The following is a 144,179-nucleotide window of genomic DNA, read 5'->3' as shown; positions in this document are numbered from 1 at the left end:
ATCGAGCAGAAATGCTGCGATTTTTAATGTAAATTCACAGTGAATTACTGGCTAATAATTGCATGACTTTTACAGTAACATGATAGTAATTTGCTGTGAAATATGTCAAATTTCACAGCTGTGATTGCACAGTTGCCATCAATCCCAGTGTCTCAACCTGCCTTGCAGTTTATACAGCCGTGCTGCTAACGTGTCTTTTGTCCAACCTTGTGACATCTTTCATAATGAAGAACTACTACCAGTCCGTACTGCACACAAGTCAGAGAGAAAACAGCAGCCCTTTCTTTGGCAGAAGCCAATCATAAGCTATTAGAAGAACACACAACAAGCTGATCCAGCCATTGGAAATGGCAGGAGGTCATTACGCAATGTAACAGTTTGGTTTGGTTTAGTTTATTTGAACATGAAGGTTACAATGGAATACATCTCATGATTCATTATTTCACAGTTCCACATGTCCAAAAGGAGTAGGAAGAAGCAAAGCTTATTTAATCCTACCCCCCATCTATTCCACACCTAGTACAGTACATGTAGTTCACTTCCTGCATTCCATGTCATGTTTTCTGTGATAGTCAGGATAACACATAATAGATAACGGTGAGACACCCCTCCCCCACACCCCCCCAAAATAATTATATATATATATATATATATATATATATATATATATATATATATATATATATATATACACATATACATTAATAATAATAATAATAATAACATTACTAAATAAATAAATAAATAAAGAACAAAGCTTTTTTTTATAAACAAAAAAACTAAAAAAATAACAAACCTGACAGAACAATCAAGACTCTTCTTCCTTGTATTTAGCAAACATCAACTGCTTGTATTGTTTATGAATGTGCTCATCTCTGTACTTTGTTTTAGTTCCTTACTCAATCCCTTCCATCTTTTCATTCCACACACGGAAATGCTGTGGCTTTTCAGCCTAGTTCTCACATATAAAAGTTTTAGGTTTAATTTCTCCTCTCTTTTTGAGAAATACTTTATTAGGTTTTTGGGTAACGAGTTGTTATTAACTTTATGCATTATTCTAGCGGTTTGAAAGTTTATTAAATCTGCAAATATTAATATCTGTGATTTTAAAAATAAAGGTGTGTATGTTGTCTATACTTGGTATTATGAATGATACTAATATGTGATATTAAAAATAAAGGTGTGTATGTTGTCTATACTTGGTATTATGAATGATACTAATATGTGATATTAAAAATAAAGGCGTGTATGTTGTCTTTACTTGGTATTATGAATGATACTAATATGTGATATTAAAAATAAAGGTGTGTATGTTGTCTATACTTGGTATTATGAATGATCATCACTAATATGTGATATTAAAAATAAAGGTGTGTATGTTGTCTATACTTGGTATTATGAATGATCCTCACTGATCTTTTTTGCAGTACAGTGAGTGAGTGAAGATTGCTTTTATAATTATTTCCCATATCTCCACACAATACATGAAATATGCTAATACTAAGGAACAGTACAGAGTGTGGAGGGATTTTTGGTCAAGAACATATTTTGCTTTATTCAATATAGAGCTATTTCTCGCCACCTTTTGTTGTATAATTTTAATATGAGATTTCCAACTCATTTTTTCATCTATTATAACCCCAAGGAATTTATATTCTTCCACTTTTTCAATATCCACTCCATTAATTTGTATTTGGTCGTACGTGTCCTTTCTGCTATTTCCAAATAGCATTATTTTAGTTTTACTTAAGTTCAGAGATAATCTGTTCCTGTCAAACCATGACTTTAATATGACCTTTTCATCCTTGACCTTTTTAATGAGTTCTTGTGTGCTTTCACCAGAACAGAAAGCGGTGGTATCATCCGCGAATAAGACCAATTTTAAGTCCTTTGTTACTTTACAAATTCCGTTGATGTACAAATTAAACAGTTTTGGTCCCAGTATGGACCCCTGGGGTTCTCCACACGTGGTGTATAAACTCCCAGATGTGTATTCTCCTAGCTTTACAAATTGTTTCCTCTTTGCTAGGTAGCTTTTAACCCAATTCAAGACTAATCCTCTAATTCCGTACCTTTCTAATTATGAAATTAAGATAGTGTGATTAATTGTATCGAAGGCTTTTGTCAGATCCATGAATACTGCTGCTGCACATCTTCTGTTGTCTATGGCAGTAGTGATTTCCTCCGTGATTTCCATCAGTGCCATAGAAGTTGAAATGTTGGCTCTGTAACCATATTGACTGCTAGCAAATAATTCATTGTTATTAATAAATTTGTCCAACCTATTATTAAATAGCTTCTCCACAATTTTAGAGAATTGTGGTAACAAGGAAACTGGCCGATAATTTGTAAATTGGTGTTTGTCTCCTTTTTTGAAAATTGGAACCACCTTGGCTGTTTTCATTTTGCTTGGAAATATTCCAGTCTGAAATGATAAGTTACTAATCTATGCTAACGGGTCTGCGATCTCATTGATGACCCTTTTAATTGTTTCCATTTCGATTCCATGACAATCAGTTGATGTTTTTGCCTTAAAATGTTTAACAATGTCAGTGATCTCCTTTTTGGTTACAGCAGTGAGAAACATAGAATTAAGATTCCTATCAATGATATCATTCCCTTCATCAATTGTGTCTTGTTTTGGAATTTCTTCTTCCAGTTTTTGTCCAATATTTACAAAATATTCATTAAACATTTCAGCTACCGCATTCATGTCCTTCCTGTTGGTGTTTCCAACTGTGAAATAGTGAAGGTAGTCTGCTTTCTTAAAGTTGTTCTTTATAAGACTATTTAAGATGCCCCAAGTTGCTCTCATCTTATTTTTGTTCTTATTTAGTACATGACTATAATATTCCCTCTTACACACTCTCAAGATAGTTTTCAACTTATTCTTGTAAGTCTTATACTTTTGTTCTGCTTCTGTAGTCTGTTGGATGATGAATGTCCTGTATGATGTCTTCTTCTTCTTACAGGCGTTTTTTAGTCCTTTTGTCATCCATGGCTGCTGGTTTTTCTTTTGCTTCTTGGGCTTTTCTTGCCAGGGACAGTTCTTATCGTAGAGCTCCATGTAAGTACCAAGGAAGCTGTAATATGCTTCATCCACATCTATTGCACTGTAGACCCTCTCCCAACTTTGTTCTTCTAGTCCTATCTTGAAGGCCCGGATGCTGTCCTCAGTACGCAATCTTTGAAAAGTCTTTTTTGCCTCCACCTGTCTTTTCTTATAATGTTCATTGTAAATAGTGAACACTGGAAGATGATCACTGATATCACTAATTAGCAGGCCACTGATGGTGTTGTTATCAAAGTCATTGGTGAATATATTATGGATGAGGGTGGCACAGTGCTCTGGTATTCTGCTTGGTCTGATGATTTTAGGATATAAACTCAAACTATACATTGTATCTGTGAAGTCGTCTATTTCCTTGCACTTGTGTGAGCTCAAGAGGCCAATATTGAAGTCTCCACATATGAAAATAGTTTTTTGACCTATGTCTGCAAACGTTGTCTTAATCCAATCCTCAAACATTCCAATCTTTGACTTTGGAGTTCTGTACACACAACTTGTTAACACATTTTAGCTTTTTTCTTTACAGATTTCCATTGTTATACATTCTAAAATGTTATCAATGACAAATGACATATTCTTTACCATTTTGTAGTTCAGATGTTTGTCCACGTAAACGGCCACACCTCCTCCATTTGCATTGTTCCTGTTTGCACTCATCATTTCATATCCATTCCTTTGTTAGCATTGATCCAAGTTCTGAGATTGCTATTACTTTGAAAGGTTCTTTGAAGTGATTCAAATATTGTTTAATATTAGTAAAGTTTGCGTTCAAGCTTCTGCTGTTTATGTGTATGATGGATAACTTGTCGTCGTTGATGAAGCTGTTGTTGTATTGCTCCTCCGTATAATAACGGCAGTCGTTTGTAATGTGAGAGAAAACATTTGAGTCTGGATCAATATCTTTTTCATATCAATTGTTTGTGATCTGTAAAGTAAAAAGTGTCCAGTTGTAGATCTTCTTGTAGCATATTGAAGCTGTTTTCCTCCATGTTGGGAGACCTCAGTATCCTTCTAGGTCCTTGATGTCTTTGACAGCAAGAACTCTGGTCTCTGGTCCTCCATTTGCTTTGATGAAGATTTTGCAGTTTGCACTCCATGTTCCTTGGATCCTTCCTTGCTTCCTCAGATCACGTGCTTTCTTAGCAATCTCAGCGTTGCGCTTGGTCAGGTGGTCATTCATGTAGACATTTGTTCCTTTCAGCTTCTTTCCCTGTTTCAGCAGAGCAACCTTGTGTTTCCTATTAGTGAATTTGACGATGATGACGGGTGTAGTAGGTTCCTCCCATACAGTGGGATGCAAGTATCAATAGATTGGATGTCTACATCCACGTTCTTTGATTGCAAGAAAGCAACAACTTGTTGCTCTGTTGAGGCGACATCCCTTTCATCTTGTTCTTCAGTATTCACCACTGCTGTGGCGTAGGACCTTGGTTTGATTCAAAGTCCCGTCACGACCACGTCACTCATTGGTGTGTTCTGATCCATGTCATCTATGGTGTTTTTCAGCTGCTCAATGATTTTATCCTTTTCTTCACATTCCTTTCTGAGAGTGGCTCCCAGTGCAGCATAACTTTCCTGTAATTTTTTATTCTCCACTCTCAGACCTTGCATTTCCTTCCTTAATATCCCCATTTCATTTTGCAATGCTTCTCTCTGAACTTGAACTTGCTCTCTCAGACCTTGCATTTCTCTTTGTATGGCGTTGGAAGACTCTAGCAGACTTTGAATTACTCTTTGCATGGAGTTGGAATTCTCCACAAGTTGCTGCATCTGTTTTCCATAATCCTCCGTGGTTTTCGCCGTGGTATCCTCACTCTTTTCCATTAAGCTTCTTTCTTGCTTTTTTGCGCGGTGTTTAACCTTCTGCAAGGCTGTCGCTGTTGCTTTATCTATATTTCCACTCAGTTGTGTCATCTGATTAACTGTCATCCTTGTTGGGTCTCGGCGGCGGGTGTGGTAATAGCTGAGCACCTCCGGTTGTCTCAGGAATCTGTTCTAGATCGACATCTTCCGTATATATGACTGAATCTGGAGTACTTCGACCACAACTGCTAGAGCCACCGCTTGTTGCGCTTCCTCTCCCTCGAGCCTTTGACCTTGTTACTGTTGCTTGGTAACGCCGTCAGTTAGCCGTTGGCTTATGGTGCTATGCCTTCGGTGTTTGACTCATGGTTTCATCTTACAAGCATATCGTACAAACTTTTCACACAGCAACTAACTGTCATGCCATGCGCTCTTATTTTTAGGAAGAGACAGTCGCTTCGCTCCTGGATATCGCGCAGCTGGCGGTTCATTGCTGGTCCTTGTCTCCTCGCCGGTCCTGTCACCTAGACGTTCTCACTACCTGTTGCCTCTGCCGTGGACAGTTATTTATGTTGTTTTTTGTTGCTGTGTCTGAAGTACCGTGAGTACCTGCATCATTAAAAGACTTTTATTTTGGCATGCCACCGCCTCGTTTCTGCATACTGGGGGTCAAGCACTCGACAGCCTCAACACACCGTGACACTAACAATCAAAAGGTAACTTTAAAATATACAAGACAAGTACCAATACAAGTTTAAAATAAGAAATCAAAGCTATTTTAACTTGTACCCACAATCCATTGCGCCAAGCAGTGTCATAGTCTGAGTGTCTGCGGTGCTGCCATCTAATGGTTTCTCATTGCAGCACACCTGCCTGCCTAGGGGAGGAGTTCCTGTCACACCTGTGTTCAATCAGCGTTGGACTATTTAGCTCTTGCTTGTGGTTTAGTCATTTGCCAGATTGTCTCTTCATGCTCGGTACCATGCTTTGATCCTCATGCTCTTGCTACCGTTATCCTGGCCATGCTTAGTTCTCGTAAATACTTTACGCTTTAGACCGTTTTGCTACATTCTTGATTCTGTGTTTAGCAATCATCACATATGTTTTACAAGTTCTGCTGTTCAGCTTTTGCATTTTTTGATTCTCGTACCTTGTTCGATGAATCTCATTTTTGCCTCATCTAGTTTTTGTCATCGTTTTTGCTACACGCTCTTTGCCAAGTGTTCCTAGTTCTGTAGATTTAGTTTTTGGTTCTCGTTAGTTTATCTACCTTGTTTAGTATTTAGTGTTTTTGTGCAGCGACCTCAGTTCTAGCTTTTGCTATTTTGGTTTTTACCCTGCCTTGGAGTTTTGTGCAGCGTCTTGTGTTTTTGTTTCCCGTGGCTGCGCCCTGGTTATGTTTTGGACTGTGTTGTCTACTACACGACTAAGAGTATTAAACTCATTTAACTTGCCACCAGTGTCTCTGTGTTTTGGAATCCAATCACATGGCTGTAAGCCCCTACGTGACACAGAAGTTCATTGGCCAATGGATGCCCGCTGCCGGGCGCCGGGCCACCAGAGGGAGCACAGAGGATTACTTGACTGTGAAATGCAAGGGTACAGTGTAATTACAGTATTTGTTGCCGTTTTACTCGGGCTTTTGATGACAATATTGTACTGTTAAATGCTGTGGAGTCCTGGTAATATTTTACATTGTGGTCAAAGATCATCTGTGTGTGACAGTGCTCAGTGTGGAACACTTGTTTTTCAGGATCTACAGAAACGCTAGTCAAATCGCCACATTTACATAATGTGACCTGCATAGTAACCAAGCTACGGTGACATTATTCAATTTGTTACGCCCAAGAACTACGTTACTGGCGTAGTGACACCTCGCCACACCACACCGGCGAGCTACTAACCGGCTAGTCGCTAGCTTCACCACACACTCGCTCAAAATGCCTCAGGCCACTAGCCAAAGATAACGCTACACATTGGAGCTGCCACCACTGCTGCTGTTTAAGTTTGGAAAAGTTAATGCTAGGTGTAGCATTCCTTTGTATCTTGCTATGTGAAATCAATGCACCCAGGAAGGAAGTTCCAGTAATGCTTAAAATGGGCAAAATACTGCAAGAATGACATGTTGTCATGAATGTGCCTGTGACTACATGCTCACAACTTTACATAAATCATAAAACCTTGTTGGAGGTGTTTTAATAGGTGTGTCCCATCAATTAGGTGCCTCTTTTTAGCTGTTTTTATAGCTTTAGAACGCACAGAAAAGAGAACGTGTGTTCATGTCTCACATCAGGCTTGAGGATGATGGGCAAAATTCCCCCCAAAAAAGCGCAGATGAGAGTGACACGAGCCATCATGGCGTCCATCGTGTTCAGCTGCTCTGAGGTCATCAGGCCACTTTCGCTCTGTTAAGAAGCTCTCAAAGTGGATTAGCACACTGGCCAGGACAAGGGACATGAGGAAGAGCCCCGTGTGGATGATTTTTTTTTTTTTTCTTCAGCATAACAGAAGTCATCAAACAAGCACATCTGATTATCTCGCTGACATCATTTACCTTCTGCAGGAGCAGAGATCCTGAGTACTGGGTGGAAAGATCTCGCAGCTGCGTGGAGAAGACGGACGCCCACTGCTGCACTCTGCAACACCACACAACATTCACAACCTTCTTGGTGAATGAATGAATGAAAATGACTGAAAGGATGAACGACGTCATAAAAACTCAGCACTAACGCCAACCTTCTAACAAGCTAGCGCACTAAAATAAGAGAGTGGAGCCTTGGTTGGTGTTGTTCATTCCTTCCAGAAGGTCCGACTCTAACCCAGGGGTGTCCAAAGTGTGGCCAGGGGGCACGTTCTAAAAATAGAACTGAACAAGAAAACTTAAAAAGAAAACAGCAAAAATGGGAAAATCTGCAATAATTTTACAAGAATAAAGCCAAAACATTAAGAGGGAAAAAAGAATAATGTCGTACTATAGCGAGGAAAAATAACATCATTGTAGTACAATAAAGCCCTAATAAAGAAAAAAGGTTTTTTTTAAGTCGAAAATTTGGTTGCGGGATGAGAATAAAGTCAAAATATGTGAAAAAAGGCGTGCTTACGGAAAGAAAATCTACAAGAAAAAAAGTTGAAATAGTTAGAAAAAAACAGTCATTTTACGAGAATAACGTCAAAATATTAAGAAAAAAAACATTCTTACAAGAAAAAAGGCACAATTTTACATGAAAAACCTGGTATTTTCCCAAAGGTCTTGGGGATCATCAAGATGTTTTCTGGCAAAACTGAGACGAGCCTTAATGTTTTTGTTCAGCAGTGGTTTTGGTCTTGGAACTCTGCCATGCAGGCCGTTTTTGCCCAGTGTCTTTCTTATGGTGGAGTCATGAACACTGACCTTAACTGAGGCAAGGGAGGCCTGCGGTTCTTTGGACGTGGCAAACACTTTTTCACACCACAGTATATAACTTCTGAGCATATCTACATGTGTTGCTTTACAAAATATCAAAGTGGCAAAGTTGCATCCTTTCATTTTTCACGATGCGACACCCCCGGTCAAGTTTTCCAATCAGAAATAATGTAAGTCCAATCAATCCATTCCAGAAAGCCAAAAAATGTTAACACAAAACACGTTTTTATAGTTTCACTGATAGTTTTACATGCAGAAAGCAATTCTAAATGCATATAAATGATGAATGAAAGGCATGAATGAACATTTAAGGCTACATTTTACCTTCACTGAAGACGTGACTGTTGCCAAAGACACCATGTGGCAGCGAGATCAACACGGACACCACCTTCCTGACACGGACCATATTGTATGCTCACTGGAAAATGTACGCAAAACGAGGCATAATTTTGGCATACATTTGCGACATTACCAGAAATAGATGCTAACCAATTGTCATGTGCTTCCAGTGAAATCTGTTTGTGCACATCTTCTTCGTCTTTGGACTTTTAGAGCATTTATGGTAACACCAAAAAGCCTCCGGATATTTTTTAACCTGCTCCAAAATGTTAGCTAGACTTTGTGAGGAGTTAGCGTGTTAGCATATCAGTGTGCTAGGTGACGTGGCGTTTTCAGCTGGGGACAGCGGTGCCGAGCGTCATCGGTGAAAGTGGGTCACACGGTGGAAGGTGAGCAGGCTGACGAGGCCTGGCTCGTCTCCAGCGGGGACATGTTGGCCCACAGATGGCGAGAGAGGGGGAGGGTGTGGAATCATGCTAACACGTCCATGCGAATGAGGTTGTTAGCATGCTAGCATGAGAGGGGACGTTGACACAACGCTACTTTGTCCCACTATAGTCCCACCTCAGGACATTTTAGAAGCATTGTGGTACCACGCTCCGGGAGCTGGTTCTGGTGGAGCGCTAACGCAGATTAACTAGATTAGCGGCCTCAGTGGACAAGATGCCAGGCTGACATGAGGCCAGCTAAATATGTGGAACAGTCGAGCTGATCCAAATCCTGGCCAGTGACCCACCAGCAGGGGGTGGCTTGAGCCAACCAATGAGACACGGCAGTACAAGGAAGTGAACGCCGCACTTCAAAAATGTAGTTTGCTGTGTCACTTTTGACTTAAGTTAGTCATTAGTTAGTTATGACTTGCTTATTATTATTATTATTATTATTATTACCTATGCCAAGAGCAGTGCAAAGTGCAAGTGCAGCGCGGAGGTTATGTTTTTGCCTGCGTTTGTTTGTTTGTTTGTGTTCAAAATAACTTAAAGTTCTGAATGGATTTGGGTGACATTTTCAGGAATTGTCGGAAATTGTCGGTCGCATACAGAAGAACTGATGAAACCTTGGGGTGATGCAGCTCGCCGTCTGGATCCAGGAATATTTTTATGGTTTTTCTTTAACATTGCGAGATAGGACCGTTTTTGACATTTGTGCATATAACTGCAGAAAGAAAATGGTCAGAGCATGTGTTTGGAACATTTAGCCTTCCCGGTACATTGTGCTATCATGCTAGGTGTTAGCATGCTAACGTTAACATCTTAGCATTGCCTACAAGTTCACGTTCGCATACTAGCATTTTTTACATTAACATGTAAGCATTGTAAGCATTCTTTAAGTCATTCAAACCCTTCCATGGTATGTTTTCATGGTCAAGGAATCTAAATATGTAGATAAAATAAATGTAGGACTAATATTTATGGTGTAAATCCCAATATGGGGGGGGAACTACCGCGCTTGGCGGAGCTCTGCGCTCTCCAAGAGTGCTTTTCTAGTTATTCTTATCAGCTGCTCCTACTTTTTGCGCATTGTGTTTAGCCTCAAAGCGGTCAAAGCTTGATTCATTCATTTGAAAGAGTGAGTGCATATCAAAGACCAGCAAGAACAGGGATGTCCATAGGCTGGCCCCAATTCCATTTGTAGTTGAAATATAAAGAAGAAAGAAAGAAAGTCATAACATGAGGAACAAAGAAAAAGAATGAATAAAATTGTAATATTTGGAAAATTAGGTTGCAGTAAAAGTTTTACGAGAATAAAGTCAAAATATGATGGGAATAAAGTCTAATTCCAAGAAGAAAATTTACAAGAAGAAAGTCGAAATAGTTGGACAGCAGATAAGGAAAGAAAAGCTGCAATTTTATGAGAATAAGGTCAAAATATGAATAGAAAAATGTTATCAACTAATGAGAAAAAGTTGCCATTTTACATGAATAACGTGTGTGTGTGTAAAAAAATAAAATAAAATAAAATAAAATAAACCGGTAAAAGCCAACGCTACACATGAGCACGTTCTAAACATGTAATTTAACAAGAAAACCACAAAAAAACAGCAGCAAAAATGGACTTTTACAACAATTGTGAAAATATTACGAGAAAAAAAGTTCAAATCTAACAAGAAAAAGTTGTAATTTTACAAGCATAAGGTCACAATATTATGCAAAACAAAAAAAATCTAATAAAGTTGTAATATTTGGAAAATTAGAGTGCAGAAAAAGTTATAATGCTACGAGAACAAAGAGAAAAAGTTGTCATTTACTTGAATAATGTGAATATTATCTGTGCACTCACGAGTCACTCACTAAAATCGGTAAAAGCTAATGCTGTGTATGCACACACAAGGCCTGGGGGCCATTTGCAGCCCGCAGCACATTCTAAAAATGTAACTACAAAACAAAACAGCAGCAAAAGTGAAAAAATTGGCAGAAATTTTACAGAAATAGTGAAAATATTATGGGGAAAAAAGTTGAAATCTATCAAGAAGAAGTTGTAATTGTACTGAGGAGAGAGAACCTCCTTTTTGTAACATGAAGTTGAACTAGTAAAGAAAACAAAAAAAACAACAAATAAAGTTGTGATGTTTGGAAAATTAGGAAAATTAAGCTATAACGTTATGAGACTTAAAGTCCAAATATTATGGGAATAAAGTCATAATTCCAAGAAGAAAATCTACGAGAAGAGAGTTGAAATAGTATATAAGAGAGGATATAGTATATAATAGTAATAACAAAAAACCAAACAGCAGAAAGGGGAAAAAACAGCTGTCATTTTAAGACACTGATACTAACAATAGGCTTGCAGTTTTTTGTCTGGAAACTAACTTAACATAACTTCTAAACATACGCTGCTTTACAAAATATCAATGTGGCAAAGTTGCATCCTTTCATTTTTCAGGAATTGCGGCCCTCGCTGGAAAAAGGTTTGGACACCCCTGGTCTACAAGTTTCTGTTGACAAGACGACAGAATTGATGGAAGGCACGGGTCAGGAAGTTAGGAAGAGCGCTCACGTCTCAGGTGGGATCTTCATCTGTGCTTGAACCGTCGCCCACAGCAAGAAGAATCCCACAATTCCCTGAAGTTTGATCCTCTGGTCCATCCTGCTTCCAGTCAGGAGACGCTCGCTCTGGGAAGGTGGTCAGGTTAGGGAGGAGGACATGGCTTCCTCATGTCCTCATCACAGAGAGCTTCTCAAGCCTTCAAGTCCAATGGAGACATTCCTGACCCTTCGTCCATCTTCTTACTCGTGACACCAGCAGCCAGTTGTCCACCTCAGCGTCCACGCTAGCAAGAGGACAACGCTGCTGGCAGCCTGATGGAGATTTTGTAGCCGCTCGCCCAATTTGCAATCGTAATCCACTTGGATTAAAAGCCCCTCTTCTCCTGGGAGAGACGAGCAGGGACAGGATGGGGACGGCTCATTGGACCACAGCTCTGTTTTATCTAAGAGGATTACACACACACACACACACACACACACACTTCACCAACCAATCACAACCATTGGAAGGACAGAAAAAACCTCAACACACACCTGAGCACACAACAACCAACTATAGCCTGACACATTTTTATTTGAAACATGTCCCCTATTCTCAAATAGCGGCTTGGTAACCATGGTAACCGGCATGCACTCACTTCCAAACTTGTAAATGATTTCCTAATCTTCTAAGTCTATATAATTGAACATTTATTGAGTAGTTATTAAAAATGGATTAGTCAAACTCTTTTTATTTCATCGGTGATGGGGCTGAAAATCAGTGAATACACTATAAACGAATGCTAAATCAAATAATACATCATTTTGAGAACAAATAACAAAAGTATTCATAATAAATACCGCGTGTACTTACTCGTTACCATTGCACAGGCCACAGCGACCTCTGGTGGACACATAATTACAGCAGCACAAGCCTTCTCTGTGTTGGTCACACACACACTCAAAGTCAAGTCCAAGTCACTTCAAGTAGTCAAGCGCTTGAGAGTAATTAAATTTAATCTGGAACGCAGGAGATGTTTTTAATGTCTAAACCGGCCAATTAGTAGTCGTATCCACGTATTAGTGCTAATATTATGCGTCCCACAATGCTGCTGCTGTGTTGCCACCTAGCGAACCAACAGTAAAGTGCAGCATATTCAGTACAGTGCGTTGATATTCCTTGTACCGTTAAAAGTTGCCTTTTGGTCACACGACTCAGCGGCGGATTTTAGCGAGTTCATACAAAAGTGACCATGTTGGTTGTCTGAGACGTGTCGTTTGTCGTTTGCTGTTAGCTTAAACGGCTACTTCCAGAAGTCCATAGTTATCAACGGACTACGCCGGCTTTTGAGGGTCAAACAAAGTTGCCCTATTGCAAAGAGTTGTTGTTTTGTGAGTACACTGAAAGTCCACATTGATCGACACACGTTTGTGTGTGTGTGTGTGTGTGTGTGTGTGTGTGATGCTGATGATGCTGATGGGGGGACTTTCAGGTCTTACGGTCACCAAGGATCAGGTAACAGTTTCAGCTCTAGGGGTCACAGGTCACTGTGAATCACAAAGTATGAGCACACTGCTGAAGTGTCTCTCACACGTGCTCAGTATTGTGTACTACGTGCATGCAGTAGAAAATCAAAGAATAAATGTCTGAAATTAGTTGAGTTGCACGTCGGCGCCTTGTGTGACCCCCAAGTGTCACCCTCTGATGCCAGCGTGAAGGCAGAGGTGGCGTGGGGTCCATATCCACGTGGCACAACTGTGGCGACACGTTTGTCCGTTCTTCTAACTCAAGGGTGTCCATTGTGTGGCGTGGGGGCCATTTGCGGCCCATGGCTGTTTTTTTTTTTTATTGGGCCGTGGCACATTCTAAACATATCACTTAACATGAAAGGAAGAAGAAAAATAACCCAACAGCAAAAACAGAAAGAATCTTCAGTGTATTACCAAAATATATAACGAGGAAAAATAACGCCATTTTAGTGGCATAAAGTTGAAATGTTAAAGAAAAATTATGTTTTTTTAAAGCCGTAATATGAAACAACAAACAAAACAATGAATAAAGTCGTAACTTTTATAAAACCAGGTTACGGAAAAAGTTCAAATCTTACAAGAATTCAAGAAATATATACAATACAAGAAAGTCTAAACAATACAGGAATAATGTCAGAATTATGAGAAGAACATTTTCAACAAGAAAGCTAAAATAGTTGGACAATTTTAAAAAAACAACAGCAGGTGTAATTTTATGAGGACAAAGTCAAAATATTAAGAGGAAAAATGTCATTTTAGGAACATAGTTGAAATATTAAAGTCATAATAAAGTCATCTTATGAGAAACAAACAAAGATGCAACTTTTGGAAAATGTTACCATGTTTACAAGAATAAAGTCAAAATATTAAGAGGAAAAAAGTCGTATTCTAACGAGTTCTTAAAATTGTATGAGAATAAACTATAAAATAAAATGAGGAAAAATAATGTCATTTTAGTGGCAGAGAGATATTAAAGAAAAAAATGCATGTTGTTTTTGAAATGTGGTAACATGAGAAACAAACTAAGCAGAATAAAGTTGTATTTTTTGGGGAAAAATTAGGTTGGGAATAAAGTAATATTTTGAGAATAAAGTCAATATTATGAAATGAAAATGTACTAATATTATTTAAGAAGAAAGTTAACATATTTGGAACATTAAAAATAAAAAATATAGTAAAAAGTGGAAAGAGCAAAGAGCGTTGTGCGTTGTATCCTCCATTTTCCTTGTTGTCATGGCTGTATGGTGTTTAATATGTACCCATTCATCCATTTTCTATACCACTTCTCCTCATTGCTCCTCATGCTCGCGGCGGCATGCCGGGGCCTATCCCAGCTGACTTGGGGCGACAGGCGGGGTACACCCTGGGCACATAAAGACACATAAAGGCACATAAAGACGGAGTACCCGGAGAAAACCCACGCGCACACGGGGAGAACATGCAAACTCCACACAGAAAAGTCCAAGAGAGAATCGAACCGAGGTCTTCCCGAGCTCCAGACTGTGACGGTGTGGCCAACAGGCTAACCACTAGACCACCGTGCGGCACTAACATGTACCCAGACCGTTGATATCTTTGACAACCAGCACTCTTGCGTCTCCTGGTCCTCCGTTTAGCTTGATGTAGATTTTACCGTTGGTGCTCCAAGTGATTTTGTATCTTTCCCTGCTTCCTCAAGTCTTGTGCTTTCTTGGCGTTGTCAGTGTTGCGTTTTGTCAGATGCTCATTCATGTAGACGTTTGTGCCTCTTAGCTTCTTTTTCAGCAGTGCAGTTTTGAATTCTTTGTTGGTGAATTTAACAATGATGACAGGTGTGGTGTTGTTTCTGCCATTTAGTGTGATGCAAGTATCGATGGTGCTGATATCTACATCCACCTCCTTTGACTGTAGGAAGTTAGCAATCTGTTGCTTTGTTGAAGGAACATCCATTCCATCTGGTTCTTCTCTGTCTGGGTCTGCCGTGTCCTTTCATCTGGGTGTAATTCGGAGCCCTGTGAGGATCACATCCTTCATTCGTGCATTGTGCTCCATCTCATCCATTATATTTCTCATTCGCTCAGTGGTATTTTCCTTTGCTTCTTTCTCTTCCTCGAGAGTGGTGCCCAAAGCAGCGTTATCCTTCACGAGTGCCTTGATATCATCCTGTAGAACGTTGATGTCACTGCATAATGCTCTGTTTTCTTCCCTAGCGTTAGTAGCCTCCTTAAGAGCAGCGCGCTAGGCAGCATTGTCTTCCAATAATGCCTTGATATCATCCTGCAGAAACTAACATCTTGCATAATATTTCATTTTTTTCCACAGTGTTCTTAGCTTCCTTAAGAGCAGCTCGCAAGACGGCTGTATAACCTCTGAGTTAAGGATGTGCCGATCAATCGACCACCAATCAGTGTCGGCCAATTTCCCCCATGAAAAATATCTGGCGGGCGTAGCGCGTTGAAAAGCTTTAATTTAATACGTCATTTGAAAAACAAACTCTAGATGGAGTATGGTGAGCTTTCCAGGCTCACGATGTGATCATCTGGTCAAACGGCAGCTAACACAGCCGAAACACGAGACAGCACTGGACCCTCCCACAGTCCCACTGCTCAGCAAATAACCCATAAAATCATTGAATTCATCTAACGAGATGACCAGCCTTTGTTAGAGGTGGAAGACACCGACGCCGAGTGGTTTCTCACGTGGAGCCCACCTATGTGCTACCTGCTGGGGCTCCACCAGGAGACTCTCACGTCCTTAAAGAAGGCGTCTCACTCTCTGTAAGTTTCACCAGTGATATTATGTTCTCTTGAAAAAGTCAAATATGTTCGTCTAAATCAGGAGTGGCCGTCCAAAGTGCGGCCTGGGGCCATTTGTGGCCCGCAGCTGTGATTTTATCAGCCCGCAGCACAGTCTAAAAATGTAATTTAACAAGAAAAAAAACAAAAAAAAAACAATACCAGCAGCAAAAACGCGAAAGAGTTGTAATCTAGTGAGGAAAAAAATGCCATAATTTCACAAGAATGAAGTCATTTTATTAGCATGAAGTTGAAATATGAAAGTATTAAATAATATTTATATTAAAGTATTTAATAATATTTGTTTTAAGTCAAAACAATTAAAGTTGTAATTTTTGGAAACTTAGGTTGGGGGAAAATTTTTGACATGGGAATGAAGTCAAAATATTACAAATTTTAGATATTTGGAAAATGAAAAAAAAATCAACAGCAGAAATGGAAAACAGCAGACATTTTACCAAAGTAAAGTAAAAATATTAAAAGAAAAAATATTTTTATAAGGGCAAAAAAGTTGCAATTTTATGAGAATAAACTTGTAAAAAGAGAAAAAATATCATTTTTGTAATGTTGAAATAAAGAAAAAATACATTATTAAAAAAAAAAAAAAGAGAGTAGAGCAGAGTAGACACTTAGGGTTTGGGGGGGCTGGTCAGGTGAGGGGCCCTCCGAGCGGCAGCTGTCCCCCGATTTTAATTGCATCATTAGCTATCATCCACATACACTCCATATACATGCACACAGATACACCCCTCAGGGACACAGAGGCCAGCTTTTTGTAGCTGTCCTCTTTTATTTTATTTTATTTATTTATTATTTTTTAAATTGCATTATAGACACAATCACACCTTATCACATACACGGGTGGGGCTGGCTGGATTGGGGTGCCTCGTGCACCTCGGCGCCTGCCCGCTAGGGTCGGCGGTGTGGCCGGGGGCCTGGCCGTCGCGGTGGCTCGCCCGGGGCGGCCTGGCCTGTGGGGTGCCCTTGTCTGGTTCGCCTGCCCTTCCCTGGGGTGGCCCTCTGGGGCCTGTTGATGCCGGGGCTTGCGCCGGGGGGGGGGGGCGGCTTGCGGTGCTTCCCCTGGACTGACACGTGCTGCGGGCGCCTCTGCGCTCTTGGGGCGGGTTTGGCGGTCTCCGGGGGGCGGTGCCGGTGCTGCGGGTGGCCCGTGTGCCGCCGCGGCGGCTGGTGGTTGCTGCGCTGTGGCGGCTGCTGGGGCGCCGGGCCGGCTGGTGGGTTGGGGCTTGGTCATGCTTGCGGGTGGCGTGGGCGTGGGTGGCGCGGTGGGGGTGGGCAGGCGGGTGCCCTGGGGCCGGGCCTGCTGGGGGGGTTTGTGCTCTGCCGGGCGCTTGGGCGTTTGTCGCCGTTGCGCTTTGTGCTCTGCCGGGCCGCTGTCTGTGTCCTCGCCTCCCCCGGTCTGTCTGTGGGCTTGTCGGGGGTGGGGCTCCGGTACGCGGGTGGTGCGCTGTCGGCTCTGGTGGCATGTGGCTGGTCTGGCTTCTGGTGGTTTGTGGGGGCCGTCGGCTGGTCTGCTGCTGGTCTCGCCTTCTCGGCTCTGGTGCTTGGCCTCCCTGCGGCTTGGGGTGTGGTGCTCCCGCTCTCTCTTCGGGGTTTGCTGGCCCGCGGGTGTCGGTTGGCGCTGTGTGGTGGTTTGCCTGGCTGCTCGCCCGTTTTCCCGCCTGCCTGCTCAGTTTCCCGCTTTCCTCCTGGCTGGCTCCCCCGTCTGCCTTGCTGGCGGCGTCCTACCGTTGGGAGGGTGTGGCCTGGTGTCTTCCTGCTCCCCGGCGGTCCGCGCTCTCCGCGCCTGGGTTCTGGATCGTATGTCTGGGACCCCGGGGTCCCCGGCTCCACTGCTCCTAGGGTTACCAACGGGGGATAGGGTGGGGCTTCCGGGTGTCGGGCAGTCGACCACTGTGTGTGCGTGCGTGCGTGCGTGCGTGTGCGTGTGTGCGCGCGCTTGAGTGCGTAGGAGTGTGTATGTGCGTGCGCGTAGGGGTGTGTATGTGCGTAAGAGTGTGTATGTGCGTGCGTGTGTGTACTTTTATTTATTTATTTATTTTAGTTATTTATTTGGGGGGGGGGGGCATACAGGGGTTTTCTCCGTGGGGTCGGGCGCTGGGTGATACAACTCTGCCGCCCGTGCCTCTGCCGGGTGGGTGGAGGGTGTGCCTCCTGCATCCCTTGGCGGGGCGGCCCTGTGTCGAGGGTCGGGCGGGGGTTGGCCCGGGGCGGGCCGGGCTCCGCTCCCTGGGGGTGGGGGTGGCGGTGGGCGGGATCTGGCGCTTCCGGCGCGGGCGGGCTTCTTTCCGGTTGTGGAGGCGTCTCTGGGCCTGCCGGTTTGTGGCCCCCGCTACCCGTCTGCCTTTGTGGGGTGTGATCTCTCGCTGGTCTCAGGGGTTGGCAGTCCTCCGGCCCACCGGCGCCCTGTCCTTGGCTGGGATTACCTCTCTTCGGCCCCTTGCTGGTCTTCTCGGGGTGGGGGGGGCTCTCTGGGCTGGCTCTTGGGGCACTGATCTTTGTGCTGCCTGCCCCTGTGGGCCTGGTGGCCTTCTGGCGGCCGGGGCCCGGCCTGGCTATTTGGGGCGGGGCTCTCTGGGAGGTGGAAGGCGGCCCCTTTCCTTTCATGCATTCTCAGTGACAATTACACGCCCACACATTCTTGCACCTTTTATATATATGAAGTCTTCCTCACATCCAGAGATACCTGTACATATGCACACTCACAGTACATACGTACTTCCCCACATTACTCACTGAGTTAACCAGGGTGTTATTATGTTGTTGGTTTTATTACAGCGACGGTGATATCAGCAATATGACTATAGTTTTTTTTTTGTTTTGTTTTGTTTTTTTACAATGATGTGCATTACAGTAATTATCATTCTGTTCACTATCATAGATCCGGTCCGGTCGCTCCAAATTTGCTTTATAACAAGCATCAAAGTCAAATAAATTTTGTATGACAGGGGAAGTGTATATCACACTTCTCCCTGGCAGAGTAAATCTGTTGAGCACTTGACGGCATTTAGATCTACAATTCTATCTGCTTTAAAGGCTGGACAGGACGGGGGAAAAAAAAAAAAAAAAAGATATAAAGTTATCATTATGAGAAGAAAACTGACAAGAGGGAAGCTGAAATGAAATAGTTGGGAAATTTAAAAAAATCTGCAGAAATTGAATAAAACAGCTGTCATTTTACAGGGATAAAGTCAAAATATTAAGAACAAAAGTCATAATGGAATGAAGAACAAAAGTTGCACTTTTATAAGAATAAACTCATATTATTCTGGAAAAAACGTCATTTTTAGTAGCATTTCACCTATATGACAACGCTGACATGCAGTTTTTTCTTGGGCTACATATAGCTTCTTAGCATATCTCATTGTGTTGGTTGACAAAATATCAAAGTGGCCCTTGCATCCTTTCATTTTTCAGACACCCCTGGTCTAAATGAAGGTGATTTTATGGTTCCTTTTTTCATACAATAGTCAATAGCAGGGGCGCAGCTAGGAATTCACCCCCTTTTTATTCATGAAATACTAATTTTATTTGTAATTACTTGGGTCTCACAAGACGAGAGGACACAAGAGATTGGGTCAATGAGAACGAGAACGAGACGAGACAAGATTTTAACATTACTTTTAAGAAAAGTACAATGAAAACATATTTTTTAAAAATGTCACAATATGTCGCAATCTACTAATTTATTTTGACTACCTTACCTTGCATTGCTCCTCACAAGCCTACACTTTTCTGCACTCTGTGTGTATGCTAGAGGGCACGCCTCCACCCACCAAGACAAAGACAGTGTATGACTAAGGAAAGTGCTCACTCCGTTCATGCCGTCGTTCTATGGAACAAACGTGGCAAGGTGCTTAAAACCAATGCACAGAGTGAATCCTCTTTCCACCTGAGAAAAATAAACACGCATACACGTGGCAATATGTTGAAGCCGGCAAAATGATCAAGTTAATTTTCATTTATTGCGTTATTAATTCATTTGTTTATTAGTTCCCACTTTCTAAATGAGAAATCTTGTCACGTTTTAATCTCACAAGATCTTGTGACACCCCTAGAAATTACCAATTTTTTTGGGCCCCTGGCAGTTAGGGGACCTTGGAATATTGTCCTGACTTTTCCTCCTTACACGGCACCCCTGGCCAATAGTGCTCGTCATAAATACATTGAAAAATGTGTAATTAATCCATGTGATCACTCATGGATTATCGGAGCATCCCTGCGCCGTCGCTGAGAAAAGTTTGGACACCCCAGCTCTAACTTTTCTTACAGTTGCATGCGAACTTTGATTGATTGGATGAGTGTACAGCCTGCAGCCAGCTGCTGGCATCAAGCTGGTGTTAGCATACCAGCACATGCGTGTTCAAGGCTCTGTTGTGAGGGCTTAGGTCAACAATGGTCACATTGATGGGGAGGCTGGTCCGCGTGGCATCAGTGGGCTCCTGGGGTGGTGGTGGTGGGGGTTGATTGGTTATCTTTGGGGGGGGGGGGACCCTGCAGCTGTCGCATGGCACGCTCCGGCTGTGAGGAGAAGCGACAGCCCTCGTCAGCGGCAAACGCCCCACTGCGGCCACTGTCATCAAGGGGCATCTGGAAAGGGGGTGGCGGGTATTAGCGGGCAAAGCCCGGCCTCACCTGCCTCACCCCCGGCTACGAGCTCGCCAGCTGCTTACCCCCTCTGATGTCCCGTTACCATCAACTTGCGACGTGTGCTCTACATCTGACAGCTGCCAATCAAGAGTCAAGACAGCGTGTATCAATCAGGATCCAAGCTGACCACTCAGAACGATATGTTTCCACTGGGAGATATTGTACAAGAGGGCTAAAGTGAGCTGACATGCTAATAAATACAAGTAAAATACTGTCAGCTTGCAACCTGAGCACACACAGCTAAGGTTTTGTATAAAAATAGCATTGCAGTCAAACTGAGCCAAACTTATTTGTCACTTCAGGTGGCATGTAGCAAAATGTGAGACGTAAACGCCTTCCTATCTGGAGCTCATTGGCTTGTGTGTAACCGAAATGTTACATTAATTCACTTGTTTCCATTTCAGCATGTGGGCTATATTTTGTATGAAATGCAAAAACAAATGGGTTCACCAGTATAGTCGTCCCTTGCTCCATCACGGTTCGAGCATCTCTCCCTCACTCTACCGCGGTTCTTCAAAAATTAATTAATAAATGATTGCTGGTTGACTATGGCCTATTATTAGCCCCCAAAAATGCATATTTAAGTACATGTCAAATATTCTTGGCTGAAATGAAGCATTTTCAAGAATAAAAATGAACACAAATACGAATACAGATAACGCAAGACAAGACGTTGAAACACTGTAGTCTACACTGGCCACTAGGTGTCAGTAATAACACACACCAGACTTGATCACCAACAACAGGCTTATATTATTTTATCATTACTTTTTTCTAAATGGTTATAAACAGGTTCACTATGTCTTGTTTTCCCTTATTATGTCTACTATATTTGGTAATGGGAGTGTAAAGGTGACCATAGGGGTGTTATTTCATGTCTAGAGGGCTCTAATAATGTTATGAATTGTATTTAGAAAGTCATAAACAGGTTTACTGTGTCTTATTTTCTCTTATTATATCTACTATATTTGGTACTATGGGTGTAAACGTGACTATAGGGGTGTTATAAAACTAAAAATGTTAAAACCATATTTAGAAGGTTGTGAACAGGTTTTCTATGTATTATATGTCTTATTTTGTCTTATTATCACTATATTGGGTAATAGGAGTGGAAAGGTGACTATATGGGAAAAAACATATTTAGAAGGTCGTAAATTCAAGATTCAAGATTCAAGAGAGTTTTATTGTCATGTGCATGGTAAAACAGCAGTTATACCATGCAATGAAAATCTTATTCTGTTCATTCTCCCAAGGAAAAGAAAGAAAAACACAAGAAAGAATAAGAACATAAGAAACATAAACACATATACATAAATACCAAGAAATTAAGCAACAACAGAAGAGACATTAATGCAAGTAAATAATACAAATAAATAAATAAATAAATAAATAAAGTGCTATGAGTGTGTGTTGCGTGTGGCGTGTCTGAGTGCTTCATTGAGAAGCCTGATGGCCTGTGGGTAAAAGCTGTTTGCCAGCCTTGTGGTCCTGGACTTCAAACTCCTGTAGCGTCTGCCTGACGGTAGGAGTGTGAATAATGAGTGTTGTGGATGTGTGCTGTCCTTGATGAAATAGGTTTTATGTGTCTTATTTTCTGCTATTGTGTCTTCTATATTGGGTAATAGGAGTGTAAAGTTGACCATAGGACAGGGCAGAACCGTCAGTATTTCTTCAGAAGGTTGGCGTCCTTCAGCGTATACAAGAAGCTGCTACAGATACTCTGCCATACTGTGGTAGTTAGTCCCCTCCTGTATGCTGTAGTGTGCTGGGGGAGCAGCCTCAAGAAGAAGGACGCCACACGCCTGGACAAACTGGTGAGGAAGGCAGGCACTGTCATTGGCACTGAGCTGGACAACCTGACATCTGTGGCAGAACAAAGGACACTGAGGAGGTTCCTTTCCGTCATGGACAACCAGCATCATCCAATGCACAGCATCATCTCCCAACAGAAGAGCAGTTTCAGTGGCAGATTACTATCACTGCCCGACTGAAACACCGAGCAGATCATTCCTTCCCCACGCCATGCAACTTTTCAACAATAAAAACGCACACAAGACTGGACTTATTACCTCATGTATTATTTTGCACCTGAATTTGAAGAGACCTTGTTCCGTTATTTATTTATTCCTACCTACTCTTATTTTAATTTCTTATTTTACTTATCTATCTTATGTTGCTCGTTTGTTTTATCTTTGTTCAAGTTTCTTATGACATTTTTGCAGAGCCGCTGGAAATGTGAATTACTCTGGAGATTGTGTATTTATCTATCCACTATATTGGGTAAAGGAGTGTAAAGGTGACTGTAGGGGTGTTATTTCATGTCTAGATGGCTCTGATAATGTTAAAAATCACATTTAGAAAGTCATAAACAGGCTTTCTATGTTTTAACTACAAAAATATTCTGTTCATTAACATTGTATCCTACTTTGCGTAAACTCTTTTATTACAGTCGGGTCTGGAACCAATTAACCGCGATAAACAAGGGATTACTGTATCCCCTATTGTGGCCAACTTCTAAGGAGTACATGGAAAGGAGGGCTCTGAACAGCACCAAGTGGAGATATGTGGATGACACATGGGTCAAAAGTAGAAGCCTAATGCTAACTTGTACAGTAACATGCTGTATCTCGCCATTCTTTTTTAATGTAAATACTCCTATGCACTTTATGTTGACGTGATCAATAATGCTTGATTAAAACATGCATTGTTTCTCTCAGACAAAGCGCAAAAAAATAAAAAAATAAATGTTAGTTCCATTCCCAGTGTCACAGTGCCCTCTACTGGTCAAGCTAAGATATTTTTGTCTCAAGGTATGTTGACGTATTACGACTTGTGCATAACTTACAAATAACTTAACTGTGTGAACGGGTGTCAACGATGGCATAACTTATTGCCCGCGGATGCAGGATGTATGAATCATACGTTGACATACGTCGAAAGGTTTTAAGCAGGCACAAAATTTTTGGACGACTTAGACGTATGCCTGTGTGCTTCCGCGTGCTGTTAACATATACCAAACTTACACATAACTTATTCGACGTACGCTAGCATATTGGCCAAATTTTTCATACGTTGGCGTAAGCTGGCTAAATCGTCAAGGTGTGACAGGGCCTTCAGCACTTATTTACAACAGAGGGAACATATTCCATTCTTAAGAGTTGTATAATTAGTGCTTAATTGGTTCCAGACCCGACTGTGATAAGTGGATTTCACAGAAGTAGGATTCCTTATTTATAAATCAAATATTTTCATAATTATTTTGTTTTTACGGCCTTCTAAATCCAGTTTAACATTATTAGAGCCTCGTAGACATGACATAACACCCCTATACTCACCTTACCACTCCTATTACCCAATGTAGTAGACATAATAAGAGAATATAAGACATAATATAGACTCACACGTTAGCATTAGGAGAGTCATATCACTGAGTGCTTCCTGCAGTGGCAAATGTCTCTTCAATGTAACATTAGTGACACCTAGTGAGCAGTGTAGAATACTGCATATCATCACAGTGTACTTTACTTCATTTCGACATTTTAAGCTTGAACATGCCTAATTTTGGCTACAAAATATTTGTTTACTAATAATAGGCCGTGATCAACCATGGAACAGAGGTGATTTATGCATTAATATATTTTTGAAAACCCGTGATAGAGTGAATCCATGAAATTGGAAGCGCAAACATAAAGAATAAATGTCAGTGTTGAGATTACAGTGACAACACAGACACATCCAATTTAGCGTTAGCGTTAGCCTGTTGAAAGTAATGAAAGTAATAGACGGCTGGTGGATAGGCTGTCCGTTACTTTAACGTCATTTTATGTTTGTTTGTTGCGATTGTAAACATCATTAGAAACAAAAACAGTCAACAAAGATTTTCCATGCTTGGCTTTTCGAGGAATGTCGGAGACTTCTGCCGTGTTTACCAGAGCTGTTGTCGGTCTTAAACATGCCATGTCGCCATGTCGCCTAATGCATCTTGGCCGTAAAGACCCCCGCCGGAGAGGTCTCTGCAGTAAAGATGGAGGTCCTCCATCAAAGCACGCTCCGCGTCCGTGTGTGGCCCCACGTAAAGTTCACGCGTAAAGTCGTGCTTGTGGCGTCATGCCACACCGGCATTTGCCACAGCACGTCAACGTCCCTTGTTAAAGGGCTGGTGTGGCTTTGTGAGAAAACGACAGTTCACAAAATGCACATGCAAGTTTTCCTCTTCTCTGGCCTCCTACACATGCATACATATTACTCACCTGGTGTGGGTTGAAGGTCATGACCTCAATGGCATGAATGAAACATCCTCCGATATCAGACTTTTTTTTTATATGTTTGCACGTGAAGGACTAAAGTTCAATCTGGATCAGATCTGGGTCAAACATTTTCTGGATCTTTTTATATTTAATCTACTGGTGTGACATCATCATGAAAGTGTGTAATCATGATTAGTATGTTTGTACATGTTGTATTTACACACAGGACTGAATTTCAGTCTTAATCAGATCTGGATCAAACTTTTTCATTACCAGTTTTTGAATTTATTCGTCTGATTTGACATCACGTAAGTGTGTGATCATGATTAATTTGGTTGTACATGTCACATTTGTACACAGGACTAAAATTCAATCTGGATCAGATCTGGATCAAACCTTCTCTTGAGCTTTTTAAAATGTAATCAGATGTGACATCATCATTTAAATGTGTGATCATGTTTAATATGTTAGTGCACATTACATTTACGCTGAGGACTAAAGTTCAATCCGGATCAGATCTGGATCAAATCTTTTATTTATCCTTTTAAAATTGTATCTACTTATGTGACATCATCATTTAAGTGTGTGATCATGTTTAATGATAATGTAATCTACTGGTTTGACGTCATCATAAAAGTGTGGAGTTGTGATTAATATGTTTGTACATGTTGCATTTACACACAGGACTAAAGTACAATCTGGATCAAATCATTTCTTGACCTTTTTTAAATGTAATCTACTAATGCGTCTGTGTAGGCTCTCAGTCGTACAGGAGTTCTCCATCGAGGGAAAGGCTTCTTGAGACGTCATCTGTACTTCTGTGAAGAAGGTGTCGGACGTTTCGCTCCTCATCCGAAGAGCTTCGTCAGCGAACTAACAAGTGCTGGTAGCTTGGGCCTTAAACACAGTAAGAGTGGGCGGAATTGGTGTGCCAACCCCCTCCTACTATTGGTTCCTTACACTGAGCCTGGGCGGAGTAGTGGTATAATCCTATCCTGCTATTAGCACCTCCGATAAAAGGGAAGTGTGGCTCCCTGAGTTGGGTATGAACGACTCTGATACTGGCTCGTTAGCATCTATTGTTCTGGCTCGGCCCTGGCTCCACCTCATTTGCAAGACTAAGAGCTGCAAGACAGCTCTTAGTCTTAGTCAGCTCTTAGTCTTAGTAATCTACTAATGTAACATCATAAGATAAGTGTGTGATCCTGTTTCATATGTTTATACATGTTGCATTTACACACAGGACTAAAGTTCAATCTGGATCAGAACTGGATCAAATTTTTTTCATGATCCTTTTATTACTTATTCTATGATTTGACATCATGTAAGTGTGTGATCATGTTTAACATGTTTGTACATGCCACATTTACACAGGACTACAGTTCAGTCTGGATCAGATCTGGATCAAACTTTTTCATGATCATTTTTTACATTTATTCAACTGAGTTGACGTCATTTAAATTTGTGATCATGTTTAATTTATTTGTACTTGCTGCACTAAAGTGCAATCTGGGTCAGATCTGGATCAAATCTTTTCCTGATATTTTTTTAAATTTAATCTACTGACGTGACATCATGGAAGTGTGTGATCATTTTTACTTTGTTTGTACATGTTGCATTTACACATAGGACTAAAGCTCAGACCTGGATCCAACTTTTTCATTATCTTTTTAAATTGTACTGAGTTGACATCACGTAAACATGTTATGTTTAAATTGTTTGTACATGTCGCATTTACACACAGGACTAAGTTCAATCTGGATCAGATCTGGATCAAACCTATTCTTGATTTTTACAATTGAAACTACTGATGTGACACCATCATATTAGTGTGTGATTAATATGTTTGCACATGTTGCATTTACACTGAGGACTTAACTTCAATGTGGATCAGATCTGGATCAAACTTTTTCATCATAATCTTTTGCATTTATTCTACTGATTTGACATCATGGAAGTGTGCGATCATGCTTAACAAATGAGAAGCATCCGTTAGCCTTAAATAACGTGTTGCCAGCTGAATCGTCAATCACCCGTGCACTAATTCCTTCAACCAATGGGAGACTCTCATATCCCATTTGCTTACTTACCTGTTATAAACCATCCAAGGTGATCTATCAGAGAGCAGTACACAGACTGGAAGAGAAAAGCCAAGATAAGTATGCACACTGACGTCAGTGGAGAGCAGAGATTCCTGTGGACTGAATCAGAACCAGAATCAGAAGCAAGTTATTAGTCACGCAGCTGCCATCCACTTTCACTGGCAACGTCTTTCTGTTCTTCGTCATCAACCTCAAAGTGTCGGAGAGACCACTGGAGCCTCAACAATGTTCACAGACACACACGCACACGCATTGACGCGATGCAGTGCTGTGCACATGGGAGGTTGTGCACGTGCTGATAAGACGACATCTTGAAGATCAAAATCAAAATGTCAACCATGAAAGATCAAAGGTCAATCATTTGCATCATTACCACTTGCATGACTGGTATCATTGTACATCATTGGCATCATAGGTGTCCGTGGTATCATATGTATTAGTGGAAGAGGTCCAAGTTGGCACCAGGTCCTCAAATCCTCCTCAGCATGTTGGGTGTCATGTTACGGCACACTGTGATGTGTTTGATTTATTCACGATAGAACCACTTCCTGTCCACATTGACATTCTCTAAGCTCACATGGACTCGCCATGCGTCTTGGAGCGGCTCGACAATGGCTGCTTCTCAAACTCAAAACAAGACACTGTGATGTCATTGTGACCTCATCTTCCTTTCCCTGGTCACGCGCACAAGCAAGCTCTTGTTGCTGGCAGAATTCAAGATGGATTTGAAAAAAAAAGTTAATTGGTCATGTGACAAATTTGTGCAACCAATTATTGCCAATTATTCGCTGGATTTAAAAAATTGTTAATTGAACATGTAATACATTTCTGCGACTACTTGTTGTTAGGCAGAATTTAAGATGGATTAAAAAAATGTTAATTGGTCATTTGTGCAACCACTTGTTGGTAGGCAGAATTAAAAATGGATATAATTGGTCATGTGACAAATTTGTGTAACCACTTGTTGCTGAGCAAAATTCAAGATGGATTAAAAAAAAAATGAATTGGTCATGTGACACATTTCAACCACTTGTTGCTCGGCGGAATTCAAGACGGATTTGAAAAACGCTAATTGGTCATGTGACAAATTTGCGTAACCACTTGTTGCTAGGCGGAATTCAAGATGGATTAAAAAAATTATTGGTCATGTGAGACATTTCAACCACTTGTTGCTGGGCAGAATTCAAGATGGATTTGAAAAACGTTTATTGGTCATGTGACAAATTTGTGTAACCACTTGTTCCTGAGCAGAATTCAAGATGGATTAAAAAAAATATTGGTCATGTGACAAATTTGTGCAACCACTTGATGGTAGACCGAGGGAAAGGCTTCTTGAGACGTCATCTGTACTTCTGTGAAGAAGGTGTCGGACGTTTCGCTCCTCATCCGAAGAGCTTCGTCAGCGAACTAATAAGTGCTGGTAGCTTGGGCCTTAAATACAGTAAGAGTGGGCGGAATTGGTGTGCCAACCCCCTCCTACTATTGGTTCCTTACACTAAGCCTGGGCGGAGTAGTGGTATAATCCTATCCTGCTGTTAACACCTCCGATAAAAGGGAAGTGTCGCTCCCTGAATTGGGTATGAACGACTCTGATACTGGCTCGTTAGCATCTATTGTTCTGGCTCGGCCCTGGCTCCACCTCATTTGCAAGACTAAGAGCTGTGGGTTTTGGTCTCAGTAACCTGCTGAACACAGGGTCCAAATTAAACCTCAAACCACCATTCCGATTCAATGATGGGTTCTGTTGTTTGACAAAAATAGCTTCCTTTACTCCTCTTTAGCCAAAATCTTTACCTCGCTGTCCTCAAAAGAGTGATTGGTAGCTTTAAGGTGTAGATGTACTGCTGATTGAGGACCGCTAGAATTGTCCCTGCGATGTTGATGAAGCCTTTTTTGGAGCATTTGCTTAGTTTCCCCAATGTAGTGCTCTTTGCATTCCTCATCTTTACAGTGGATGGAATAGACCACATTGCTCTGTTTTTGGTTTGGAGCCTTGTCTTTAGGATGCACTCATTTTTGTCTCAGGGTATTTACTGGTTCCAACCTATTTTAAACCAGTAAATACCCTGAGACAAAAATTGCTCTGTTTTTGGATGAGGAGCGAAACGTCCGACACCTTCTTCACAGAAGTACAGATGACGTCTCAAGAAGCCTTTCCCTCGTTGGACAACTCCTGTACGACTGAGAGCCTACACAGACGCACTTTTGTAGGCAGAATTAAAAATGGATATAATTGGTCATGTGACAAATTTGTGTGACCACTTGTTGCTGAGCAAAATTCAAGATGGATAAAAAAAAATTAATTGGTCATGTGACACATTTCAACCGCTTGTTGCTAGGCGGTATTCAAGACGGATTTGAAAATAAAGTTATTTGGTCATGTGACAAGTTTGTGCAACCACTTGTTGCCAGGAATGCGAGATGGATTAAAAAAATGATAAATGCTGATATGACACATTTGTGCAAACTCTTGTTGCTAGGAAGAATTCTATTTTTAAAAATTTCAGTCGTCTTTTCCCGAAAACACTCAAAGGAAACTACCATAAAACCTTTCATCTCTACAGGCTAACTTTGTATTAAATATAAAATACACATTTTCATGACAGTGTCATTAGTTGGATCTAATGGGGCAAGGCCTCACCTGACCCAAAATAATACAAAATCAACACTCATCAGCTTCCAAAATGGCTGTTTAATGAGTAAATGCATTTGCAACACAATGTTATTTTTATTTATGTATTTATTTATATTTTTTTACGATGAATTAGTGTCGACTTTTTACTTTAGAAGAGCACTTTACATTTCACTGGCTTTCATTCACAATATGTCCCCAAATGTAGTCCATGTCTTGCTACTAGTCCTGGACCAGGAGCAAGACATGCTTGAACAGGTCCCGCGAGACACACACATACACACGTGCACACGCACACACGCGCACACACAGACTAATCCCCCTGAAGCAGCGGCTTTAGTGTAATTCCTGCAGCAGCTGTCCACTGCTAGAAGAATTGAGAAATTGTCCTGCTCAAGTTCAGCTGCATGAACAAATGCCTCTTGGAGTGAGCAAATGAAAAAACAAATGGAATCCACACACACGCACACGCACACACACTGCTTACAGCGTGTATGTGTGTGATGTGGTGAGTCCATGGAGGTGATTTGATCTTCTGAAAGTCCAACATTAGAGATCCTGCATTAAACTGTAGTCGTGATCACATTGGATCTGGATCAGGACCAGAACCAGTTGAGGCAGCCAGAAAGAACCGAACTGAGCAACACAAGGAATCGTCACCTAGCAGAGTGAGACATCTTGTGTTTTGTCTTATAGGCAAACTTTTCCCAGCATGCCACGGGACTAACATCAGCCTGCAGTGCTCTTTGTGGCCACAGGGGGGAGATTTCTTTTGGTCACTCATCACTGTGATGTGGACAGGCTATGCAGTTATGTAAGTACAGTATGTAGTAATTACAAAGTAGTAATAATACTAGTAAGCAGTATGTAGTAGTAATTGTGTGGGTTCGGGAATAGTGCTTTATTCCGTTTTTTCTGAAAGTTCACAGATTTTCCAAAAATCCCCAAATTCTACAGAATTTTTCCCATTAAAAATGAATAGGTCATTTTTCAAAGGTCCACCATTCGAACATTTCTCAACCGATTCAAACCATTCCACACATCCATCCATCAAAGTAACATTCCAAAAATTCAAACTTCCCTCCCGACATTCCCACTTTTCCTTTGATCTTAATTACTGTAATTTCCTTTGATCTTAATTACTCCACTACTTCAACATCCATCCATTTTCAATGCCGCTTCTCCTCATTGGGGTATCCCAGCTGACTTCGGGCGACGGGCGGGGTACACCCTGGACTGGTCGCCAGCCAATCGCAGGGCACATATAGACAAACAACCATTCCATGTTTTTGGAATGTGAGAGGAAAACCCACGCACACACGAGGAGAACATGCAAACTCCACACAGAAATGCCCACGGAGAATCGAACCCAGGTCTTCCCGACCGTGACACATGACACAAACGCTCGATGGCTTTACGTTTTGCCATCTCGGTGGAATTGGACACACGCGTGTGTGTGCCAGATTGCAGGGTGACTGAACAAATTAATTTTGTAGAGCTGTGCAAGAAGTTTCCAGTCAGTCTGGCTTTGGGCTTCAGCACCAGTGCCACTGTGTGGTGTAGTTGCCATGGAGATGAGAGCACAGCCAACACGGTTTTACTGACGAATGGGAAACGAAGATAAGGTCCACATCAACGTCAGAACCAGAAGAACTCCAGAGTGACGCGCGCTGCTAAAAGAGGAAAGCTGCAATCAGAAACGAGAACCGCCAGGAGGAAAGATCTGGAATGTTCTGGAACCTCCTAACGAGCTTGTGGATGCATTATAGGTCCTGACAAGAAATACCCCTGGAAAGGTCACATACCGCCGGACCCGAAATAGCGTCATAAAGTCATCCGTCACGCAAGTGGGCGAAGGGTTGGAATGACGGGAAGCATAAGCGAGCCCGCCGGGAACATCCCAGATTACTTACCAAATTCACACGCTAACCGCGTCCTCTTGGGCCACCAGCAGAACCAGAACACTTAGTTCAGGCGTGTCCAAAGGATGCAACTTTGCCACTTCGATGTTTTGTAAGGCAGCGCATGTAGATCTGCCAACAAGTTACATATATTACACGACTTTTGTCATAAAGGTGAAAAAGCCCATTCATTATTAATTAATATCAACTTCACTCACATTTTAACCTTTTTGGCTGCATTCATCTGTTTTTCTGTTGCTTTGTTTGTCTTCAAAATAACTTGAACAGTTCTGAATGTATCTGGGTGAAATTCTCAGGAATTGTCAAAAATGGGACACAGAAGAACTGATTACATTTTGGGGGTTGATCCGGATCACCGCTTGGATCCAGGAATTTTTACAAGGATTCTTTAACATTGCAAGATCGGGCCATTTTCGGCATTTGTGCATATAACTCCACAAGGAGTGGTCAGAGCACTTGGGACAATAAATCCAGGACAAGTTTCCAACAGGTTCTACAAAATATCAAAGACTGATCCAGATCATGGAATAATTCCGGATACTATGATCCACAATATCAAAAAACAGGCGACCTTTGGAATTTTCATCATAGCAAGTGATCAACAAATGAAGCTATAAACATACAACACCGATGTCTACCAGTATCACATTTTTATGCCAGTATCGGGCCGATGATATTGATGGGCCGATAATATCGGACATCCCTAATAATCTTAATGACTGTTCTTTTCCAAAAATATGACTTTTTTCTTTTCCATAAACATTTTTCCCAACCTCATTTCCCAAAAATGGCAACTTGATTTTGTTATGTTTCTCATAATAGAGAAACTTTTTTTTTTTAAGTTTTTAATATTTAAACTTTACTCTCGTAAAAATACAGCTTTTTCCCCAGCTTTTTTATGATTTTATTCCCATAATGTTGTAACTTTTTCCCCCCAACCTAATTTTCCAAAAATGACATTTATTTTGCTTTGTTTGTTTAATATTGCAACTTTAAAAACATACCATTTTTCCTTTAATATTTCAACTATGTGCTCCAAAAACGACATTCTTTTTCTTCATGATATTACGAATGTATTCTCGTAAAACTGCAGCTCGAATATGACGTTTTTCTCTTAGGATTTCCCTTTTTTTCTCGTAAAAGAACCCATTTTCGATACCGCTTGTTCACGCGTATGCTGGAGCGAGAGACGTTCTGGACTGGTCTCGTAAAATTACATCATTTTTTTTCCATTTCTGCTGTCACAACTTTCATCTTTGTCTCAATTTCTGGTAGTTATGGCTTTATTCCGAAAATGTCAACGTCACTCGAAGTTTTGTTTGTTAAAGTCCTTCTCTACTATTTCAACTTTATGCTACTAAAATGACTTTTCCTCGTAACGTTACGGCATTATTCGTGAAAAAATACAACTTTTCCACTTTATTCTTGTCAATTTACTGCTGATTGTCAAATTATTTGCTGCTTTTTTGTTTTGAGTTTTCTCGTTAAAATGCAGCATATTAGAAAAAAGCCCCGGGGCCGCACTTCAGACGCCCCCGACCAGTGTAGTCGCCGTCAACTTTTTCATGACGAAAACGGGGCGGCTAACGTCGCTGTGTGATGACTCAGTCAGGACTTCCTTCCGTGGCTCCTGTCGCTTCAATGCCTGAAAATGCTCAATTTAGGCACAAAAAAATGTCAAACTTGCTTAAATATGCATAATTTTTTTTACTGATAATAGGCCGTATTCAACCACGGAAAAACGAGATAGACTGAAGTCGCACAATTTGAAGCGCAAAAAGGTACGACTTTACCATTTCAAATGAGGATAATGGCTAAAATGCTGACAATGCTAATGGTTAGCAGCGGCTAGCTAGACAACATTCAAACTGTGGGACGTCGTCGCGGAAAATATTTCGGCACTAAGTGGAGAGAAAAGAGCCACTTAGGAAAATGTAGCGGAATCTCAGTTTTCATATGCTCTGGTTTTCGCGGAATTGGGTTTTTGACAAAAAATATTGCCACAAGTATGTCTCAGTTGTCGTAGAACGTCTCAGTTAGCGTTAGCCCCTGACGAGAGCAGGATTGGACCTGTTTAACATTTCTATCAGCAATGCTAACACGTAGCCACCCGGCACGGCAAAGCAAGGGTCAAGTGGGGAGCACGTGACTCAACCAGGAAGTCTCCATGCAATGGATGATGCGAGGAGCAGGACAAATAATTTCTATAAATGTAGGTGTAGTTGCTATGGTTACTTGCTAGCATTAGCATAGGTTAGCGTGGGGAAGTGTGAAGCAGACGCCCACCCTCTGCTGTGAAAGCGATCCGGCCTTTGAGTTGACGGGCAAATGAAAAGAAAACAAAAAGCGGGAGCCTCTTCCCATGATCCCGTGGTCCCCGCCGCCACATGAACGATAACAACGCCATTAGCATAAATATCAAACAATGGGCGGGTCCAGATGGCCGGGATTATGTCGCCTTAAAGTCATTAGCATCACATCCTTCTCTTAAGTCCTCTCTCAGCTGCATGCTCGGATCACTTTCCTCCACCGCCGTGCGCACGGTGCACGCCCCCAGCAGAGAACCGTCTCCCAATGAGGACAGTGAACGTCTCACGCTGGCCCGCAACCCGAGAGCTCAGACGGGCTTAGAACTCCCCAGCCGGAGTTTTGATATCAATTAGATTTGTGATACTCGATCCCGCCACAGCCCGGCGCTCAACATCTGCACGGGATAATGAGGAGGGTGGGTGCCAGAGGGGGGGCACTGAGGAAACACACCAGGACTTTGGACCTTCTGACACGTCCATAAATCCAAAGTCAAAGAAGGTTCTGGTCCGGACACCTATGGAAATAGGTAAAATGCTAACTATTAACATGCTACCACATAGCACAAGTATAAGTACGTTTATACCTGTGAAAATGGATACAGGGCTAACTGTTAGCATGCTAGATTTGATAACACGCTAAATATTAGCATGCTAGCACCTAGCACCATTAGCTTAACACACAACAAATGGTTTAAGGGATCGTGAGACAAGTATCGGTACGTTTATACCTGTGAAAATAGATAAAAGGCTAACTGTTAGCATGCTAGATTTGATAACACGGAACTATAAGCGTGCTAACACCTAGTACAATTAGCATAATACACAATAAATGGGAGGAAGGATCAACACACAAGTATGTGTACGTTTAAACCTATGAAAAACGAATAAAAAGCGAACATGCTACCTTTTAGCATACTTGCACTTGGTATGTATCTAAGTTCACATCATGAAAATAGGTCAAATGCTAACTGTGAGCATGCAGTAAATAACAACACGCTAACTAGCACCCAGCACAATTAGCTGAACACACCTCATATGGCGGAAGGGATCACGACACAAGTATCTGTGCACTTCTATACCTGAAAACGTGTAAAAAGGTAACATGCTAACTGTTAACATGCTAGGAATGATTGTCACTAAGCAATACGTACTGGAAATGCAATCGGTTCAACGCGTGTGCAGAACGCGTCTCCATCCGGTCAACCTATTTTTCGGCAGTCACTTGTGAGGCATGTGTAATCTACGCTATCCGTCGATCAATTTTACGGCAGCAAGCAACACACGACCCCAACCCCACTCCCAAAAACGTTAAAATCGTTAGATTACATCATCAATCTTGTTTTTTTATGTGCATGGCTCAGATCAAGGGCACCCAAGGGTTACATTAAATGTCAAACTGGTGGATAGACCTTGGTAATGTTATCAACACAAACTTCAAACATTGCAAAACACACACCCAACATACCAGAGCTGGAGACATCTTCCATTTCCCATAGCAACCCTCCCAAGTTCACTCTTTCTTAAATGTAAAGTACATAACTCGGTGTCCACTCGGTGTTAGACTTTTGTTCAAATAATCTTATTTTACTCTTTTATACACAAAAGAATCACTTCAGTTGCAGAGTTGAGTAATTATTTCATGAATATCTACCATTGTAATCATCATGGGGTTTGTTTTCCATGGAATTATCTTCTTCAAAATTTTCATCGGCAGGCAGACTCGAAGGTTATGTACGTTTCACTAATGATTACACAACAGTTATTTTGTTTTTACACTGAGAATATTTGAATAAAACACATTAGAAACCAATTTCAGACATCATTCTTTAATTCTAAGTAGAAATCATGACAAAATGATCAGAGAAAATATTGTTAATTTCACAACAAAAGTAGACATGCTTTACATGGAACATTTCAATGTCCAAATATAGACACTTTTTTACAACATAGCCGTGCTAGCGCAAAATACAAACATGAACAGGCTTCATTTATGGTTTGGTAAGCTTCCTCACTCTATAAGCGTCAGAGTGATAGGGATAGTACACATTGTTAGAACAACTACTTCAAATACTACTCAAGTGAAGTAGAAGACAGCAAAGGGTACCCTTCATCTGAGACATGCACTTATATGATATCCATGGAAACGCAGAGCTTTTACAGAGCTCAGTGTTGTTGAATAAAGACAATAGAAGCATCCGCATGCTAACGAGCTATTTGAACAAGAGTCACTAATAAAATAACCTCCCAATATATCACATATCAGAAGTAGGAGTATTGACCATTTAAAGTATGTTCATACATTTCAAAAATAATACAAATTTGCTAAAGGACGAAGTGCTTTTCCGTATGTCTTGCGTGGTGACAATGAAAACACGCTCACTATTAACATGCTAGCAGCTAGCACAATTAGCTTAACACACAACAAATGACAGGGGAATGACTAAGCAGAAAAGGATTATCAACTGTGTGCACAACTTAGCAACGATGTAAGTTATGCCTACAAAAACGACTAAAATGTTAACATGCTAACTGTTCGGATGTACATTCATACCTATAAAAATAGCTAAAATTCCAACAATTAGCATGATGCATTCACACAACAGTAAAGATCACGACAGTACCAAGAGGCCCCTTGCACGTCCCTGCTGGGGCCCTAAAAGCTAGACAGTGCTAACTCTAGAGGGCGCATTTCAAACAGGAAGCGTGTCCCTCGGGAGAACAAAAAGCCGAGCCAGAAATTCAACCTGACCTCCTGCGTGTTCCCCTGCCAAGCGCTGCAAACGGTACGCAAACAAGCCGGCGGCCGTCTCGGGTTTCAAAGTGAAGTGGTCAGCACCAGCTGTGGACCCGGGCCCAGCTTTCCCCCCCACACAGTGAGACCAGAGCCAGGACGAAGACGGAGGAACGAGCTTGTTTGACAAAGCACAGATGTTCCGAGCGATGGGCTCAAGCTGCTTGCTGAGCGTGCCGGCGGCCATCTTGACGCTAACATGTTAGCTGAGCGCGCTAAAGATGATCTTAATAAATGCAGCTTTTCACTGATCACACAAATAAACATGTTAGCCATGCTATCCATTATGCAAATACACATTAGCCAAGCTAGTAAACATGCTCATAAACTAGTCTTTTTAGTCATCACGCTAATAAACATGTCAGCAATGCAAGTCATGATGCTACCAAACATCATATTAGTCATCATACTAGTAAATGACCTTGACGTGACTATTCGGGTTGCGTTTTTCAAAGTAAAGTCCAAAGTTAACAAGAACAAGGAAGAGGTGGCTGAAAGTCGTCTTCCGACACCAGCGTGTTGAACTCGCTGCCCATTCAGACTTTACACTTGACATTGGTGCGGAACTTAACCCCCCGCCCGGCCCCTCCCACTTTGCCCTGGCTGACCCCCGCGCCGCATTGACATTCTTCATCAATCCTTTAAGACGCTCAACATCCTCTGATCAACACAAACCTGTTGACACGTCCCGCAGCGGCCCCGCCACGCCCCGCCTCTCATTGGATCCTCGATGGGAAGAAGCTGTCTCGGGGGGAGGAGGAGGAGGGAAATGGTCGGGGTCGGGGTCGGGGGTGGGGTCAAAGTGTCTGTGGAAAGAACTTGTCTAGATGATGGTCAAGTTGAATTGTTGTTTTCAATCAATGACTTTTTCAAAATGCTTTTTGTCTCACTCCCCCTTCTTGTTTTTGCATATTGTAGCTCTACTTAAAACCTCATTAAGATCCAAATGTGCAAAATGCTAATTCTAGCAATTTTTCAACTGGTCTTAAGATTTTGATCAGGAGTGTACATCTAACCATGTTAGCCATTGTGCTCAAAAAACATTAGCCATGCTAGCAAACACATAATAAACTAGCGTTTTTAGTCATCATGCTAACAAACATTAGCCATGGTAGTGTAAGCTATTTTTTTGCGGCGCCCTTCTTTGGTACCCTCCCCACAGGATGTGCTATTATTTTGAAGGCGGGAAGTGTTGTGGTGTGTTGAGGTGACTTGATGGAAGTGGTAGAGAGACAAGCGGGCTAATAATAAACTTGCCTCCTACTGCTCCGGCTCCTGTGCTTCTGTTTACTCTGCACTCCCACAATATTAGTGGAAATCTTCATCCACTCGGTTACAGTAGTAAACATGCTAATACACTAGCTTTTTAGTCATCATGCAAATAAACATGTTAGCCATTGTGTTAAAAAAACATTAGCCATGCTAGCAACCATGTAATAAACTAGCATTTTAGTCACCATGGTAACAAACATTAGCCATGGTAGTAAACATGCCAATACACTAGCTTTTTAGTCATCATGCTAATAAACATGTTAGCCATTGTGCTCAAAAAACACTAGCCATGCCAGCAGACATGTAATAAACTAGCATTTAAGTCATCATGCTCATAAACATGTTATCCATGCTAGTCATCATGCTAACAAACATTAGCCACGGTAATAAACATGCGAATAAACTAGCTTTTTAGTCATCATGCTAACAAACATTAGCCATGGTAGTAAATATGATAATAAACTAGCTTTTTAGTCATCATGCTCATAAACATGTTAGCCATCGTCATTATGCTAACACAATCTCCACATACACACACACACACTCAGTGTTGTCCGTGATAACAGCTATCAGGCGCCGCCACACACGCCTCTCAAACGTTGACTTTTTATTTTCGTGACACGCACAATTTCACACGTCTTTTCTGGGGGCGGTCGCCAAAAATGCACTAAGAATAACACACACACACACACACACACACACACACGAAGTGGGCGCAGAGGTGAAAGTTCACGTGTGTCATAAACAACGGTAGCGGCGACGCTCGGCTACGGTCACGGTGGCCGGGGGCGACGGTGGGCGGGGAATGGGGGGGTTACTGTGCCCGCAGGAATAGGAAGTTGGTCACGGGGTCGGAGGTCGAGGGGGGTTAGTGATGTGAGGCACGCTTGTGAGTGCCCCAGTCGACAGGTGGGACGCACACACACACACACACACACACGCACTCGTCACACCTGCCCCACTTGTCAATCATCATGCAGCCGTGCACTTACAGTGACACTGATAGCTGCGTGTGTGCGGGTGCGTGAAGGTTGATACGTCACAAATGGTGTTGTCCTGGTTCTGATGGTCCCCGTGTGTCCTCTGCGGCTGGTCCAAGATGGCGTCTGTGCGCCGGGACGGCCCGTGTCCCAGCATTCCTTGCTTCGGCTCCGCCGGGCTGCTTGACTGTGGTCGTCTGTGTGCACGTTTGCTGCGTCAGTGGCAGGTGGCGATTACAACACTCATTTGTCGCGACAGTTGCAATCCACCACAACAACACATGCCACACACACGCGCACACACACACACACATTTGGGACAGAGCAGTCAGTGTGTGACGACAAATTTTTCAAGAATAAATTCGTATTATGAGGAAAAATAATGTCATTTTAGTAACGTTAAGTTGTCATTTTAGCAAAAAGTAGCAAAAACTCCTAATGTTTTGAGGAAAAATAGCATCACTGTTGTAGCATAACGTTGGAATACTAAAGAAAAAGGACGTTGTTTTTTAAAGTTGCAATGCGGAACAAAACAACAAAGTCGTATTTGGAAAATTAGGTTGTGGAAAAAGTTGCAATGTCAAATATTGTGGAAGTAAAGTCATAACTAGAAAAGCACTCGGAGAGAGTGCAGACCTCCGCCGAGCACCATACATGATAACATTAGCATGCTGACTGCGAGCATGATAGTGTGAAGTGTATAATAGTATATAATAGTCTACCTATGAAAACAGCTAAAAATGCTACTATGCTCATGTTAGCATGCATATTACCCCAATTTTAGCCTCCCTGCACTGGCTGCCTGTGTGTTTTACAGTAGAATTGATTTTAAGATTTGATTGTTTGTTTTTAAGGCTTTGAATGATCTGGCCCCCCCGTACATCTTCGACATCATCCAATTTTACACTCCAGCACGCACTTTGAGGTCCGAGATAAGACTTAAGACCAGGGGAGACCAGGCCTTTTCCGTTGTTGGCCCAAAGCTGTGGAACTCTCTACTCCCCCAAATGTAAAAACGGCCCCCATAATCGTCTTAAAACCCACTTTTATTTTCTGGCGTGAGTCGTGTGGTCCTCTGTCTCTTTTATTCTTTTTTTAGTTTTGATGGTTTTATCCATTTTAGTTTTTTAATTTAATTTTTAATTTTTATTTTTTATTTACTTTTACTTATTATTTATGGTTTTAGTAGTCTGTGCAGCACAGTGTTTATAAAATGTGCTATATAAATAAAGTGGATTGGATTGGATTAGCAATGTTAACATGCTAACATTAGCATGCTAATACTTAGCATAATAGTGCTAAGTGTTTATGGATGTGTCTACCGATGAATACGGCTAGAAATGCTGCTATGTTAATGTAAGCGTGCTAGCAATGCTACCATGCTAAAGATAGCATGCTAACACCTAGCATAATAGTGCTAAATGTTTATATGTGTCTACTATGAAAGCGGCTAAAAATGGTACTATGCTAATGTTAGCATACGAACAATGCTAAGGTGCTAATGTTAACATGCGAACACCTAGCATGATAGTGCTAAGTATTTACAAAGTGTCTTATGTTTAAAAATGGCTAAAAGTGCTACTATGCTAATGGTAACATGCTAGCAATGCTAACATGCTAACATTAGCATGTTAACACCTAGCATGATAGTGCTAAGTGTTCATATGTGTCTACTCATGAAAATAGCCAAAGATGCTAGTATACTAACATTAGCATGCTATTTAATCAAATCAAATTTTACATACGCAAGTACAACAACATTTTATTTTATTTTAAAGGTACTGTATGTGTACTGGGCCGCACGGTGGTCTAGTGGTTAGCACGTTGGCCGTTGGCATTTCTGTGTGGAGTTTGCATGTTCTCCCCGTGTGCGCGTGGGTTTTCTCCGGGTACTCCGGCTTCCTCCCACATTCCCAAAAACATGCATGTTAGGTTAATTGGCGACTCTAAATTGTCCATAGGTATGAATGTGAGTGTGAATGGTTGTTTGTCTATATGTGCCCTGCCATTGGCTGGCCACCAGTCCAGGGTGTACCCCGCCTGTCGCCCGAACTCAGCTGGGATAGGCTCCAGCATGCCCCCGCGACCCTAATGAGGATGAAGCGGTATAGAAAATGGATGGATGGATGGATGTGTACTGCAGTTTATTAAAGTAAAATAAAATAACATAAAATAGCAAATCTACCCACAGTATCTTTCTCAACACTCAGTGTCGATAAAAGTAATCATAAAATCAACTATTATCAGTCATAAATACAATAAAAATTATTTGATTTGATTTGATATGATTTGAGCACATGGTGCTGACATGCACTTTCCAAGATGGCTGCCCACGCAGAACATTGTCTGCATTTTTCATTTGGTGTGAAAGTGTATCATTGACACGATAGCACAGTGTGTGTGTGTGTGTGTGTGTGTGTGCGTGTGCGTGCCGGTGAGTGTACTTGTGTCTAAGCAGCGGTGCTGCACACACGCACACACACACACACACACACACACATAGACAGTTCACACACACTTTGTTTTACTCGTAACTTCATGTCCTCAAACATGAAGGACAAGTCAAAGTTGTTTACACAAGCCAAAGCTTGTTCTCTCTAGGGGGCGCTAACTCTGCTCTACTGAAATGGCGTGAGTGCAGTTGCGTGTTGGTGTGTGTGTGTGTGTGTGTGTGTGTGTGTGTGTGTGTGTGTGTGTGTGTGTGTGTGTGGGACCCCTGGGACTCTCCGATTGCAGGCCTGCAGACTGACTGGCACCCTCAAAGTAGCTTCTTCATCCTGGAGACAGCTGTTGTCTCCGTGACGACATGATGGACCAATGAGGGACAGGCAGTGAGGGGGGAACTCTCTTGTGTGTGTGCGTGCGTGTGTGTGCGTGCGCGTGTGTGTATGTGTGTGTGTGCAGTTGGCAGGCAGCAGTAAACAGCATTCCTTTGGTCCCGCTGAGGCATAAGAAGAGTCAGCAGCTAACGTGTTAATTGTCTCGATTTTGGTGAAGAAGAATCAAATAATTTGTGTTTTATGTGCCCAACACTCCAGCACCAGCTAGCCTGGGGGTCAAGCGTCAAGGTCAAGGCCAGCCAATAGCCTGAGGTTCCTGACCGAAAAAAAAAATCTTGAATAATCAAAGATGTCGTTGCCATAACAGCCATGTGCGTCTGAAATCCCGGCAGTCCCTGAAGTGTCCAAACACAGGCCACGACTTCTAGATCGGGTGGCCACTTCAAGGTTGTCCGGTGACCTTTGAGGGCCCCGTCTTGGACGGGTGACGACGTCATCACTCAAGCAGCCAAGCGAGCAGGAAGGTTAGTCGTCACGGCAACCGCAGCAGCACCCACGCCGCTTTCACTTCTGAGACGTCTCGTTAAGCGTCACCGCTGCTGCTGAATTTGGGGCGCCCTGATGCCGACCACCACGTGTACGCCTGGTCACTTCATGCAGTAAAACGCAGTAACGCCGCTGGCGTGATGGCTTTGGCGTTCTGGAGAACCACGGTAGAGCGGGACCAGCAGTGCTATGAGCCGCCTTTGAGTCATCACAGTGCATGGAGCCCCCGGTGGATTCAGGTGTGTGTCAGTAACACGATTGCTGCACCAATTCCAATACATGCTGCAGACTTTTCCCCACTTTTATATGTTACTTTCCCTTTTGTTGTCATTCAACATAGCAGACTTTGTTATGAAATAATTCCAAATGTTTGAACAGTGATTTTACTGTAGTATAAATTGTGTAGCTGTTGCTCACTGTAAACTGGAGCGAGTGCATGCATACTCCACGAGAACGACAGGGTTAACCAACGCTGAGAAAGGTGTCTCCTCTGCGTTTTTTTGGTTGTTTCCTGAACTTTTTTCCCCATTATGATGCAGCATCTCAGCAATAGCGTTTTCCGAAATCCATATTTAAACAATTAGTAGGAGTTCTGGCTGCGCCTACAAATTCTGTCCATAAAAGTAAGTAAAGTGAAAACAGAATCGGTGACAAAGGGCAGCTCTGGCGGAGTCCAACCCTCAGTGGCGCAGCCAGGACGCCTCCCGGACGCCTCGCTGGGGAGGTGCTCAGGGTTCAGGAGGCCTCGAGAAAGACCCAGGACACGTTGGAGAGACCATGTCTCTCAACTGGTCTGGGAACACCTTGGGATCCGCCAGGAGGAGCTGGACCAAGACCCCTGCAACCTGACCTCGGATAAGCGGAGGACGGCCAGTAGTAGTTCTGAAGTACACGAGATGTCACAAGAAGAGAACTCGGCCATAAATTAGCTGTATTAGACGCAGGGTTCAAAGTAGCGGCTCATACACTGGAATTCCGGTATTTGCCAGCAGCCCTTGGAGTTGTCTCACGGCAGCCCAGGCCACAAGCAGTCATCATAAATAAACTGAATACTGAATCCATGATCAGTATTGGCCAATCTCACTCATGGATGATCGGTATCAGAATCAGCAGTCTTCATTAAGACCTGCCCCTCCTTATCCAAAGTGTCATGACGTGGACTCTGCTCAAAGATTTTCACAAAGAAAGTTGGCAACACTGCGAGACTACGATGGAGCCAATCACAAGGCTGCGAGACAGCAGAGACACAGGAAGTGATGGCTTGATTGAAAGGAGAGTCGCCCCCCCAAAGTATGCGCCGAAGATTCTTGTGCCTCCGCCGGGGTATGCCAGCGATGGCGGCTCGCTAATCCTCAGAGCGGTCTCCACACTAAAATAGCACCGTGGGCGGAGTCACGCCAGCCACACTGACGCTCTCTCCAGGAATTAGTCTTCCCTTCGTTGTCTTGATTGCTCAGTATTTGTCAGTCACAGCCAGAGAGGCCTTAGCCTTTGACACAGGGTGGCATTAAATAAGCATGGCTTCTTCCTACTCCTTTTCGGACACTGTAAAAACATTGATAATAGGAAATGATGTCAGGCACCAAGAGACAGGACTTGCACGTTGCACTGGAAGGCGGGGGGGACAGCGGAAATAATTGAGAACCACTGGTTTAGGGCAATGAGAAGCATGCAATACTTTTTATGTTACCTACCACCGATACCTAACCAAAGACACCCCTATTATTTTTACTACATTTTCACTCCATTTTAAAGACAAAAATGGAGCTTTGGTGTTACAGTACTGTTTGTTTGATACGCTTCTACCCAACGGGGATGTGTTCAGGTGTTCAGGCGTCCTGTCCTATTAAAAGTGTCTTCTTCTAGAGCAGGGGGCGGCAATCCGCAGCTCTTCAGCCTCCTTTACGATGCTTGAATATTTCAAGTGGGGAAAATGCCGTTTTTTAAAAGAGTGAAAAAATTTAGACTTTATGTAAGACAGTGAATGCATCCCGGCTGAGTTCTGACTGGTGACTGGATGAGCACGAGGAAGGGAGGTATTATGTTGTCATAGGTCAAATGAAGAAAGATTCAAACGTTTACAAGTTTAGAAACTGTTGTTTTAAGTTGATGTTTTGCTCCTCCAGGCTATTTTCCTTTAGTCGGCGAGTGGGCAAAATGGCTATTTTGATAGTAAAGGTGGCCAGCCCCTATTCTAGAATGTTCTACAGAAAAATAATACTATTTGATAACAATAAAAAGACAGTGATACATCCATACAGCCTTAAGACATTACAGATGACGATAAGAATAATAATACAGTAATTCCTCGGTAGTGGTGGTTCATTGGTTCCAGACCCGACAGTGATATGCAAATTTCTGTGAAGTAAGATTCCTTTTTTATGAATGTAATGTTTTGGTAGTTAGAGCACAGATAACCTGTTTTAAAACCTAAATACGGCTTTTAACATTATTAGAGCCCTCTAAAAATGAAATAATACCTCTATAGTCACCCTGACACTCCTATTACCCAATAGAGTAGACATAATACATAATACATAGAAACATTGTTTACGACCTTTTAAATACGGTTCTTAACATTATTAGTCTCATGTTCCGTGTGCTGCTCTGCTTCCCTCTATCTGCTATGTGTTGCAGCACACCACCAAGTCTAGCAGGAGGAGCTGATTGACACACCTGTGTGCAATTATCAGCCAGCCCTGCAGCGTGACCTGCACTCATTGCCAGATTGTTACCTGCTTTTTACCTGCTACATGCTCCTCCCAGCATTGTTCTCTTGTGTTTAGCAACTCTCTGGTCATTTTTTGCTTCTGCTATTGCTTGAACCACAGTGTCCCCTGCCAGGCTTTTTCCTGCAGTGGTGAGTGCTAGTTTTTGCCTGTGATTCCTGCTAGGTTCACAGCAGCCTTTTCAGTTGTATATTTCCTCTCTGCTACCTTTTTTGCAGCACCTTTAGTTCAACAATCTGGCCAGTCCTGGATCCCGCGGAGCTCGAGCCCTTCTGTGCCGTCCTGTCACACCAGGGGAATTAGTTGGCACCTCCCCTTACCGCGAGCATTGCCAACCCACCACCGCCGCCAACCTTGACTTTCACCCCGCACCGTGAGCCGAACATTCCTCACCCACCACGATTCTCGGGAGAATCTGTGTCTTGTGAACAATTTTTGCATCAAAGCACTCTTGTTTGACCAACAGCCTCGCACTTACACCTCCGACCAGTCCAAGATAGCTTTCATTATGAGCCTGTTAACTGATAAAGCAGGCGTATGGGCTATAGCCGTGAGTAAGGCAAAGGCGGACGGCCGCTCCAATCTTTCAGTTTTTTTGACTGAAATGAGGAAAGTTTTTGACCACCCCATTAGGGGTAGGGAGGCAGGTAGCCGCCTTTTGGACCTTAAACAGAAGAGGCGCTCGGTGGCGGCTTTTTCAATAGACTTCAGGGTATTGGCGGAGACGTGGCACTGCACAGAAACACCTCTGCCTTTGCTGTGGAGGGGGCTGACCACCGTATCGCTAATTGTCCTGATTGACCAGCTCGATGACCTGGATCACCACACAATCAAGGAGAGGCGGCCAGTATCCTCTCAGGATCAACCCACTAAAGGGGATTGATCACCTTCTCCTGTGTGTGAGTATGAGAAGGAGAGGCTGGCTCGCACTACTAATGTCTACCAACACTCAGAGACTCCAAATCCTTGGGATAATTACAGGGGGAGGCAAGAGTGTGTCGACAGTCACGTTGATGCGTTGTGGGCGTATTCAATCCAGGGGTGTGGGAGGCCGTTGGGGCCGATGATAGTTTTTTGCCAAGGTTAGATTACAGGATCCTAAGGAGGTTCACTCGTTCGATGGACGTTCATCTGCTAGGGTTACTCACCAGACCCGACTATGATTCGAACCATAACCTGGTCGTGGGGAAGTTATTGTGATGCCAGCTGTCTACGCTTTGCTGTGCCCCAGAGCTCCGTTTCAAAGATAGATATCACGGCTGTTCCTGAGAACTATCACAACCTAAAGTTGGTATTTCGTAAGGATACAGCACAGAGCCTCCCTCCTCATCGACCTTATGACTGTGCCATTAAGTTGCTTCCGGACGAGCCGTTGCCTAATGCCACATTATATAATGTTTTTGGTCCGGAGCAACAGGCGTTAAAGGATTACATTTCCCCCTCACTCGCCGCAGGACTCATCCGCCTCTCGTCCTCTTCTCTGGGGGCGGGTTTTTTCTTTGTCGAAAAGAAGGATAGGTCCTTGCGACCCTGTATAGACTACCGGGGGTTAAACGAAATAACTGTTAAGAATCGGTATCCATTACCTCTTATGAACTCTGCATTTTCCTTCTTTCTCTGCCAAGACATTCACTAAGTTAGATTTACGGAATGCTGACCATCTTATATGCATAAGGGATGGAGACAATTTGAAGATGGCTTTCAATACACCGTTAGGACAATTTGAGTACCTTGTCATGCCATTTGGCCTCACCAATGCTCCAGCGTTTTTTTCAGTGCCTTATAAATAATGCGTTAAGAGATATGCTTAACCAATTCTACTTTGTTTATTTACAGTAGATGATATTTTCAAATTTGTTACAGGAGCATGTGCAGCATGTGTGTCAGGTACTTCAGCATCTTTTGCAGAACCGTCTGTTTTTGAAGGCCGAGAAGTGCGAGTTTCACTCGTCTTCTGTCACATTTTTGGGGAATATTGTGGAGAAGGACAAGCTTATAGCCGAGCCCGCCAAGATCCAGGCGGTGGTCGATTGGCCTTCTCCTACATCAAGAAAGCATTTGCACAGGTTCTGGCGAACTTCATCCGCAACTTTAGCGTCAAAGCAGAACCTCTGACAAGTCTGGCTTCTGTTAAAGTACCTCTTGTCTGGACCCCTGAGGCGGAGTCAGCGTTTACTAAACTCCAAGTATTATTTACCACTGCTCCGGTGCTCACTCATCCTGATCCTCCTTTACAATTTATTGTAGAAGTCGATGCGTCGGATACAGGAGTGGCCGCCGTCCTTTCCCAGAGATCCCCAGTCAATCACTGCATCGTGTGCGAACAATAATGTGAGTTCTTCTTGCGTTGCCTCACACTTGCAGAAGGGAACTACTGTATGACGTGGGGAATCAGGAGCTGCTGGCCATCGTTCTTTCGCTGGGGGAGTGGAGACATTGGCTGGAGGGTGCTGTCCAGCCATTTGTGGTGATCACGGACCTTGGCGTATACTGTATCTGTACTGCTCAAAGGCTTAACTCCTGGCATGCACGTTGGTCATTATTCCTAACAAGATTAAACTTTTCGATAACATATAGACCGGGATCGTGGAGCACCAAGCCTGACGCCCTATCACGAGTCTTCGGCCCATCGAGGTGGACAAGGATCCGGAGGCCATTGTACCTGTTGCCAGGGTATTGGGGGCGTTACAGTGAGAGGTGGAAAGGAAGGTGACCGAGGCCACAGCTGGATGGATCCGCCGATGCCAGGAAAGAAGACTGTTCGTCCCAGCACAGTTAAGGTCCGAAGTGCTGCAGTGGAGTCACACCGCCAAGGTGTCCTTCCATCCAGGAGTTAAAGGGACTCAATTTGTGGTGGCCCAAAAGTGGTGGCAATGACTGCTGACGTCAACGAGTTTGTTTTTGCCTGCTCTGTCTGCACCAGAAGTAAGCCCCCCTATCGCCCACCGGCCGGTCTGCTTCAACCACTTCCAATACCGTCCCGCCCGTGGTCTCACATCGCGTTGGACTTCATTACTGGTCTACCCCCGTTTTACGGTAACACTTGTCATTATGAAAATTGTGGACAGATTCTCCAAGATGACACATTTTTTGCCTTGCCCAAGCTGCCTTCTTCCTTAGGATGTGGTATCGGACAGAAGACCCCAGTTTTCATCCCGTGTATGGAGGAGTTTTTGAGGGCGTTGGGAGCAACGGCTAGCTTGTCATCTGGACACCACCCACAGTCTAACGGCCAGAGAGAGCGGGACAACCAGGACCAGGAGGTGGCACTGCGGTGCGTCTGTCATCGGCATCCCTCCTCGTGGTTATCCCACCTCCCCTGGATGGATTAACCCCCACAACTCGCTAATCTGCTCGGCTACGGGTATGTTCCCGTTTAAAGCCGCATTTGGATACCAACCTCCACTCTTTCCTTCCCAGGCGTCTGAAGTAGCCATTCCCGCCGTTCACCTGCACCTCCGTCGAGCCCACCGCGTCTGAAGACCCCAGTTTTCATCCCGTGTATGGAGGAGTTTTTGAGGGCGTTGGGAGCAATGGCTAGCTTGTCATCTGGACACCACCCACAGTCTAACGGCCAGAGAGAGCGGGCCAACCAGGACCAGGAGGCGGCACTGCAGTGCGTCTGTCATCGGCATCCCTCCTCGTGGTTATCCCACCTCCCCTGGATGGATTAACCCCCACAACTCGCTAATCTGCTCGGCTACGGGTATGTTCCCGTTTAAAGCCACATTTGGATACCAACCTCCACTCTTTCCTTCCCAGGCGTCTGAAGTAGCCATTCCCGCCGTTTACCTGCACCTCCGTCGAGCCCACCGCGTCTGGCGTGACACCCGCGCAGCCTTGTCCAGGGCAGCCCGCCGCAATAGGCAGTTGGCAGACCGCCACCGGATCCCTGCATCCTCCTACCAAGCAGCACAGGAAATATGGTTTTAATCCCGGGACTCATCATTGGCCGGCACCGTAAGAAGTTGGCGCTAAGATTCATGGGTCCGTCCTTATTGATTCCATCGTCAATAACTCCTCTGTCAAGCTCAAGCTACCGCCATCGCTGAAGGTCCACCCTGTTTTCCATTTTAGATTCGAGGAGAAGGGGTAGGGGGCTGCAGTATCTGGTCGACTGGGTGGGATATGGACCAGAGGAGCGCTCTTGGGTATCCCGCTCCTGTATCCCCAATCCATCTTTGATCCGTGACTTCCACTGGCTCCATCCCCATCAGCCAGCCCTCTTAAGCTGCTGTGTGACCTGTATTCGTTGCCAGATTGTTACCTGCTCTTCGCCTGCTTGCTGCTCCTCCCAGCATTGTTCTCTTGTGTTTAGCAACTCTGTGGTCATTTTTTGTTTCTGCTATTGCTTGTACCACAGTGTCCCCTGCTTTTGCTGCAGGATGAGTGCTAGTTTTTGCCTGTGATTCCTGCTAGGTTCTCAGCAGTGTTTTCAGTTGTATTTTTCCTCTCTGCTACCTTTTTTGCAGCACCTTCTAGTTTTTTCCCTGCTTGTTTCCCGTGCTGGCAGCGTTCTTATTTTTTTCCCTGTGACCAGGTCCGGGTAGTTTTTGGTTGTACAGTCAAACCTGTCTTAGCGGCCACCTTTATAGAAGGGCCACCTGCCTATTGCAGCCACTGAAAAATCCCCCCCAGCAAATTTGCATGTTATAGACCCTGTGTATAGCAGTCACCTGTCCAACACAGCCAGCAGCCACCCATTTTGTCTCCCTTGGTCAATATCTGACTGCATATAGCAGCCAAATTACCAACTCAAGTAGAAGCTTCATGCACGAAAAAGTTTTGTTTTTCAATCAATGAAGGCGTCGTGTGTAGACTTTAATTACTGAGTCCTAGCTCAGTCACAATCATTCACAAGATCCACACAAACTGTCAGTTGTTCCACATAAAAAAGCCGTCTTCTTTTGAACTTGCTATTTCCTGGTCAAACATGTAACTTTAAGAGCATTTACACCAAAACATTACCGCAAAGTAGGCTGGGAACAGGACGTGCCCCCAGCGATGCTACAATAAAAAAAAAACATATGCTAGCATGCATGCAGCAGCGGGAGCAAAACTGAGTTCGGTTGTACTTAACTGAAGTATTTTATCAGTTATCAGTTATTATTAAGCCTCTAGCTTCCTTTTAGTAATTAAAAACCTTGGCTATGATTGCACTACATTGTCATGTAGACCTACAAAGTACACTTGGAAGAACAAGAGGTGAATAAATGTATTGCAATTGATGTGAAACTGATGAGGGGTAGGATTAAATAAGCTTTGCTTCTTCCTACTCCTTTTTGGACATGCAAAATTGTGAATTGTACTATGTGATGTGCTACTGTTTGACTCATATGCATGTTCAGGATGAATTAAAACCATGAACCATGAACCATGATAATAACCAGCCTAGTAGTGCTGTACAACTTTTATCAGCAGTCCGCAGTGCCCTCTACTGGTCAACATTATTTTTTTTTCCCCCTTTTTTTTTCTTTTTTTTCCTCTACTGGTCAACATTCAAATTGGACGCCAACCTGTCTATAGAGGCCACCTGTCTATAGCGGCCACTTTTGCAGACTCCCTCTAGTGGCTGCTATAGACAAGTTTGGCTGTACTTTGTATTTTTGTGTTACTGTTTTTATTCCACTTGGTGGACACCTTTTGTTAGTAAATTTTATTACACGGACTGACTCGCCTCTGCAATTGAGATCAAGTACTTTTGGCTGTGGCCAATCTCAACAATTAGAGCCCTCTCGACATGAAACAACACCCCATTATCACCTTTACACTCATATTACTCAATATTAATATAGTAGATGTAATAAGAGAAAATAAGATGTAAATAATACATAATATAGACTCAAAAATGTTAGCATTGTCTTTGTTCTTTTTAACTTCCTGTTCTGTAGAGTACTTCCTGTGGCGGCTATTGTCTCATCAATGTAACATTACTGACACCAAGAGACCACCTAGTCTTTGAAGTACAAGTAGTGTCTTCTGAAATCCTTAGTTTTGTATTTTACTTCATTTAGCATTTTTATGCCTAAACACTTAGTTGATGCCAAAAATATGTAAAATTAGCTTAAATATGGATTTTTTTTTCAAAAAACAGGCCTTAGGCAACCACAAAATAGCGATGATTTATTCTTTTTTTTTTTTTTTAGAGATGCATCCATACAGCAATAACAGCATGTATAAAAAATGCACGTTTCCTGATGGAGGAAAGAGTGTGATGTTGCCGTTTATGCGTTTCCCAGATGGGCAAACACCTGTCACGCTGAGTCAATGACCCCAAGTCAGCAGGCCAAAGGTCGTGAGGAAGCCCAAACGTTGACTGAGCGTTGTCAGAAAATGATGAAATCATCGCACCCTCTAGCCCATTTATTATTGGCTTTATTCAGAAAGTTGTGATACCAACATGTCCGTATACTCTCAGATCCTGGTATCGATCCTCATTTTACAATATGGCTATTTGGACACATTTCGGGTAGATGTGTGTGGAAATTATTACAATTATTACAATTTCAAACGGTGACAGTCTTCATGTTGTTGTCTTGGCAGGAACTACTATTCCTTCCAACTCTTATTTGCTTGTATCAAATTTTGTGCTGATTCGGAACAAATTGGCCACTTTAAATTACAAGTAACATATATGTTACTATTATTAGTAGTAGCAGTAGTAGTATACCTGCGTGGTATGTCTTGTATTGTCTATAAATATACTGTAGGTGTAAGCACAGTAAATTGGTAGAAAAGCATGAATATGAATAAAGTTTGCTCAGTAGCATTTGCAGGAGCGGATTGAGCTTTTCTGAATAGGGGGGCGTGTCCGAGGCCGTAGGCCGAGGCGCTGGAAATGGAGTGGCGGGTCTGGGGGTACTCCCCCAGAAACATTTTTAAAATTAGACCTCATTTCCTGCAATCTGGTGATATCTGAGGCCAATTTTATGTCCTTAATTTCAAGAGTTTGTTATTATTTTTATCCTTGGAATATATCGTTTAAGCCAAAACATTCTATTTAGAAAATGACCGGTACTAGGAGAAACCCATTTTAGCTCAATTTCCTGAAATATTTTCCAATTTGAAGCAGCTGTAAATTCCGAGGATTTGAGTATAATTTTATGTCACTAGGGATCGCTTTTCTGGTTCATTTTCATTGAGAATAGACAACAGTTTGTTAAGTCCGTGGTGTGGTTTGGACCCCAGATGCAGAGGCTGAGAGCTGGTGTGGTTGTAAAGGAACTTTTAATAATAAAAAAAATGCAAAAAGGCAGTTCCACAAACAGAAAGCGATGGTGTCTTGGCAAAAGAGGGAACAGAAAAACAAATAAAGGCAACACCATGAAGATCAGTACAAACTTGGGGAGTAAAGCTGGATGGCAGGGAGCGACAGGGTCCAGAAAGGCGTAGCACGAGGATTGTATAGTAGGAGTTCTGGGACGAGTAGCCAGCTGTAGCGAGACAATAAACCAGCGGCTGCCAGCTGCGGGCAGTCAGCTTAAATAGGTATAGACTAAATGAGCTACAGGTGTGCCCAGCGTCCCCGCCTCCAGCATGCTCAAGGTGTGACTGCAAAAAGAGAACACAGGCCAGGAGAAGGCAGGTACCAAGGCAACACAGCACATCAACCACCAGTGCTCACTGGCAACTGTGACAGTACCCCCCCCCTTAATGGGCGCCACCCGGCGGCTTACCTGGCTTCTCCGGGAAGCGCTTGTGAAAGTCCGAAATGAGGGTGGGGTCGAGAATGAGGGACCGGGAGATCCAAGAGCGATCCTCAGGGCCGTACCCCTCCCAGTCCACCAGATACTGGAAACCCCTGCCCCTTCTTCTCACGTCCAAAATGGCCTTGACCGTGAATGCAGGGTAGCCGTCGATCAGCCTAGGAGGAGGAGGAGGCACCTCCGGAGGGCTGAGGTTGCTGGAGGTGACTGGCTTGAGGAGTGAGACGTGAAAAACCGGGTGTATCTTGAGGGATTCTGGCAGAAGGAGTCGAACTGCGGACGGGTTCAAAACACGATCCACAGTGTAAGGGCCGATGTACCTGGGTTGGAGCTTCTTGGAGTCTGTTTGGAGGGGTAGATCCCGGGAAGAAAGCCACACCCTTTGTCCTGGCTTGTAGTCTGGGGCGACTGAGCGATGGCGGTTGGCTAGGCGTTGGTTGCGCTCTGAAGTCCGGCCCAGAGCTGCCCGTGTGTTGCGCCAAGCCCGGCGGGCCCGGTGAAGGTGGGCAGCCACGGAGGGAACTGCCACCTCTGACTCCAGGGAAGGGAATGCTGGGGGTTGGTAACCATAGGCAACGTGGAACGGAGAAAGGCCCGTGGCGGAGCAGACAAGGGTATTGCGAGCATACTCGATCCATGGCAGGTTGAGGGACCAGGAGGCGGGCTGCTGATGGCAAACGCAGCGAATGGCCGCCTCCAGGTCCTGATTGGCTCGCTCTGTTTGGCCGTTGCTCTGAGGGTGATAGCCCGAGGACAAGCTGGGTGATGCTCCGAGGGACTTGCAGAACGCCTTCCAGACTGCTGATGTAAACTGTGGGCCTCTGTCCGAGACCACATCCAGAGGGATCCCGTGGAGTCTGAAGGCGTGGGAGACAAGTAGGTCTGCCGTTTCCAGGGCAGACGGAAGCTTGGGGAGCGCGATGAAGTGCGCCATTTTAGAAAAGCGGTCTACTATGGTGAGAACGACTGTATTTCCATTGGATGAGGGAAGTCCTGTCACAAAGTCCAGTGCAATGTGGGACCAAGGGCGGGAGGGGATGGGAAGCGGTCGTAAGAACCCCGCCGGGGCCAGATGCGATGGCTTGTTCCGCGCACAAGCTGGACAGGCGGCCACAAACCTCTGGACGTCGGCTCGGAATGAGGGCCACCAGAACCGTTGCGCCAGCAGGAAGGCGGTGCGGGAGACTCCGGGGTGACATGCAACCTTGGAACCGTGGGCCCACTGGAGGACCTCGGAGCGAAGTCCCGGGATGACAAACAGCCGGGCCACCGGACATCCCTCTGGGACGGAGACTTCCTTTGCCGCGTTGGCCACCCGCCGCTCGATGTCCCATTGCAGGGCCCCCAGGATCCGGGACTGGGGAACGATGTACTCCTGGCGGGGTTCCTCCAGGACAGGTGCGTGTAGTCGGGAGAGGGCGTCAGGCTTGCAGTTTTGGGAGCCCGGGCGGTAGGTCAGGGTGAAGTTGAAACGTGTGAGGAAAAGGGCCCACCGTGCCTGTCGGGGGTTGAGGCGCTGAGCGGATCGGAGGTATGACAGATTCTTGTGGTCGGTGTGAACAATGAACGGGAGCTCGGAGCCCTCCAGCCAGTGCCTCCACTCCTGCAGGGCTAAGATAAGAGCCAATAATTCTCTGTTACCTATGTCGTAATTTCGTTCGGCCGGGGTCAGGCGGCGAGAGAAGAAGGCACAGGGGTGGATCCTCTGGTCATCGCTAGAGCGCTGGGAGAGGACGGCTCCTACGCCGGAGTCGGAGGCGTCGACCTCGACAATGAATTGAGAGGAGGGATTGGGGTGGGTAAGCACAGGAGCCGAGGTGAATAAAGATTTAAGTCTACTGAATGCAGCGTCTGCCTCTGGGGTCCACGTAAACGGGATTTTAACAGATGTGAGCTTCGTCAAAGGTTCGGCTACCCGGCTAAAGTTCCTAATGAAACGACGATAGAAATTGGCAAAGCCCAGGAACCTCTGAAGAAGCTTCCTTGATGTAGGAACGGGCCAGTCGACCACAGCCTGGAGTTTAGCTGGGTCGGGACTAAGTTGGCCCCGTTCCACAATGAACCCCAGAAAGGAAACGGATGATGAGTGAAAAGAACATTTCTCCGCCTTAACAAATAGTTTGTTCTCGAGCAATCTTTGGAGTACTAGCCGCACGTGCTGGACGTGCTCCTCAAGCGACGAGGAAAAAATTAGGATGTCGTCCAAATAAACGAAAATGAAACGACCAAGCATGTCTCGCAGGACGTCATTGATGAAGCTTTGAAATACGGCTGGAGCGTTGGTGAGCCCGAAAGGCATGACGAGATATTCAAAATGTCCGAGAGGGGTATTGAAGGCGGTCTTCCATTCGTCACCCTCTCGGACACGGACAAGATGGTAGGCGGAACGGAGGTCGAGCTTAGTGAAGATTGTGGCGGAGTGGAGGGAGTTGAAGGCGGAATCCATAAGCGGTAATGGGTATTTATTTTTGACTGTTATATCATTGAGAGCGCGGTAGTCTACACAGGGGCGTAAGGACTTATCCTTTTTCTCCACAAAAAAAAACCCAGCAGCTAATGGAGAAGAGGAGGGGCGAATGAGGCCAGCATCGAGGGATGTGGCGATATAAAGTTCCAAAGCCTCCCTTTCGGGTTTAGAAATGTTAAATAGCCGCGAGGAAGGAAGGGTAGCCCCGGGGAGTAACTCGATGGCACAATCATAAGGTCTGTGCGGAGGGAGTGACTGAGCTTTCTCTTTACTGAACGCTTCCCGGAGGTCGTGGTACACCGGAGGCACCGAGGTGAGATCAATTTTTTCTGGAAGTTCAATGTGAGCGGACCGAGTGCGTGGAAACGCAGATTTGAGGCAGTGTGTGTGACAAAAAACACTCCAATTGATAATGGAGGATTTAGTCCAATCAATATGGGGGTTGTGTTTAAGCAACCAGGTAAGCCCTAAAACGATGGGTGCTGAGCGGGAAGGAATGACGAGGAAGCTCATGGACTCTGAGTGATTACCAGAAATGCGGAGAAGAAGTGGGACAGTTTGGTGTGTGATAGTGGCCAGGTGACGCCCATCAAGAGAACGCACCACTCTTGTCTCATTGAGTTCTAACACAGGAACACAATGTTGTTTAACAAAAACCTCATCAATAAAATTGTCATCGGCACCGGAGTCAATAAACGGTTTGATTTCTAATTGTCTAGTTGACCAGGAGAGTGTACCTGGGAGTTGTAGTCTACGCGCCGGGTCAGGTGGTGACGTCATCACGGAGGGCGTGTCCGCGGGCGCGCTCGGAGGACTGGAGCGTGTTGCTTGGGTGCGTGGGCTGTCGGGGCGGACGGGACAGCGGGAGATGGAATGGCCTGCCTGTCCGCAATAGATGCACAGGCGGAGGAGCTTGCGTCGGTTCCTCTCCGCAGGAGTGAGACGACTCCCTCCCAGCTGCATAGGTTCGTCGACCCTCGGCGCCGGAGGTAATTCCCTGTAGACGGATGGTGGAGGCGGCGTCTGTTGGGCCTGGTAGCTGCCGTGGCTGTAGCTAGGAGTGATGCGTCTCCGGTCCGTGAGGCGATCGTTGAGCCGTTTCTCTATGCGGATGGCCAAGGCGATGAGGTCGTCGAGGGTCGCCGGAGTCTCCAGCGGAATCATCTGGTCCTTGATGGGGTCGGCAAGGCCCGTGAAGAATACGTCCAACAGAGCAGAAGCGTTCCAGTCACTCTTTGCTGCGAGCGCACGGAATTCCACGGCGTAGTCAACGGTGCTGCGGCGCCCCTGACTTATCCGCAGAAGGGTACGTGCTGCGTCGCGTCCAGGAGGAGTTCGTTGGAACACCTGTTCCATAGCCTTGGTGAAGGCGGGATAGGAGGAGCAAATGGGGGAACGACGGCTCCATTCCGCCGTGGCCCACTCCCCGGCTCTGCCCGTCAGGTGGGATATAATGAAGGCGATCCGTGCCCGCTCGGACCGGAAAGCAGCTGCCTGCAGCTCGAAGTGGAGCTCGCATTGAGTCAAGAAGGTGTGTACCTCGCCGGAGTCGCCGGAGAACCTCTCGGGTTTGGACAGCGCTGCGCCGAATGCAGGTAAGATGGCGTCTGACGAGGGCGAGAGGTCTGCGGGAACCTCAGGGTTAGCGGGGGGTGCGGTGGTGGAAGAGCCTTGTTGTAGACTTGCGACCAACGCGCCGAGCTGGGTCTCCAGAGCCTGCATGCGTGCGTCTTGTTGGTCCGCTAGGCTTTTGATGCACGAACCCAACGCATTCATTTGTTCCTCTTGTCTGCCCAGGCGTTGGGCCTGGTGACGAAGCGCCAGCTTAATGGGCTCGGGCTCCGCGGGGTCCATGGTTTGGCTGGTTTATTCTGTTAAGTCCGTGGTGTGGTTTGGACCCCAGATGCAGAGGCTGAGAGCTGGTGTGGTTGTAAAGGAACTTTTAATAATAAAAAAAATGCAAAAAGGCAGTTCCACAAACAGAAAGCGATGGTGTCTTGGCAAAAGAGGGAACAGAAAAACAAATAAAGGCAACACCATGAAGATCAGTACAAACTTGGGGAGTAAAGCTGGATGGAAGGGAGCGACAGGGTCCAGAAAGGCGTAGCACGAGGATTGTATAGCAGGAGTTCTGGGACGAGTAGCCAGCTGTAGCGAGACAATAAACCAGCGGCTGCCAGCTGCGGGCAGTCAGCTTAAATAGGTATAGACTAAATGAGCTACAGGTGTGCCCAGCGTCCCCGCCTCCAGCATGCTCAAGGTGTGACTGCAAAAAGAGAACACAGGCCAGGAGAAGGCAGGTACCAAGGCAACACAGCACATCAACCACCAGTGCTCACTGGCAACTGTGACACAGTTTTCCTTATATTTGTGATGCCAGAACCTTTATTTTGCACCTCCACCTCAATAGCCATGTACAGCACACGTTCAATGTCCAATGTCAATGATCAGCCTGACAGTGGCTTCAGGAATAGCTTGCGTCTCGGTTGCATTCTGGCATATGCGTCCACCACGCACCCAGAATTCAGAACATGTACCTTCACTGGGACTGGGTGACTGGAATCCAGGATGGGTTATCATTTTATTAGCTTTTATTGTGGCAAAAAAAATCGTGGGTGCCTCAAAACGGGGAGGGGGCGTACACCGCCCCCCACACCCACTTCTAAATCCACGCCTGATTTGCTATACCTTAAAGGGATAGTTCGGATTTTTCATCCCCCAATTGGTCTCCTAAGTCTAGTTCTGGTCGGAGTACGTGATGAAGAACGTAGTTCCAGGTAGTCGCTGGGCTTTCACAAGTAAGGAGTTTGGCTTCTCAAAACAATATGCATTCAAAAGAGTAATACATTTATTGTAAAAAAATCAGACATCTCTATTCTCGTGATGAAGACGCTCGTGTCTTCTTCCGCTATGGAACTCACACGTAAACAAGATGGCTGCGACGCCCTGTCGCAAAAGTAGATGCGAGCGTCTTCATCGCATACACAAGAATGGAGAGGCGACAGTGCACAGGGATACGGCGGGAGACAAATAAAATCTGAACTATCCCTTTAACTTAAGCATCTGTCATGGTGGTGTTTGATACTGGTGTCTGTTTGACTTGGTATCGGTATGAAAATGTGGGGTTGAAAAATCACTTTGCAAAGGAAGCCACCGCTCTCTACTTCCTGTTTATAAGAACCACTTGGTCCACTTGGTGGACTTGAAGCAGTCCCATGTGCGTGTGCGTGGAGTCGAGCCGTGATGAATCAAACGTGTCACACGCTCATTCAGCTCAGAGGACAACTGGCAGCCCAACGGCCCAATCACAGACAAGCGTCGTTCGTCACTAGAAAGTCCGAGTCGACGTTGATTGCAAGCGTGAGGCGTCCAGCAGGTGACAGCGGACTAAAAATAAGCAGAAGGAAGCAGAGCTGCGGTGTCAGCAGTCCAAACAGTGGCCAGGCATCTGGAAACTTCATCTGCCCCCATGGACACCCCCCGCCCCGCCTGGGCCCCCTGAGCATGAGATGAGATGAGGCATGATAAGCTATAAAATTAGATGAGATGAAATGATAAGGGATAAGGTAATATGAGAAACAACTCATGGCATGACGTGGTCGGGTATGATAAGACACAAGATGAGATAAGTTATGAGATGAGATGTGATGACATGAGGCAGATACCATGAGATGAGATAAGATATAGGACACAAGATGAAAGCAGATAAAACACAAAATGTGATGAGGTGAGACATGATAAAATACAAAATGAGAAGAGGTGAAATGATAAGAGATAAGGTAATATAAGAGACAACTCAAGGCATAACGTAGTAGGATATGATAAGAGACGAGCTGAGATATGAGATGGGATGACACGAGATAGATACCATGAGATGAGATATAAGACACAAGATGAGATAAGATAAAACACAAAATGAGATGAGATGAGATATGACAAAATACATATAGAGATGAGATGAAATGACAAGAGATATATGACACAAGTTGAGAGCACATAAAACACAAAATGTGATGAGGTGAAATGATTAGAGATAAGGCAATATGAAAAGCAATTCAAGGCATGACGTAGTAGGATATGATAAGACACAAAATGAGATAAGATATGAGATGACGTGATGACACGCAATAGATCCCATGAGATGAGATATAAGACACAAGATGAGATCAAATAAAATGAAAATTTGCATTTTTACAAAACACACAGTGAGATGAGATGAGCTCCAATAGCATAAATAATTAGATGAGATTAATGATGAACGATAAGGTCACATGAAACACAATGCAGGGCATGATGTGGTAGGATGTGATCAGACACAAGATGAGAAAAGATATGATACGTAAAGAAGTACGATGAGCTCAGATGAGACAAAACAAAACACAGGATGAGATGAAATAAGATATGACAACTTGAGGCACAGTTGAAATGAGACATGATGAGATACAAGGTGAGGTACAAGATGTGAAATAAGCTATAAAATGAGATGTGAGTCAGGGCACAATAAGACAAACGATAGGGTGAGATGAGATAAAAAAAAAAAAAAACAAGATGCGATATGATGGGATGAAACATGAGAAGATATAAAATGAGACAAAATATCACATGATAAGGCACAAGGTAAGCTGTGATGGAATGAGATGATAAGAGATCAATTAACATCAGAAAAGACATGATAGGATGAAAAAGGATGGGATATAAGATAAGACAAGATCAAATATGATGAAATGAGATGAGAGATAAGCCCTGATGAGATGATGGGATGAAATATAATAAAACATAAGATAAGACAAGATGAGATATTACGAAATGAGATGATCAGAGATAAATTAACACGAGACATGACACGATAGGACGAAATATGATCAGATACAAAGTTGGACACAAACGTTGTCCAAGATGTCTTCTAAGATGAGTAATGAGGATCAGGAGCTAAGGACTGTGGTCCTCATGTGGATGGACGAGAGCAGATGAGAGACACATGTGAGCAGGTTCTACCAGGTTTAAAGTCTGAGGGACTGCTGTAAAGTTGTTTGGGTTCTTAGGTTGAGATGTTTTTGCAGAACCTTGTGACGTCACAACAAGTCTCAGAAGATCAGGTCTATCATCTCCGAGTTGATGATGAAGCAGAGCAGACCCGTAAAAAAAAAAAATCACAGCTTCGTCTTCTCTTTCAACACACACACACACACACACACACACACACACACACACACACGGCTGTTCCATGTGTTGCGGGACCCCCCACACGTCCTGGCTGAGTGCCGCCTGGGTGGGGTGTGGTGTTGGGTGGAGGGGAGGGGAGCATGGCGCCTGTGCTCCTTGCCAGCGTGTGAGAGTGGAAAATGGGATTAGACGCTGTGGTTTGTCTAAATCCGCGGAGAAGAAAAGCTCTCAGAGAAGCAGCATTACGGAGCATCAGAACTATTTGCTGGTGCTCGCCGAGTGCAGCAGGTGGAACTTTATGCCGCTGAAAGCTCCGCGTCACTGTGGACCGTGTCAAAGAGCGGACATGAGAACACGTTTTAACACGGATCAACGTGATGTCGTCACTGCAAACATGCTAACATTCACATACATGATGGCGTCTTATTAACTGCTCATGCTAAGGCTAGCTAAGCCATCGGGCTTCCAGAGCTAAGGCCGCATGAGGGACTATGTGGAACCTCAGTTAGTGCATGTCTGTTTTTTGGTTATGGTTTTTGCAATTTTATGAGAATAAGTTGTGTTATTATGAGGAAAAATAATTCATTTTAGTAGCATAAAGTAGAAATATTACAGAAAAACATCTTATTTTTTTGTTAAAGTTGTAATATTATGAGAAACAAACAAAACACCAAATAGAATTGTCATTTTTGGAAAATAAGGTACTGTAATTGTTGTAATGTTATGAGAATAAAGTCAAAATATGATGGTAATAAAGTCACTATTACAAGAAGAGCGTTTACAAAAAGAAAGTTGAAATAGTTGGAAAATTTTAATCGAAAAAAAAACAGCTCTAAGTCAAAATATAATAAAGTCGTATTTTACCGAAAAAAAAGGTTGTGATTTTATGAGAATAAAATCGTATTATTATGAGAAAAAATAATGTCATGATACGATTGTAAAGTAGAAATATGACAGAAAAAAAACGTTTTAATGTTGTAATATTATGAGAAACAAACCAAACAACAAATAAAATTGACATTTTTGGAAAAGGAGGTTGCTTAAAAAGCTGTAATGTAATGTGAGTGAAAATATAATGAGAAAAAAGTCGTATTCTACCGAAAAAGAGTTGCACTTTTACGAGAATAAACTGGTATTATCATGAGGAAAAATATCATTTTAGTAGCATGAAGTAGAAATATTAAAGAAAAAATGTGTGTGATAATATCATGAGAAAAAAAACACCAAATAAAATTGTAATTAATATTACGGGAATAAAGTCATATTATGGCAAAAAAATGAACAAACTTTATTTAAGAAGAAAGATGAAACTTTTTTTAAAAAACAGCAAAAAAGAGAAAAAGACAAAAGTTGATACTAATCGTGTGCTTTTTCACCTAAATGAGGTGCGGGTTTTTCCTGAACTTTATCTAACTTGTTAGCATCTTTACGAAATATCAAAGTGGCTCGTCTGATGACCTCATCAGCAGTTGAATCTGTCCTCACTGTATGCATGGTGCATCAGCATTAGCGCCGCTTCATAAAAGTAATCGTCACGTAAACATTTCATTGGTCAAAAGGGAGCAGGTATTAAATATCATGTGACCATCCTGAACACTAAGTGCGCACGCTTCAGCCCACTGGGAATCAAACCACCGGACTCGGCGGGCAAGAGTGACTCGCTCGTCCCAGGGAGCCGCACGGGACACTTGATCCGAGTCAGAGCCGCCGATCCGAAAGCTTCAATGAGAGCTCTGGGGGGTGCATAGAGGGGCATTCTGGGAAGTAAGGCCTTCCTGGTGCTCTCAATGAGGAATGGAGGAAGTGTGAAGGAAAACACATGCAAGTGACAGCTGGCCGCACACACACACACACACACACACACACGCACGCACACGTACACACGCACGCACACACACTGTAGTTTGGAGTGTTGAGAGTGACATGTGCTCATGAAACACTCAAATGCTGTTTTCTGCTGGCACAGCGACAAGCGCTGACAGCGACTAAATCCATAACGCAGAGCGTAGCGTGCGCCAAGTCGCTAATGGCAGCACAAAACCTCCGGGGAAATCCCATGAGACCGTGTGAGCAAAACTAGAGATGCTCGATATTGGCTTTTTACTGACATCCCATATACTGATATTATCTGATACTGACTTTTATCATCCACCGCTTGGCTTTTACACTTGTGTGACAGTTCATGGTCCATGTGACGTCAAACACCGCCTGTCCCGTTTATGATGTCCTGGTATAACTGCCTGTAAGACATTTGGAAGGGAATTTTCTCCAAGTGTCGACACCGTGATCGTCAAGCGTCCGATAGTCGACACCTACGCGTCGAAAATGTGGCAGAGTACGCGGACCACCATGACGGACAACAACATCGTTAGGAGGCGACATTTGGAGGTCGCTCCGGTGCTGCTCAGCTGCCGGGGAACCCCGACACCCAAGGCCCCCCTCGCTCATCCCCTCTGGAGCTAAGCCGTGGGGGAGGCCGAGCATGCTGGGAATCAAATGCTGAAGGTAAACACCAAGCAGCTCTGGTCTTTGATGAGGTTCACCTGGGTGGACCTTGTGAGACAACACTGGACACGTTTGGGCCTTAAACATACCACCCAATGAGGTGTGTCAAGGTGCTCCCGGTTCTGACAGCCCAACAGAAGGTCATTTCTTGGTTTCAGAACTTGTGATTCTGTCCAACTGGACCAAATCATCCAGGACTCAATCTTGCCTAAAGGTCAGCGTCATCAGACAGAAGGTGCTGTCTTAAGTAGCCGGGCCAGGGCGAGGGTTTACGTTAGGGTTAGGGTTAGGGTTGTCTTTGGGTTAAGTTTAGGGTTGTAGAATTAGGGTTCTGCATTGGTTTGGGTTTTTTTAATAGGATAGTGGGTCTTAATAAAACCCTAATCCTAATGCAGGGGGGCGTGCCCACTATTTGAGAAGCACCGGTTCATAAAAAAATAACCTAAACACCATTTGAAAAACAAAGTGGCATCCTTCTTTGGAAAATGCCTGTTCTATGGTCATCATCACATGACGGTGGCATCACAGAGAAGTCACAGAAGAAAAGCACACAATACTCGTAAAAGTCTCACAAGACTTGCCGAAAGCTCATTAGATTTGCAGAAGTCTCGCCAACTTTGCTGAAGTCTCACAAGATTTGTTGAAGTCTCGTGATATTTGCCAAAGTCTCACGGAATTTGCCGAACTCTCGCAAGATTTTCTGAAGGTCTCTCGAGATTTGTCAAACTTTTGTGAGATTTTTCGGAGCTTCTCGTGATGCCGCCTGTTCAAGTCTGAAGGCGTATATTTGACCTCTACTGGTGTCCTACACATCACTATGACAACAACGCTCCACGAGAAAACAAAGATGGATTCAACTTTGCCAGCGAGAGGGCCCTCACGTGCACGCTCCTGCAAAGAGTGTGTTGATTCTGACAGAAGAGGCTCGTCACCTGCAGGTTGAAAGGTCACAGACCACACAAGAGTACACACACCCTAACGTGCACGCCGTGTAACCTGAGTGTGCTCATCACAACCTTAACACGCGTGTAATGGGGTGAAAGAGCAGACAAGATGTCCCCTCAGCATACACACACACACACACACACACACACACACACACACACACACGTGTCCAACATTACAACACGTTCATAAGAAGACATCAAGTACCTCACAATGAACACACACACATCTCTCCCTAACGACAATGCTTGATCGATGACGACTCGGCATCCTTAACACAACAGCTGCCCCCCCAAAAACGACCGCCGTGACCCCGCACTGCTCCCAACGCCACTGGCTTTCAAACGCCCCAGTTTTGTTGGGTATGATTGAGTGCCTGGGTTCCCGTGCGCTGTGTCAGTTATGGTACCAGCTTGCACGTGACAAGCTGGTATTTTACCTTTGCTGTGTTGAATCTTGCGGTATCAAAGGTGAGGGTTAAACTAACCCGGCGTTCTGGCAGAGTCATGCAATCTAGACCCCCCCCCAGCCCCATGTCAACTGCAGGCTACTGGGCAGCAACGTAAGAGGGACGCCATCGCCTTGTTTGCATCAAATGAAAGAGTTTGGTATTTTTAAGAAGGCAAGAACCTTTAAGAACGCAGGTAGACAAGTTATAAGCATTCTTCGGACAGGAGATAAGCTTTCACCGATGTTTGATCGCCTCGCTTTCAGCGATTTCACGTCTTCATGCAAAACACCAAGCGCGCTCACACAAGGACACACACTTTCGCTTTAATCTGCCAAACATACTGAGCGTGTGCAGTGTGCGGTCACATTCCATTTTTGACTCCCACTCGATGGCTGGAAGTGACGCAGATCATCTCTGGGTCACGTGGCTGCCACCCAGCAATGTTTTTGTTCCTCCATCAGCCGGGATGTGCTCACACACACACACACACACACACACACACACACACACACACACACACACACACACACCAACGAGACAAACAGCAGTTCATAAATGCGGTGGCAGAGGTGTCTGCCTTCACACCTGCTGCTTGCTGTAAAGCTCCAGCATGACAAGAACACACACATGCACACGCCCACACACATGCACACGCCCACACACATGCACACGCCCACACAGTTGCCGAGTTGCTGCTTGAGGACACATTTGAGACAACGTCATGGTGTTTTGGTCCATTTGTCCCACATAAAACAATGTCAACAATGGCCAAAAAGCTCAAATACTTGAAAAGATAACACAAATAACATGATGGATGCTATGCTAGCACGTTTGTGTCACTTCAAAGAAAAACAACATTAACACTGATTGTGTGTGTGTGTGTGTGTGGGTGTGTGTGTGTGTGTGTGTGTGTGAGACATCTTTAAAGGTCCATGTAATCATAATAATGGATTGATTTTCCAAGGTACCCAAAGTGCTTCATTTTGGAATACGTCGGCTCACCTGATACACAGAGCGTCCAGGTGAACTTCCTGAAGCGTCCACTCCAGGGTTCCTGTGACTCTGAAGCGGGACGCGTTTGGGGTCTCGACCAGGTGACCCTTGACCCCAGTTTCCAGGCTGCCCTGTCACTCATCAACTAGGATGAACAACATGAGAGGGTTGTGGTGGTGATGATGATGGTCGGCTGATAGACAACACACAGGTGCCATAATATTAGGTACAGTGCGTAACTATAAAACCTCAGATGTACCCAAAAGGTCAAAGGGCACTCATTCTCAAAAAACAATTTGGATTGAAATATCACTGGACCAGTTACACCTATTTTTAGCTCATCATCAGCATGCATCATTTAGCATGGTAGAGCTAAGTGTCTGCGCATGTTAAGACTTATGAAAATGTTAAAAAAAAGACACCATGCTAATGTTAGCATGCTAGCGCTAATATTCTATCAACTAACATAATAGCACAAAGTGTTTATATAAATTTGTACTCATGAAAACAATTCAAATGTCACTATGCTAATGTCACCATGTTAGCAATGCTAATGTTAGCATGCAAAACCTAGCATGATAGCGCTAATTGTCTGTCAATGTTAACACTAATGAAAATGGCTAAATATGCTACTACGCTAATGTTAGCATGTTAGCAATGCTAACGTTAAAATGCAAAACCTAGCATGATAGCGCTAAGTGTCTGTCAATGTTAACACTAATGAAAACGGGAAAAACATTCTACTATGCTAATGTTAGCATGCTAGCAATGCAACACTTGCATGATAGCACTAATCGCATTGGATTTCCAACATCATATATGTATCTCCAACTCAGAAATACCTCTCTGGTCCTTTCAGCCTCCGAACGACACTCCCACATTGACACTAGACAACCGTGAGATGCATTCAGGGACACTCCCAACATCATACATATTCTGCGTGTACATGTGGATGAATCAACAGAAAGACAAAGCAAAACACAGGGGATATTCTGAATGCTCACTTTGCAACTCCTAAAGCGGAGGTGCAATTTGCTGCATACAAGAATGCTTGGAAACCCCAGACAATAAACTCAAAACGTGGGCATTCAACTTACGTTACGTGGTGTCTTTGAACGTTAACCCCTCGTTGCTCATAAAAACACGGCTAATTCAAATGTTCGGCTACTGTTAAAGAAACACGTGTTCGCTAATAGATTTTCAGATGTGTGCTGTCTTTTAGCTTGAGTTCAATGTTCAGTTGTTTTGGAGCTGTTTAATACATCCAACTATATTATGACCCTGTCCTGTCTTTTATCTTTCTTGCCATAAAATACAGTAAAAATGGTCATATTTCATTCAGACATACAGTAGTTGCAATGGTGATTAATCATGATTAACTGTGATTAATCTGATCCAAATTTTGAATCATTTGACAGCCCTAATTGTAATATTATTCATGCAGTTTGTGTCTTGGAATATTGTTGATGTATTGCAATTCTATCACGGAAGTCGATGATGCTAAGAGTTTTAGACATCTTTCCCTTCGATATTTAAAAATATATATTTATCATAGTATTGGTGGATCATGTCAATAATTCTTTCTTGCATAAAACCCCCCAAAATGGAAAAAAAATGGACTCTTACTCGTGCCCTTTGTCTTCCATGAACATTTTTTGTCCTTTTTATAATGTATTTGATTATTTCTTTTTTGTCTTTTATCATGTCTTGTCCATGATTGCGTTACTTTTGTGGAAAACCTTCCAGTATGTCAAAAAAATTGGGATTTAGTTTTGAGCGATGTTTCATGAGAATAAGGCTGAGGACCGAGCTCGTGACTGTCACTGTAACGGTAACGGCCTTGTCACGCAGGAAGCCGTAATCAATTAGCTTACCGGTTACTGGAAATCAATGACGACGCAGTTTCTTCTGCAGTCTCTCGGCATGCGTCTCCAGGACGCCCTGAGGACGGACGGGGTGTGGACGTGAGCAGGGTGTACTTTTACACCTCCGAAAATTGCGGAGATTGATGGCGGCGAGGGCCGAGGGGAGGCGGGCGCTGATGGCGTTTCCAGATGGCGTCAGCGTGGCGGCGCTGACACGGGCATGCGGCAGGACGACCTCTCACACTTTACGAGTCGTGTAAAAAAGGCTTTGAGGGTTGCGGTCCAAAGCCAATCAGCAGCATTTTAGGACACCTCGTTATGGTCGCTGGGGGGCCGCATCACGCTAGCTATCATTTAGCGTGGGGTTAGCATGGGACAGCCGTGTACGCTAGGAATGGCTCACACACTAACTAGACTTTATTTTAACTTACTTGCTTCATTTTGACCTCCGCCAAGCGCAAAGCGTTTGTTTTTTTGTTTGTCTTTGTTCAAAATAACTTGAAAAGTTCTGAACGGATTTGGATGAAATTTTCTGGAACTGTCGGAAATGGGATGTGGAAAAACTGATGAAATTTTGGGTGTGATTCAAAATCCAAAAGTCAACATTTTGCCAAAATTCACCTTCAGCTACTGCTGCCACATTTCTCAGCCCATGCAAGCCATTCCAACATCAAACTGTTCAACACGTTCAGGACATTCAGCCTACCCATATTTATACTGAGAAACAATTCAAAATGTTCCCAAAATTCACACTTTCCATAAAACTGCTTTTACCTACAGTTTCTTGCACATTTCTGAACCGATTCACCTCATTCCAGCAACAACTCATTCAACAAATTGAGGGCGTTCATACAATGAGCGTTCATACTATACTAACTACTTCCACATTTCTCAACCCCTTCGGATAGTTCCAAAGTCAAAATTCTCAACTCATTTGGGATATTTTGCCTTCCCGGTACATTGCGTTATCATGCTAGGTGTTGGCATGTTACCATTGCTAGCATTTTTAGCTATTTTCGTGGGTAGACACATATATTAACACTTAGCACTATCATGCTGGTGATTAGCATGCTAATGTTAGCATGTTAGCATTGCTACCATGTTTACGTTAGCATCGTAGCGTTTTTTCCATTTTCAGAGGTAGACACTTAAAGACTTAGCACTATTATGCTAGGTGTTAGCATGCTAGTGTTTGCATGTTAGCATTGCTAGCATGCTAACATTTGCAAAGTAGCATTTTCAGCCATTTTGATAAATAGACGAGTATATAAACATGTGGAAATCCGCTCGAGAGACCGTGTATGACTTTATTCTCCTTGTGGCGTCTGCTCCCAAACTGCAGGGGACAGTGTATCGAAAACACACATCTACCACGGTACTAAACCGGAGCGAAAGTAGTTTGCCATTGTTTACTGGACTTCCAACATGGCGACACTTGCTCGTCTACTTCTTGAAGAAGAGGAATTGTGTTGTATTTATTTGCTGCTGCGACAGAAAAGGGGGAGAAGGTGGTCCCTTCGTCCTCGAAATGACTTTAAGTCATTCTTTCTGACGCCACAGGGACTCGTACCCTGGCAGAAGAAAGACTTCCAAAAGGCATGGTGAACATGGCAAAAGAAAATAAAAAACAAACAACTTCTCCTGCTCCTTTTTTCCGCGTGTCTCTGTTGAGGTAGTTAGGAAAACGTGGGGGTGCGCGGAGTGGGAATTTTCCGCATGAAAGGGGCCGCTCGAGGGGGCGTGGTTGCGTAAATGACCTTGCGGATCTGGAAAGCATAAAACAAGCTTTACCACTATTATGCTAGGTGTTAGCATGCTGACGTTAACATGTTATCACTGCTAGCATGCTAACATTGTATTGTATTCTATCTATAACGTATCTTTTTACCTTTTTGTTTCTACATTGTATTCCACCCATACTTCATCTTTTTATCATGTGACGTTTTAATTTCACTCTATCTATAACTTATTTTTTCATCATGTTGTTTAGACGTTTTATTTGTGTTAGACCTTTTTTTCCCATTTTATTTATACTATATATTCTATTTGTACCCTATCTTTTATCTTTTTATTTATATTGTTTGCGCTATACTTTGTTGTCTATCATTTATTTGTACATTTTATTTTATATACCGAGGCTTTTTGTCATTGTATTTTTAAATATATAAATAAATAAATGTGATTCTACCTATAACTTGTTTTTTATCTGTTCATTTCGTCTTTTTATTTGCGTTATGCTTTTTTTTTACCATTTAATTTATAGATTGCATCCCATTTCAAACTTTGTTTTTTAAAAATCATTTTATGTATATAATCGATTCTATATGTACCTTATCTTTACCATTGCATTTATAGGTTGTACTGGATTTAGAACTTATTTTTCAAATCATTTTATGGATGCTTTTTATTCTCAGGCTACCTCATCTCTTTATCATCTCATTGATACATTTTATTCGATGGATACCTCATCTGTTTGTGGCTGTATTCATACATCTTATGCTATCTATACCTTGTCATCTTATTTATTTGTACATTTTATTCCACCTATACCTCATTTTATAAAATCATTGTATTCATAACTGTTATTCTTTCAGTTGTTTGACACGTGAAACAGAACCACGGAGGCTCGATCCCGTCAGGTTCTGTGTTGATTTGATTTAATCAAAAGGTTTTTGGGTGTCGACGTGCTCTGCAGCGACCCCGAGCGGATGGAAGTGACAACTGCATCGGATTGGGCCTTCTACAACGGTGATGACGTCACACGTGGTAACAAGAAACCCGCCACCGGATCAGAAGCTTCTCGAACCTGCTTCCTGGTTTGGAATGACTATGACATTATTAGGACAGTAACATTGTTGAAATGTTACATTTCAAGTGTTTTAATGTTGACTTTTAAATGTTAAATGATACATTTTAAATGCTACGTTTAAATGTTAAAAAGTGTAAAATGTTCAATGTTTGGTGAATGTTGTTAGACAATAATAACATCATCGAGATAATACGCACAGCAGGAGACAGTATTTTGGTTTGTTTTATAATTTTTGGTTTAAAACAGCTCACTTGGGGTTGTGAGAAAAAACCTTTGAATGACTTTTTAAAAATGGTTATCTATTAAAGATTAAAGAACATTGCCTTATGCCAATGTTAAATCTTTGAATTATTTCACTTTTTTTCTTAGAAATCACTTTTTATCGGACTGATCACTGGTGGTGTTGAAACATCATACAGAAGAGAGGTGGCGGACCTCATAGCTTGGTGTCGTGATAACAATCTCCTTCTCAATACAGATAAGACTAAAGAGATGATCATCGACCCAAGAACAAGGGAAAAGGAGCCGCATAGACCCCTGTTTATTGATGAGACTGAGGTGGAGAGGGTGAAAACCTTCAAGTTCCTTGGCACACACATCAGCGAGGACCTCACCTGGTCTCACAACACCCAACAAATTCTGAAGAAGTCCCAAAGGAGACTGTACTTCCTGAGAAGACTGAGGAAATTTGGCATGTCCACCACAATCCTGAGTTGCTTCTACAGATGCACTATGGAAAGTGTCCTTACCGCCTCCATCACTGTTTGGTACGGTAACTGTACAACACGTGATAGGAAGGCACTCCTGCGGGTGATCAAGACCTCACAGAACATTGTTGGGGCAGCCCTCCCCTCACTGCAAGACATTTATAAAACTAGAGTCCTACGAAGAACACACAACCTCATCAAGGACAGCACACATCCACAACACTCATTATTCACACTCCTACCGTCAGGCAGACGCTACAGGAGTTTGAAGTCCAGGACCACAAGGCTGGCAAACAGCTTTTACCCACAGGCCATCAGGCTCCTCAACGAAGCACTCGCACACGCCGCACGCAACACACGCACACACTCATAGCACTTTATTTATTTATTTATTTATGTATTTATTTGTATATTTATTTGTATTAATGTCTCTTCTGTTGTTGTTGATTAATTTATTGGTATTTATGTTTATGTATTTATGTTTCTTATGTTCTTATTCTTTCTTGTGTTTTCTTTCTTTTCTTGGGCGAAAGAACAGAATAAGATTTTCATTGCACAGCAGAACTACCTGTTTTACTGTGCACATGACAATAAACTTTTTGTATGAACTTGATTTTGGGTTTCTTTGTATTTTAATTTCTATAGTAAAGTTCATTTTCTATATCAACATATACATAACATATACATAACATATACAGTATGATAATAATGATCTATACAAATGAATCAACCGTTTTTGCACGGGGAGACTAGTACAAGGAAAGAGTTATGGGGGGGTTATTGGAGCCTAATTGGCGTGAAGTTGTAAACCCCTCCCGCTGTCACCTGATTGGCCAGGCCTCAGATGACGCCTTGCGTCTAACCCCGCCCCGTGCCGACCTCACACGTATAAGACGGTCCAGGTCGGCTTGTGAAGGTCCAAAGGTGTCAGCGAGTGGACTCCATATACCCCCCCCTCCCCCACATGAACACAGGTTAACACACGCCAGCGCCTTATTCCGCCTCCGCTCGGTTGTGTTGCTGCTTTGGTCTGGACCTTGTTTTCGTTCGCGGCCGGTTTGGGTCACAGCCAGTATGGAGTTGTCGGACATCTCCTTTCCAATGGCGGCTGCTGACGACTTCTACGACGACCCCTGCTTCAACACCAGCGACATGCACTTCTTCGAGGACCTGGACCCCCGTCTGGTCCATGTGGGCCTACTCAAGCCCGACGACTCGTCCTCTACCTCGTCGTCCCCGTCCTCGATGTCGTCCACCTCCCACCACCAGCACCACCAAGCGGACGAGGACGAACACGTCCGGGCGCCCAGCGGGCACCACCAGGCGGGCCGCTGCCTGCTGTGGGCCTGCAAGGCCTGCAAGAGGAAGACCACCAACGCGGACCGCAGGAAGGCCGCCACGCTGCGGGAGCGCCGAAGACTCAGTAAGGTCAACGACGCCTTTGAGACCCTGAAGCGGTGCACCTCGGCCAACCCGAACCAGAGGCTGCCCAAGGTGGAGATCCTCCGCAACGCCATCAGCTATATCGAGTCCCTGCAGGCCCTGCTCCGGGGGGGCCACGACGACGGATACTACCCGGTCATCGAGCACTACAGCGGGGACTCGGACGCCTCCAGCCCCCGGTCCAACTGCTCGGACGGCATGGTGAGAGGCTGATGCTGGGCTCGGTTCCGTTTCTCTCACTTGTTCTGTTAACGAATATTTTATATCGTAAATTATTTAAAATTGCACATTTACTTATATATTTTTTTAATTCGTTGTCATTGATGACCTAATATTAGAATGTAAGTAATAACATACATAGTATGTAATATACTCATCAATTACGTGCTAGTGCTGTTGATTTCTTACGTGTAAACGAAATGATAAGAAACAAAAAAGTCAAGTCATTAACGAAAGAAAAATATTAACAATTAATCTTAATTATAATATAATTATATTACAATACAGCGCATTATACTACATTATATTATACAATCCTAACGAAAACTAGGTTTTATGGGTTTTAAACTTTTTTTACAAATATTCCTTTCATTTTTAAGATAGACAAATCTACAATAGCTGCTGCTTATAATAATACTAATAGCAATAATAATAATAATAATAATAATAATAATAATAATAATGTTAAATGTTGTATTTCTATGCCATGTTTGCTCTTTTTAATGATCTTATTCCTTATTATTACTATTTGAAATGGGCCCACTATCAACTGCGTTCACGTTTACGCACGTGAATGAAAATAACCGATGTCGTGTTTTCAATGAATGATTTATTCGTTTTAAGTTCCAGTGATTATTGGCTGATAATACTAGAACTCTCGTGTTGTTCTGCAGACGGACTTTAACGGGCCGAGCTGTCCTTCCAACAGGAGGGGCGCCGCCTTTTTCAACGACACCCCCAGCGGTAAGAGAATAAAGCATGAGAAGTGACTTGAATTGACTGTCGTTGTAAATGTATGAGAAGATAATAACTCATATGCTTTTACGCTTGTATCGCGTGTCCGGTTTCAAATGCAAAATGTCATTTGCAGTGAAATATTGCAGTGTTATAAAACGAGGTCATGTGATAAGTCAGAATAATAAATGCATAATAAATCAGGAAATGAACAACGTTTACGCGCAGGTTCCGTGAAGGCCGAGCGGACCTCGGTGGTCTCCAGCCTGGATTGTCTGTCCAGCATCGTGGAGCGCATCACGACCGACGCCAACAGCGGTCTGGTAGCGCCCGGGTCGCCGTCGGCAGACCTCCAGGCTGGTGGGGAGGCCTCCACACCGGGACCCGCACAGGTCCCGTCCCCGACTGGCCTCCACGACCCCAACCTCATCTATCAAGTCCTATAGAGGGTCCAGAGCGAGGATGGAAAGTCCGTCATTGCCTGAATTCTGTGTTTTATTTTCTTCTTGTTTGTGGCAGACATATTTAAAAGTGTATTTAAGTTGACCTTCCGTGCTCGCTGCTAATAGTCGAAAATGATCAAAGCACTGCAATGCTTTTTTTTTTAACAAACAACTTTGTCTTCTTGTTGTATATTTGATGAGTTTGGACACACGTGATGATGATAGTAATGAACATGAGCTGTTGGTCATCCACCTACATTCCTCTTCAGCAGCTTCACGACCTCCACGTTGACGAGAAAAGTGTATAAAAAAGAGCTCCGATTGGAAACAAGTTGTCTCGATTGTTGGACGGAGTGCAGCAGTGCAGAGGACCATTTTTGTGTTTGTACAGATAGAACGTGTAAATAAGATGTATTTAATGCTTTTCTTTCTTCAACTTTATATTTATACCTAAGAGTGACACTCTAATAAATACTTTATTTATACAAAAATATGCTTTTTTCCGCTCTACCAATTCTTTTTGTGACAGCCATGAAGTAAATATTTGTATGTATTGCATTTTCCGTTTAACGTGAGCATGAATGCAAATATTTTACTTGCTGCATTTAGAGCTGGGGTGTCCAAACATTTTTCCAGCCAGGCTCTCATGGTGGAAAACAGTGGTGAACAAGTTTGTGAAAATGGACTTTTGCATAATTTGGACTTTAGCATAATTTAGGGCAATTTTTATTAGGTTAATAAATTCACTTCTGTAAGTGTAGAACCACAAAACTCACCTCACACACCAGCGGCCTTCTCCTGTTCATACTACAGCAAAGACTTTGGGAAAATGTGCTTTTAGATAATTTTGTGGAAATTTTAATAAATGCAATTGTGTGACATGTCCATAGCGGAAAATTTCCGCAAACGGTTTAAAAGCACGTTTTCTAAACTAATTGTCTATACTAAAATGGACTAAAAGTCCATTTTCGTATATATTTTTGTAGACTCCATTTTTTTTGTCATGTCCCCTCTAAGGGACAGAAATGTTTTCATGCCCCCCTCCCGATTTGAAATACTATTGGGAAATGAATCTATCTGTACTGTCCAGGCTGAACCCGAAACTGAAACCAGGAAAATGCAACTGAAGAGCAGTGCAGCATACACGCATATTCAAGAGTTAAAGTGCACGTAGAGTACCATAAACATGCTGGTATTAGGGGAGAAACAATACGTGTACCTGTATGGAACCATTCAATACACATGCGTACCCAACCGGTAATGCTCGCGTTCGATTCTGGCACGTTGGGAGAGGCGTTATCTTCACTGTTCAGGGCAGATGGCAGACAGGGTGTGTGGCGTCGTGTGGGTGAGCGGTAACCCTAATTCCACCCAATAAAATAAAACTGCACATTTCAGTGTGGCCTTTTATTGTGGGCAGTCTAAGGCACACGTGTGCACTAATCATGGTGTCTAATCAGCATCTTGATATGGCACACCTGTGAGGTGGGATGGGCGATCTCAGTAAAGGAGAAGTGTGTCATGTTACGCAGGACAGGAGCGAGTACTTCCTGTCCTGCGCCCTTATTCTGGCGAGCGGTGCTTCCGGATGGGACAGCCGCTCCACGCCTGGTGGCCGCACAGCTGCCAATGTTCATTAGCGGCAGTTAAAAGACCAGCGCCGTCGAATGCGCTGGTTCATTGTCATTGGACCTCGTTGCCTTACCGGTGCTGTCACCTAAACTTACGTGTTTATATTTTATATTTTTCCCACAGATCTTCTCCTCTGTCGCTTTTGGTTTTGTCATTTTGTGAATCCCTGCACCTGTGCAATAAAATTACTTTTATTTTTGCACTTCGGTGCCTCCTCTCTGCAGACTGGGGGTCAAGTTTTCGACAGCAGCAACCCAATCGTGACAAAGTGCTCACTATCACGCAGTTAGACAGATTTGTGAACAATATTTGAGAGAAATGGTGATATTGTGTGTGTGGAAAAAGTTTTACATCTTTGAGTTCATCTCATAAAAGATGGGAGCAAAAACAAAAGTGTTGCCTTTATATTTTTGTTGAGTGTATGTACTGTACTGGATTCACACTGTGGGTCGGGTAGGCTGAATTGAGGGGGAACACTGACCTCTTGTGGTGCGATAGCAGTACAGCGCTTTCTTCAGCAACGTAACTGCCGACTTCTCCCTTCTTTACCCCTCTACGTTTATACATTTATCAATGGCACGCAGCTGTTTTTTTATTGGCCCACCACACAATCTCAAAATATAATTTAACAAGAAAACTGAAAAACCCAACAGCAAAAATGGAAAAATCTGCAGTAAGTTAAAGATAAAGTATTAAGACAAAAAGTTCACGAGAAAAAGTCGCAATTTTGTGAGAATGTTCGGAGGAGCGGGCCGCATGGTGGTCTAGTGGTCACGTTGGCCAACACAGGAACAGCCTGGTTATCGGGAAGATGTAGGTTTGATTCTCCCTTGGGCATTTCTGTGCGGAGTTTGCATGTTCTCCCCGTGTGTGTGTGGGTTTTCTCCGGGTACTCCGGCTTCCTCCCACATTCCAAAAACATGCATGTTAGGTTAATAGGCGACTCTAAATTGTCCATAGGTATGAATGTGAGTGTGAATGGTTGTTTGTCTATATGTGCCCTGCCATTGGCTGGCCACCAGTCCAGGGTGTACCCCGCCTGTCGCCCGAAGTCAGCTGGGATAGGCTCCAGCATGCCCCCGCGACCCTAATGAGGATGAAGCGGTATAGAAAATGGATGGATGGATGTTCCGAGGAGCTTCCTTTTTGTACCATGACGTTGGAATACAATGGAATACATGACGTTGGAGCTTTTTGCTAATGGCATCATGTTTGTGATTGATTGATGATTGATGCACATCAACATTTAAGGGACTGTTTGCAACTCCCAATATAAGAATATCTCCAATAAAAATGGTCTTAATCATAATTGTCGTGCAGGCCAACTGACAATTTGGAGTCGTCGTGTGGTTGTGATAGCCACTGTAGCATTAGCAGCTAAACATGACCAAATCGCTATCATTTGCTGGCACAAAAAAAAAGCTAGTGTGGGTGTGTGTTACATGGAGAGGGTTGGATGTAACACTTGCAACACCTTCCAAAGTAAGTGCAAAATGTCCTTTGCAAACAGTCCCTTTAGGAGTTAGATAAGAGAAGTACACACAAAAATAACCGTTTGTGTCACCAGGCGGTGGCATCAGCCGACACGCCAGCTGTTGAAAAAGTAATCCCAAAGCGTGCTGTTCAAATATCGATGAACAGCACTGGATCAGACCAGCCGATATCAATGACACCAAACACACGTAGAACATGACACACATTAAAACCCCCACAGATTGAATAAACAGAAGAAAACTACGCGTTTTCATGATGCTAGCATCCGTCCCATACAGGGTCAGTTAAGTCATTGTCAATACGTTATGTAAATGTCTGATAGAATTACACAAAATGTATGTTGAAGAAATACCTGATGTGTTTGTATTGCCGTGTTATTCATGTGGAACGTCAATAACGTCTGTTGCTGTGTACCCCCTACTGCTCTAATTCGTGTGACACCTTTCATTAGATATTTGGGCCACGCCTTTTTTCTTCCCTTTTTGTTCCAAGTGAGAGGTCGGCGCCCGTATAGCTCCCGAAATTTGTGTTTTAATTTAGTTTAGAACTTTATTTCTTATCCTTTCTTGTCTTGTGTTGTAATCTGTGTAGGGGGCACGTTATTCGGCCACATTGTGACTGCATATGTGTGTTTTACTTCCTTCAGAGTAAAATGAACTGCAACCCTGTGTCTGTCGTCACGCCATCAACCACAACGCAGAGAGACAAACACCACCGTTTACACCGATACTGCCCTGGTAGCGATAATATCATGGACGGATGCACCCAACGCTATCTAGTTTACATGGAATGGAGGAGGAGGAGGAGGACTTAATTACAAACAATATCGAACATATTTAACCGAAGAACTAGAACATAATGACAAATATCTATATTTGTCATTATGTTCTAGTTCTTCGGTCGCATTTAAGCAAAGTTGATAAATCATGTCAGTGACCCTATAAGTTGGAACATCATGAAAAACAAAACAAAATGTTTTTGGAAAATAGATTGCAGAAAATGAAAATAGCAGAGCTGGAAAACAAATTGACAATAAAGCCAAAATATTTGCAATTTTTCTCTTAGGAAAAATACTGTCATATGAAGATTTTTTGAAAGTTGTAATACTATGAGAAACACAGTAATTTTTGGAAATTTATGAAAAGGTACAGCAGAAATGCAAATGAAAATAAAGTATCCATGTGTGTTCTCGCCTGGGTTTTTTTGTGCTGCAGCAAAGAGTTTTTATTTCTGGAAATGTACTTTGCCAAAAATGAAAAGCCAGGGCCGACCACAGAGACAGAGGCGGAGGCCGCCAAGGTTTGGGGATTTTGTTGTTGACCCCTCGGGGCGAGGGGCTTATTAAAGCGGGGGACAGTGTGACTTGTGTGCATGGGCCTTTAAGGGGCGGGGCTTGGGAAGTGACGGTGCGAGGTCACAAATGATCTGTGTAATATATCTGGATAGCTCATACGTCGCACCCGCCCGTACAAGCCGCTGAAGCCAAAGAGACGCCATCTTACCACTCATATCTCGACCACATTGGCACAGCGTACATAGTGTACAAAGCAGATGAAGAGGCTCGCAGAACATCTATATTTTACATTAAAAAGCGGGGAGATTCTCCCATTCCTTCAAGTAACGCAACCTTCGTCCCTTAAAAACCATTTGATACGTTATTCTCTATCTTTTGGCTATATTAAATGTACTTTTTCCCTTCCAATTCTCATTGCCTTTGGGACAAAATTCTACTGTGCACCCTGGCTCAGCACTCCCCTATAGCAATGATAGTTTTACTCCTCTAGAAAGAGATTTTCATTTGAACTGCATATCCCATCCCTTTTTTCCACTAAAATCCATGGTCATGATCCTTTACTTTTTATTCTTACTTTCATACAATTCACTATGCTCTCGTCTGTACAAAGTATGAATCATAAAAGAGACAAGTTTTAAAATCATTTCACATTTGCTGATTTTTTTCTGATTGTTTGTGTTATGAAATAGAAATAACCTCTTTTCTGATATAGAAATATATTTGAACAAAAAACACAGGAATAATATGTGATAACCGTAATGTGTAATAACCATAAACACACACACACACACACACACACAGAAAAAACAACAACACTGAAACAATACCATATGCTTTGGGTAAGACAATACGTTGTTTGCAATCCCAAACATACCGGTATGCATGTTCAGTAATATTATTTTCCAGAACATATCATATGAATGTTCGTCCACAGCCTTTGAACTGGCGATTTGTGCAGTTAATAGCTGCACATGCAAGCATCTTAAGGCAAAATTTGTGTCCAATCCGAATTAATAAAAGAAGTTCACCACGAATGCAAAAGCTTGTTGAGAAGTGTTTCTTGCGAGTGGCAAAATGGCGGCCGTGTGGCTTCACAAGTCATCGCCAATGAGCTATCCAGATATATAATACAGATTAGTGGAGGTCACGAGCAAGAGAGCTAGCTGGGTGTTGAGAGAGTTGGAAGTGTGTGGATGCTGGCGTGGGTTGTGGCCTACAGCAGCCCTTGTGTGAATGTAAAGTCCTGCAGTGTTCTCCGCTGTTAATAAAGCGATTGAAGTGCATCGGCGACGTGAGTCTCTCCTTCCCCACAACCAGGTGCATTACAGTATATATATATATATATATATATATATATATATATATATATATATATATATATATATATATATATATATATATATACATACACAGTATATATATATATATATATATATATATATATATATATATATATATATATATATGAAGCAACAAGTTTGTGAAAATGGACTTTCACATAATTTAGGGCAATTTTTATTAGGTTGTTTAAAAAATCACTTCTCGAACGTGTACGACCACAAAACTCAACTCAGTTTTGTTTCACAATTTTCTCCAGGGCGCGTTTTTTCAGTTTTTTTTTAGCCACCTCTTTTCCTTCCCTGCGACTTTCTGTTAACATGCTTGGACACAGAGCTTTGAGAACAGCCAGCTTCTTTTGCAATGACCTTTTGTGTCTTGCCCTCCTTGTGCAAGATGTCAATGATCAGTCAATCATCAATCATCAGTGTTCCCCATGATTGTAGAGCCAAAACAGGACTAGACTAAGAGAACGTTAAAAGGCCTTTGAATGTGTTGAGTTAATTAGCTGATTAGAAAGGGACACAAGCTGTCTTCAATGTTGATCCTTTTCAAAATATTCTAATTTTCTGAGATGTTGTCAGTTATAATCATCAAAATGAAAAGAAATGAACACTTGGAATATATCAGTCTGTGTGCAAATGCATCTATATAATATAGGAATTTCACTATTTGAATAGAATTACTGAACCTTTCCCTGATTTTTTTTTTTTTTGAGCAGCACATGTATAAGTATGGAATCAGAGGAGTGCCAAAATTAAAAGGTAATACGTGTGGAAATACAAAGAGAATCAATAATAAAAAATACACAAATGTAGTCATATTCTTTTTCCATTTTTGTCATTGTTTTTTCTGTATTGTCTTTGTTTTTTCCAATTTGCTCTTGTTTTCCTGTTTTGTATTTGTCTTTTCCACTTTCGTTTTGTCATTGCATTTAGTAATGACAAAGACAAAACAATGATTTCTGTATTCTTTGTTTTTTCCATTTTGGTGTCGCTTTCCCTGTTTTGTCTTTTCCATTTGTGTTTTTTCATTTAGTAATCACAAATGCAAAAGCATGCAAATGCACAAGAATGACCCGCCCACAGCCTTTTCTGTGGGCAAAGACAATCCAGAAATCATTCTTTTGTCTTTGTCATGACTAAATGAATGTAAACTACATTCAGTGTTGCTTAATGACAGTCACTCGTTCACCAGCAGGACTTAAGTAAACATGGTCTGGTCCTGGTGAAGCCAAGAGGGTGAGGGTGACACCCCGACTGAATCAAGGCAGACAGTAGCATAAACAATCAAGGGGCTGTTTGCAACGCTCAAGGTTAACCAAGCAGCAGCTAGCATGTTAGCATAGTGCTTTCAATACCAAAAAGCATGGAGACTTGTCCCAATTAGCATCAGAAGTGACAAATTGTGGTTGCTATAAGCTATACATTCAATGATAGCCAACATTTGCAGCTGAGGTGAAAAAGCCTATCATTCATATCAACTTCAGTCTTACTGCTTTTAGAAATATTTCAACTTTCTTGTTCAATCACTTGTCTGATTTCTTCTCATATTTGACTCCCATATTCCAAACCCAAATTACAAAGGAAAATACAATTTCAATGCTGCTAAAATGACATCATTTAACGTCGTAAAGCAAACCTTTTCTTGTTGGAATGCCGTTGTTTGGTATTTTCCAACTATTTCTTCTTTTCTCCTCTAATTTTGTCATTATTCCCGTAATCATTCTCATCTCTTAACTTACTTTTTCTGGTCAGATGAGACTTTTTTCTTTAACTTTATGACTGATGTTGTTGTGTTTTAGGTGTGTTTCTATTTGTCCCGTCTTGTCACACAGCATCTTATTATTTGCTGTGTGCATCATTTTAGCTGCTGGGAAATGTAGAAGATGAGCCAATTTCAATAAGTGATTCAAGGCTAACACAGATGCTGCTCCAAAATGTTGACTAAAATGTGAATGATTCAATTTCTGTGTGATGGCTTGTGTTAGCTCCTCTACTGCAAATAGGACGAGCTTCAGTTTGCAAATTGGTGTCTCACAGGTTGTTTGGGATCATGTGCACGCCGATTATGATCAGGATTCGTGAAAGCAACTGAATAGAAGGCAGAGTGGTGATCTTTCAGCACCGACGTCTTTGAAGGAGCAGCCGTCACACAGCCGAGACCGTCCCATCACTGCTGACAAATAAATGGGCGCGTCCTAGAGCATGTCAAATCATTGAGTCTGTCTGTGAAGAAATCAGGTAAAAAGTTACGAGATGAAGGTTTTGAAAGTGTTCATCAATCATGACTGCATTTCTGCAAACACTACCTTCCCGCATGTCCATACAATCTTCGGTACCACCCAGGTTTTTGGGCTCGCATGCTGCCCATGTAGCATCCTTGCTGTCTGCCTCTCCATACTTCTTCACAGTGAACGTGGAACCATCACTCCATTTCCACACACCAGTCTGAAAAATGAAAGGATGAGTTGAAGCTATGAATTTGGCATCCTGTTGAGCAGTGCTGACCTTTTTTCTCATGAGAGTTACTTTTACAACATGAACATCTTCATAGATGATTCCTACAACACTGGCGTACATGTTGGTGTACACAACACACACGTCACACACGGGGGGGGGGTCACAAGATCTGGCCAGATGAAAAGGTGAGGAGATTTGTGGTTTGGAGAAAAACGTTGTGGTGGGAACACGGCAGGCGGAAGCCAATCAGGTTGTCACGCATGGCGTGGCTACCATGGAAGTGGCGTTACTGGAAGCGTACAGGAAGTGCACCGTAGGCACCGCAATCCAAGCTGGTCTGGGGGGTGACATGTGCATGTTTTCCAACGGAGTTGAACAGCTGTGGCGCCGCGTTCACGTCCAAGCACAAGCTCTACCAATTCTACATTTCATCAAACGTACTTAAGTTTTGTCCGATGACGACACAGAGATGTTGGGACTTCATCACCTGGCGCTTCAATTTACGCTCCTTTACGTTTGGCTCGGTGCCAGCTAGAACCCGGTGGAAGTTAGTTTTAAACACTCCAAGCTAGTAGCAGAAATGTAAGTCAGGCGTATTGGTGAGCACGTACTGGAAGATAAAGGGTGAAGTGGGTGTCTTGATCATCAATAATGCTACTGTGGCCATCACAACACACCTCATACGTAGTGCTGGGCTGCACTTGCTCTCAATACATCTTGTTGTGGGACAAGAAACATTTCAAAAGGCACCTGCATTGCTCCGTGACATCATTAACAGCTCATCTTGTCCTCCAATGTCGTGCATGGTCTCGTCTCGTGAGTCGGCGTGGATTGAAAACATACGTGTGTGTGTGCATACTGTTGACAGTAGCATAAAAATATTTGAGCAGGTTTTAAGGGCTGGAAGGGCTGGCATACCTCAGCCAACCACCAGGTCTTCTTCTCATCAACATGCAGGTAACATCTTTTCTCATGGTAATGCCACGGCGGAGGGCAACGGCCTGTGAGGATAAAATATTTACTAAGAAAAAGCACAAAACAAAGGGAGCATTCATTGTAAACATCAATTGATTGACATGCTAACCTGCTATCATCAGAAGATCCTGTGAATGTAAAACAATTATTCAACTGAAGCTTTTCTTTTGCTTGACTCTCAAATGACACTGTTGTTTTATTTCAGCCTGTCCCCAAATACTGTCAGTAAAAGCTGAGATATGTGGAAGGGCTAATGTGAAATCATCTCTCTACTCCGGTTTGGACATGCGCAATGGTGCTCTTTTTCATTGACTTCCATTTTCACTTTCTTCTCGTCCTTTTTACTTTATTCCCACAATATTGTCACTTCATGCTCATAACATTCCAATTTAAACAGCAGCTTTTCGTGCCAACGTTATTTTACCCTCGCTATGGACTGCGTGCTGTCCAAGTGTTTGTTCCTATGATAAACAAGTCCTATGTGCCTTTTTCCTTCCAAGCGCAGTGCACCATACGCTAGTGACTTGCCAGCTAAACCTGTGCTGTTTTTTTAATAAATACAAAAAAAGGGTGCTAAGCGGAAAGAAGTGGTAGCAAAGTAGGAATGTAGCATCTGTTCCAATCAGGACTGGAACGTAAAGGTTCCTAGCTAACACAGGTTGCAGGGGGAACATAAGAGCCAGTGTGCATGCCAGCCAGTCATGTTCACCACCGAGTCTTCAATAAAGCCAAGTTATGTTCAATGCTGGACTTTCTAAAAGAATATTTCTAATAGAACAAAATGCTTTGTTTTTCGCTGGACCTTTTGGAACACATCAATGACCAAAACTGACGTGAATGAACTCAAACATCAAATGTTTGTGTTTACATGAATACTCTTCAACTCGGCCACGTCTTCTTGGAGTCCATCCTGGTTAGCTGTCTGGTCCTGTAGAAGACATGTTGTGGGTCACTATACTCCAGTCCTCCAGTCCTTCCTGTCCATGCATAAAGTACCCATGTGTGTTTTTACCTCGCCCTTCACTGCTTCAGCCAATGGCACGGTGATGAAGATGAGTCCAATCACGAAGGTCAGGCGGAGGGTGGCCAACGGGAGGATAAAAGCCTTTGGAGGCTTCTTGCCCGCCATGTCCAGCTTGCTCTGCATGTTGCAAGTTGTTGTGTGACGAGTCTGCCTGTACTGGAGAAGATGGAAGAGTGGAAGAGGACACTTGATCAACTCAACTCCGCTAGCTTTTCTTTTCTATTTCTTTACAGGAGCCTGTCAGCTTGTTGAACATGTCTTCATATTTACGTCAACATTCTTTTGTTGTTCAATCCATGTTTAGATTTACAATTTAGCTAAATAGGCTATAAATAGGTAAGTAGGTATGAATGCCAGCGTGAATGCTCGTTTGTCCACGTGTGCCCTTCCATGGGCTGCCACCAGTCCAGGGTGTACACCGCCTCTCGCCTGGGATAGGCTCCAGCATGAGGATAAGTGGTAATAAAATGGATGGATGGAGAAAAGCCACATAGGTGAAATAGCCGCTAGAAACAACACTAGCAGTCACTTGGGTGAAATGTGATTGTGGACTGAATGCTGCACTCCATCATCCAGATGACCCCCCCAGCTTGTTTTTCATCACTTTGAAACCAAAACATGCACTTATCCGGCACACACGCCAAGTTCCCAAAGTGCCGTAGGACACGGTGTCCAACGTGCAGCCCGCAGGACACTGAAAGTTGAAATATTAAAAAATGTTTTTAAAGTTGAAATATTATGAAAAACGTACAAAACAAATCAAGTTTGGGAGGGGGCGGTCCTAATGTTGCCAGGAAAATGTTCAATTATTTAAGAAGATGAAATATTTGGAAACAAAGCTCCTGACTTTTTTTTTACTTGCCAAACTTCACTTTGCATGATACGAAATATCAAAGTGGCATCCTTGCACTTTTCAGTTTGTGACCCTCACTGGAAAAGGTTTGTCCACCCCTGCTTGAGAAGCAATAACAGTTCTTACTTACCAGTTGGCTATCAGGTCTTGGATGCTTACTGTCGCTTGTTTCGCGTCTTCCAGAAGTGCAGCCTGCAACGATAGCTCCTTTATAGCAACATGTCACAGGAATAATAAACATGTCCTTGCCATTCTGTTCTGTTTTCTTTCACTTATGCGGGTCCTGGCAGACTTCCCTGTCCCCGGCCACCTCTTCCAGTTCCACCGGAAGGACACCGAAGCGTTCCCAGGCCAGCTGTGAGACACAATCCCTCCAGCGTTTCCTAGGTCTGCCCCGGGGCCTTCTCCCGGCTCCTGGTGGTCATACATGTAGAAAAATCCGATCTATCCGTTTAAAGCAGGGGTGTCCAAACTTTTTCCACCAAGGGCCACATACTGAAAAATCAAAGACTGCGGGGGCCACTTTTACATTTTTTAAACCAGCCCTTTTAGACATGCAGCGACGTTGTTTAATTTAATAAAGACGGCTTGCATGACAGAGCGTATTATAGGTATACATTTTTTCCTCCTACATTACCCTTTTTGCCTATTTTTATTCCAAATATATACTTTCTTTTTGTATATTTTTTTGCGTAATATTATGGCTTCACTCTCAGAACAACTTTTTCCAGACTTAATTTTCAAAAATTTCAACTTTGTCTTTGTTTTGTTTGTTTCTCACGTTATCATTTTTTCCTTTATTTGTTCAACTTTATACTATTTTTCCTCTTAAATGTCTTAATCATTGCAAAATTACTGCTCTTTAATTTTTGCTGTTTGAGGTCGTTTTATTCACTTGAGACCGAGGAGACATGTGGGTCTACGCCAGACGGTGTGGGACTTTTCTTTGAAGATTCGCTCAGGTGCCTCGAAGCTGCACTCGGGATGAGGTGTACTACACATTTGAGCCAGTAGATGGTACTCGAGTATAGTGTACGGCGTACCTGTGTGCCACAGAATTGTTCCCATTTCAAATGAATGGGGACTTTTTTTTCTGACATTTTTCAACCAAATCCGACCACCTCCAAGACAGAATGTTCATACAATACTTTCCTACAAGAGGGGGACAAATATGAAAAAAAAATAAACCGAAAACACATACGTGAAAACAGCGCTAAAAACACATCACATTATGCATCACGAGGCCTGTCACGATAACACATTTTGCTGGTCGATAATTGTGAATTTTTCAAAGTTCCATATTTCTTACATTTCTCAACCAATTCAGACCCCCTCCAGGACCGAATGTTCTCATCAATGGAGAATGTTTATTTTTGCAAAAATTTTGGTCTACGCCATACGGTGTGGGCCTTTTCTTTGAAGATTCCCTCAAGTGCCCCTCCAAAGCGGTCTCTCACTCCTCAGCTGCACGTAGTGATGGGTCAATCGCGAACAAATCGGTTTTTAGAAATAAACTACAAGCCGACTCGCGTGGGTGGGAGCCAATCAGGAGCTGATTTATTTTTCCTTTTGTTGCTTACTGCTAAAGGCAACACCTCCACCATTGTTTAGGTTGCTGTCGTGTTAAGTTCATGCTAAGTGGTAATGCTAACCACGCTAACGTTAGCGTGTTTTCATTGCTAGCATGCTAAAATTAGCATTGTAGCATTTTTAACCATTTTCATTGTATTTTATTATTCCTTTTTTTGCTTATTTTATTTTCTCCACCATCTCATTACGCTTCGGCATTCACACGCAATGTCTTCAGACACTGCAATCATCTAGTTTATTTATGTTATATTTCACATTTTGCTGATATGCTTTTTAAATCCAAATGTTGGATCCAAAATGACACCAAGACGTTTGAACTCTGTCAACTTTGTGGTCTCTTACAGAAACATGTGGTATACTTTAGTTTTCCAGTTTTGGTAAAACACAGTTGTGGAAAAAAATATTGTACCACCCTTGTTTCTTCAGTTTATGGATCCGTTTTAATGCCTGGTAAAACAAAAGGTACGTTTGTTAGGACAAATATAATGATGGTTTTCTTAATAACCAAAATCACTTCAGTTCTTACATGAATAGTAGCTTGTAGGAAGAAAAAAAATCCTGAGTGGGTAAATAATTATTACCAGTAGATTTTAGAATAACTGTTTGCATTGATGTTTATTGTTTGAATTGTGGTTGAGTGTCTTAAAATAAGTACAGTATAGATACAGTATAACTGTTTAATCCTACCCCCCATCCATTCCACATCTTGTACAGTGCATATTATTCACGTCCTGCATTCCACGTAATATAATAATCCGTGTAATAATACATTTTTATTCTAACCTTTTCTTCTCATGTTCCTCTAACATCATATTTCTCCTCTCTAATAGAGAAATACTCTATGACGTTATTGTTAACTTTATGCATTATTTTAGCAGCTTGAAAATGTACTAAATCAGCTCATATTAATATGTGTGATTTTAAAAATAAAGGGTTTGTATGTTCTCTATACGCGGCATTATGAATGACCTCACCCATCTTTTTTGCAGCGAGGGAGTGAAGATTGCTTTTGTAAAGACTGTCCCATATCTCCACACAGTACGTTAGACATGGTCATACCAAAGAACAGTAAAGAGTGTGGAGTCATTTTTGAGCAAGAACATATTTTGCTTTATTCATTATTGAAGTATTTCTCGCCACCTTTTGTTGTATATTTGTGAAACCCGTGCAACCACAGAAGAACTCGACAAGACTACTTTATCTATTCTACCAGCTTAACAATAGCACCTCTTTTCCGAATGAGCCGGATTTATCGACTTATCAGTTACTAAAATCGGTTGAAAACGGGGGGTGGAATCATAATAATATTAAAAGTGACGCTGATGTTTATTTATTCATTCACACAATAAGAGAAAAAACATCTGAGGGGATCAACAACTCAAGTGAATGGTTCTAACACAGCAAACCATACCTCTTTCCACTGAAGTGATATGACTCATCACTTCTGTAACACGTACTTTGAATACAATCAGTTCTGTCAAGAGACAGAAAATGTACTTTTAAATCATTTTGGGGAATTTTCACAAGAATTATCGTTAATAAATTCAATTCTGTTACACGTCCGTTCAATAGTTTCACTTCTGTGAAGAAGAGTGGGACCACAAAATTCACCTCACGCGTACGCCAAAATTAAAGTGTGGATGCCAGTGCAGAGGAACAGACAAAAAGGAGGAACAAAAATATTTCATACAAACAAAGGGTGTCCACGAGGGAAAAAGTACAACATGAATCAGAAAATCCACAACGGGTAACAAAACAGAAAACGCTGACAGCAAAAGGCTGACAGGAAAAAAATAACTAGCACTAATATAACAAATAAAGACTTGAAGAATTTGTAGACGGTCCCTGCCCTTCCGGCTTCTCATAGAGATCAATATAAATCAGACTGCACAAAGACGGCTCGTTTAGATAAAAACTGGGTTGCAGCTGTTTGTCTGTGTTGCCACGGTTGGAAAGAGGTATGGTTTACTGTGATAGAACCATTCACTTGGGAGTTATTGATCCCGGCAGTTTAAATCTGTGAATGTTTCTAACTTTGCCGCAGTAAGTATACGTACACGGAAGTGCAATGCTCTTAAACAGTTTTGCGAGGGAACGGAAAAGCAAAACTGCTTTGCGTTATCTCGCAAAGGTTCTTTGTTTTTTACCCATCATATTTTTGTGTCCATGTCCCCTCTGAGTCTCCGACACAAGAGCTCACTGGCGGGCTTTATAAAATAAAAGCGGACGCAAAACGCAACGGACGTCCCCCGTCATCCCACATTTGTGGACCTGTGCCCTTTGAAAGGTTATTTTCAAACGCCGGTGAAGTACATGAAAAATAAGTGCCTGAAGCCAATCACTGTGGAAAAACCTATTTCTAAATCAAAATGTATTTTAAAAGTTGACTTTGTTCCCGGTAACATTCGCGTCATTTTCTGAATCCCATTGCCATGATTCCAATTCTCTTGACCGCTTGATGGCGCCACAGAGCAAACGTAAGCAATATTCATCACAACTTACAAATCGGTACTCTGAGTTCTTCTCTGCTCCTATGCGGCTTCTTCCGGTCCACTCGCCTGGTAGTCTTGTCATCATAAAACATCATTTAAAGCCATGATATATACACTGTATATATGCACGTGTCACCTACATCACTCCTATAAAGTAAGGCAGTCCAAATGTAATTTCAGAGATTTTTTCATAGATGCACGTGTGACGCACACAAAATGTATGGTCACATTTGGGAAATGTATTTTATTTTGTTTGAGTATAACAGGGAAATTGTGATTGTTTTGGGTCATTATTCTTGTAAGCAAAATTGCACTTCCATTGGAACAACTTGTTTTTGTTGAATACCTCATAATTAATGGGACATTCCTAGTTTCGCCACGAGGGGGCCGTGCAGCGATTCTCTCTCGCTAAAGGACTGACGTAACTTCCTCATTCTGCTGAGGAGGCTTAATGGAAAAGACACCGCTTGCACGTCTCGCTTATTTATCCCTGTTTTAACAGGTGGGTGTCCATTTAAAGTGTCACGAACGACATGTACATATTATTAATCTGCTTAGGGACAACTAAGGTGTATTTCTGTGACATTTGGGAAAGATTTCAGTGGTTTTGTAGCCACCTTTGAACACTCCAGTATTTCCGTTTTTTTCTGTCTGTTGTTCTTTGTGTAAAATGGCGGATCCCGCTCGTTGGTGTCGCTAACGAACAGAAATTATCCTTTTGGCTCCAGAACACGCACATATATATATGTATATAATATAATGTGTATATAATCTAATTTGATGGGATGTTGATGATTATATGTTTGTGACTTGTTGGATACATTAAGGTGATGTTAAGCACTTTGGGGAAAAACGTCTGTTTCTAAGCCTGCCATTTCATGCACATAGATATTCACTCAGTGCCCAATACATTAGTTGCAATATGCTAGCCTGTTGAATACATAGTTGAATATGCACTATGAAAGAAAATGTCTTTATTCATGCAATTGTCTTATTTTGACAAGAGAAGTATTGAGTTTATTTTAGAGAAATTTGATATATGTGGTGATGACTCAGAAGAACCCAATGTTGCATATCAATGTTTGTTAATGGAATGTAAATAAATTCTGCTGAGGAGGCTTAATGGAAAAGACACCGCTTGCACGTCTCACTTATTTATCCCTGTTTTAACAGGCCATTACACCCTCCACAACCAGCGGAACTATAATCTCGTTCATGGGTTCTCATACTGAGACCTGTAACACACGTGTAACCAGCATCACTTCTACAGCCTAAAAGGAGTGACGTGCAGTTACCAAAAGATCGATACCCGATACGTGAGCATGGAAGTAAGCTCATGCCACGTGCCCACCGACCAGAAGGGCTCCGTGATGCTGGAGTCTACTACACACATACAACACATATTGACAGAGAAAGTAGTTTTCCACTACCTGTGAGCACTGATCATATCTTACTGTGTTCCATACAGCTACTAAAAGTTGAACACCTCACTTTAGACGGAGTGTAAAGTTGGCACCTGGTAATATGTTTGCACTTATTACCGTGGCAATCAAAAAGAGTTGGAGTGATGGGGTGCTCTACATAAAACTTTACACCAAACGTCCTTTCTGCTCTGTCACCAATAACGGAATACCACAAAATATTTCAACACGTTCAATCCCAGCCATTTTTCAAAAGACAACCTCTTCAGTAGCGGCCATTTTACACCATACTGACTGATCACACAGAATATTGTGTTCCATGGCTTTATAAACATGGAACCTACCAAAGGAAACATTAGACTCCCTCTTTCATCAGGAAAAAAAGTTTGTTTCTACCCTTTTTCCTTCTTTAGTAATCAGCAGTAGAACATAGTTAAGTTTCAGGAAAATTTCAGTTCCCGACTAAAACCGGGCGAAAACAGCTTTTGTGAAAAGATACATTTCAAACACAACTTTCACTTTGACACAAATATTTTTGGCTTTTGTGACAACTCAAATATCTAAACAACTACACCGACATAAACAACACACAAAAAATGTTGTTTTACATCAAAATAACAATTCATTTACAAATATAACACCATGAACTCTTTACAATTTTCACATTTGGAACTAAACTGTGTGTGTGCACTCATGCACGTGCGTGTGCATGCGTTAAAATATCCCTACATTGTATTACTTCTGCCCGCTACACTCCTCCACGCCTTTCCACTTCCTCCTTGCTGTCGAGTTTTTATACACAAAAGACGCATGCCGAGCTCTTATAAAATGCACTTCTGCCGCCTTGTGGCTGTTTTTATGGTGTAAAACTACATGAAAAGCCATAATAATGTCTTTGGGAGCACAATGAAGAAGACAACAACCGGCATGGGGCACGGCTCAGGTGGTAGAGCTGTCATCTCCCAACCTGAAGGTTGCGGGTTCAATCCTGTGTCCTCCCATGATCATGTCAAAGTGTACTCCGCCACGAAACCCCTGGTTGCTCCTGATGCTGCGTTATCCGTAGGTCAATGTGAAAGACCATTTACCGTACATAAGTTGCACTGGACTATAGCAAGTTGCTTTTATGGGGGGAAACATTTTTTATAAAATCACAGAGCAGAACAGAACAGAGCAGACAATCATCTTGAAAGGCAAGTTCTAGTAAAAACAATAACATGGAGAACAACAGGCGTCTGTTGACGCAAGGTGAATAGGTGGCATGTTCACGTAACATATTAACACTTATTCAGATAACGATAGCCTAAACAACATAACAAGACTTGTTTACTTGCATAATATGATTTCCCTTTTGGGGGCATTTGTGTTCCGGCTTTCTCAGGTGTCTTCATAAGTTGATGCATTGTACATTTTCAGTGGTAGAGGAGTGATGGGAGTAGCAGATACTGGCACACAAGCCTCGAGCGCCCGCTCTAAAAAAACATGTGTAAGTGGCTCCGGAGTATAAGTGGCAGGACAAGCCAAACCATGAAATAAGTGAGACTTTTAGTCTGGAAAATACGCTAATCATTGTGGTCTGATAAGGACCTGTGTTCCATCCCAGGCTGTGGCATGTGACTTTGTGCTTGTTATTTTGTTTGAAAAACACTTGATGTATTGCTCCAAAACATGCATGGAACTAAACTCATGTTGGAGTCAAATAGCATAAAAACAGCATTTAAGGGGCAGTTACGTCCTAGAGATGTAGTGACCGCAGCTGCCCGGGGGGCCCAATGGCAATTTTTTTCATGGGGTCAAGAATTCCTGGTGGCACAAAGCACTCACCGGTGCTCCATTTTGGCTTTGTACCCCTTCCCGGTATTGTTCAGAACTTCATCAGCTGCAAATTCAAGCTACTTTTCTGAGACCCTGATTGTGTTAGATGCCGTCTGACAGGATGGAAAGTGCAGCGTGTTTTATTGTGAAGGCCAGAAGGAAGTGTGCTGTTTTGGCTTGACGGCAGTGTGGTGTGATAGTGAGACGACGCTGCGTGCGAACAATAAGCGCCTCCCCAGCTTCACGGCTGCCACCCCACACTTTTTGTACACCCCGTACGTACATTTTCATTGAAAATGTCACTCATCCTTTTCCTCAGCGTCGGTACAATATTGCACGAAACAAAGTAGTCCCTTTATCCTGTACTGTATGGTTCCGTCAACTGGCGTGGCCACGCTGACCCACCATCTGTGCACTTTTTATAGACTGCTAAATAACACGTCATGGGGCCAAAGGAAGTTGTGAGTGGCAGCAATTTGATGCAGAAGGTGAGAAACGCTATTCAATTCAATCTCATCAGGACGTAGTCCCATCCATTCCTCATTTGTAAAATGAGCATTATTTTCTATAAAATGTAGCTCTTCTTCATATTTCTGGGTTTCTGGAACAGAATAATTGGATTGACATTCTTTCCTACTGGAAAAATTGGCTTGTTTTTTTGTACATTTTGGTTCTGGTGCTCTCTTTAGGAACAAATGAAAACTGGAAACTGAGGTGGGACTGTATTTGGCGTATATTTATAGAACAGGAGACAAAGCCTGCTATTTGTATTATTAGCAATAAGCAATAAGATTTCAAGTTTTTGTCCTATGTTTTGTTCATTTTTTTGAACTTTTGCTGTTTTTGTTTAGCTGTATTTTTAACTCATTAAATACCGAAGATGTATTTATACGTTTTTATAAACCCCAACGCCCGATCCCAAAGACGGATGTATACATCTTTGACCTTTTTTTGTGCCAGAAGCAAAAGGAGGTGATGACACAGCAGCACACTAAGACATTTTAAAGCAGTTTTAAGCCATGAAATTTGCATTTGATAAGAGCTTGGCATGCATCATTTGCGTATAAAGACACACTCGACAGCAAGGAGGAAGTGGAAGAGTGTGGAGGAGAGCAGCGTGCAGAAGGTTACGCATTGTAGGGAAAGTTACTTCCAAATGAGAGAATTGTATATAGTTGATGTAAATAAATGTTTATTTGTATGTTGTTTTGTGTGTTGTTTATGTCGGTATAGTTGTTCAGATATTTGAGCTGTCATATTATAGCTGTCAAATATTTGTGTCAAAGAGAAAGTTGTACTTGAAATGCATCTTTTCACAAAAAGCTGCTTTTCTCCCTGTTTTAGTCAGGAACTGATATTTTCCTGAAGCTTACCTGTGGGAAAAGGGTAGAAACAAAGACGTTTCCTTTGGTAGGTTCCATGTTTGTATCGCCATAGAACGCAATATTCTGCAAAGGGACCAAGGGCCGCACTTTGGACGCCGCTGGTTTCACAGCAGAGCCAATCAATCAATCAATCAATCCATCAATCAATCAATCAATTCATCAATCAGCAAGTGAGGGGTCTGCTCAGGAGAAACAGTGCCAGTTGAATAGCACTCAGCGCTGGCTTCTGAACCTGGGGGGGGGGGGGCATGTGGCCTTTGGCATCCACACACATTTGAATGAATGAATGAGAGGGTGAGAAACTATGTTGCCATCTGCTGATCGCTGAGCAGCCATGAAGGACAAATGAAGCTGGAGCTAAAGTATTGGGACACGGCTCATCTCAATTCTTCACCTTAACAAATCATTTTGGCCAATTGTACTCTTCTATCTGTGTGGGAACACACACATCCTAAGGCTAAAAGTAGATTTCAGTGACATAATTTGAAGAAAAACCTTTACAACTGCTCAAATTTTAAGATTAAAGTTTTTCACAAAGCATCCTGTTCAGAGAAGGGAGGAAGACTTTTAAGAAGAGTGTGGGTGGAAAGGCAGAGAGGAAGGGAGATGTTCTGCGTTTAAATGAGCGGCCATGACATAACAGCAGACAGAAACGCTACGGAATAGATGAATTCCGATGAAAGATGAAAACGCTCTGGAAGAGATGAATGCTGCTAACCAAGCTTCCACTGTATTTACATGAGCCAATGAACACAGCAATAGGAAAGGAAGTGTCTCTTATTTGTTGAGTATGGATTAGCGGTGCCAAAGCAAATGAGTGTAATATCTAAATATAGATATATCTATAGCTTTTATTTCTACAACATGCCAAGGACCAATAAAAAACTACTCAGCTGCTGGCTGAAAATGGCCCACAGGCCCACACTTTGGACACCACTGCTGTAGATGGAACATGTCCCAATACATTTGTCTTGAAGCGTGCATGAATATTTGGCCTGTGTGTGTGTGTGTGTGTGTGTGTGTGTGTGCAAAAGATGAGTGATGAGTATTTCGAGGCCATCCAGTAACTGATTCTCTGGGTCGTGATGTGTAACAAAGTCTCCACTTTGAAACAGTTTCTCACCTGGAGGTCAAACAGCAGCTTCTGCATGGCCCGCCTGGACCCTTCTACAGGAAGAGGGTTGCTTTATGTTCTGCTCTCTGATAGGCTCACACGCACACATCACTGTACCGTGATGTTCTGCGGGTCCACGTGCTTGTTGTGCACTGTGTCGCACAGTTTCCTGATCTTCCACTTCATCTGGCAGATCTTCCAGTCTGGAGAGACCCGGGTCCAAGCGGGAACCTTTCAGATCAAGCGCTCCCGGCTGAGGGCGTACATGAGGGAGACGATGCACAGACGATGCCGGGTTCTGCATACAAAATTCTCCTCCACCTTCTCGCAGAAGAAAATCAAAAATCTTGTCTCTTTTATAATGCACTGCATGGGACACTTGGCCAAGAGCAGCCCCCCTCTGGCAACTGGTCCACAAGCACAGTATCACTAGATGCAACACAATCACGCTGGTGGCCACGATCAAAGGAAGGCCCAAACCACCACGCGGCCCCCATCGCACCACGGGCCTCGCCCACACCGATCCAGTATTTGCAGTGGTCAGTGTCACAGCACTGTTTGGCACTGTAGGCGTAGGTGACCTGGCCACCTGCTGAGGGCAGACAAGGACAAAGTCCGTCAACGGTGGGAGACACTGGGAGAATGGAAGTATTTCTACTACGGCGTGTTGGAAATGCCCTCCAAAGGCCGCCTTCCATTTTTCAAACTGGAACTGAACATTTCTATCAGTCCCACAACAATGTCAACACTGACAACATCTGAAAAGTATCCAGTAAGTGCCCGCATAATATAGAGCATACCGTAGGTATTGTATACTTACAGTACTTTTCTATATGGTTCATGGCTGACACGTGGAACAACAGCTTTCAACTTGCTTACCGCTCACTGTTTTAGTGATGGAGCATTGATCTCTACTATCGCCACAGGAGTCCACATTGGTGCAACTCGCAGCAACGTTCCAGTTGGCCACAATGAAAATGGCCACGAGCTACTCATTTTTGTAGAAATGACTTTCATACCTTATTTCAACCCAAACAAATCAAAGATGCTTGTTTTACCAAAACATTCACAAAATGCTGGTATCCACAACTCACATTTTATGTTTCAGAATACATTTCTTTCTCGTGTTCTCACATTATTAACTGAAAACCTGAATGAAAAGCAGGCCTGCGGGCGCCTCATATGGTCGTGGGGTGCTATCTGGTGCCCGTGGGCACTGTGTTGGTGACGACTGGGCTAGAGAGACTAAAAAAGCAGGATGAAAACATGTTAGTCATGTAAAAAAGCCATGACATAAACAACACGTACAAGTCCATGTTCTAGTCAGCAAACACACACAAAAAGATATAAAGTTGCACTTTTGGACGTCAAAAAGTAGACTTTTTGTTGCTGCCTTTCAGTTGGCAATTTCAAATTTTTGAAAGAGTAAAGAACATACGACGCCCACTCTCTTGCAGGCAGGCAGCTTAGCTACACATCAACAGCGCGACAACACTTGCTCATTTTCTTCATCAAACGCTCGCTCTAACCAGTATGCTGAACACGACTGCCCTCTACAGCCCAAACACAAAACTGCATCCTGGAACAGCACAATAGACCAGTTGCTACAGTATACTGTATACAGGATGTCTATGACTTTGCGTGCTGTGGAGTTGAAAGCTTCCATTGCTTAGCTGCACGTTGCCAAACGCTGCTTAGCTCGGAAAAAAGCCACAGAGACGGCTAAAAACAAGCAAGGCTAACTTCCGCTGGCATTCTTTCTTTCCGAGAAAAGCTAAGAAAAAGCCAGGACTGCTTGAAATAAAAAAGTTGCTCTGAAAATAGAGAAGCTTTTCTCCCAGTCCACAGCACAAGCCAACATCTAATCATTCCAGTGGAAAAGGAAGGCATATTGAAAGAGGAAATGGAATCAAGTAGAGCATTATTCAGTGGAAAGTGCTTTGTGTCATGATCTGTGTACTGCTTTGCTGCCCTCTGCCTGTGATCTGTTGCAGTACACCTCGTGAGCCTGCAGAGCCGAATTACTCACACCTGCAGCCAATTATCACTCTTTATATACGGCAGTCAGACTTCTCTTCAGTGCCAGATTGTTGCCAGCTATTCGCCAGCCACCTGCTCGATCTAGCACCTGTCACAGTGTTCCTACCTAGCTCTGTTCTTGCTAGCCTGTGCCACCGTTTGCGGTGAGTGTTTTTCTTTTCCTGTCTTTTTGTGCCTGCTTGATATTGAAAGGACGCTCTTAGTCTTACCGATGGCAAAGCAGATCGCCAGCTGCACGAGCATTTCAAGGCAGCCCGAATGCGCGTGCTGAGATGGTCTTTGGGCCGTCATGGTCTGTTTGATGCTACCATATTTTCTTGGAGGTTGCCATGGCGACCATCATACAAATGCGTTTTTTGCCTTTTCAAACCAAAATAAAGGAACGGATAACAAATTGTTTGTCCAATTTCCTACACAGTTCGAAAATGAACAGAACGTATCATGGACAAATCCACCCATCATTTGTTCATTCGCTTTCCAAATTAAAACTAAAAAACAAATAAGGCCTTGTTTTTTTGAAGATTTCAGACCAAAAACAAATCGTTTTCTATTGTGCACAACTGGAAAATGGATGAAACGGATGAATCCATGTATCATTAGTTTATTCCTTTTCAAAATAAAACTATTTAAAAAATGATTAAGACGATGATAATTGAAGGTATGTATTTGTTTTAACGTCCATGTATGTGCTGACACGTCACATGTCCACAAGTATTGGGACAACTATTTAATTATTTCTCTCAGCAAAAGACATTTTGGACAATTTGGTTTTAAAAATAACAGTTCCATACAGGACGGAGGGGTTTTCCTCTCATTTCCGTCCATGTCAAGATAAACAACTCCTACAAAAGCACCTCCTTTACATGGGAAATCATTTCCTCCGTCCGAAAAGTATTGATCACAACCGCTGATCGGTTCAATTGTTGAATTTGATATGGAATGTGTCAAGAAATAAAGACAAATGCCATGAGATAAATCAATACAGATGTCACCAAACGAATAAGAATGTCATGAAATAATGTCATGAAATTCATAAATCTATCATGACATGAAAAAAGCTTGACTAAAATTATTTACAATTACATTCCACAATGAATTCATCACTTTGAAAAATGTCATCAAGTCAATTCGTAACTCAGTTTAGGACAATTATTTCCAATTGAATTTAAAAATGAAATGAATTAATTGCTCAGTCATGTCATAAAATGAATTTTAAAAATGTGAAAGGCATAAAAAAGGTGATGAAATAAATGACAGTGATGAAAAGTTGTTCTCCTCTCCAGCTTGTGTGAGGAGTGTGCAGACTCAGCTTTCACTGCTGATTGGCTGTGTTACACGTGCGTCTAACCAATCAGGCGGCGCTGTGGGCGGGACGTTGCCGGAGACAACTGCAGCTTCAGCGCAGACAGACGGACAGGCTGGGCCGCATCAGAGCCAAAATAAGCCACTTTGAAACGGATCTCTTCAAAACAAAGGGCCCACGCGTGCCAAAACGGCTGATAAGAATGTCATGAAAGAATAAATCAACCATGAATACATGGAAATATTCCGATTCAAATGGGAGACATTTGAACGTTGAATATTTGCAGGATCAACACCAAGTCTTACGGTTGTTCCTCTTGTTGCCAATGGACCAAGAGGAAAACTCAGCTCAATGCCAGGCACGTGCACGAGGCTGTTGGACTGGCAAAGCACGAAAAACACCACTCAATTATTACACGCCTTTCTTCATATGATCATATGGAAGCCCCTTTCCACCACGGAAAGAAAAGAAATATCCCAACACTAAGTCCACATTATGAAACAAAGTCATAATCATGAAGTTAAAATGTTGAAACTATGAGTAAAGTCAACATTATGAAACGAAGTGAGAATTATCTTTGAAAGATCTTTTTTATTAGAGTTTCACCATTTTTTGACAAATTTTCCAAAAACAAAACCCATGTCCCATAGAGCCTCCCAAGTGCACTCAAAAATGTTCATCTCGTCCTCAAGAGTTATAGTTCCGTAAGGTACCCTGCGCAGTTACTTGCATGAAGTGAGGTGACCGGAAACTCCCAATTCAAGGCCTGTGGTCCCATGCAGTCAAACAAGACAATCAAGCGTAGTAGTCCAGTGGAAGCAGCATAGTCAATACCTAGCATGTCAGTAGCCCGCTAGAAACGGTTTCAACGAACCTGTACTCTGTCTTCAGTCACTCCTGCCATTGTGTGGCGAGTTCGTCAAAAAGGGCCTCCATGTCTTATAAAATTTCTTCACAGAGCCGCGTGGCGTGTCTCTAATCTTTTCCAGTTTCAGGTTCATTAGCACATCCGTCGTCCAGTGAGAAATTGTGGGCGGGGCAGCCTCCCTCCACCTCAGCAAAATCAGGAAGCATTGAGCAGGCAACTATCCCGTGCCCTCCAGGGGCACATACAACCCATCCGGTAAGACCCCAAACACAGCCATTAAAGTGTTTGCAGCAATTGGAATTTCGAAAACAGTGGAAAAGGCATCAAAAGTACCTCTCCAAAATCCTTCCAAGCTAGGGAATAACCAGTTTTGCAACCGTCAGCCTACACATATTACCTATTTCGGGTCTATAGACATTAGCCAGTTGAAGAGTGCACCCCCTCCAAAGTTTTAGTCCACACTTCACCATCTAGTGTGATTTGAAGATCTTGCTCCCATAATGTTCTGTTTTAGAAAAGGAGGTGGGGTCTGTGTTGGATATCCAACCATGAATGCGCAAAATTGTCCTCTTTCCTGTTGGGTCAAGCAACATAATTGGTGTCCAAAACGGTTGATGGGGGGTTTTGATAGGGAATTGTGGTGGTATGCTTTTAACATAACTGTACAAAGGAGGCAAAAACATCATTTATAAAAAGTTAGTTCAAGTCTTTAAGGCCCCTCTCCGACCACATATTGAAAGCTTTATCAGTTGTCTAGGGGGGAAAGTAGGGAATTTGCTGCTTCCGAGCTGGTAGCACTTAGGTTAAATAACACGCGGTGAATGATTAACTGCTGAGTTCATTTTAAAGGCACTTATGGTTAAAGGCAGTGATGCCCCAAGTTGAGCCGACAATGACGAGAAAACTGGAGGTGGCTTCCATTTTAACCCCGGTAGGGCAGTCTGTCTCAAGATGGTAGTGCAACCAGTATGACATGCAATTTATGTTAGCAGCCCAGTAGTACAGTCGAAAGTTGGGGAGGGCCGTCCCTCCTTCCTGTCTTCATCTCTGCAAGAATTCTTTACGTAGGCATGGCTGTTTATTTTCCCAAATATAAGATGAAATCAATGAATCCAAGGTATGTTCCGGGAACAAAAATAGGTAGGCATTGAAAGAGGTACAGATATCTTGGAAGCGCTATCATCTTGATAGAATGAACTCTTGCCATAAGCAAGATAGACCAGTTGGCCAAGTCCGTTTTAATTTCAATAAGTAGCTGCCCAAAATGCTGCTGTACACTAATAGTGTTTTGTGTTTGACATTTGTTTTCTCATCACACAATGATTATGTGGGGAATAACAATGGCAATCTCACCTCTTTTAAGGCAGACTGTTATGACTCCACGCCCAAATGCTTCCTCCAGACCAGGGGTGTCCAAAGATGAAGTGGAAAATGACAGATATGCTAAGAGGTTATAGATATTTCTATTAGTTAATTGGCGACTCTAAATTGTCCATAGGTGTGAATGTGAGTGTGAATGCTTGTTTGTCTATATGTGCCCTGTGATTGGCTGGCCACCAGTCCAGGGTGTACCCCGCCTCTCATAGCATAGAAAATGGAAGGATGGATAATTTGTGTTATTCTTTAGATTTATTTTTATCTTTTTTTTAATCCTTCGATACAATTAATCCTAACATTTTAACGACAAAATTATAAAGGTATGGAATCAAGGATTAGTTTTGAATTGGGTTAAAAGCTACCTAGTGAACAGGAAGCAATTTGTAAAGCTAGGAGAATACACATCTGCAAGTTTAAATATCATGTGTGGAGTACCCCAGGGGTCAATATTGGGACCAAAACTGTTAAATTTGTATGTCAATGACATCTGTAAAGTCACAAAGGACTTACAGTTGGTATTATTTGCGGATGATACCACTGCCTTTTGTTCTGGGAAAAGCACACAACAACTAATTCAAAAAGTTACAGATGAAATGGCCTCATTATCAAGATGGTTTGATAAAAACAGATTATCCTTGAACTTAAGTAAAACAGAAATAATGCTATTTGGTAATAGCAGAAAGGACACGTACGACCAAATACAAATAGACGGAGTGGACATTGAAAGAGTGAACGAAAATACATTTCTGGGGATCATAATAGATGAAAAAATGAGTTGGAAATCTCACATCAAAAATATACAACAAAAGGTGGCGAGAAATACTTACATTTTGTATTGAATAAAGCAAAATCTGTTCTTGATCAAAAATCCCTCCACACTCTTTCCTGTTCTGTGGTATTACCATATCTGACTTATCGTGTGGAGATATGGGGTAATTACTACAAAAGCAATCTACACTCGCTAAATGTACTGCAAAAAAGATCAGTGAGGATAATTCATAACGCCGTGCAGAGAACATACAAATCCCTTATTTTTAAAATCACAAATATTTTAATTTGCTCATTTAGTACATCTTCAAACTGGTAAAATAATCCATAAAGTTAACAATAATTTCATGCATGAAGTAAAGGTTCAACGCTGCCAGAAGATGTTGAATTTTAGGGCAACTTATTCAAACAAAGACAGCCAAATTTCGAAGTGCAAAAGTAATTGGTTAAAACGGTATGTGCAGGCCTTAATGGAAGTATCCAAGTTTCAGTTCATCCAGGTCCAGAAAGCAGAGGCACAAAAGGAAAAAACAAAAAAACATCCTGACCATCCAGAGATGGAAATACAGGCGAGGCTGGGTAAAAAGCCATAAATGTCCATAAATGGACAAAGCCCATGTGGACTAGACCGTGAGAGGTTGTATTTGCCACATCATATTCTACACATACAGGATGCATTACACATTGCACCCCTGTTAAGACACTAACAACTTAGCAAAAGGTAGAGTAGTAGAGTAGTTAGGCATGTCCGGACACTCAGGACACTTCAGGCAAAAGTAAATGGCTAAGTTGTATAGCATGTGCTGTCAGTCAACAAGTCCACACAAGGGGAGGTGTCAATTACTCCGCAGTCACTTTAATTGCACATTAACATCAAGCCAGCAGGCGCGCGTGTGGAGGAGGACAGTGGAAGCCGTGTGTTAAGGATGGGCTACCACGCTAGGTAGCGTTCATTTTAAAGTCCAGTCACCTCTGCATGACTGAGACTTTGTGGTACTTTAGTGTACTCCCATGTAGGTCTGTGAATCCTTCCTCTCTCCAGAAGTGCTAAATCCGTGTATTTCCTCCTGTTCGGCTCCCACAGAGCCTTCGTAGAGTCTTCCAAGGCCTAATAGGCCACCAGGACTATTAGGACATTAGAGCAAATATCCGTCAGCGAAGGCTGGAGCAGCTAATCCTCATAACTGAACACACGGCAGGCAAAGAAGCAACATGGCAGTGACATCATGAAATGACATCATGGCAGAACAACAACAGGCCGACCATAAACAGGACTTAAAAACATCCGCTTTCTTTCATATTTCAACTTTATGCTGCTAAAATGAGGTTATTTTTCCTCACCATTTTACAACATTACGGTATTCTCATGAAATCACAAGAAATTTATGGCAGGTCGCCATGGTTCACTGGCCACACAAGCCAGGTTTAATGTGTAAATACTCCCCACACGCGCCGGGAAGACATTTCAAGTGTAAAATGGATGCATACTTGACCCTTCACGACTCTCTTGGCAGGAGAACCTTTCCTGGATTCATGATGTTCTTTGGGTCCAGGGCGTCCTTAATGTGCTGCATGGCTTGGATGCTCGCGGCCCCCATCTCTTCGCACAGCAGCGCTCGCTTGCCTAAGCCCACCCCGTGCTCACCTGTGCAGGTGCCATTCATAGCCAGGGCACGTCTGGGAGGAAACAAAGTGTTGTCACACAAACGACATCCATCCACACACTCACTTATATCCTGGAGCCAATCCCAGCTGTTCCATCCATGGAAGTACAGTAATCCCTCATTTATGCTTTCATTCCTTCCACACCCCACCCTGATCAATCCATTTCACCAAGCAGGACTCAATATTTATACATAGAATATTTTGGTAGTTATGGCATACAAAACCTGTTTGCCACTTTTAAATACACGTTTTAACATGATTAGAGCCCTCTCGACATAAAATAACACCCCTATGGTCACCTTTACACCGTTTTTACCCAATATAGTACACATAAGAGAAAATAAGACATAACTCACAGAAAACCCATTTACCACCTTCGAAATATGCTTCTTAACATGATTGGAGCCCTCTATACACAAAAAAACACCCCTATAGTCCCATTTACACTCCTATTAAACAATATAGCAGCCATAATAAAAGAAAATAAGACATAAGTCACAGAAAACCTTTTTACCACCTTCTAAATACGCTTTTTAACATGACTGGAGCCCTATAGACACAAAAAAAACACACCTATAGTCCCATTTACACTCCTACTACCCAATATAGTAGCCATAATAAGAGAAAATAAGACATAGAAAACATGTTGACCACCTTGTCAATATGCCTTATAATGTTATTAGAGCCCTATAGACTTGAAATAACACCCCTATAGTCACCCTTACACTCCTATTAGCCAATATTGTAGACATAAGAGGAAATAAGCCATGGAAGACGTATATAAAACTCCTGCTAGAGCAGTGTCACAGTGAATGTGTTCCCTAGGGCAAGGGCCCCCAACCACCGGGCCGGGGACAAGTACCGGTCCGTGGGCGGGGCTGAATTGGGCCGAGGAAACCTTTCAGGTGCAATGATAAAAAAAAAAAAAAAATACACACACAAAAAAATATTTTTGAAATAACTAAATACAGTTTTAAGTTAATGCATATCAATTTTGGAAATATGGGCCATTATTTTATTTTAGTTTTTTGCATGTTTGTTATTTGTTGCGAGTGTCCCACTTTGTTTGACAGTCCTTGAACGCACCATTGTTTGTGCGCTAGCCTTCTCCCACTCTGCACAGATTGTCAACTATTCTGTATTTTTATTGGGGTTTTTTCACTTCATATTTGCAAATGCTGATACTCTGTGGGAATGCATAAAGGTAAAGTTTGACGACGTTATCGAGTGCTAATGTGTATATTTGTTGCACAGCTTCAAGGTAATTCATGCTAGCACACTGCCTGTTAGCACACACTTCAAGCAACGGCGCTATCATCTTCTCTCTGAAAAACAAACTCCAAGCTTAAAGTGGCGGATGGTGGGTCTGTATTCATTTTGTGTTTTTAATTTGATGTTGTTCTGTCTTAGGTTTACACAATACATACTAAATGAGATAAATTACATCGCTATACGACCCCCACCACCAACAAGGTTGTGGACCACTGCCCTAGGGAACCTTAGTGAGGAGTCGAGTGTCATGTTCTGTGTTGTCGCTCTGCTGCCGCTTATCTGCTTTGCCTTTCAGTGCACTCGGCAGCACTGATGAGTTGAGAGACACCTGTGCTCAATTACCTGACCCTTTATCTGCTGCTGCCAGACAACTGTGCAGCGCCAGTTATTCCCTCCCAACCCTGCTTCCTCCTACTTTGTTGCTGTTTTTCCCTTTTGTACCTTTTCCTAGTTACCGTGTTTATACTTACCTGTACTGCAAACCTTTTTTCCTGCAGCTCCTTTAGTTATCGTATGTGTTTTTTCTCCTACCGTAGCAGTGTTTTTCATTTGTGTTGTTTGGCTTACGCCCTGAGTGCTTTTGTTACATTTTTGTATATTTTTGTATCCTTTTTCTTGTGCATTATTACCTCTGGTAATAAATAGTATTTTTTTTTTTTGACCAAGCTCTGTGTCTAATCTGCATTACGGGTTCCAACCCTTGGCGAAAGCCACACGTGACATCTAGTGCCTGTCTCACAGAACACCACCACCTAGTGGCCAATGGGGAATACCGCAGTCATAATTACAATGCTTCTTCTGCCTTGTGTTTCTATTTCACTTCATTTAGTTGGATCATTTCTGCATTTTTATGCTTGAAAATGCTTCATTTAGGCCAAGAATAAGAACAAATTGCTTAAATATGTTTTTTAAACTACTAATATGCCGTATTCAACCACGAAACAGTGATCATTTATTCACTGATTCATATTTGAAGAGCTGTGATATGCTGACTCACAGTGCATTTGTTGAGTGACTGCTAAATAACCTGCCATGGGGCCAAAGAAAGTTGTGAGTGCCATCAATTAAAGACGATGCTTTTCTGCACGCAAAACTACAATGACTCGCAATGAAATGTCTTTTTTTCCTATTTTTGGGTGTCTGGAACAGATGAATTGGATTTACATTATTCCCTGTGGGGAAAAAAAAGCCTCGTTTTTTGGATATTTCGGTTTTGGTGGGACCTTCCAGAATAAAAGCATAGGAAAAACACAGAGGTTCCACAGAGAACTGAGAAACAGCTGAGAAATACTTTTAGCATGTCTGATATTACCTTGCCAGTCTCTGACAGAACAAATGGACCTGGTGTACTTCTTCTGGATGGGTGGCATCAAGCACCATCAGACAATGGAAGTTCCCGTCACCCACGTGGCCAGCTATGGGACCTGCACAGAAGCACGTTGTTCAGGTATTTCTCAACTTCTAAAAGTAAAATGCCCCAAAAAGACATCTGACATATTCTCATACAGATCCATCCATCTTCTTCTTCTTCTGCTTATCCGACGTGGGGTCATGGGGGCAGCAGCCTAAGCCAAGACTTCCCTCTACCTCCCCGGCTACTACGTTCAGCTCCTCTCGGTGGATCCTGAGGCGTTCCCAGTTCAGTTGAGACGCATGGTCTCTCCAACGTGTCCCGGGTCTTCCCCAAGGCTTCCTAATGGTCGGACGTGCCCTGAACACATCCCCAGGGAGGCGTCCGAGAGGCATCCTGACCAGATGCCCGAGCCACCTCATCTGGCTCCTCTCAATGCGGAGTTTCTCCTGGATGACAGTGCTTCTCACCTTATCTGTAAGGGAGAGCCCAGCCACCCGAAGGAGAAAACTCATTTGGGGCACTTGTACCCGCCATCTTGTTCTTTGGGTCACTACCCGCAGCTCATGACCAAAGGTGAGGGTGGGAACGTAGATCCACCGGCTCAGCTCCCTCTTCACCACAACGGACCGATGCAGTGTCCGCATCACTACAGACGCCGCACCAATCCTCCTGTCCATCTCTCGTTCCATCCTTTTCATCCTTCATTCAATTCGTGAACAAGACCCCGAGGAACTTAAACTCCTCCACTTGGGGCAGGATCTCATCCCCGACCCGGGGATGGCGCTCCACCCTTTTATGGGCGAGAACCTAAAAATTCTGTCCACAAAAGTAAGGAACAGAATCGGAGACAAAGAGTGCAACCCTCACTGGAGTCCTAATTAAGCTCTGACCCCGGTCATACAAGGATCCAAACACCTGAGTTAGGTGGTCCAGTACCACATATTCCCCACAGGATTCCCCGAGGTACACTCTCCAATGCCTTCTCCAAAAAACATAGTACGGTAAGCTAGCTTGTAACCATGTTCCAGGTAGAATGTGTTAGGCGGCACCTAAAGATGCTCACCTGTAAGTTTGTTCTCAATCAGGTCCGCCTTTGTCTCCACTATGAGTTGAGGCAGTTGGGAAATGGGAACACACACGTCTGTAGAGTAGGCCTACGAGCACAAACACACACACACACACACACCATCATCACACTGCAAAAACTACTACTATTTCAAGTCCCATTTTAAGCAACCATTTCTTCAAGACTTGCTGATTTGGGATTCCGAAATTACGCACATTTTAGATACAATCACACTTTCTTTTGAAATCAAGAGGTTCCATCCGTATCATTTGCTTCGGGCTGGTGAAGTAACCAACATAACTAACATGTCCACGAGAAGAGATGTCGGCTGCGCGGTGGCCGAGTGGAGAGCGTGTTTGCAAAACATTTGACTTGAATCTCGCCTCATAAAAGCACATTTGATCTCAATGATGTGTAGGACGATTAGTAATGTATTGATCAGTGCTCATGTCACACTTGATCAAAATGTCACCGTGCAAAATACACATTTTTTCACCAGGAATTACCATCATTTCCACAGTATACTTTTTTCTTCAACTCTGAACCCTGCGGCTTGTCCAGCGATGCGGCAAATTTATTGACTACTCTTAGTTACTTCAGATCATACTGTGAGGGAGCGGTGGCGCTTTCTTCACGAGCTATTAGTCAAGTCCCAACGAGCTTATCATCCCATGCTTCCCATCACACATTTCGTCCCAGCAAAGCATTTCATAGGACATTACTTCCGGGGCGCCGCGATGATTCATCCGCTGCCTCTGTCCACCAGGGGGAGCCTGAAGAGCCCAGAGGCTAGAGTCCCTCTATACAGAGAGTTACGACAACTGAGATTACGCCGCCATGTTGGGGCCAATTCAAGCGCTCGGCTTGCGTGCACAGTACGAATGCATGTAAATTGCAATGTCTCTGCACAAAGGGACGCATGCAAAATGTCTGTTTTATAATTATTTATAGATCTATATTTTCCAATGTGTAATATGGTATAATTTTGCCATCTTTTGTTAAAACATTGAGCTTTTATAAGAGTGTTCATCTCATGATACTAGAATGAAAATAAATGACAGAGATATAAAAGCCCCAATATTTAAAAACTGAAAATGATTAAAATATGTATATTTCTTCATTGTTATTTAATTATTATTTATACCTCGAAACAAGTGCAGATTTTGCAAAATGAATGCAGTTTTATAAGTTTGCTGGAGATCATGGATTACTTTATTTGCAACCAGAGGTGATTTACACAAGAATCATTCTTAACTCTAAGCATCCATGACTGCCTTATTTTTATAGTATATTTTATGTTTAGGCTACTTTCTTATATCACACTCTCACTCTCTCCAAAACGTGCCCAGCTCATCAAGAGATGCCTTAAACTTAGTAACATCGCCCCAGGTGGCTCTGTCAAGTTGTCAAAACATTGTGACATTAAAAATGTTAACATATACAGAGCCTACCTCGCACAGCTTTGAAGACGAGTTCGGCTTCCAGCCCAAACGGTTTATTTTATTTTCCCAAATTGTCCATCTGTTGACATCTAAAGGGAATCTGTAAAGCTTGAAACCCTTGTCATGTCTATTTGTGCATCCAAATGCACAAAAAAACAGCATTTTTGGGGAATAAACAAGAATACGCCCAAGAATCCTGTAAAGACAAGGCAAACGCGAATTTGGCCCCAAGATGGCTCCACGAGTCACGTGACCGTATTTTTTCGAGTCGTCATGTCGCAACTCTCTATATTAAGGGACTCTACCAGAGGGAGGTCTCCCCCCCTTGTGGGTGGAGGCGCGGCGGCTAGCATAGCAGGAGAGTTTAACCTACAAGAAATTAAATTAAATTAGTGGCTATCTCGCCAATATTGTCATATTTTACTCATGAAAACTTGTGTTCAAATCTCGTCTTGACTGGAGACACCCCTCGTGTGCAGGAGTATGGGGTCAGATGTCTCAAGGGGTACGCCACTGTAAAACCTTTGGCAACCACGGAATTATTTGACAATTCTTTTATTTTACAATTTAAAAAGGTACACGTGCATTCAGAAGGCACAAATGCAATCATTGAAAAAAGACAATGGTGTCAATGGGTTGCAAAATGTAGAAAAGTAACATTCATGGAAAAAATATGGGACATTTTGGAATGTGGGAAGTTGTTATCCTTCATGTTTTGATGCTTTCAATGTGGAAAATAATCATTTCAAATGAAAAGGTGACCATTTTTGGGATGCGGGAAAGGGTCCCAGACATGATTAATCAGCTTTACTTATGTTCTAAATCAGAGGTGAGCAAACTACGTCCCGCGGCCCATTGTTCTTTTTAATCCAGCCCGCCGAAGACTGTACAGAATTAAGGTTTGATGTGAATGATTGCATTCATTTCATTTGACTTGTAATGACGGCATTTCAACACCAGGTGGCGCCGTAGGCGCCGTGACTTGAGAGAGCCATTTCCAATTACCGCTCTTCTACCCGCTCGCCAACGTTACCACATATGGATCGTCGGGATGCTCAACAGAATTCAGTACAGGTGAAAGAGGACAACCCTGAGCAGGAGGACAACCCTGAGCAGGAGGTCATGTTTCTACACTGAAGTTTGGGAAATGTATGTCAACGTGTGTGGGACCTCAAACGGGAGATGATTTCGTTTTTGGAGCTACTTGAGAATACTGACACAGTTCCTGAGCTGAATGACACAGCTTGGCTTTGTGATTTAGCTTTTACTGTGGACATCCTGGCACACATGAACGAGCTGAATGTGCAGCTACAAGGGAAAACCAGTTTGTGCATGAAATGCAAGCAAACGTCAGAGCCTTCAAAGCCAAGCTGGTTTTATTTTCCAAGCTAATGTATGTTAATACTTTAATGCTTTTTTCTGGTTACGTTTCATCAAATGCAGATTTTTTATATGTTTCGTATCTTGTGCTGACCCGGCCCGTCTGTCAAATTGTAAAAGTCAATGTGGCCCCCGGCCCGAAAAGTTTGCCCACCCCTGTTCTAAATTGTTTGTGTTTGGGAGCCAGGTGTGGCTCTTTTGAGGAGCCCATCTGGCTCTCAGATATTTCTTAACACAAGAACATTGACTTACTGTATTTCATTGAATATCTACATGTGTTGCTTTACAACAGGGTGCTTTTTTTGTATTGGCCCCAAACACATTCTAAAAATACAATTTAACAAGAAACCTTAAAAAAAGGAATAATCAGCAGTCATTTAACAACAATAAAGTCAAATACGAAGAGAAAAAAAGTTGTAATTTGACAGGAAATAACATCGGAAAAGGATGAGGGGAAAACATATCTTTTTTTTTAAGTGCTAATATTATCAGAAACAAACCAATGAATGAAGTTGTCATTTTTGGAAAATTAGGTTGTGGAAAAGGTTCTAATGTTACGGTAATAAAATCATAATTACGAGAAAAGAATTTGCAAGAAAGTTGAAACATTTGGAAAATAAAAAAAAACAACAGCAAATGGAAAAAAATGCCGTAATTTTACAGAAAAAAGTTGCAATTTTACAAGAATAAATTTGTATTATGAGGAAAAATAATGTCATTTCAGTAGCATAGAGATGAAAAAAATGTGTGTTTTTTAAGTCGTGATATTATGAGAATAATAAAGTCGGAATGTTTGGAAAATTAGGGTGGGTACAAAGTTACAATATTATGGAAATCAAGTTAAAATATTGTGGGAATAAAGTCATCATATTACAAAAAGAAATAGATATTTTTTTCTGACATTTTGAAGTGAAACATTACAGAAATCAGTGTTAAAAATAAAATGTCAAACTTGCTGATGCATTTTAATCCATCCCATTCAGAGACTTATTATATTCTAAAATTATTGGTCTTGCTTAAAAAGGCTTTTAGTTGTATTCACTGTTAAAAATATACTGTGGCTCTCACGGGAATACATTTTTAAATATGTGGCCGTCATGGCTCTCTTAGCCAAAAAGATTCCTGAACCCTGTTCTCCATCGTTCCATTTTTCAAAGCCAATGCTACATTTGCTAAAATTACATTTTTCGTCGATGGCTCCATGTTAGCTCTCGCTGTTCAGCCTCATTTCTGGAAGTGACGCCATCGGGGCGACGCCTCTCAGCTAAAGCAGAGTAAGCCAACGCTTCTCCAGGTAGGTAGATGGTGGACTTGGTTCAGTATATTTTCCATCCAAATAGCAGTCATGCCAAAATGTTGTGTTGCTGCTGGATGTTCACAGTATCCCAGTGATACTGTAAGTTACTTTTCTTTTCTCATTGACAGTATGCATTTATATCGAACCATTTTAGGTACGAGCTTTTGAAATAGTCACGTCAAAACTGAAAAAAAAGTCTGGTGCTTCAAGGCTTAAGTCCATGTTCTGCAAGTTCTCTATTTCATCTCCAAATGTTTCTTTCTCCTCCAAAACTAAACAGAGACATGGCTCAAATCTGGCTACGATCACCGTAAACATCCTCCGTATTGTATTTGTTTACCTGAGTGAAGGTACCACAACGGCGCCACTTCCAGAAACAAGGCTGAACAGCGAGCGCTCGCTCAGCCACGACGTCAGCCAGTCACGTCAGCCAGTTGTTTTTGTGCATTTACTATTCACTTTCAACAATGGAACAATGTGGAAGATAATTCCAAACAATATATAACGTATTTAAGCCGAGTTGATCAATCATGTCATGTGTCGTTTTGGGAAAAGTGGGAATCCATCCATTTTCTATTCCGCTTCTCATTAGGGTCGCGGGGGCATGCTGGAGCCTATCCCAGCTGACTTCGGGCAACAGGCGGGGTACACCCTTTACTGGTCGCCAGCCAATGGCAGGGCACATATAGACAAACAACCATTCACACTCACATTCATACCTATGGACAATTTAGAGTCTCCAATTAACCTCACGTGCATGTTTTTTGGGAATGTGGGAGGAAGCCGGAGTACCTGGAAAAAACCCCCACACACACGGGGAGAACATGCAAACTCCACACAGAAAATGCCCAGGGGTGAATCGACCCCAAGTCGTCCCGATCTCCAGGCTGTTCCTGTGTTGGCCAACATGCTAACCACTAGACCACCGTAGAACATTGTTAGTGCAAATGTCCTGAATGTTTTCATGTTGGAACGTTTTGATTCCGTCGAGAAATATGAGGAGTGTGTAACATCCCTTCATTTCCAACTGGAATCTTGTTGCGAAAAATGTTAAATCATGGCCAAGTTGGGAATTTTGGGGGGAACGTGTCACGATAACAAATTTTGCTGGTTGATAAATGTGCTACAAATTATCATGATAATTTATATCATCTGCAACATTTTTTGAGGCATTTTTTCCATTCATTGTCATGAGAGGCGTAATTCACATTTGAACCACTAGGTGGCACTCAAGTATAGTGTACAGTAGAGTTCATATAGAGAGTTGCACATGACTAGTCGAAAAAATACGGTCACGTGACTCGTGGAGCCATCTTGGGGCCAAATTCGCCTTTGCGGTAGCCTTTTCTTTACAGTATTCTTGGGCGTATTCTTGTTTATTCCCCAAAAATGCTGGGTTGTTGTGCATTTGGATGCACAAATAGACATGACAAGGGTTTCAAGCTTTACAGATTCCCTTCAGATGTCAACAGACAGACAATTTGGGAAAATAAAATCAACCTTTTGGGCTGGAAGCCGAACTCGTCTTCAAAGCTGTGCGAGGTAGGCTCTGTATATGTTCAAATTTTTAATGTCACAATGTTTTAAAAACTTGACAGAGCCACCTGGGGTGATGTTACTAAGTTTAAGGCATCTCTTGATGAGCTGGGCACGTTTTGGAGAGAGTGAGAGTGTGATATAAGAAAGTAGCCTAAACATAAAATATACTATAAAAATAAGGCAGTCATGGATGCTTAGAGTTAAGAATGATCCTTGTGTAAATCACCTCTGGTTGCAAATAAAGTAATCCATGATCTCCAGCAAACTTATAAACCTGCATTCATTTTGAAATCTGTTGGCAGTGAATGTATCGTGAAATTCTGCTTTTTATTCCATTTACAATTGAAATCAAATGTTGAAGTTAATGCAACTGTTCCATATTCAACAGAATTCTTTTTTTTTATGTAGACTGAATTTGCTAATTTAATAAGCAGTTGGCAAAGCATTCATGCATGATGTCCATAACAGTTCAACAATGTTTTCATTCATGCAGTCAAATTATACCATATTACACAATGGAAAATATAGATCTATAAATAATTATAAAACAGACATTTTGCAAGCCGCGCGCTTGAATTGGCCCCAACATGGCGGCGTAATCACAGTTGTCGTAACTCTCTATATGAAGGGACTCTAGTGTATCACTTAGTCACTTAGTCACAATCACTTAGTAATGAGTAAATTTCCCCGCTGTGGGATAAATAAAGTACATACAATAGTGTACAGCAGTGGTCACCGACCTTTTTGGGACCAAGAGCTCTTGGTCTCGGCGGTGAACCTGCACAAGATCTACCTCCCTCCCCCGAACAATAAATGCTTTGTGACATTATTGGTTTCAACATTTCAGCTGTTTCTCATTATGCCTTTTGCTGTATTTTTATCATTTTTGCAGTTTTGTTTCTGCAGTGATGCAAGGACAAATGAGCCGCGCTTTGGGCACCCCGACTTTTGGGCTCCTTGCTGGGGCTGCCTGTTAGTGCCTGTTAGTCGCTCTCCGGGAGGTGAGGGCACTTATGCACATTTTGTTCAAATGTTGTCACCATCTACCGGCAAACTCCCAAAGATAGCCTAGTAGCTCACCATCGACAGGCTGGTGACCCCTGGTGAATGTGTGCAAAGACATTAGCTTGACACAGAAGTTGCCTGTACGTATGTTTCTGCAATGTAGCCAGCGACATTGTGAGCGCGCCCCATTTTGCACTGTTTTGTTGATATTTGCAGACCAAATGCCTCAGTACGCGCTGGGTGTCGGGGTGAAGGCTCCGCTGCATGAGCACCTCCATCGGTAGTTTTTCCTCCCGTTCATGCGCTCACCTTGTTCATTCTGTTTGAAACGGTTACGTGCCGATAGAGAGCCTGAAGACATGGATGTTGGAATTGCGTCGGCGACGTGCCTCACCTTGCAGCCAGGCCTCAGGGCCTGGGCAGCGTACCAGGCGTCGTGGCGAGCTTTCCACAGCCGATTCCGTTTTTCCGCATCGCTCGCCCACTGAAAGTCGGAGCCTCCGTTCATTCGGGTCAGTTCCTCTGTGGAAACAGTCACACAGACACTAAAATGGACACAATTCTTCACAAAACGACAGGTAAAGTCAATTTGGTTGCAGAAAACGTTATGATGAGTTACGGGAATCAAGTCCAAATATTTTGGCAATAAAGTCATAATGATGAGAACAAGATTTACAAGAAAAAAGTTGAAATAGCCAGGCAAATAAAACAGCTGTAATTTTACAGGTATGAAAGTGAAAATATCAAGAGGAAAAGTCTCGTTCCAAGGAGAAAGAAGTGTCTATTTTATGTGGAAAAATGTCATTTTAGTAGCACAGCGGTGTAATATTAAGTCAAAAATTATTTAATTATTTTTAAAAGCCTTCATATTGTGAGAAACAAACAACAAAATAAATTTGTCGTGTTTGGAAAATTAGCTTGGGGAAAAGTTATAATATTATGGGAATAAAGTCTTAATTTTCCATTGAAAAGATGACTTCCAGAAGAAAGTGGGAATATTCACAATACTGTATAGACAGCAAAAATGGTGAAAAAAAGAGCAAAACAATATCAAAGTGGCTCTTGCATTTCAATTTTCAGTATGCGGCCAGTATGCTATGTGGAGAAAGTTTGGACACCCCTGGGATGTACAGTATGCAGCATTCCTGTTATTAGTGGTCAAATAGGTTTTGTGGCTCCAAGTGGAATTTCATTTGGTGGAAATGAGCCCAAATGGCCCATTTGATGCTAAAGGTTGCCGACCCCTGCCCCGTGTGCTGAGCACCATGGGAGGTGTTCAGCTCAGCTAAACGTGTGAATACTTGACGAAGCTTGACTTGCGGACTCACCAGCAGTCTTGACTTGTTCCAGCAGACTCCGTTCAGAGCCGTGGAACTCCAGGAAGAGAGTCGGGGTGACGGGGTAGGACAGAGAGCTGAACCTGTTGCACGCATCCATCATCACATCATCTAGAAACTCTGAAACGTACAAACACATACAGATGCTACAAACCGTCTCCGTTTTACATGCACGCTGCTCCCGTGTTGTCTAAACACGCACCCATCCATCAGGGCCCATCTCCTTCACTTGGGGAATCCGCCGATCCCGTCTCGAGATAATACATCAATAAAATTTGGAATGGACCTGCCCTTGCAATAACCCTCCGTGCGGCCCTGTATTCTTGCAGGTCACTATGTTATCACAACCTCAACACTGGGATCAAATTCCTGCTTAAAGTAAGGAAGCGGGGTGGGTGTCTATTGTTGACGCCCAGGTGCACTGGTGACTCACTCACTTCCTGTTCTGATCTGATTTTCTCCAACATATTTTCAAAACTAACCTGATCAAAATAATGGTTTTAATAACTACAATAATGAAAATCTGTTATGTACCTGTATGTATTTTTCAATCACTGGTTTTGCTTATTTATTACCTGTCTTAGGAATTAATGAATTGTAGGTTGCCAGACTACTTTTAACTATAGTTTGACCTGACAGACTTCCCGGTCCCCGGCCGCCTCCTCCAGCCTCACCAGGACGCCACCAAGATGTTCCCAGGCCAGCTGTGAGACATAATCCCTCCAGCGTGTCCTAGGTCTGCCCCGGGCCCTTCTCCCGGCCGGGCATGCCCGAAACACGTCATCAGGGAGGCGTACGTTTCCTCATAAATGTAGGAGGTTTTTTTCGCATAAATTTTGTACTTTTTTCCTTGTAAATTTCAGGACTTTTTTTCTCATAAATGTAGTACAGTCAAACCTGTCTTAGCGGCCACCTTTATAGAACGGCCACCTGCCCATAGCAGCCACTGCAAATTTACATGTTATAGACCCTGTGTATAGCAGTCACCTGTCCAACGCGGCCAGCGGCCACCCATTTTGTCTCCCTTGGTCAATATCTGACCGAATATAGCGGCCAAATTACCGACTCAAGTAGAAGCTTCATGCACGAAAAAGTTTAGTTTTTCAATCAATGAAGCCGTCGTGTGTAGACTTTAATTACTGAGTCCTAGCTCAGTCACAATCATTCACAAGATCCACACAACCTGTCAGTTGTTCCACATAAAAAAGCCATCTTCTTTTGAGCTTGCTATTTCCTGGTCAAACATGTAACTTTAAGAGCATTTGCACCAAAACATTACCGCAAAGTAGGCTGGGAACAGGACGTGCTCCCAGCGATGCTACAATAATAAAAAAAAAAAAAAAAATACGCTAGCATGCATGCATGCAGCGGGAGCAAAACTGAGTTTGGTTGTACATTTTGGTTGTACATAATTGAAGTATTTTAGAATGTACTCACGTTATTTTTCATCAATCCTCATCCACTGATCCATCAAAGTCCTCATCTTCTGTATTCAACACAAAAAAACCGTCTTCTTTTCCGTTCGCTACTAGTCTGTTAACTTGTCAGTGTTATTCAGCTCCGAAGCAAAGAAGGAAACTTCTCCTGTTGCTTCTGCCAACTTTATTTATTGAACGCGGCCACCAGACAGCAGCTCAGAACACACACACATCTCTCAGCATCATCTCTCCTTCCTGCTTGCCCACAAGGCAAAGGTTAAACAAGCCCCACTACATAGCTGTCCAGCCAATGCCTGTAAGAAATGACACCGTTTATTTCCTGGTGTGCACTGGTCAATACTGTAATGCCGCTTGTTGTGGGGAAGGAGAGACTCACGTCACCGATGCACTTTAATGGCTTTATTAACAGCGGAGAACACTGCAGGACTTTACATCCACGCCAACATAAACACACTTCCCAACTCTCTCCAAACTCACAGCTAGCACTGAGCCTAGCTCTCCTGCTCGGGACGCCCACCGTCACTCCCCGTCACTTCCTGATGAACTAAAGCTGTAATGACACTCTGCCGTATAAAAAGTAAAATATAAAAAACAAGCGTAAGACATTACTAGCACAGCTTTGTTCTGTGGGTCATGGATATATTCTATCAGTTATTATTAAGCCTCTAGCTTCCTTTTAGTAAGTAAAAACCTTGGCTATGATTGCACTACATTGTCATGTAGACCTACAAAGTACACTTGGAAGAACAAGAGGTGAATAAATGTATTGCAACTGATGTGAAACTGATGAGGGGTAGGATTAAATAAGCTTTGCTTCTTCCTACTCCTTTTTGGACATGCAAAATTGTGAATTGTACTATGTGATGTGCTACAGTTTGACTCATATGCATGTTCAGAATGAAACAAAACCATGAACCATGATAATAACAAGCCTAGTAGTGCTGTACAACTTTTATCCGCAGTCCGCAGTGCCCTCTACTGGTCAACATTATTATTATTATTTTTTCCACTATACTGGTCAACATTCAAACTGGACGCCAACCTGTCTATAGAGGCCACCTGTCTATAGCGGCCACTTTTGCAGACTCCCTCTAGTGGCCGCTGTAGACAAGTTTGACTGTATTTTGTTCTTGTAAATTTAGGACTTTTTTTGTAAATTTAAGACCTTTTTTTTCTCGTAAATTTAGAACTTTTTCTTGTTAATGTAGATAGAACTTTTTTCCTCATAAATTTGGGACTTTTTTTCCTTCGAAATTTAGGACTTTTTTTTAGGAGTTTTCTTTCTCATAAATTCAGGACTTTTTCCCCCCGTAGATTTAGGACATTTTTCTCATAAATTTAGGAGTTCATGCACGTACATTTAGGACTTTTTCCTCTGTAAATTTAGGACATTTTTGTCGTAGGTGTAGAATTTTTTTCTCATGAATTCAGGACTTTTTTTCTCATTTCCCCTCATTCATTTAGTAAATGCATACATTTTAATAAATGCAGGACTTTTTGTCCAGTAAATTTACATTATGAAAAAAAAGTTTTTTTGAAATGGGGATAGGCGACTGGCGCTCACCGATGCGAGCGACGTCTACCCCAGCTTGTAGAATGTGCACAGTGCTGTCCACAGCTGCCTGCACGGTGGGAAAGGAGCAGACAGCAGATAGCGTAGCCTCTGGGACGGCGTAGAGGCGCAGGGTTGCCTTTGTGATGATTCCCAGAGTGCCCTCCGATCCGACAAACAGGTTTGTCAAGTTGTACCCCGCTGACGTCTTCCTGCAGAGAAGGTCTTGCTGTAGCGTATCATCATCTCCCATGACCCAGCCCGGGGGACAGAAATGTCTTCTTCAGGGCATGAACTCGACCGTTATGGTTTCCTTAGAAGACGTTTGGCCTCTCATCCGAGCAGGCTTCATCAGTTGCTGGGACAAACACTAGTCAGTGGGGATGCTCCCATCCATTCATTACAATACCCATCGTCCGTCAGTGAAATGGACCAATACCAACTACAATAGTTGTACATCTTTTACGGGTTTTTTTGTGCGAGAGGGAAAAAGAGGCCATCATGCAACTCTGCACTAAAGCATTAACATTTCAGAGCACTTTTACGCCATAAAAACGGCCACAAGGTGGCAGAAGTGCATTTGATAAGAGCTCGGTAGCCATCATTTGCATGGAAAAAACACACTCGACAGCCAGGAGGAAGTGGAAGAGTGTGGAGAAGTGCAGTTATCGTGAGCCTTGTATCGCGTATCGTATCGTGAGGAACCCAGCGGTTCCCACCCCTATTCCTGACTGGACATGCCTCCTCCTTTAGAGGATAAAGAGATTGATCTTGCACCAAGCTCTCTATCTAGTCTGAAAGGTGTGTGTCCCATCTAGTCTTTGAGCATGAACTGATGAAGCCTGCTCGGATGTCTTCTAAGGAAACTATAACAGCCGAGCTGCCATCCATTCAATGCCCTGACGATATCACGACCTGTACATGAGCGACCATACAGTCGTCCCTATCGCACTTTTTGAAATATTCATTAATGAATAAATTATTGCTGTTTCTCTTATTATGTCAACTATATTGGATAATAGGAGTGTAAAGGTGACTATAGGGGTGTTATTTCATGTCTAGAGGGCTCTAATAATGTTGAAAAGTGTATTTAGAAAGTGGAAAACACGTTTTATATGTTGTAAATGTAATATTATGTCTACTATATTGGCTAAAAGGAGTGTAAAGTTGACTATAGGGGTGTTTTTTCATGTCTAGAGGGCACTAATAATGTTAAAACGCATATTTAGAAGGTCATAAACGGGTTTTATATGTCTTCTTTTCTCTTATTGTGTGTACTATATGGGGTAATAGGAGTGTAAAGGTGACGACATGGGTGTCATTTCATGTCTAGAGGGCTCTAATAATGTTAAAAATCGCCATAAACGAGGGACGACTGTATTCACAGGCACACCTCCCTGCACTGAAATAGTACTAAACTTATTTATCCATCCAAAGAAGTGTATGAGTTGCAGGTACCAGCACGGTTCAAGCGTGACTAAAGACACCAACAGAACAGACAACTTTGAAGAAATTTCAATGAACTTCTGCCTCAGTTGTGTGGTAAATATGCACTTTAAGTATCGTGGTACAACGGAAACAATAAATCACGTTTCTGTCATTTTACCTGGCACGTCGGGCTTGGCCAGCCGTGTGTATGATAGTCCCGTCAGCAAGTATCACCTCCAGGTTGATCACATTTTCTCTCATGGTTCCATAACGCACAGCATTGGTGCCGGATGCACTGCAGGCTGCCATCCCACACAGCGACGCATCAGCTCCAGGATCTACCAGGACATTGTGTCTCACTTTAGTGGAAAGCAACGGCAGCAAAGCCATCTTTAGTCTGACACGCATGTGAATGCTAGTGCACACATGCAGGCACATTGGTGCTTCCATGCAATCACAACAACTCTTCTTCAAACACTTGCTCACAATTATTTTGACAATACATCTCATCTGGATGTGGGGAGCACAGGGTCATACATCATTGCCAGATTTCTTTTAATAGGTTAACATTTTCAGCTCATTTGGAGTTTAAACGGACTGAGTCGACAGGGGCCGTATTTTCTGGACAATGAGTCGCATCAGCCAAAGCATTTGTCATGAAGACAAAAATACAGTAATCCCTACTTTATTGCGGTTATTTGGTTCCCAATCCGACCGCGATAAGTGCATTTCCGTAAAGTCGGATTCACTATCAATAAATGCAATATTTTCATATTTATGCCAGAGAAAACCTGTTGCTTTTCAACATTATTAGAACCCGCTACACATACAGTAACACTCTTATAGTCACCTTTACACAACTATTACCCAATATGGTAGACATAATACGAGACAATAAGACATACAAGATGCAGGAAACCTGTTTACCACCTTCTAAATATGCTTTTTAACATAATTAGAGCCCTCTAGACATGAACTAACACCCCTATAGTCACCTTTACACTTCTATTACCCAATATAGTAGACATAATAGACAACAAGACATATATGAAATAGAAAACTTGTTTATAATTCTCAATATAGTTTTTAATATTATTAGAGCCCTCTAGACATGAAATAACACCCCTATAGTCACTTTAACACTCCTATTACCCAATAAAGTAGATTATAGTAGATTAAATACAACATGTTAGACATAAATAAGATAACAGACTCACATGTTCGCAATTGAAGACAAATAAAATACATTCCTGCTGGAGCAGTGTCACAGTGAATGTGTTCCCTAGAGAACCTTAGTGAGGAGTCTAGTGCCTGTCTCAGAGAACACCGACACCTAGTGGCCAATGTAGAATACTACATTCATAATTACAATGCTGCTTCTGCCTTGTGTTTGTATTTTACTTCATTTAGTTAGATCATTTAGCCATTTTTATGCTTGAAAATGCTGCATTTAGGCCAAGAATAAGAACAAATTGCTTAAATATGTTTTTTATTACTACTAATATGCCATATTCAACCACAAAACACCCATCATTGATTCAATGATTCATTTTGAAAAACTGTAATATAGTGAGGGCGTGATAATTGAACCAAGATATTGCGTGGGTTACTGTAATATAAAATACAGTGGAGCCTCGGTTAGCATACACCACAGTTTTTCGGTTAATGCTGAAAGCGTACGCCAAAATTTTGCCTCGTTTGTGTACATTCTTCGGTTAGCGTAAGATATCAGAGTACTGTGCTCTTTATGCACTTGTATAACAACACGTCCTCGTGAGCATCCTATTACCTTGCTAATACACGCAAACAGGAAGCGGTGGTCAGCTTCATCTCCAGTCTCTCAAAAATGTTAACACAAAACGCGTTTTTATGTTAACATAAAAGGCGTTTTTTTTATAGTTTTACAATGATAGTTTTACATGCATAAAACAATTCAATTTGAGGCTAACTGGTTAGCCCACTAGCTAGCGTCCATCTCGAGACCCTGCAGCATAAGAGTTGCACAATGTGTTGAAAAAATGAATAATAAGAGTGTAAAGGTGACTATAGGGGTTTTATTTCATGTCTAGAAGGCTCTAATGATAAAAAGTGTGTTTGGAAAGTAGTAAAGAAGTTTTCTGTTTTATTGTCTTATTATGTCTAATATATTTGGTAACTGGAGTTTAAAGGTGACTATAGGAGTGTTATTTCATGTCTAAAGGACTCTAATAATGTTAAAAAGTGTATTTAGAAGGTGGTAAACAGGTTTTCTATGTCTTATTTTCTCTTATATCTACTCTATTGGATAATAGTTGTGTAAAGGTGACTATAGGGGTGTTACTGCATGTCTAGAGGGCTCTAATAATGTTGAAGACGGTCAACAGGTTTTCTGTGTCTTATAGGTCTTATGTTCTTTTGTCATGTCTATTACATTGGGTAATAGGATTGTAAAGGTGACTATAGGGGTATTATTTCAAATCTAGAGGGTTCTAATAATGTTGAAAATCATGTTTAGAAGGTGGTAAACAGGTTTCCTGCATCTTGTATGTCTTATTGTCTCGTATTATGTCTACCATATTGGGTAATAGTTGTGTAAAGGTGACTATAAGAGTGTTACTGTATGTGTAGAGGGTTCTAATAATGTTGAAAAGCATATTCAGAAAGTCATAAACAGGTTTTCTATGCTGTAACTATGAAAATATTCCATTTATTAAACTTGAATCCAACAGTATATCGTGGAAATTCATTTATCGCAGTCGGGTGTGGTACAAATGAGCCACCACAAATGAGCGAGGGAGTGTATTTGCTAATTCAATGCTAAAATCTCGCTGCCGTTACTTAAATCAGCCATCTTGGTTTCGGAAACTTCAAGTTCTGATAAAAAAAGACAGCAATGTAATGGATTGGGACAGAATTGCTGTGATTGGGTGGTAATGAGCCTGCTAAGAGTTGGACTGACCAACAGGAAACCAGAGTCCTGTGTCCCGCAGGTAGGCATTGAGAGTCTTCCGGGTCACACCGGGCTCCACTGTCACATCAAAATCCTCCTGGTGCAGATCCAGAATCTGATCCATATTCCTCAGACTGAAGCAGACACCTCCCTTAAAGGGAGGGAGAGGAAAGAGGCCAAGTGGTATGTCTTATTATTTTCTAAACGTATGAGCATAAATGGTCAATCAGCATACTTGATACATGTCATACATTGGCTGCTTAGCTTCTTAGTCATTCTTATTACAAGACTTGGCGAGCACCTGACTGTGGATAAACAACAACAGCGGATCTTCTTCAGCTGAGATGCAGGTGCTGTGGTCTCTCACCTTCACTGCTCCGACCCCTCCCTCCAGGCCGGTTCCGGTACCAAACGGGATGATGGGAAGGCGTTGGCTATGGCAGACTTTGGCCAGGGCGCTGACTTCCTCCACGCAGCGTGGAAAAACCACCACATCCGGCGGACGGCATCTGGACAGCATTATGTCAAAGGTCATAGCTTTTTTAGAATCTGGAGTGTGGCACTCACCTGTGCACGGATTCATCTTTGCCGTGTTGCTCTCTGACCGCAGCTCCCACTGACACACCATCCTCTCCGCATATTGATCGGAATTTACGAAGTGCGCTGTCCAAGGTGGCACCCTGTTTGGACACAAGCACACACACATGAACACTAGGTCTACTATACTGGGTAATAGGAGTGTAATGGTGACTATCGGGGTGTTATTTCATATCTAGAGGGCTCTAATCATGTTAAAAAGTATATTTGGAAGGTGGTAAACAGGTTTTCTATGTCTTATTTTCCCTTATTATGTCTACTGTATTGTGTAATAGGAGTGTAAAGATGATTATGGAGTGTTATTTCATGTCTAGAGGGCTCTCTAATGATGTTAAGAAGCATATTTAGAAGGTGGTAAACAGGTTTTCTATGCCTGATATGTCTTATTTTCTTGTATTATGTCGACTGTATTGGATAATAGAAGTAGAAAGGTGACTATAGGGGTGTTATTTCATGTCTGGGGGGGCTCTAATGATATTTTTTTTAAAAGCATAGTCAGAAGGTCATAAACAGGTTTTCTATGCCTACAAGTCCAAAGTGCGGTCTGTGGCACATTGTAAAAATATAATTTAACATAAAAACTTTGTGGAAATATCAGCAGCAATTTCACAAAATATTATTTAGAGAAAAAAAGTATGTAATCTCACGAGAAAAAGGCGTCATTTACGAGACTAATGTAGTACTATGAGGGAAAATAGGAATGTCAATGATATGAATAAGAGTGCAGCAAAAGCAGATTTATCATCAATGACCTTCAGGGAGATGTTGTGTCATTGGGTCGTGGAGTTATTTTGCATTTGGAAGCGCTTTCGCTGCAGCTGCTTTCAAAGCAAAAGTAAACAGTCAATCAAACATGAAACACCGCCTTACTGTTGGTGGGCAAAAAGTTCGTCATCAACCAATCAAAGCCTGAACAGCCTTTTGGTTGCAGCGGGAGAGGGAGAACAGTGAGCCAATAGTGCCCTCAAGTGACCAAATGGTGCAAAAACACACCTCATGGCTTTGAAGGTTCAACACTTTTCACTCTTGATTGTCATGAGTTTGGGTGCTGCTCTGCTGCCATCTAATGTTCGTTTGTTGCAGCACACCCAATGACCAGGGGAGGAGCTCAGGCACACCTGATATCAGCCGTGGACTATTTAGATCCTGCTTGGCCCCTCACTTGTTGCCAAAACGTCTTCCTATGCACACCAGTTCTTGTTTTGCCCAATATTCCTTGTGTAACCCGCCCTGTTTTGCACCGCCCGCACAAGGGCTCGAACACAGGACCTTTGTAATGGGAGGCGAGAGCGTTGACCACACGGTCAAGAGGCCGGACTGTCGACCACGTGTTCAGCCCAGCTCTGAAGGCAGAGGGAGTGAGGTTTACCAACGTACACTTGCACAGCCTCACAGGCTGGCATACATTACACTCACCCTCTCAAACCTCACTCCCATCCGGGTCACGGCACCAATGTAACCCGCCCTGTTTCGCACCGCCCACACCGGGGCTCGAACTCAGAACCTTTGCAATGGGAGGCGAGAGCGCTGACTACACAGCCCGGACCGCGTGTTCAGTGCAGCTCTTAAGGCAGAGGGAGTGAGTTTTACCAACGTACACTTGCAAAGCCTCACAGGCTGGCATCCGTTACACTTGTACCTAGCGTTAGTACAGTAGACGCCCATACAACGTAAATAATGCGTTCCAAGAACCTTTATGTTATAGGGATTTTATGTTATACGAAGCGTAAAATACATGTAAATAGCCTAATCTGTTCCAAGATCTTCCCAAACTCACACCTTTGGGCCTTCAAAAATATTCAAAGTCCACCAAATATGGTGGGCAAATATAAGAAAACAGCATAAACATTACTGGAGTAACATTCCAATATTAAATAAGGTATAATGGTCGATGGGGAACGGCCGTATAGTCTAGCAACACCACTTCATTTCATACCACCGTCATGCTTCTGGATCATTTCCTGCTTCTTTTCGATCAACAACTTTTCCCTTTTTTTCTTCTCACTTACACTTGGTTTAGGGCCCATGAATCCGGTAATTTTAACACAAAGAAAAGTAAACAAATTAAAAAGAGATTTCAATGCGTGCAAACTAGTTTAAGGGCGACTACGATGAGGAACAGAGCAGCATGTCTCTCATAAACAAACTGACGCGCTGGATTAGTCAGCCAATGAGATGAGAACGTAGGCTGTGCTCCGATAATCAGCCAATGAGAGCGTGAAGCGTCAGAATTTCTGCATAACTTCCTGTTTTGTTTCGATCGACAACTTTTCCCTTTTTTCTTATCCCTTACACTTGGTTTTGGGCCCATGACTGCGGTAATTTTAACACAAAGAAAAGTAAACTAATTAAAACAAGATTTCAATGCGTGCAAACTAGTTTAAGGGCGACTACGATGAGGAAGGGAGCTCACACACAAACATGGACGCGTTGGATAAATCAGCCAATGAGATAAGAGCGTAGGCGGTGCCCCGATCATCAGCCAATGAGATGAGAGCGTAGGCGGTGCCCCGATAATCAGCCAATGAGATGAGAGCATAGAGGGTGCCCCGATAATCAGCTAATGAGAGCGTGAAGCCAGAAGGCGTCACAAAGTGTACTCTGTTAGTCTCTCTGTCGCTTGCACGGACTTGACGCTTTACGTTATATGGAATTCCTTACGTAATACGATGCGAAAAAATTTACAAAAAAGGAGGTTTACGTTATGCGAGGTACTACCGTATTAGTGTTTTCTGCCTGCCCATGTGTGCAGTGTTTTTTTTGTTATTTCGGATTTTTGTACTCTTCTTGGTTGTCAGCAGCTTTTCCTTTTTCTTTCCTATCACCTTTTGTGATAGCGGTTTTTGTTAGTTTACATTTCTTCTGCTAACTGTGTGTGCAGCGCCTTCTAGTTACCTTTTTGTTCTTACCATTTTTTCCGCACGGCTCGACCCGGTGCTTGTTTGCCTTTTGCCTTGTGAACACTCATTTTTGATTTTTGTTTTTGCTTGTGAACTGTGATTAAACCTTTTGTTACACGGAAGTTCTCGTTGTCCTCTCTGCATTTGGAAACCTGTTATCGGCCACGTGCCATTTTGTGACATGCATGGATGATCAACCATGTTGTACTCCGCTTTCTTGAGGTAAACAACAGAGTATTCCTGTCATGTCGAGGATCTTAGACCAAGTAATCCTGTCAATAGAGGATCTTTTGACCAGCGTTTTTGCTGTCGGTCCTTAAACAGCCAAGTCAAATAAGAATGTATCCTGCTCAAGTTAACAGAATGAATAAGAGCGGGGTGTCCAACTTTCATCACTATTAGAGCTGTCAACTATTTGTCTTTTGTTTCTGACTGGCAGCATTATTTAGCAAGCACAGGTCCACTCAACAGTGCGGCCATTGTTTTTATGCTACACATAGAGTGAGCCCTCTTGTCTTCCAGACTGTTTGGTAGAGAAAGAGGATGGGGAAAAAACACGCATGCACGTCGATACGATCGGTACCTGTTTATTTATAGTGTGGTTAATTGAGTTTCGTGGTATTTATGTGTATGTGTCACAGTTAGAAGAATGAAATGCTCTTCCACTAGATGGCAGATGGTGCATACCTGTACATACCAGCACTGTGCTGCTGTATCTGGCAGTCATCATGCAAAGTCCGCACAGGAAGGTCAGGCAGCGCCAAGCACATTTTCATCTAACAGTAAATCTTCCAACTCAAAACTTACTTCTGTCATTTAACAAGTGTGAAACAAGTCGTTACTGACATTATGTGCGCCTTTTTTAACGTTGCAAACATGACCTTTGAAACCAAGCCCACCAAAGTATGCCCTCTGAAAAAAAAACATAAGAAAGAACTTACTCTGGCCATGATTTTTGTTGTCATGCTGCGACACTGACAGAAGAATCTTCCACCAGCCGCCACCACCACCGGCGACATGATTTAGACGTGCTTGAATAACAATTTTTTACTATGGCGTAACGGTGAGCACTTCCGTTGACATATTAAAAAATAATTTCCCTACACGCAGTCGGAAACACACACAACACTACGGAACCCACAAAAATTGATGGGTTAAAAAAAGACGAATTTTTGCGAGATAACGCAAAACTGTTTTGCGTGATCTGGAAAAAAAAATTGGTTTCCATTAAGAGCGTTGTACTGCCACTACTTCCGTATTCAGAACGGATGTTTGCGTTGAGACTTCAAATTAAAGCAGCACATTGGTCGAGTTTGTGATATGTTTCCATGTATGGCTAATCAGTGGATTTACTTTCCAGTACCAATACTCAGACGTGTTTCCAGCAACACTAACTGCGACTGGATGTTAGTATTTTATTTTCAAAAGACGAACCGAATAACCATCACGTAATTGATAACTTGTTGGTATAGTTACAGTACCACCTTATACCTCTACATTTGTGCAGGAATGGATGCGCAAATTCTGAAGATGAAAATTCAATTACGCATTTCCACCCGATATTCGCTATGTGGATGTAAACTATGACCAGAAGTGTCTCCTGTAGCTTATTCGTTTTTTTCCCTCCATGTCCCCTCGGGGGCTTCTTAAATTTATTTCCAAACATAATTAGTATGTTTGGTCCTGTTATTTAGCGTTCCGCTCACCCTTTTAGATGAAAGCTCGTCTTCCCGCTTCCGGTTTTGTCCTTCGCACTTGCGCACTTGAACCACTGATCTGTGTAATATATCTGGATAGCTCATACGTCGCACCCGCCCGTACAAGCCGCTGAAGCCAAAGAGACGCCATCTTACCACTCATATCTCGACCACATTGGCACAGCGTACATAGTGTACAAAGCAGATGAAGAGGCTCGCAGAACATCGATATTTTACATTAAAAAGCGGGGAGATTCTCCCATTCCTTCAAGTAACGCAACCTTCGTCCCTTAAAAACGATTTGATACGTTATTCTCTATCTTTTGGCTATATTAAATGTACTTTTTCCCCTTCCAATTCTCATTGCCTTTGGGACAAAATTCTACTGTGCACCCTGGCTCAGCACTCCCCTATAGCAATGATAGTTTTACTCCTCTAGAAAGAGATTTTCATTTGAACTGCATATCCCATCCCTTTTTCCACTAAAATCCATGGTCATGATACTTTACTTTTTTTTCTTACTTTCATACAATTCACTATGCTCTCGTCTGTACAAAGTATGAATCATAAAAGAGACAAGTTTTAAAATCATTTCACATTTGCTGATTTTTTGTTTGTGTTATGAAATAGAAATAACCTCTTTTCTGATATAGAAATATATTTGAACAAAAAACACAGGAATAATATGTGATAACCATAATGTGTAATAACCATAAACACACACACACACACACACACACACACACACACACACACACACACACACACACACACACAGAAAAAAACAACAACACTGAAACAAAACCACATGCTTTGGGTAAGACAATACGTTGTTTGCAATCCCAAACATACCGGTATGCATGTTCAGTAATATTATTTTCCAGAACATATCATATGAATGAATCCTTTTACGTCAGTCATTCAGCAGCAAAAAAAAATTTTGTTTATCCAAATGAAGGGTCATGCCGGGTCAATTGTATGCAAACTGGCTTGCTAACTGCACTGTATACAATGCCTGGTAAGCATCATGGAAACACTGAGATTCTACCATTCCTTCAAGTAACGCAACCTCTCCCTTAAAGAAATACATATATCATGATATAACAAAAAAGTACGTACATTTCCTCTTAGCTATTATAGAGCTATATAAACGTATCAATTCTGGACATACATTTAATCAGAGGAATTTTACACGATCGAAAATATCTGAGAGATCGACAGTGCAAAACCCTTAAATTATCAATCATAAATCTACATTTCAATCATACTTACAGGTGAAATGTTCGTCCACAGCCTTTGAACTGGCGATTTGTGCAGTTAATAGCTGCACGTGCAGGCATCTTAAGGCAAAATTTGTGTCCAATCCGAATTAATAAAAGAAGTTCACCACGAATACAAAAGCTTGTCGAGAAGTGTTTCTTGCGAGTAGCAATATGGCGGCCGTGTGGCTTCACAAGTCATCGCCAATGAGCTATCCAGATATATAATACAGATTAGTGACTTGAACCCTTGACTCTTTGAGGCGTAAAAGTACAGCCTGGCTGGGCGTCACGTGACGCCATATTTACGGAAGTAACCGGTAGCGATCACTTTGTTCAAAATGCTCCATTTCTCCTTATAATTACGAGTAGTTTTGAGGGAGTTAGTAAGTTAGTAACTTGTTGTTTCGGAATGAATAGTATTAACAGTATATAATTCATACTATCATGTCCGCGTGTTTGCTACTTCAGCCTCTCAGCTAAATGATTTTTGACTGGAAAGTCCTAATTTAACTAAAACGAACTACTCTCCTCTGCTTTGGGATCCAGTTATTCGGCCTACAGCCTCACCTAACATTATATATACAGGTATATAATTCAAGAATAATAATAGTCATATGACTTTAATCCCATAATATGGGTTTATATTCTCATAATACTATGACTTTAATCCCATGTGTTTTTATTCCCTTAATATTCTGACTTTAATCCCATATTTGTTTTTTTTGCCAGATTAGATTAGAACTTTTTTCCAAAAATCACAACTTAATTTTTTTTCCTAATATTATAACTTTGAAAAAACATGTTTTTCTGTTATATTTCAAGTCTACGCCAGTAAAATGAGGTTATTTTTAGTCATAACACTGAGTTTATTCTCGTAAAATTGCAACCTTTTTTTCCTCTTAATACTTTGACTTGATTCTTTAAAATGACAGCATTTATAGGCTGTTTTTTTTTTCTATTTTCTAACTATTTCAACAACTTTTTCTTGTAATGAAACTTTATGCGACTAAAGTGCTGTTATTTTTCCTCATAAAATTGTCATGTTTTTCTCTTGAGTACAACCTGTTTCTTTTAAAATTTGGACTTCATTCTGGCTAAATACTTTAAAAAAAACAACTTAATATATTTTTATCTATTTTTTTTCAAGAAAAATACAGCAGTTTTTTCAATTTCTTTTTTGTGTGTGTAATTTTCCAACTACAGTAGACGCCCCTACAACGTAAATAATCCGTTCCGAGAACCTTTATGTTATAGAGATTTTATGTTATTTGAAGCGTAAAATACATGTAAATAGCCTAATCCGTTCCAAGATCTTCCCAAACTCACACCTTTGGGCCTTCAAAATATTCAAAGTCCACCAAATGTGGTGAGAAAATATAACAAAACATTAGCATAAACATAGTAGAGTAACATTCCAATATAAAATAAGGTAATAAATAAGATTACTGTAAATGAATAAAACTGAAAAACAAAAACAATCCTACTGTTCACGAGGTGTCTTGATCAGGAGCGCAAGTGGAGGCAGGAAGGAGGAGGAGGACTAGCCTGAGTCTAAACACGACTCAAAGAGTCTAAGAGTCAGCTGGTCTCACAGACAAACGCACACGCACTACACGATAATGCTGTGTGCAAAATTTTTATTTGTAACTTTAGTTTCAGGGGGATTATGAAGGCGAAGGAGTTTGAAGGGACAAGCCTGTCTCTCTCACAAACTCACGTACGTGCTGTATAACTCAGCCAATGAGATGAGAGCGTAGGCGGTGCCCCGATAATCAGCCAATGAGATGAGAGCGTAGGCGGTGCCCCGAAAATCAGCCAATGAGAGTGTGATGCGTCAGAAGGCGTCACCAAGTGTTAGTCTGAACTTGCACCGACTTGAGGCAAGTTGATTGAAAAAAAAAAGACTTTCACTGACTTGACGCTTTACGTTATATGGAATTTCTTCCGTAATACGAAGCAAAAACTTTACATAAATTCTTTATGTTCAGTGGAATTTACGTAAAAGGAGGTTTATGTTATGCGAGGTACTACTGTAATTGGTTGTCATAACAATTTAACATTTTCTGCAACATAATTGTGCAAAAATGACCATTTAATTTTGTTTCTCATAATATTACTAATTAAAAGAAAATGATCATTTTCAATATTTCATGCTTTTTTTATAACACAGGTTTGTTGTTGTGGAATTGCGACTTTTTTTCTCCTTTTAGAATACAACGTTTTGTGTTTATTCTATAAAATTACTGCTGTTTTTGTATTCTTGTTAAATATTATTTTTAGAATGCGGCCCCCAGGCCACACTTTGGACATCCCTGAGTTGTGTTCTCTGCATACACTGTTGGTGCTGTCGGCCCTTAAACAGCCGAGCTTCTGTCGCATAGAGGATCTTTGCGTGTAGTACGTCCTTAAAGACAAATATGGTGCATTGAAGATCTTTGTGTGCGTGGAGCGTAGCTTGTTGATGAGAAGAGTCATGACACGTGCACGTTCCGTTGTGTGCAGAAGGCCATGTTCCCTGCAGACCTTCCACCTGTGGATGAAACTGAACTGAGGTCAGCATCTGAAGGCTATTTCTTGTCGTTGGAGTCCAGATCACACGAGCATGAGTGCTTTCAATGGTCAGAAAGCACAAAGGTATGACAGCCTACGTCATGTCTGCCAGAGCCAACATTAGGAATATATGGACATGGCGCCTTCATCGCGTCTCTCCGTGCAGGTGACAATAAGTGCCAGTAACGTCACATGGTTGCAGCTGTTTGAGGATAACCAAGCGGGATGTTCGCTCCTGGCACTGCACCCACCTGACCGTCCGACTCACGGTGTGCTCACACGTACCAACACATCTTCAAAAACATCAATTGTAAATATAAATACGTCAAACGGGACTGAAAGAAATCAAATATAAAACATGTAATCAAAATAAATCTTAACAATAAAAATAAAAATGAGAAAACGCATACATATAATAAATAACTATGAAATATATAAAAATAAACTAATATTTATATTGAAATGTCATATGTATGAAAAATCGAATACTTTTTAAAAAAGTAACATTTCCTCTGAGGTTTTAGACATAAAAATTGAATGAAATCACTCAAATAAAAGTTGCCGCGTGTTCCCTTGCAGTGGTGGCTTTATACTTGCATGGAAGGTGGTGGTCCGTGGACGACGTCACACGAACGTCCTGCAAATCCAGGGTCGGCTTGGTTCCGGTAATCACACTTGAGTTTTGGGGGTGGGGTTCCATCTTACGTGCTTATGGTGTTAAACATGCGTGTGGAAGCAGTGGGCGCTACTCCAACACGTTCACATCCTAGATCAGGGGTGTCAAACTCGTGCGATGGAGGGCCGAGACACTGCAGGTTTTCTTTCCAGCCAGTCACTAAAGCAAGTGATTTTAATGATCAACACCTTCAGTTTGAGGGAAGGAGCTCATCAATCAAATCACCTGCTGAAGAAACTGGTTGGAGAGAAAACGTGCAGCGTCTCGGCCCTCCAGGGCACGAGTTTGACACATGTGCCCTAGATTGTCGCTTGTCTTTTTCATCCGGCGCTGTACAAAAAGTGAAGTCGGGCCGCTTGAAGCTGAGATGTTTCCTTCAGGTGCGGTCGTTCACGGAGAGGCTGATTATGTTCCTGCTCAGCCAGGTGGTAGATGGGCCGTCGCGGACTGAGGTGCTCTTCTCCCCGCACCCCCGCACGGAGAGTGCCAAGCTGCTGTGGGTGGACGGCCGGGCGGTGGGCTTCTACACTGTCAAACATAAAGGTATGCTTCCGAAACGCCAACAATGTGGAAAAATGTCCAAACTTGTTCCCGCTGAGAAACATAAAGCAGTTTGGCCACAGGTGTCTTTTTGGATATCCGTAGGTCACTTAGTAAATTAGTGGGCGGGGCGACTGAGGCATCGCATCATAGATGCAACTTGTCTGTGTAGGCTCTCAGTCGTACAGGAGTTGTCCATCGAGGGAAAGGCTTCTTGAGACGTCATCTGTACTTCTGTGAAGAAGGTGTCGGACGTTTCCCTCCTCATCCGAAGAGCTTCGTCAGCGAACTAACAAGTGCTGGTAGCCTAGGCCTTAAATACAGTAAGAGTGGGCGGAAGTGGTTTGCCAATGCCTTCCTCCTATTGGTTCCTTACACTAAGACTGGGAGGAGTTGTGGTCTAATCCTCTCCTTCCATTTGCACCTCCGATCAAAGGGAAGTGTAGCTCCCTGTAGTTGGGTATGAACGACTCTGATACTGGCTCGTTAGCATCTATTGTTCTGGCTCGGCCCTGGCTCCACCTCATTTGCAAGACTAAGAGCTGTGGGTTTTGGTCTCAGTAACCTGCTGAACACAGGGTCCAAATTAAACCTCAAACCACCATTCCGATTCAATGATGGGTTCTGTTGTTTGACAAAAATAGCTTCCTTTACTCCTCTTTCAAACCATCTGTTTTCTTTGGCCAAAATCTTTACCTCGCTGTCCTCAAAAAGAGTGATTGGTAGCTTTAAGGTGTAGATGTACTGCTGATTGAGGACCACTTGAGCTACACTTCCCTTTGATCGGAGATGCTAATGGAAGGAGAGGATCAGACCACAACTCCTTCCAGGCTTAGTGTAAGGAACCAATAGTAGGAGGGTGTTGGCACACCAATTCCGCCCACTCTTACTGTATTTAAGGCCTAGGCTACCAGCACTTATTAGTTCGCTGACGAAGCTCTTCGGATGAGGAGCGAAACGTCCGACACCTTCTTCACAGAATTACAGATGACGTCTCAAGAAGCCTTTCCAGAGATGCAACTTGCTCAAAGCGCAGCCTGGGGGCCATCTGCACGTTCTAAAAATACCACTTAACAAAATAAAAATAACCCTGCAGAAATGGATAAAACAAAGCTGTCATTTAAGGAGAATGAAGTCCAAATAATAAGAGAAAAAATCTAATCATATTCTAAGCAGAAAAAAGTCACCTTTTTATGAGAATTACCTTGTAATATTATGAGGAAAAATAACAGCATTTTAGTTGCATAAGGCTGGAATTATTGAAATCGCAATATTATGGCAAACAAACCAAACAAAATAAACTCATTTTTGGACAATACAGTTGCAGAAAAAACATATGTTATGATAACAAAGTAGTTTAAAAATTACAAAAAAAGAGCAGCAGAAATGGAAAAAACAGATGTAATTTTACTAGAAAAAATTCCAATATTATGTAAAAAAATATTTAAAAAAAATATTATTTTTAATAAGTATTGTACACGAAAAAAGGCAAAATATTAAAAGAAAAAGATTGTACTCTAACGAGAGAAAGTCGCAATTTTACGAAAAAATAATGGCATTTTAGCAGCATAGACTGGCAATATTACAGAAAAATGTTATTTTTCAAAAATCATAATAGGAGAAACGGGAAAAAAGTCCTATTCTAAGGAGAAACAAAGTCGCAATTTTACGAGAAACTTGTAATATTATGAGAAACACAAAACAAAATAAAATGGTCATCAGGTTGCAGAAAAAAGTTCTAATGTTATGACAACAAAGTAGTGGGAAAATTACATTTTAAAAAAAACAGCAGCAAACATGGAAAAAAAGTGTAATTTTTCTGGAAAAAAGTCCAGATATTAGGAGAAAGTAATATTCCAATGAGAAAAAAGTTTTAATTTTACAAGAATGAACTAGTAGTATTATGAGGAAAAAAAAACTAATTTTAGGAGCATAACGTTATATTAACGGAATATTAGAAAAGTTTGTAATGTTAGGAGAAAAAAACAAAATAAAAAAATTTTTTTTTGGCCAATTAGGTTGCAGAAAAACCCTCTGTTATGACAACAAGCAGTTGGAAAAAACAGCAGCAGAAACGGAGAAAAGCATTTCTGCTGTATGGTGGCAGCTGTGGTGCATCGAGTTTTCACTGTCCTTTTCATAGGAACAGGTACTATCTTTACCCTCCCTGACGGTCGCAGTGTTTGAGCTCATTTTCAGCGCATGTGACCACGCTCAGTTTGACTTTCCTTTTCCTTGACACGCCGCACTCTCTTCCAGGCAGCCTGTGTGACGGCCGGAGTAGCCGATGCTACCTCCTGCCCGTTCTGGACTCGGTGCTGGTGAGGAAAAGCTGGAGGAGGAGAGGACTGGGCCTGAAGATGCTAGCTGACTTCTGCTCCTCGTTCCCCGGTGAGGAGGAGTTGGGAGTCAGCGTGCCGCTGTCCTCCAGCATGGTGGCAGGTTAGAGCCAACATTTTCATACATCTGACGCGGGAAACGAGGAACGGGTCGTGCCTTGATGCAGCGTCTGCTGTCTGAAGTGTGTAGGCGCTTCCTGCAGCTGCACGAAGACCACCGAGAGCGCCTGTATGAGGTGGAGGCCCCCGGGGGCTGGACCCAACGGCGAAACATCTGGCTCAACATCCAATTACGCAGATATCCACTCAGTCGAGATGACGCGGGTGACGAGGGCCAAAAAGATTCAAGCAGATCCCCAGACTGACCCGATGACGCACGAGCATATAATCCAAGCTCTCGAGTGGTCCACATAGGCCGGCGCACAAAACAATGCATATAGAAAGAAAAATCATATGCTCAAATGAAATGCTAGATATTGTGTATATGCAGCATGATACCTTACGACAGCAATCCACCCCATTTTCGCGAAGCTAATAGACAACATAACACAATTACACAATTCTCACCTATGCAGTATTTATGCAAATGGATGAAGATATTTCACACACGGAATCAGGTTTCATTAAGGGAACACAGCAATGTAAGACTTACTGTGTACTTGACTACAAGCACCTCATAAAAGAAGACGGTTTATCCTGTTTCGAGGCTTCTTTTTTTTTAAAGCCTTTGACAAGCTCGATCACAAGTTTGTGTCTCGAACTTTAGAGCTATTTGGTTTGGTAAGCAATTTTTAAATATAATTACATTGATTTATAAGGATATGTAGGAAAAAAATAATTTACTGAGTGAGTAAATATTTATTACAAGTAGATTTTAGAATAACTGTTTGCATTGATATTTATTGATTGAATTATTGTTGAGTGCCTTAAAATAGTACAGTATAGGTATAAGTGTTTCATCAATTAATCTAACGACTCTGTGAATGATGACAAGTAATTTATAGAAATCATGCTTTATTAAATAATTAGGGGAGTAAGTGAACATCTGTTTCAGTGTGTCAAAGGTTAAACGGAAAAGCGATGGGGCAGAAAAGCTTGTCTAGCCAGGGTCACCAGCCAGATACGGCCCAGAATGTAGTCTAAACAGAAACATTGGCCGGAGAAAAGAATGTTTGTTTATGTCAACCACTACACTACTTTGGGGAGGGATTCACATAAGCCTCGTTTGGCTTCCATTCTCTCCTGCACAAAGATTTTAACTGTTTATAAATTGTGTTACGCTGTTTATTATATGCAAATAAATAAATACATTTACAAAATATTGTATACCCACACTAATTCATTTCTATAATAATTTGAATTATAAAATTTACATAAAAATATCTATGTGCATGGCTCAGATCAAGGGTACCCAAGTGTTACATTTTGGGTAAAATTTCAAACTGGTGGATAGACCTTGGTAATGTTATAAACACAAACTTCAAACATTGCAAAACACACACCCAACATACCAGAGCTGGAGACATCTTCCATTTCCCATAGCAACCCTCCCAAGTTCACTCTTTCTTAAATGTAAAGTACATAACTCAGTGTCCACTTTATGCTGTTATCTCTGCATAGGTTTGACTTTTGTTAGAAAAGTAACTTATATTTGAGAGAGTATCATAAAGTAAATAAAAACAAGTGACAAATCTAGATCTTGAGTTAAAGCTCTGAAAATATGGCAAAGAAAAATGGACCTTCAGTCCTTCCCATGCCGTTGTTGTATCACTACAAAGACTACAAAGCCCATCAGCCCTTCTTAAGACTGTAATGACATCAACGTTGACCTATCAACTCCACAATATAAGCTAATTGTTGCAGCACTGTGGCAACATGAGCGAAATGCACTGAGTGAGTGGTTCTTGAATTATCATGGTAAAGACCTAAAATTATAAGGCCATCTTTGACCTCCCATGAGGGACAGGCCGATCGCTTCCGGGTTAAATACGGAGCAATTTATCAACGAACACGCTAGAATTTATTTGGTTCGGATAAATGTCAACGACATATAATATGTAAAAGTAAGTAAAATCCGACCAGTAATGATGAATAATTTTGCCCACTTTGCGTGTTTTTTTCGCCGCTTCGTGCACACGACACAAACGGCGACCTATGAGAGGTAAAAACAATGGCTGTCAAAACAAGTTACACTGCTCGATAAACACAAAATTTGTAACTCACCCGACAAAAAAAATCTTTTCAAAGTGCATCTTCTCCAATATTTGTAAAAATGAAAAAATCTTACCTTAGACTTGACAATGGTTGTTAAACCGCCGATTGCTTGTCGAATTGAATGATGCTGCTTGATGCTGCCGAGGTCATGACTGAACGTACATTACGCTAACACAAAATGGCGGACACGGCGAAACATTCCCCTGCTGAACCCGTATTTGGCGAATAACCGGCGGAAGGACTCAAGTTTTGTTTGGCCCAAGAAGGCACGTTTTATTTTCAAATTCAATATTTACCAGCAATACGCAATTTACGCTGTGAGCTCGAAGTGTACGTACATAACTGGCAAAATTTTCATCAGCAGGCGGACACAAAGGTAATGTACTTTTCACTAATGATTACACAACAGTTATTTGTTTTTACACTGAGAATATTTGAATAAAACCCATTAGAAACCAATTTCAGACATCATTCTTTAATTCTAAGTAGAAATCATGACAAAATGATCAGAGAAAATATTGTTAATTTCACAACAAAAGTAGACATGCTGTGAGGATTTGTCTGACACTTGTCTGGATCCCAGTATGCAGAGGCGTACACCAGTAGTGATTGAAATTGTCTTTTTTAATACTACTGCATGACAGTTCAGAAACAAAAAACTACGATGCCATGGAAAGAAAAGGGCATCGCGGAAAAATGGAAAAGTATGCCACAGAAAGAAATACCAAAGCTGGTCAGACGGAGCTACGAACAAAGCCGTGGGGAAAAAACAGGCAGGACTGGATGGCCGACGGCAGCAGCATAGATCTGGGCTTGGCGGTTCTGCCACGAGGAATCACCGAGTGCCATCCAGTCGCCACAGGTGAGCTAAAAAGGAGTGACAATGAGGCACAGCTGTGCCTGTTCTGTAGCGCCGCCCAACCAGAGATGACCTGGGTCTGTGTGATGACACAAAAGCAGAAAAATGAACAAGGGAAAGGAAATAAGCCACAAATAATAACCTGAACCCAAAATGTAAAGCTGGTGTCTACGCCAGGCGTGACAGTATTCTCCCCCTCATTCAATGGACGCCCCCGGTGGACCACCTGGTTTGTCTGGGAACCTACGGTAAAAATCAGAAATGAGGTTATTGTTGAGAATAAGCGACCGGGATATCCAAGAACGGTCTTCGGGACCATAACCCTCCCAGTCCACCAGAAACTGCACACCCCTGCCTCGTCTCCTGACGTCCAGGATCTCCTTGACGGTGTATGCAAGATGACCCTCCACAAGCCGGGGAGGTGGGGGGATCGCCAATGGGGGGCTCAGAGTACTGGAGAAAACTGGCTTCAGACGGGAAACATGGTGGACCGGATGAATCTTGAGGGAAGGGGGAAGTTTTAGGCGAGCAGTCACCGGATTGATCATCCGCTCTACCTCATAGGGACCAATAAATCTGGGCGCCAGCTTCTTAGTTTCTCCTGCCAGGGAAATATCCCGAGATGACAGCCATACCTTCTGGCCGGGCTTGTAGGCGGGGGCTGGCTTGCGGTGGCGGTTGGCGAGCCTCTGATTACGCTTGGCCGTACGCGATAGAGCAGCCCTGGTACTGCGCCAGACACGATGGGCACGGCGGTGTTGAAGGCAGTCTTCCATTCATCCCCTCTCCGTACCCGCACCAGATGATAGGCGTTGCGTAGGTTGAGCTTAGTAAATATGACCGCGTCATGAAGCGGAGTAAAAGCGGAATCGATGAGGGGCAGAGGATATTTATCACGGACCGTAATTTTATTGAGGGCGCGGAAATCTATACACGGACGTAGAGTACCGTCCTTCTTCTTAACAAAGAAGAACCCCGCTGCAAGAGGAGAGGAAGAAGGACGGATATGACCCGCAGCCAGGGAGGATGAGATATATTCCTCCAGTGCATGTTGTTCAGGTTGCGAAATATTGTAGAGCCGGGAGGAGGGGAGAGGAGATCCCGGCAACAAATCAATGGCGCAGTCGTATGGACGATGGGGGGAAGAGAAAATGCTTTGATTTTGCAAAAAACCTCACTAATATGATGGTATTCTCTGGGTACAGACGACATATCGGGAGGAGTGCAGGTGGGAGGTTTAACGGCACCGACAGGGGGAGAGGCAGCACGGAGACAATGACTATGGCAAAAGGTGGACCAATTAGAAATTTTAAGAATAGACCAATCTATAGTAGGCCCCAATGGGGCTGACAGAGACGGAATAACAAAAAACTTAATTACCTCGTGGTTACCCGCAAGCAGCAACGAGACAGAGTGTGTCTGGTGGGAAATACACGCAAGGTGGCGCCCATCAAGTGAGCGGACATTCTTAAAATGATCCATCTTAGAAACTGGAATATTCATAGAATTAATCAATCCACAATCAATAAAATTTTCATCAGCCCCCGAGTCAATGAGTGCCAGTACAGGACACGTTCCCCCAGGCCAAGAAAGAGTACCTTCTATTTGAAGACGTCCCACCATGGATGACGAAGCCGCGGCCTGAGTGAGAGGGAGGGGCCCTCCTCCCCGAGGCGTATCCCCAGTGGAGGATGAACGACGTCTTGTGGGACGGGCTGGGCAGGTTGGGATGTTGTGTCCCGCCTCCCCGCAGTACAGGCACAGGTGCAACCTTCGGCGACGGCTCCTCTCCGCCGCCGACAGACGACTGCCTCCGAGTTGCATAGTCACCACCCCCTCGGCATCTTCTAGTGGCGTTCCGGCGCTGGAGGGTGGGAGCAGCGGGTCCGAACGAAGACCAAGATGTGGAGCCGAATCTAGCCGGGGTGGTGGAAGAGGCTCCGCCTTTCGCTGTGCGCTGCGCTCCCGCAGGCGGTTGTCGAGGCGGATGGAGAGTGAGATGAGATCCTCCAAGGAGCGGGTCTCATCCCGAGCGGCCAATTCATCCTGCAGGCGAGCGTTGAGACTTGCCAAGTAGACACACCGCAGAGCCTTCTCATTCCAGCCGCTCTCCGCTGCCAAGATCCGGAAGGAGATCGAGTGATCCACCACGGACGCAGCGCCTTGACGCATGGTGAGGAGGCGGCCGCCAGCCTCGCGTTCCCTTACGGGGTGATCAAACACACTCCGGAACTCTGCCGTGAAGAGAGGCAAGCTGGAGCACAGTTCTGGTTTGCTTTCACACATCGCCATTGCCCAACTGGCAGCACGACCGGAGAGCAAGCTGTGCATATATGCCACTTTAGAGGAGTTCGTGGCGTATGTATGGGGCTGCTGGGCGAAGATCAAGGAGCACTGGTGTATGAAGAGCTGACACTGGCCAAAGTCGCCGCCATACCTTGCTGGGTGTGGAATGCTGGGCTCTACAACAAAAGTAGACATGCTGTGAGGATTTGTCTGACACTTGTCTGGATCCCAGTATGCAGAGGCGTACACCAGTAGTGATTGAAATTGTCTTTTTTAATACTACTGCATGACAGTTCAGAAACAAAAAACTACGATGCCATGGAAAGAAAAGGGCATTGTGGAAAAATGGAAAAGTATGCCACAGAAAGAAATACCAAAGCTGGTCAGACGGAGCTACGAACAAAGCCGTGGGGAAAAACCAGGCAGGCCTGGATGGCCGACGGCAGCAGCACAGATCTGGGCTTGGCGGTTCTGCCACGAGGAATCACCGAGTGCCATCCAGTCGCCACAGGTGAGCTAAAAAGGAGTGACAATGAGGCACAGCTGTGCCTGTTCTGTAGCTCCGCCCAACCAGAGATCACCTGGGTCTGTGTGATGACACAAAAGCAGAAAAATGAACAAGGGAAAGGAAATAAGCCACAAATAATAACCTGAACCCAAAATGTAAAGCTGGTGTCTACGCCAGGCGTGACACATGCTTTACTACATGTAACATTTCAATGTCCAAATATAGACACTTTTTTACAACATAGCCGTGCTAGCGCAAAATAAAAACATGAACAGGCTTCATTTATGGTTTGGTAAGCTTCCTACCTCTATAAACGTCAGAGTGATAGGGATAGTACACATTGTTAGAACAACAATTTCAAATACTACTCAAGTGAAGTTGAAGACAGAAAAGGGTACCCTTGATCTGAGCCATGCACATATATATTTAGACATCTAACTCCAATTTTATGTGTTTTAATTCTTAAACTGGCTTGAACACTGGAGTGTTCCTCAAGAAATGGCCGCCATATGGTTTTCAGCACATTTTTGGCGCGAATTGTCACTTTGTCAGAAAATGCAGTGCAATTCCGGTGGGGGGAGTGTCGAGGGGGGACACAGACTAAAACCGAATAAAGTTGCAATAGCCGGTCCATCTCCTGCAGCCTTCTTAAACTGGCTGAGTGTTCAGTGTGAGTGTTTCAGACCGAATAGAGTGCATTTATGAACATTGGCCAAAACTGCCCAACAATAAACCACATATGCACCAAAGCACCTAAAAAGTGCTTTAAACACCTGCTCAGGCCGAATGAGTTACTTTCTCATTTTGCCTGTAACTGCCCAGCAATACATCCTAGCAGCACCTAGCACCTTCTGCAGGCTTGTAGTGACTAAATCTAACAGTTATTGCTTAAAAACGCCTTTCAGACCGAATAGAGTGCATTTATGAACATTGGCCAAAACTGTCCAACAATGAACCTCATATGCACCAAAGCATCTAAAAAGTTCCCAGGCCGAATGAGTTACTTTTTCTCATTTTGCCTGTAACTGTCCAACAATGCATCCTAGCAGCGGCAAACCACATTCACCATGCAGGTGGTAAGAAGCTACACCACATGCATGAGATTTGAGCCTATGGCACCTTCTTGTTAAGAGCAGTCAGGTGGAGATCCCAATATGCAGAGCCAGACACAATTCAGTTAAAAAAATACTGTCTTTAATTTAGTGGAGCAGGAACCAAGTAGCAAAAGAATTACAAAAAGTCCAGAATCCAAACTGAGGTAGAACGGTGCAAGTAAGGTGGTAAAACAAAACGCACCGTGGAAAAAGGCAAAAGTCACTGTTGAGCAGACCGCGTCACAGGAGGCAAGGAGTACGTGGAACAGACTTTAAAACAAACACAGCAGTCTTGAAGTCAAGAGCATAGTAGCTAACAAACTGGTGATCCGCAGGCAGCATGCAAACCAGTAGTAAAATCCCACGTCCTCCTCCTGCAGCCATGTGGCTTAAGAGCCCTTGAAGACAAAGTGGCTACAGGTGTGCCTCATGGCGCCGCCCACTCAGGGAGTGAAGGGATCTACAAGGAAGCACAGAGGTCAAAAGGTGACAACACCAAAATGAAACAGAACCCTAACAGTACCGCCCTCCCCCCCCTTCAACGGACGCCTCCCGGCGGCCTACCAGGCTTGTCTGGGAACCGTCTGTGAAAGTCAGAAATTACAGAGGTGTCAAGAATAAGTTTACCGCTAATCCAGGAACATTCCTCTGCACCGTATCCCTCCCACTCTACGAGATATTGGAAACCCCTACCCCTTCTCCGAGAGTGAAGGATCTTGTTAACGGAATAGGCGGGGTGGCCGTCGACCAACCTAGGAGGAGGAGGTGACATGACTGGAGGGCTGAGAGGACTAGTAGAGACTGGCTTGAGACGGGAGACATTGAAAACTGCGTTAGGGTTGATGACTCGTTCCACCGTGAATGGGCCAATGTATCTTGGGGCCAATTTCTTGGAAGTAACTGCCAGAGGGATGTCCTTTGATGATAACCAGACCTTCTGGCTGGGTTGCGGTGGCGATTTGCTAAACGTTGGTTCTGCTCTGCGTCTTAGGGCTGCTCTGGTGTTGCGCCAGGCATGGCGGAAGAATTAGAAGTTTGGCCATGTCCAATGCAGATGGGAGTTTGGGGAGGGGAACAAAATGGGCCATCTTGGAGAAACGGTCAACTATAGTAAAAATCACAGAGTTGTTGTCAGAGGGAGGCAATCCACAAACAAAATCCACTGAAGTGTGTGACCAAGGGCGGAGGGGTAATGGGAGTGGCCGCAGAAGTCCAGCTGGGCCCTGGTGGGAAGCCTTGCTGCGTGCACACACTGAGCAGGTCGCCACAAACTGCTTGGTGTCCACTCGACAGGATGGCCAGCAAAAACGTTGACCAAGCAGGAACAGAGTGCGGTGGAAGCCTGGATGGCAAGCAATCCTGGAACTGTGTGCCCAGGTCAGAACCTCAGAGTGCAGTGCAGGGGTGACGTATAACAGGCCAGGTGGACACTTAGCTGGGGGAGTAATGTCCTTGTGGGCATCTGTCACTCTGCTCTGAACCTCCTATTGGAGAGCGCCCAGGATCCGGGGCTGTGGGAGGATGGGTTCAGCCTCAGGGACCCCTGAAGAATGGGAAAAGAGTCTGGAGAGGGCATCCGGTTTACTGTTTCGAGAGCCAGGGCGGTATGTAATGGTGAAATTGAACCTAGCGAGAAATAGGGACCACCATGCCTGGCGAGGGTCATCGTGCGGAGCGGGGGTAGGCTAGGTTTTTGTGGTCAGTAAATGCAATGAAGGGGTGAGTGGAGCCCTGCAACCAATGTCTCCACTCCTGTAAGGCTAAGACGACGGCCAAGAGTTCTCTATTTCCTATATCAAAATTGCTTTCGGCAGGTGACAGACGGCGTGAAAAAAAAGCACAGGGGCGAGGTTTACGGCCAGTAGGAGAACGTTGTGAGAGGATGGCCGACCCCAGAATCTGAGGCATCAACTTCCACAATAAACTGGCGGGAGGGGTCAGGGTGGGTCAGGACGTTGGAACTTATAAACAGATTCAAGCTTTTTAAACGCCGCGTTTGCCTCGGGGGTCCAAGCAAATGAGACCTTAACAGATGTAAGCTTAGTGAGAGGTTCTGCGACTCGACTAAAGTTGCAAATAAACCTACGGTAAAACTTGGCGAAGCCCAGGAACCTCTGCAGATGCTTCCTTGTTATGGGAGTGGGCCAATCGACCATGGCCTGTATCTTAGCCGGATCAGCCTTTAGTTGCCCCTTCTCCACAATAAACCCCAGAAAAGAAGTCGAATCGAAGTGAAAATCACACTTTTCTGCCTTCACAAATAACCGGTTTTCAAGGAGTCGCTGAAGTACTAGCCTAGCCTAACGTGATGTATGTGCTCAAGAAGGGAAGGGGAAATAATCAGGATGTCGTCCAAGTACACGAATACAAAGCGGCCTAGCATGTCACGTAAGCACATCATTGATCAAGTTCGGAAACACTCCACACACTAGTGAGGCCGAACAGCATAACTAGGTACTCGAAATGCACCATGGGGGTGTTGAATGCCGTTTTCCACTCGTCCCCCTCTCTAATTCTGACTAAGTGGTACGCGTTCCGAAGGTCCAATTTAGAGAAAATGACCGAAGAGTGACGTGAGGAGAATGCCGAGTTGACAAGAGGAAGTGGGTATTTAATCTTGACAGTTATGTCATTGAGCGCCCGATAATCAATACACGGTCTTAATGAACCATCCTTTTTGTCCACAAAGAAAAACCCGGCACCTAGAGGTGAGGAGGAAGGGCGAATGTGTCCGGCCGCAAGGAAGCTGGAGATGTAGTTTTCAAGGGCTGTGCGTTCAGGATTGGAGATGTTAAACAGTTGGGAGGTGGGTAACTTAGCTCCTGGTAGGAGTCGATGGCACAGTCATAAGGTAGATGGGGTGGGAGCTCCAAAGCCCTGTCCTTACTGAATACTTCCTTGATGTAATAATATTCTTTTGGAACTTGAGAAAGGTCAATCTGTTCAGTGGGTGAAGAGTGAGCAAAGGGTGCGTGAATGGACGCGGAATGGAGGCAGTGGGACTGGCAGTATTGGCTCCAATTGGTAATAGCAAATCTAGACCAATCAATACAAGGATTATGAATTTTGAGCCAAGTGAGGCCTAGGACCAGAGGTGCCGAACGAGAAGGTACTACAAAGAACCTCAGCTTCTCAAAATGATTACTGGATACTCTTAGCGTAAGTGTCTTGGTTTGGTGAGTTACGTGAGCCAAAACGTGCCCGTCGAGCGAACGAACCACTTTGGCCTCCTTAAGACAGAACACAGGGATGTTATGCAGGTTAACAAAGTTGAAATCCAAAAAACAGTCATCTGCCCCAGAGTCAACAAGTGCACAGATATCAAGGCAGTTCTCCTCCCAGGCGAGTGTACCTTTCAGTTGAAGGCACCTTGGCGACGCCTCGACGGTAGAC

General features: G+C 42.8%; 4 protein-coding genes across 12 annotated transcripts in view; 2 read left to right on the top strand and 2 right to left on the bottom strand.

Annotated features, from left to right (window-relative positions):
• LOC129180886 (voltage-dependent calcium channel subunit alpha-2/delta-4-like) overlaps nucleotides 1–12,019 on the bottom strand; it is a 66,660-nt gene extending 54,641 nt beyond the window's left edge. For all 5 annotated transcript variants that reach the window (XM_054775179.1, XM_054775180.1, XM_054775183.1 and 2 more), the window contains exons 1-2: nucleotides 11,613–12,019; nucleotides 7,428–7,509 (exon numbers count right to left, since the gene is read on the bottom strand). In XM_054775179.1, coding sequence (XP_054631154.1) covers nucleotides 7,428–7,509; nucleotides 11,613–11,701 — 171 coding nt within the window. In that variant the 5' untranslated portion in view covers nucleotides 11,702–12,019. The remainder of the gene's footprint in view (nucleotides 1–7,427; nucleotides 7,510–11,612) is intronic.
• A 59,395-nt stretch (nucleotides 12,020–71,414) lies between these two features.
• LOC129181322 (myoblast determination protein 1 homolog) lies at nucleotides 71,415–74,215 on the top strand. The gene is made up of 3 exons (XM_054776379.1): nucleotides 71,415–72,118; nucleotides 72,811–72,880; nucleotides 73,100–74,215. The coding sequence occupies exons 1-3, from the start codon at nucleotides 71,549–71,551 to the stop codon at nucleotides 73,315–73,317; spliced, it is 858 nt and encodes a 285-aa protein (XP_054632354.1). The 5' UTR covers nucleotides 71,415–71,548; the 3' UTR covers nucleotides 73,318–74,215.
• Nucleotides 74,216–80,370: 6,155 nt separating this feature from the next.
• On the bottom strand, nucleotides 80,371–126,009 carry ldhd (lactate dehydrogenase D). 5 transcript variants are annotated; one of them, XR_008570493.1, is made up of 16 exons: nucleotides 125,703–126,009; nucleotides 121,832–121,944; nucleotides 121,632–121,773; nucleotides 121,274–121,415; nucleotides 118,514–118,673; nucleotides 116,920–117,119; nucleotides 113,908–114,036; nucleotides 112,974–113,101; nucleotides 105,914–106,004; nucleotides 104,809–104,920; nucleotides 102,048–102,236; nucleotides 83,522–83,689; nucleotides 83,378–83,437; nucleotides 82,453–82,535; nucleotides 81,384–81,522; nucleotides 80,371–81,300 (listed from the first exon to the last, which is right to left on the bottom strand). XR_008570493.1 is itself a non-coding variant. In XM_054777342.1 (12 exons), exons 1-11 carry the CDS (start codon nucleotides 125,778–125,780, stop codon nucleotides 102,056–102,058), a joined length of 1,476 nt encoding a protein of 491 aa, XP_054633317.1. In that variant the 5' UTR covers nucleotides 125,781–126,009; the 3' UTR covers nucleotides 99,978–101,743; nucleotides 102,048–102,055. The 5 variants fall into 5 exon arrangements, 3 of the variants coding, with proteins under 3 accessions (XP_054633317.1, XP_054633319.1, XP_054633316.1); XR_008570494.1 differs by lacking the exon at nucleotides 82,453–82,535 and having other exon boundaries at nucleotides 80,373–81,300; XM_054777342.1 differs by lacking the exons at nucleotides 80,371–81,300; nucleotides 81,384–81,522; nucleotides 82,453–82,535; nucleotides 83,378–83,437; nucleotides 83,522–83,689 and adding an exon at nucleotides 99,978–101,743.
• Nucleotides 126,010–130,156: 4,147 nt separating this feature from the next.
• LOC129181651 (protein FAM169B-like) lies at nucleotides 130,157–134,605 on the top strand. Its single transcript, XM_054777113.1, has 6 exons — nucleotides 130,157–130,354; nucleotides 130,437–130,539; nucleotides 130,850–130,935; nucleotides 131,327–131,489; nucleotides 133,746–133,928; nucleotides 134,009–134,605. Exons 1-6 carry the CDS (start codon nucleotides 130,229–130,231, stop codon nucleotides 134,188–134,190), a joined length of 843 nt encoding a protein of 280 aa, XP_054633088.1. The 5' UTR covers nucleotides 130,157–130,228; the 3' UTR covers nucleotides 134,191–134,605.
• The last annotated feature ends 9,574 nt before the right edge of the window (nucleotides 134,606–144,179 follow it).

This window comes from Dunckerocampus dactyliophorus, chromosome 5 (assembly GCF_027744805.1).
Source record: "Dunckerocampus dactyliophorus isolate RoL2022-P2 chromosome 5, RoL_Ddac_1.1, whole genome shotgun sequence".
NCBI lineage: Eukaryota > Metazoa > Chordata > Actinopteri > Syngnathiformes > Syngnathidae > Dunckerocampus > Dunckerocampus dactyliophorus.
Note: the sequence above shows the minus strand (reverse complement) of the source record. Positions and strands in the feature narration are given on the sequence as shown.

What these genes read in the sequence shown, in the direction of transcription:
- ldhd (XM_054777342.1), bottom strand. Translation starts at nt 125,780, where the DNA reads ATGTCGCCGGTGGTGGTGGCGGCTGGTGGAAGATTCTTCTGTCAGTGT. An exon ending in AAAGATGAATCCGTGCACAG is followed by an intron (nt 121,774 to 121,831) that starts GTGAGTGCCACA and finishes AATGCTGTCCAG; the next exon opens with ATGCCGTCCGCCGGATGTGG. An exon ending in AGGACTCTGGTTTCCTGTTG is followed by an intron (nt 118,674 to 121,273) that starts GTCAGTCCAACT and finishes ATGTCCTGGTAG; the next exon opens with ATCCTGGAGCTGATGCGTCG.
- LOC129181651 (XM_054777113.1), top strand. Translation starts at nt 130,229, where the DNA reads ATGTTCCCTGCAGACCTTCCACCTGTGGATGAAACTGAACTGAGGTCA. An exon ending in AATGGTCAGAAAGCACAAAG is followed by an intron (nt 130,355 to 130,436) that starts GTATGACAGCCT and finishes CTCTCCGTGCAG; the next exon opens with GTGACAATAAGTGCCAGTAA. An exon ending in CCAGGGTCGGCTTGGTTCCG is followed by an intron (nt 130,936 to 131,326) that starts GTAATCACACTT and finishes TGTTTCCTTCAG; the next exon opens with GTGCGGTCGTTCACGGAGAG.
- LOC129181322 (XM_054776379.1), top strand. Translation starts at nt 71,549, where the DNA reads ATGGAGTTGTCGGACATCTCCTTTCCAATGGCGGCTGCTGACGACTTC. An exon ending in CCAACTGCTCGGACGGCATG is followed by an intron (nt 72,119 to 72,810) that starts GTGAGAGGCTGA and finishes GTTGTTCTGCAG; the next exon opens with ACGGACTTTAACGGGCCGAG. An exon ending in TTTCAACGACACCCCCAGCG is followed by an intron (nt 72,881 to 73,099) that starts GTAAGAGAATAA and finishes GTTTACGCGCAG; the next exon opens with GTTCCGTGAAGGCCGAGCGG.